This window comes from Tetrao urogallus, assembly GCF_951394365.1.
Source record: "Tetrao urogallus genome assembly, chromosome: Z".
Taxonomy (NCBI): Eukaryota; Metazoa; Chordata; class Aves; order Galliformes; family Phasianidae; genus Tetrao; species Tetrao urogallus.
This window is the reverse complement of record NC_136816.1, coordinates 57,754,224-57,898,402: the sequence shown is the minus strand read 5'-3', so window position 1 is coordinate 57,898,402 and position 144,179 is coordinate 57,754,224. Positions and strand designations below refer to the sequence as shown.

At 40.0% G+C, this 144,179-nt stretch overlaps 3 protein-coding genes across 3 annotated transcripts; 2 read left to right on the top strand and 1 right to left on the bottom strand.

Annotated features, from left to right (window-relative positions):
• Positions 1 to 46,250: 46,250 nt before the first annotated feature.
• On the top strand, positions 46,251 to 101,039 carry MAP3K1 (mitogen-activated protein kinase kinase kinase 1; the record flags this gene model as incomplete). The annotated part of the gene is given in 21 exon segments (XM_079548829.1): positions 46,251 to 46,338; positions 46,341 to 46,869; positions 79,793 to 79,943; positions 81,480 to 81,686; positions 83,264 to 83,464; positions 84,364 to 84,480; positions 85,024 to 85,169; positions 87,453 to 87,574; positions 88,350 to 88,431; positions 88,558 to 88,735; positions 90,051 to 90,341; positions 90,774 to 90,895; positions 92,353 to 92,444; positions 92,683 to 92,878; positions 93,202 to 94,477; positions 95,469 to 95,621; positions 96,527 to 96,689; positions 97,712 to 97,843; positions 98,822 to 98,964; positions 99,411 to 99,542; positions 100,890 to 101,039. Coding segments are annotated over 21 exon segments (4,671 nt in total).
• Positions 101,040 to 105,130: 4,091 nt separating this feature from the next.
• Positions 105,131 to 110,994, top strand: SETD9 (SET domain containing 9; the record flags this gene model as incomplete). The annotated part of the gene is made up of 6 exons (XM_079548288.1): positions 105,131 to 105,222; positions 105,365 to 105,732; positions 106,586 to 106,709; positions 107,601 to 107,716; positions 108,926 to 109,031; positions 110,907 to 110,994. 6 exons carry the CDS (start codon positions 105,131 to 105,133, stop codon positions 110,992 to 110,994), a joined length of 894 nt encoding a protein of 297 aa, XP_079404414.1.
• A 7,548-nt stretch (positions 110,995 to 118,542) lies between these two features.
• Positions 118,543 to 138,672, bottom strand: MIER3 (MIER family member 3; the record flags this gene model as incomplete). The annotated part of the gene is made up of 12 exons (XM_079548434.1): positions 138,654 to 138,672; positions 136,324 to 136,469; positions 134,415 to 134,549; positions 132,651 to 132,771; positions 130,722 to 130,807; positions 130,446 to 130,518; positions 125,814 to 125,965; positions 125,316 to 125,397; positions 121,844 to 121,935; positions 119,408 to 119,535; positions 119,090 to 119,235; positions 118,543 to 119,000 (listed from the first exon to the last, which is right to left on the bottom strand). Exons 2-12 carry the CDS (start codon positions 136,420 to 136,422, stop codon positions 118,543 to 118,545), a joined length of 1,572 nt encoding a protein of 523 aa, XP_079404560.1. The 5' UTR covers positions 136,423 to 136,469; positions 138,654 to 138,672.
• Positions 138,673 to 144,179: the final 5,507 nt, after the last annotated feature.

The window sequence follows — 144,179 nt, the reverse complement described above, 5'->3', positions numbered from 1 at the left end:
TGCTGCAGGAGAAGATTCAATGTTTCTCTACAATAAACTAACAAGGAATATATAGACAAAGATATCCAAGGATCAAATATAATAGTGCAGGATCTTGGAGCAGGCATGGATCTCTTCTCTATTGTCCCGGTGGGGAAGACCAGATACTGAAGAGACAGACATTCCTGCAGTGGGTGTGTTGAGGAAAAAATTGGCTGTCAGACACATTCAGCTGATGGAGTTACATGTCACACCCAAACTGCAACACTGCCCAGTGCTTGCCTCGAGGTCTCCTACAGTATAAAGTCTCCTGTTTGTATTTCTTATGTACTATGGAAGAGGCAGAAGAGTCCTTTGGGACTGAGCACATCTATTCTACCTGCACTCTGGCAGACAACTCCAGCCCCAGGGAACCCAGGAGGTCTCATACTTGGTGATGTTCCCTCACCGCAGTAACTCTACAAGTTGTTTGGAGACCAGCAACCTATGGGGTAGATGCAGCCTCTGGCATGCCTTCTCCTCATTAACCTGCATAGGGTTTGCAAAGAACTTGAACAGCTGAAAGGCCATCATCTAGTAAGAAAGATATAAAACTATTTCATTCTTGATCCTGAATTTATATACTGAGTTAATTTAGATACAGTATTGGGTAGATATGTAGGATCAGAATTGCTCCTAATGTTCAGAATGTCAACAGATCAGTTCTTCTCACATACGTATCAGAATGCTGATAGATATACTGTACTAGTTAAAATCTGGTACCTAAGGTAGTCACATGGTTCTATCAGTAAGTCTTTCAGAGATAGTTTGATCCTTCCCATTTCTCCAAAACTGAATGCCTAAAGAGAGCTGCATTGTTGCTGTGAATGGAGACATGTGTATTTGTTTCTCCATGTGCTTTACAGGGAAAAGTGACAATAAGAGAAACCAAAGGGAATGAATATTTGACATTGTCCTTGTCACTTGAAGTGACATGAAACCATTCACTGGGACGTGGAGAAGTCCCTGTACACCCTTGTTTTTTTCACAGGAGACATCTGTAACAAAACTGCGAACTCTGATTTATTCATATTCTGTAAGTCAGCACTGACCAACTGGTTACTGAGTCACCGTTTCTACATAGACAGAGCCACATGCTCTTCAAGTACTTTAACTTTTCTTACTATTTCACTGGAAAAAATGTTGATGAGATGAAATAATCAGTAATTTTGTCTTACTAAAGACAAGACAAATGACTGCAGCATCTTAGCATGAGATTTGCTGTTGCTGTGGAATCACTGCGGCCACTGATTTGTTGCTTCAGTTGACACTTTCTGACCTTCAGCAAATAATACACTATTTCAGTCTAGCTTCAAAGCAGCATGGTGATCTGCTATTGCTGCAGCAAGTTTTCTGATTATCAATCTTGAAGTATGCATACAAGTTATCATTGCTTTCATTATTATAGTTTCTCATCCCCACTGGTGGTTGCTCCACTTGAAAACAAGATTTTCTTGACCGACTTTAATTTATGACCTAGCTACATTCATTTTAAGCTTGCTCGACTTCCTTCGAGGCAGTCACTTAACATTACTGTCACAGGTAACTCTTCTTTCCTAAGCGTGTTAACTTGGAAGATTTTATGGAGACTTCTTCCTGCATAATTTAAAACTCGTGAAAAATGAAAAAGGTATAGGCTAAAAACAGGACATGGAAAGCGCAGAGTGCATTCTTGTGCATGGGAAGTCTAGGGGAAGCTCCAAAAGTCTGCGGGAGTGCCACAGTTAATACAGAAGTTTAGTTACAGTCTGTGCTTCCTAGGAGTGAAGGGGACTCTCAGGACTCCATGCAGCATGGCAGCAACATGGGAGAAAAGGGCTACAGCGCAGAATGCCCTAGAAAAACAAGAAAATGCTCTGAAGCAGCACGTAAGGGAAACAGAGCTTCTAAAGGAGGATGTAGAAAGAACAGACAGGGAATGTGATCCCTCCAGCAGCCTATGTGGATGGAAATCCTTGGGTCTCTCCACACATAGCATCTTCTCTGGTTCTTATTCACTCTCAGAAGTTTTCCCTGTTCCTTCTTCACTGCCTCAGCATCACACCAAGAGGATTATAGTTACTAAGAGAAGAAACCACTCCAAGAAGAGCCTCTTTAGTATCAAACACAGACAGAGACAGAATGTGTCCTGTGATCGCAGGTGGCTTTTTGGCACCTCCTCCCAGGGCTTCCTTTTCACAAGTGACCATGGATAGGATCTACCTTCCACACACAGCTGAAGATCCTGTGGCATTCCTGGTGTATGGGAGAGGACAGGGAAGCCCCATCTGCAGGGAGGTTTCCACTTCTGTTGTCTTCTCCCTGTCTTTGCCCATGAGTACAGAACTCATAGATCCTCTTGCTCTAACCAGAGACCTTGTGGAGCTGTTTCCCAGCACCTCTTTCCACTGATTTTTTGTCCTGTAAGCCTAGTTTATATTTGCATCCAGGTACATCATCTTACAGTTGGCTTTTCTGAAATGCATATTGCTTTTCCATGGGGCCACCCAGATCTCTCCGTATCACCATCTGTCTCTCTTCTAATTCTTCCTCTTTATGTTGATTAGAAGTTCTTTTTGCAATACTGATACCATTTTATCAGGCCAGTGATCAAATCATAAAATGTCATAAGGCTCAGTAAAAGTACACTTAACTGGTAAATGCTCATATGCAATTTCATTTGTGACAAACTGGAGTACTTAATCTATTTAATGCTTTGATGGGCTATTGACACTTAAACACAAACACCGTTTGAAAACAAATAAAATGCCTCTTTATATCAGCACCTACACTATAAACATACAACAAGCAACCTCAAAAACAAACAAACAAACAAACAAAAAAACATAAAACAGCCTACCTTGGAAAGATGTATTTACAGCAGTTCTTTGTATATTGGCTTAAATTATATTACCTAGACTTACTTGTCTGTTTTATACTTTTAATTAGCTCATCTATAGCACTAACCCTCTTCTTTGGAATTTTTCCAGTTCTCCAGAAGACATTAAAAGTCAGTGGTGTTTATTTACAAGTTTTGTTTGTTTGTTTTTGCTTTTGTTTTGTTTTAAATGTTCAGATATAAATTGTCTTGATTTACTCATTTACTAAAGGCTTCTTAACATATTCACTTCTGTATTATTTTCTAAGATATTTCAAGAAAGACTATTTCACTGCTATTATCAAGCATGATTTTTTATAGAAAAAATATGTACCTATCATTTGTTATATTCCATAACAATTATTGACAGTTTCTCTATTTCAAAACACAGTTTTATCAGTTACTTATGTTCCTGTATATCTGCTGCTACCACATCAGGCTCTTTCTTGTGCTCTTTTCCTTTCCCTGATAGTATTTTACAGCATATTGGTCTCATAGTTACATATGCGTTGTGATCATTTTTTTCTCCTTTTCTTGGAATTTTGTATTTTTTTATATTTCATTTACCCATTGGTTTTAAAATGAATGTGAATTTCTGTTTTGATCACAGATTGCTGTTTTTAACCTACAGATGTTTGTTAATGTCTCAGTTCTTTGACAGTTTTCTATCAACAAAATATCTTCTCAATGGTTTGCTTTACAATTATTTTCAAGTTTTAAAAATAGTTCTCTGAAAAGTTCATATATAAGTATGTATTTGTTTATATATGCACAGTGTAACACATACACCTGGATTTGCTTATACACAGTGACAAAACCATGTATTCTGATCACATAAGAATAAATAACCACTAACTCACAACTTTGTCATTTTTTCTTACCTCATAATATGAGAGGTCTAACATAGAATTTCCTGGTCTGGATACACGTTTTCCTGAGGCATCCTTAAAATTCCAGGGACTCAGAAACACAGTCAGCATGAGACCAACAAAAAGTGACGTAGAGTTCACTGAACTCTATGGCACAGGACAAATGAATAATTTATCATTGTCCTTTTCTTTAGTGGAATTTGATCAGTTCTGGAAATGGTCCTGGTTGGAGAAGTTGATAGGCATGCATTTAATGTTCAAGATAAGGTGAAGTACTTCACAGAGTAAGCCTGAATTGAAGCACATCTTCAAATGATTCCCTGGTTCCTTTAGCATCCATCTGAAAAAAAGAAGTTAGAAAAACATATTGCTATTATCAGGTATTCAGACATTTAAAATTAGGCAAATATTTAACATCATTCCTGCACTGTAGTAGGTGACACCATTACACCATTACTGTTTAGCCTGCAAGTTGTTGCACATTTATTGTGTAGCATCTCTGAGCTTTAGAGGTCAAATCTAACTGCATCTCATAGGGTTCACATCTGATAGCGTGCAATGAAATGTTTGTGGCCTGCTCTCCACAGCCGTTATCCAGCAGTGAGCATTGGGATCTTCAGCAAGTAAATGATCACACCAAATCACAAGGCTGCAGCTATGTTTGAAGGCCTTACTGATTTGGGACTATAAATAGAAGAGCAACATCCAAATTTCCATCACTGAAACCTGCCATCGCTCTTCCTGAATCAACATCTGTCAGAACTCATCAGTGTCCTGGCCAGCACATCTACAACTGCTTAGCACTCTCACAACTAAACACGGTAATTCCCTGAAAGTGTGTCCTTGCTGAAATCAAAAATAGTGGCAAACCATCTCCAGCAATAAATGCTCTTCATCTCCTGGAAGGAGTTTTTGGGGAAAGGAAATACAAAAAGAGTGCGCACACAAGTCCTGCTGCAGAACCATGGATATGCTGATCTTTACCTAGAGAGAAAAAATCATCCCACTGTGTGATTGATTTAGTGCCAAGGGCAAAACTCCTTTCTTTTGGCCCAATGAATATTTAATTACTTACATAGTATGAAGCAACTGCAGCAGGAGGAGGTCCTGCCTGAATAAATGCCCAGAACGAATCAAATGGAGAAAGGATTTAAACCTGTCTCCAGTACTCTAAAAGAGTGCTTGGCATGAAAGTGAGTTACACCACTGCAGTTGATGGGGACCAAATAAAAGTTTTGGCTTCCATTTCTGGATAAAGAAGGAAAAACAGTGAAAACAGCATTAAGTTTAGAATTTCAGACTTATAAATATCATGCGCTGTAGCCCCTCTGTTGCAGAACTATAGAAGAACTAAGTGGATATGAACTCTTGGAGAATGTGGAAGTAAAAAGCAGAATGGAGAAGAACTTATTGAAAAGCTGAAGCAGATGTAACCCTGACTGAAGTAGTGAAACTGAGCATGCAACCACACCGCGGGTTCACCACTATTACTTGTGCTCACAACCCCAGAGCTCTGCCCACAATTACAGAGCTCTCCTCCTCAGATCAATTGCATCCTTGCTCAAAGCAAGAAGGGAAAGAAAGAGCTAGCAGTACTTCTCCCTTACTCTTCTGTTCCTTGGCCTGCTTTAGATAAACAAAACAAAACCTGTGGAAGGAATGATGAGTTGTTGGTATTCTTGCTGGATTTGCTTGGCCTCAAAAACAAAAATAAAAGCCAGGGTCATACAATCCATGAAGAGTGAAGTTTACTTGGATGAGGGAACACACCCTGACTCCCTGCTGATCGTGTTGCAGTGATGGTACCTCACATACAGATATGTCTGCTATTAATGTGTCCAAGTCCTGTTGTTCTACATGTTCTTGAAGAAGTTCTCCATCTTTAAATTGCTAAAACTTCAGTCCAAGATGCTTATGTAGAAAATAGCAAAGCCTGAGAATGTTTAAAAGCAGCTTTGAGGAATAGTGTTTTCGGCTTTCTGTCCCTAGACAATGCATATATTAAGACCTGTTAATGCAGGAACTAATCAGTACATTAGGTTGCTTAATGAAATATGGAGATATGGAGATATTCAAGACCCATGTGAATGCCTATGTGTGCAACTTATTGTAGGGTACTGGCTTTAGCAGGGGGTTGGACTTGATGATCTCTTGAGGTCCCTTCCAAAACCTGCAATTCTCTGATTCAGTGAAACAAAGTTAAAAACTGATTTGTACTGTCCTGTTGAAATACGTAGCAATATACTCCTGTTGCACTCATGAACCAACCTTTCAAGCAGGGCCACTTCTGACCAGTGTGCTGGGGCACATTCAGCAACGATGGCCCTGGAATGCTGCACTCCTTCTGCTCTGTTTTCCCAGTTGTCAGTTCTGTTTATAAATTGTCCATTTATAGCAAATCCAGCACCTGCTATGGACACCTCAAGCTGCCAAATGCTTGAGTACATCCCAATGTGAGCCACTCCGCACTTTAACTAACTGTGCTCAACCTTTTATCAGTGCTATGTTTAAAAGAGTTTCCCAGGATTTCTGAGGGCAGGTTTGGGCTGTTGTGAACAAACCGGACAAGCCACTCAAGATGATTATGGCAGACTTAGAGTGTACAGTATTTCTTCTCAGAATAAAACAGCAGATCTGCCGGGCCTTCCACATACAGCACCATCTTCTGTGAGTCCAATACTCTTATACTTCATGTTACACATTGAAGATGATTCTGGACTAATTTTTTTTTAAATCCCATTGCATTTTCTACTGTTTAGTTCAACTGATTTGCAAGCTTTATATTACTGTAATATGATGATTATTCATGAATAACTCCCAGGTGGAAAACATCAGATGCCTGGCTCTGTTCAAACTTGTCCATCTCTTTGTTTAACCACCCTCCCTCACCCTAGAGGAGCAAACAACAAGAAGCAAATGCAGTAGCAGAAAATGCAAAAGGGATATGTCAGCACAGTGCTCAGCTGGCCCAAGCACAGCCCCAAACACGGGCTCTCTGTGCAGGGGTGAACACATCCAGCTCTGGCTACAAAATCAAAGCAATCCCATGGGAAACTCTAGCTGCCAGTCTGCAAAGACAGTCCCAGGGGCGCTGATAACTATCCAAGGGAGGAGGGAGGGGGGGCTGGGGCTGGTGCATCTTCAGCCAAGGGAGGGATCTTGGGAGGCTGCAAGGTTCTTCAGTTGTGGAATTCACTCCTCCTCTCCATGGCCAGAATTAGCTCTGCATTCTTGACCTTCAGGCATAGTATAATCAGCCCATTTATTAGTCTGGGCTTTTGGGGAGGCTTCAGAAGTACGAGGGGTGACTTGGCTCAGAGATTAATGATTTTGTTGGAGTGGTTGCTTTTCACTGGAGCTAGTGATTTGCTTCTGCATTTCTCACATTTTATGGGGCGTAACTGGAATAACTGTCAGAGTATGACACAGGCTTTCTTCATGTGTAGAACTGAAACAAAGGTGAATGATATGTGACCTTGAATGCCTTGAGTGTTATAGAATTCTGATTCACTCTAGACCGTTAATCCCATTTGCTCCAGTGCAAAGTGATCCCAAAATGCTACTGAGTACTCCTCCAGAAGAGTAAACTTTTACTCAGCTTGGGCTGGCTGCAAAACTCACCAGTAAAAATGTCCTATGAGCAACGCAGTGCTTCCTGCTTGCAGCTGGACTACACTTGCAAAGGAAGGGTCTTCACATCCTGAACGTGGTGATACCAGTGGTCTCCTTTCACAGAGGCTGACATCCAGAGAAGTTGAAGAGCAACAGTTTAGAAATACTTTGTTAATCCGGAAGCTTGGTGTCCCTAGATAAAAGGAGGTCCAGTGCTCAATAGGAGTCCAAATGGGTTAGCTTCTGTGCTGCTCCCAGAAGTTTCCAACAGTACTTGACAGTCACAGATGGTAGCAGAGAAATCTTTACATTTGAAGGCATTTTCAAGCTCTCCCTCAAGTTAAGAACAAAAGAGACAAAAACATTGTTTGACTTCTCAGTAGCATTCGATGAATCCTAGTAAATGAGAAAAAGTTGACAAGAGGTACACAACTGCCATATGACCATTCCTAAGTGCCTGTCAGGTGTTGCACACCCCAACTTGCCAAGAGCTATGCACAGAGGAGGTGAATTCCATTGTGGCTATACAGCGAGTGCTTGTCACTGCTGCTCTCATGCCTGATTCAGCACGGTTTTCCTTACGGGGCAGTTCCTGTCTCAGTTCCTGTCTCTTAGCCACAGTCACCACTGATCCCAGAAATGCAATGAGTATCTAATGGAGAGCTCCCAATAGAAAGGATTCAGAAATTTTGAGCTCAATTGGTTGAGAAGGTGCCAGCAAAACACGAAGGCAGAGGTTTGGCTGAATGAAACTCAGCACAACATGGATGTGGTAGGCTAGCTCAACCAGTAGCAGCAGCCCTGAGTGCCCGCACTTCACGGGAGTCAGCAGCTGCATTCTGGCCCTCGTACTGGTGCTGAAGGAGGGACAGGAGTCAGGAGCTGCTCCCAAATCAGTACATATCTACCAGCACAGCCCTGCCCACAGCCCCACACTCAGACGTACATCCTGTGGGGAGCTTTGAATTTTCCCTAAAGCATTACCATGATCTGAAATCCATTGGTGTGGATTGTGTTATTACAGGCTTATTCCCCCAGTCCTCTGAAATCAAATGAATTTGTATGTAGCATGGGGAAGATATGCAAAGATGACAAAATTTGTCAGGTTTCCCAAATATTACTTAAAACACTGAGATAATATTGTTTTAAACATATGACCCAGACCTTAACACACAGTTTTGAAATATGCTTCTTTCCTCCATATTTATTATGCAGAAGAAATCTAAAAATAAATTCAGAGCTGAAATAGACTTGAAGACCCTTCATGCTCTGAACTGTCCCATGTCTAATTTTCTTACAATTAATTATAAAAAAGCTTTAAATTGAGAACATTGTCTCTACTTTTAATATTATTCACTTTTGCAATTATGTTTCCAAATCAAGACATGGTTGAAACAGTAACAAGCTCACTGGCAGTCCAAATATACACACAAATCTGACTTTCAGACTTCAAAAGTCCTTCTGAAGAACTTAGAGAGGTCTAAAAATGCATTACTTTTTCCGAGTGTGGATTAGCAGTCCAGAGAGATTATGCAGATCTAAATCGGTGTTCTGCTGCCAAATACAGGAAAGCAGCAATTTTTTTAATTCCAAGATGAGCTAAGTATAACTGTAAGTAAAGAGATGGAGCCGCATGGATGGGAAGAAACTTCAAAATAACACTTAGATTGACTACTCTAGTTAGAGTACTTCCACATGTGTGGATCAGCTCATATGAATCACTTTCTTTTGTTATAGAATCAGTAAATATAATGTCTTTCTCAATGAAATCCTGAAATGCAGTGTACATCCGTACAGTGGTATCAAATCCAACATGTCATCAAAGAAGCTCAGAAAATGCCCGTTGAGGAATGCTGGTACAGGTAAAAATGTTTACAAGCGATCTGTAAAACCTTCTAAAACTGTTTTCAAACCAGGTTATCTCTCACATGCACATTAACATTTCCTCACAGATCTTCAGGACAAACTCAGGAGACAGAAAGTTATGTGCTGGGAGAATTTTTTATGGAACGTGGCCATCACCTCCATGCAGAGATGGCTGAGTGAATGTTTTTTGAAGTTCTAGAAGGCTGCATATAGGAAAATATGACCCGCTTTAAAAATTTGGCCCATTGCAATAGGGAGAACAGAAAATGCAGTGACTGTCGAAGGGTGCATGTAGACATCAAGCAATACATTTTTACAGAGACTACTGCAAACATTCACTGTCCCGGAAGTCATTACACAGGGATGAATTCTGTTATATCTACCTGGTTGTTGGTGAAATGTGCAGTGTACAATGCACAGTGGGTATCTACTCACAGAGAAAAGGTTTATTTTGCCAGACTTGAGAACATTGAGATTCTCAAGGTTAAACTTTTCCAGCATTTTGGATGTGTGATAGGATGCAGGTTCACTTGTCACACTGTACTGACATGACAGGTACCTGTACTCGTGCCACACAGCTTGTGCTGGCATGTAGTCCTTACAAGAGTCTGCAGCTTTTGGCTCCAATCAATAGTACGTGCATCATGACACATTACTTTTGTTTAGGATCTTGCTGAGAGCCTAACCTTTGGGTCACTGAGTCAACACCACACAGAAGATATTTTCCTGTATTTGGTAACTCCAGTTTTTCTCATAAACATGCAAACAGTGCTAGATATACACTTCATTTTTTCTATTCTGTAATTCCATATGTACATCTCCATGGAAGGCATTGCATATCATCTATAAATATTGACATGCAATGGCTCCTAATAGCTACTCAGTGCCACTGATAAGGAATTTACTGATGAACATCTATAACTGTCCCTTGGTACTCTCCTTCACTCAGTAGTGATATTGCTGTGCAATTGGTCTTATGGTGTTGCTAAACATGTTTTAGATTATGCTTTGGAATAAATAGCCGTGCTCTTTAAACCACTCCTGGAATTCAGAAGTGTTTATGTCTGTGAGAACTGACATCCTCATTACCATAACTTTTTTCCACTTATATTTCTGTAACCAAGTTTCCACACTGTATGATATTATCTTTTTGAGACTATATGGGAATGTTCTTTCTAATAACCTAAGACATACTTGATTTCTACTTTTCTTGAATGCAACAGAAAAAAAAAAATGCCTGGGTTGCCCATAGAGATCAGAGATGGCCAAACTTTTAGCAGTGTAATTTAAGCAATACAGAACAAAACAAAACACAGCAGGAACAATTCCCATACAGCCAAATGGCTCTTTTTAAATTGACAGTGCAATACATGTACAAAGCAGAAGTCTACAGCTGCTTGCCTTCTGTGCAGTGAGTGCTCAGCTTGAAAACAGAAAGAAACATCACAAAAACCACTCTTGCTGTCTGAAATCAGGGAACAGCTTGTGACACCAGGTCATGTGTAACAGGCTAAATCCTACCATACTAATTCACCTTCATGAGTTTTGGGGTGCACCTGAATAAATCTGAGTTTTCTTCACATCTACTGTGGTTAGTATCCTGTTGGTCTTCTTCAGACAAAGCACTTTAGTTGCCCAAATTTCTGTTTCACCATCTCTGTAATAGGGCTAACAATTACTCTTCTTAGAGATGAAGATCAGCTGCTGAGAAGAGATATTTTAGGATGACTTAGTTAAAAACATCTGTCAGTGCAGTGGGAGTTTTACAGAAATAAGCAGAAGATGGGTGTTTTCCCTGAAGTACCCACTGCAGGATGTGATTTTCCCTGAGGTATAGAAATACCGTTGGTAGGGAACAGATCTCCAGCTCCCCATGATGCCTGTGCATCCATGTCTACTACTCATGACCACACAAAACCTCTCTGGACACCTTGTTCCCTACTAATGCCATGCTGCAAGACCACTTGCCTTGGAGCTGAGACCCCAACCAAAGCCTAGCAGGAGCAAAACAAGAGTGAAAATAATTCTCTACTTAGGTGACCTAAAGGCACAATCAGCTCTCATCTGAGCAAAATGGGTGTGGATGTCTTTCCCAAAAAGCCAGTGGTAGAAAAACTTCTGTAACCAGAAGGCTGGGAGAGAAGGTGGGCCTCTCAGTTCTACGTATAAGTGCTCTCTCAACTGAATCACTATGTATTTTGGAGTGAGTTTAAATGGTCTGTAACTGAAAGCTTATAGCAAAATGCTGAGATGTGAAGCACAGAGGGTAGGGTTTCATCTGAAAGAGAACAATTTTGCACAAAACCATGCAGTTCAGAGAAAGCCACCAGCCACCAGCCACATTTAGTTTTCCAAAGCAGAACATGCAAAATGTTCAGGATACCCACCTCAACCAGCTGGAAGGCGGATTTGAACTGCAGCTTGCCAAGTCTTGGCTGCCCTCAACTGTCTATCATGTTTTGATGGTGGGCTGCCAAGAAAAGAAAGGAAAGAAGGGAAATGAAGCAAGGAAAGAAGGAAGCAGGTAAGTGGGGAGAGAGAGAGAGGGAGGAAGGGAGGGAGGCAAGGGAGAGAGAGGGAGGGAGGGAGGGAGGGAGGGGAGAGAGAAGGAGGGAGGCAGGGAGGGAGGGAGGGGAGAGAAAGGGAGGGAGGGAGGCAGGAAGGCAGGCAGGCAGGCAGGAAGGCAGTAAGGCAGGCAGGAAGGCAGGAAGGCAGGCAGGAAGGCAGGAAGGCAGGCAGGAAGGCAGGTAGGAAGGCAGGCAGGCAGGCAGGCAGGCAGGAAGGCAGGAAGGCAGGAAGGCAGGCAGGCAGGCAGGAAGGCAGGAAGGCAGGCAGGAAGGCAGGCAGGAAGGCAGGCAGGCAGGCAGGAAGGAAGGCAGGAAGGCAGGAAGGCAGGCAGGCAGGAAGGAAGGCATGAAGGCAGGAAGGCAGGCAGGCAGGAAGGAAGGCAGGAAGGAAGGCAGGCAGGTAGGAAGGCGGGAAGGCAGGCAGGCAGGAAGGAAGGCAGGAAGGCAGGCAGGAAGGCGGGAAGGAAGGCGGGAAGGAAGGAAGGCGAGAAGGAGGGAAGGAGGGAGGGAGGGAAGGAAGGAGGGAAGGAGGGAAGGAGGGAAGGAGGGAAGGAAGGGAGGGAAGGAAGGGAGGGAAGGAAGGGAGGGAGGGAGGGAAGGAAGGAGGGAAGGAGGGAAGGAGGGAAGGAGGGAAGGAGGGAAGGAAGGGAGGGAAGGGAGGGAGGGAGGAAGGAAGGAAGGAAGGAAGGAAGGAAGGAAGGAAGGAAGGAAGGAAGGAAGGAAGGAAGGAAGGAAGGAAGGAAGGAAGGAAGGAAGGAAGGAAGGAAGGAAGGAAGGAAGGAAGGAAGGAAGGAAGGAAGGGAGGGAGGGAGGGAGGGAGGGAGGGAGGGAGGGAGGGAGGGAGGGAGGGAAGGAAAGGAAGGAAGGAAGGAAGGAAGGAAGGAAGGAAGGAAGGAAGGAAGGAAGGAAGGAAGGAAGGAAGGAAGGAAGGAAGGAAGGAAGGAAGGAAGGAAGGAAGGAAGGAAGGAAGGAAGGAAGGAAGGAAGGAAGGAAGGAAGGAAGGAAGGAAGGAAGGAAGGAAGGAAGGAAGGAAGGAAGGAAGGAAGGAAGGAAGGAAGGAAGGAAGGAAGGAGGGAAGGAGGGAGGGAGGGAAGGAAGGAGGGAAGGAGGGAAGGAGGAAAGGAGGGAAGGAGGGAAGGAAGGGAGGGAAGGAAGGGAGGGAGGGAGGGAGGGAGGGAAGGAAGGAGGGAAGGAGGGAAGGAGGGAAGGAGGGAAGGAAGGGAGGGAAGGAAGGGAGGGAAGGAAGGGAGGGAGGAAGGAAGGAGGGAAGGAGGGAAGGAAGGGAGGGAAGGAAGGGAGGGAGGGAGGGAGGAAGGAAGGAAGGAAGGAAGGAAGGAAGGAAGGAAGGAAGGAAGGAAGGAAGGAAGGCAGGAAGGAAGGCAGGAAGGAAGGCAGGAAGGAAGGAAGGAAGGCGGGAAGGAAGGCGGGAAGGAAGGAAGGCGGGAAGGAGGGAAGGAGGGAGGGAGGGAAGGAAGGAGGGAAGGAGGGAAGGAGGGAAGGAGGGAAGGAAGGGAGGGAAGGAAGGGAGGGAGGGAGGGAAGGAAGGAGGGAAGGAGGGAAGGAGGGAAGGAAGGGAGGGAAGGAAGGGAGGGAGGGAGGGAGGAAGGAAGGAAGGAAGGAAGGAAGGCAGGAAGGAAGGCAGGAAGGAAGGCAGGAAGGAAGGCAGGAAGGAAGGAAGGAAGGAAGGAAGGAAGGAAGGAAGGAAGGAAGGAAGGAAGGAAGGAAGGAAGGAAGGAAGGAAGGAAGGAAGGAAGGAAGGAAGGAAGGAAGGAAGGAAGGAAGGAAGGAAGGAAGGAAGGAAGGAAGGAAGGAAGGAAGGAAGGAAGGAAGGAAGGAAGGAAGGAAGGAAGGAAGGAAGGAAGGAAGGAAGGAAGGAAGGAAGGAAGGAAGGAAGGAAGGAAGGAAGGAAGGAAGGAAGGAAGGAAGGAAGGAAGGAAGGAAGGAAGGAAGGAAGGAAGGAAGGAAGGAAGGAAGGAAGGAAGGAAGGAAGGAAGGAAGGGATGCGGCATCCACAGCCTCCTTGGGCAACCTGTTCCAGTGTGTCACCACCCTCTGTGTGAGAAACTTCCTCCTAACATCTAGCCTAAGCCTCCTCTGTCTCAGTTTAAAGCCATTCCCCCTTGTCCTATCACAGTCCATCCTTGTAAACAGACACTGCCCTCCTGTTTATATGCTCCCTTCAAGTACTGGAAGGCCACAATGAGGTCTCCCCAGAGCCTTCTCTTCTCCAACTTAAACAAGCCCAGTTCCCTTAACCTTTCATCATAGGAGAGGTGCTCCAGCCCTCTGATCATCTTAGTGACCCTCCTCTGGACTCCAAGACCTTTGCCTCTTTTTTGTGCTGGGGACCCCAGGCCTGGACGCAGTACTCCAGATGCAGCCTCACAATTGCTGAGCAGAGGGGAACAATCACCTCCCTCTCCCTGCTGGCTACCCCTTTTTAATGAAGCCCAGAACACAGTTGGTCTTCGGGGCTGCAAGCACACACTGATGGCTCATGTCCAGCTTCTTGTCCACCAGGACCCCCAAATCCTTGTCCACAGGATTTCTTTCAAGAAGTTCTTCCCCCAGATTATAGAAATACCTGGGATTGCCCCAGCCCAAGTGCAATATCTTGCACTTGGTCTTGTTGAACCTCATTAGGTTCTCACATGCCCACTTTTCCAGCCTGTCCAGGTTCCTCTGGATGGTTTCCCTTTTCTCCAATCTATGGACTCACTGCTCAGCTTGGTGCCATCTGCAAACTTGCTGAGGATGCATTCAGTGCCATTGTCTGCGTCACTGATAAAGATGTTGAAGAGCACTGGTCCCAAGACTTACTACTTGCAACCAGCCTCTACCCTGACACAGAACCACTGATCACAACCCTTTGGCTGCATTCAGCCAGCCAATTCCTAATCCATCAAACAGTCCATCTTTCAAATCCACACCACTCCAAAGGTGTGAGAAGGATGTGGTGATGGACCATGTCAAAGGCTTTGCAGAGGTCTAGCAAGATGATATTCACTGCCCTTTCCCCATCCACTGAAGCTGTACTCCATCATAAGAAAGCCACCAGATTGGTCAGGCAAGATCTGCCCTTGGTGAAACCATGCTGGTTGTCTTGGATCACCTCTTTATTTCATATGTGCCTTAACTTGGTAACCAGGAGGATCTGCTCCATGATCTTCCAGGCTCATCAACCTGTAGTTCCCTAAGTCTTCTTTTTTCCCTTTCTTAAAAATGGGAGTAATGTTTCCCTTTTTTCATTCACTGGGAATTTCACCCAACAGCCATGATTTTTCAAATATGACAGAGTGTGACTCGGCCACAACATCAGCCATATCTCCCAGAACCCTAGATGGATATCATCCAGACCCATGGACTTATATACATTCAGTTTCATGAGGATGTCTCAGACTTGTTCCACTGCGACAGTGGGATGGAATTCACTCCCCACACCCTCACCTAGAGGTTCGGGGTCCTGGCAGACACACGGAGGAGCCTTACCACCAGTGAAGACTGAGGAAAAGCTCATACTGAGCACCTCAGTTTTTCCATGTCTGATGAAGCCAGTCCTTTGTCCACATTTATCAGAGGGGGAGAACTCTCTTAGACCTGTCTCCTCCTGCTTATGTACTTGTAGAATCCCTTCTTGTTATCTTTAACATCCCTCGCCAAGATTCAGCTCCATCTGTGCCTTGACTTTCCTGATCTTATCTCTACACATGTGGACGACATCCCTTATTATTCCCAGGCTACACCACCCTGTTTCTGCTTCCTGTACATTTGTCTCTTATCCCCCAGTTTAAGCTGCAGGTCCTTGCTCAGCCATGCTGATCACCCACCTCCTCTGCTCGATTTATTCTGCTGGGTGATGGAGAGATCTCATGCTCATGAAAGGGTGTACTTCAGGAGCTGCCAGCTCTGTTCTGTTCCTAAGTCCTTAAGGAGAGTTTCCCAGGAGATCATCCAGCAATTCCTTGAGCAGCCAGAAGTTTGCTCTCCTGAAGTGCAGGGTCCTGACTGCTTTTTGCCAGGCCTGCATTCCTCCAGATCACAAACTCCACCAGGGCATGATCACTGCAGCCTCCAATCTTAGCCTCTCTAATGCTCTCCTCTGCATTGGTGAGCACCAGGTACAGTAAGGCTTCAGCTTGGATCAGTCCATCTAATACCTGGACTGGGAAGTTGTTCTCAACAGACTCCAGGAATCTCCTGGATTGTCTGCCATCTGCCATGCTGCATTCCAAGAAGATATCTGGGTGGTTGAAATCCCCCATCAGGACAAGAGCCTGCAAGTACAGCACCTCCTGCAGTTGAAGCAAGAAGGCCTCGTCAACAGGATCCACCAGAAAGGAAGATGGGAAGGAAGAAAATAAAAGAAAAAAAGACTACCTGTGCAGTCACACATATGAAGATAGATTTTTTAAATTTTTTTACAAATTCCTCAGCTTTCTGTCTCCTCTTACAGGAGAGAGTTGCTATAGTTAAAACCTCCACATAACTTTAAAAATGCTTCAGTTATGAAATTGTTCTTGGTGAGTCCTGGTTACTTGTGGGAAAAGGAAAACAATGTTATGTCTCACAGCATTTCTGAGTAGAACTACTATAAAAGCAAATACTAAAAATTGCTATATGTAAACCTCAAGGTATTCACCAGAACATTTTCTGGCATTTTACTTTAATAAAATTGTTGTTTTCTTTCCCTTACATACAGAGAGTACACTTTTTTCCCAGCATACCTTCCTAAGGGGATGAGTATTTGTGAGGGGATTTAGAGTTTAAAATTAGGCTTATTTATTTATTTTGGATAGATACATGACTGCCACTTGTTTGCATTATTTCCTCCAATAGTAAGCAATCAACGTTTTTTCTTTTTTTCTATAGTATTTCAAACTTCTTTCAGGGGAGTCAGACAGTAGTTAAAATGTATCAATACCAGCAAGCTTCAGCATATCCTGAAATAAACTCACTGATAAAGCACAAGCTACTTCTTGGTCTCCTTTTGATTACAATTAAAGGTTCAGTAAAAACTTTCCTACAAGGAAACTTAACCTCAAGCAAACTGCTTTAATGCTGTAAGAACAAACAAACTCTTAGGCAAAGCTAAACACAGCTCACTGTAAATTACAGAGCAGACTTTCCCTGGATATGAGAGGATATATGCAGACTAAACTGAGTCTCTCCTCTCTCACAAATGAGGAAAAACGTGGCAGAAAGACTAGCATTGGTCTAATGCTGAAATAAAGGTATCTAAGGTAATGTTATGATGACAATATCATTTCTCTATTTTATGCATTAGCCTGAGCTTGTCCTTGAAGACAGATCTCACACATGCAAGTAAAGGAGACAGAAAGCTCACTTATAAAAACACCTGCCATAAAAGACTAAAGAACACGAAAAATTAAGGAGTGATGAAAAGCTTATCTGCAACAGACCTAACAGAAGGCAGGACTGTGAAAAACCTGTAGAATGACCAGCATTAAATCTAGCAAGGAAAACAGATCCCATAGGGCAATTACATTTTCTATAAACAGCCACTGTTGTGCCCCAACCTCTGGGACCAAGAAGATATTGTTGTTTAAGGTCACAGAATAAATGGAAGAGATGAACATGGCCTGGCATATTCTGAAGGAAAAATGCTCAAATACATAGAGACAGACAGATTGCCTAACTGGCTGTGGAAAGCTAACTCTGCTAGTGAGGCTGGATGTAAACTGGTCAACTTCTGAAGAGCTTTCCTATTTAGTGTTCAGGTACAAGATAGTTAACCAGGCTGAAATCACATGCATTTCATTAATGGAAGTTGTTACTAAAATGAAACTAATTTCCTGCATTCTTTTCAATAAAGCTTCCAAAAATAGCCTCAGACCACTGCCTGAAAAGTGAATGCAGTCCAAATTCCCATGGAAAGTATCAGTGTGTGGTATTTTCTTCAGCTGGTATGTGATTACTGCCCAGATGAAATGTCATGCATCTCACCTGGAGCCCAGGAGCCACTGCCATGATCCATAGAAAGCAGATTGTACAGCATGATACTCCCTTCATCGTATGGGTGTTGAAAGGAAAATTCGTATAATTATGGGGCATTTGAGGCATCATTGCCTTAGCAGGGTGATTAAACGTAACAGATAGTAAATACACACTTGTAAAATATCTGTCAATGGCTCTACATCAAGACTAGGATGGCTAGCAAGAGTACGTGTAAAATCAATCAAATAACATACATTACCAGGTCAAAAAGCCTAATATTGATTCTCGTTAGACATTCATTAGGAAAAAAAGTAAAACCAAGTTTTTCACATGTTTTTAACTGACCTCAGATTACAGTTATGTCACACTAGCTAAATTGTGAAAATTTCCACTTGATTTTCAACATATCCTAGGATATGTGATCCTAGGATGCTTTGGATGAATCTTAGAGTTTCTACAAAAAGTAGAGCTTGAGGTTAAACTTGTACACTTGGAAATCTCTGGGAAGTGGAGCAGCAAGTTGGGCAGTGCTGTTAGATTTTAACTTCAGTGTCTTCCGTGAGCTTTTTGTGAGACTCATCTCTGTGTTTTCTTTGAAATAAGACAAGATCAATATTGTTTCGATCATGATTTGATTCTCTTTTTCAGCAACATCTATAAGAAACTCTCATCCTTAAAACTATTGAACTGCAATATAACATTGTTCATTGTGGCAGGAAGCAGGAAACACTGAAAACTGAGGACAGTTAATGTCAGAAGAATGTTAATTATGCAGTGGGAAATTAGCTGGAGCAAATGCTTTTGAATTTCTTTCTGTTTGGAAACCCCTAAAAATTTGCTAGTGGGTGAAAACTGCACTTCAGAAAAAAAAATTTCCTGCTCTTTTCCTGCTCTTTCCTGTACTTGTGTTTGAGTTGTCTTCTGTGAACCCTTCAGAGGAGTAACTGTTAAGCTTGGACATTGATATAAGGCTCCCTTATATAAAAGATGCCACAGGCTCTTCATGATGTGCTATCATGAGAACACAATATACCAAGATTTTAACCATTCAAAAGATATTTTTTTTAGCAAGAACATGCTCAAGCATAATCCTTGTTTAAGCTGTTGCAAAGAAAAGCAATATTTGTATTTTCTGACTTTATTTGGGTTTTTCATGGGTAATTTTTGTATTAATATTTGGATTTTTCTTAGGTAATTTGTGTACAGCTTTAATAATACTTTGATATTTCCTGTGACTATGGACTGAGATGAGGTACTTCAGACAGAGTCTTTCTTAATTCTTAGTAACAGCTTGCATTAGTTCTGGTGCTCAATAATGCTGCATAATGTGATTTGTTGAACGCTTTCTTTCTCAGATCACTTATTAGTTCATTTTTTTAAATGTAAGCAATAAATATTGTGAAAATTTACCTCCTTTTATCTCCTCAAAATGTACCTGGTAGAGGTCTTTTCTACATGTCATCCCATTTGTAGATAAGAGAAAAAAGGCCTCCCCTCTGTGACAACACAGATAATAATCAAGATATCAACGTATGCATAATCTGCCCCTACTCAAAAACTAGCCTTAAGCAGTTTGTTTCTCTTCTAATTTTTTCTTGGAGGATTAGACATGTGGGATCATTACGTAACCTTTTAGAGGGATTTTAGGCTTCAGTATTATTTCCTATTTAAATATAAAAAGCGTCAGTACTGTAGGTGTTATTTCTTCTGCAAATATTCTGCAAAGATTCATTTCATGCAAATGTTCTTTTTCTGTGAGCTTCAAGAAATTGTAATTTCTTTCCAGGGTGAATCATAGTAAGTTTCTTGCTAAACTGAAAAGCCTCTGGCCTTCAGCATTAGTAATCAAGACTGGTCACTGAAATACTTGCTTATTTTTGATTAATAAGAACTTTTGAAATTACATGTGAAAGTAATTTTTTTCCATCTTCCTGTGTCTTGATATTCTTACATTTTTCATTAGTAGTGCATCAACACTGCACAGAGAAAATGCACGGAAAAGTTGGAGTGGTTTTAGTATGTAGCCATTTTATAGTATAAAGATACTTTGATGCATCATTTGAGAAATTAAAACACCTGGTGTGCAAAAGTGATGCATAATTTCTAGTGGTCTGAAATCTGCATCCATTAAGCCCATTCTGGACTTTCCAAATACAGTTATTTCCAAATAAAGTTATTTACTCTTATTCAAAAACAAAAACAAAAACTATAAAAAATTGGCAATTTATATATATGTGTGTATATATGTATACTCTTTACAACATATAAACACTTTAATGCTCAATTACATGTCTTCAGGTTTAAACGTGCCTGCATGCACTATCCACTTTTGGATTGGAGTTAGTCTGTCCCAGAATTCCTTATTATTCTTTCAGCTCGTAGGAAGGGATTGCCAAACATTTTGTTTTGACTATACACATAAGCTTGTGTCTTGAAAGTTTTCGATTTCTAACAGAAAAAAAAGATACATTTTCACTTCCAATCACTGTTAAGTTTGGGTATCCAGAATGATTTCAGTAGGATGAGAACATGCAATAGAGATGTCCAAGGTAATAAGGCAATGGACTAAAGTATTTGTTGCAAATTAAGGTCTCCTCTTTTGAGCCCAGATTATGAGATGATGGGTTTTGTTCTGACAAGAAACTGGTAAAAGGCTTGTCTTGATTTATGATGGACAGATGTCAGTGTTGTCATGTTGATGATCTGGGATATGAACTGAGTCGACAAATGGGGAGTGAGGAGTTACAAGACCTTCCTTCAAGTGGGAAAGGTGGTGTCTAATGAAATGGCTCCAGAAAGAAAGAAAGAAAAAAAGGCTGAATTTGAACATGTCTGGAGAAATAACTAACCAACAACACAGCTAATGAAATGAATGAGTTATGTAAAGACTGAGATAAGAAACGTAATTTCTTAGAGGAAGAAAAGATTAGAGATCACACATTTTAGAAGACAAATTGTGTTCAGAAAATCAGTGAGAAAGAAACAATCCTGAACTCTTTAGACAGTGGAGATTTTGATCACAGAGTGCTGAAGCCAAGCTTATAGAAAACGTAAAAGTTGTTGTTTATGTATTTTCTTTAGTATGTCATTTGAATTTGTCATTTGAAGTTTGTCTGCAGGGGTAAAGCAGTGAAATGAAGCACTCATATGATCAGACTCCTACAAAACCTGGACTGCAGAGATGAGGCATGGTCCCTGAGTTATGGGGCACCCAGACCATGGAGCCCTGTTAACTAGCCAGGAATTAAAGAATATTCAGAAAAATTCAGCTCAGGAGTCCCATGAGTCATGGGGAACACAGATTGTCACAATCCTTGCGGCCTTGCCATTTGACATTGTGAGTAAGCAAATGAATTGGGGCAGGTAGTGCCTCACTGGCTTTGGATAGCACAGTAGGTCCCACATCTCAGCTGGAGACTTCAAGCACCACAAAAAAGGCAAATAAAGAAAATTACTTCCTGTACAGTTACAGAATCCCTGACTCTCTTCCAAGGAAGGCACCAGGATTATTAGTTCCTGGCTGGGCAACAAGTACAAACTTTCATCATTTCTTGTGCTCTCCTTTTATTTGTTTATTTTATTTTATCTAGTTATTTTTAAATATAAAGCTGGTCTGTTTTCAGTTAACTAAAATAAACTTCATTGTATTGAAGAACTTTTATGCAAGTAAGTATTGAGTGGAGCTTTTATTAAGAATGAATTAACTAAATCTATCTTTACCTCAGTTATAAACGAATTTATTCAAGGTCAAAAATTCTAAATAACAAAACTCGGCACTTTTTTTATGAACAGAGAAATGCAAATGACAATCTAGCTGCACATGCCTGAGTGAGGACTGAGCAGACTATTCTGTATCAACATTTTAAGCTATCTGAATCAAAGTGGTTTATCGGCTTACATCCAAGTAAGGGTTGTCATGGATTTTAATGTTATGCACAATTCCTTTTAGTGCTTTAATTTGGAAAGCAATCTGTAGATATTTTTGAAACAGTTATTTTAAAAAGCAGTCTCTTCTTCTGAAGATATGCAGCTTATGGGCTACTAACTGTTAGCACTATAAAGATAAATGAACTCATTTCTGAAAATTGGGCTATTTATTAAATATCTAAATACGGACTTTGGTGTATGAATGTAAACACACATTTCAAAATCCTAAGCCATTTAGCCTTTTCAGATGCAGATTCAGTTATGTCACATGCTTCAATTAAATTCAGCACTACATTTGGGCTTAAATGATCCAGTGTGTACATGGGGAGGGAGGAGAGAGGCTGCACAGGCCTTCATACCTTGTGTCATAATCTTGTTTCCTGTTAGACTGAGTTGCAAAACTGCAATTAATTCTGTGACTGGGCACGCTTGGAGACTATCTGTGGACCTGCCAGTATGACAGTTAAATGCTTCTGAATGGAATCATAGACCTGTAGAACTGAGTTGGAAGAAATCTTTAGAGGTCATCTAATCCAATCCCTCTGCAATGAACAGGGACACCTACAGTTACATCAGCTTGCTCAGAGCTCCGTTCACCCTCACTTTGAATGTCTCCAAGGACAGGGCATTCACCACCTCTGTGGTCAACCTGCTCCAGTGCCTCACCACCTTTGTCACGGAAACTTCTTGCTTATCTAAATCCCTCATCTTTTAGTTTGAAACCATTTCCTCTGTGCTATTACAACAGACCCTGCTAGAGACTCTGTCCCCCTCTTTCTTCCCTCTAGATACCGAAAGACCACTTTCAGGTCTCCCTGGAGCCTTCTCTCCTCTGGGCTGAGCAGCCCCAGCTCTCTAAGCCTTTCCTTGCAGGTTGATGTTCAATCCCTTGGTTCATTTTCTGTGGCCGTCCTCTGGTCGTGCTCCAACAGCTCTGTGTCTCTCCTGTACTAGGAGAGTACTTCAGATGAGGTCTCACCAGTTCAGAGTAGAGTGGCAGCATCGCCTCCCTCACCCTGCTGGCCACATATCTTTTGATGCAGCCCAAGGTACGGTTAGCTTTCCGGGCTGCAAGGGCACATCATTGGCTCATGTCCAGCATGTTATCCACCAGTACTCCTATGTCATTTTTGGAAGGGCTATGCTTTATTCTTTTGTTCCCAGCTTGTACTAATAGTGGGGGTTGCCACAACCCACATGCAAGACCTCACATTTGGCTTTTATGGACATCAAGATGCTTGCTTGGATTAGCTGCCTGAGTCTGTCTATTTCTTTGTACAGCATCCCATCACTTGGTTTTGTTGACTGCACCATTTGTTTGCAGCTTGGTGTCACCTGCAAACGTGCTGAGAGTGCACTTGATCCACTGTCAGTGTCACTGGTGAAGACATTGGAGAGCATTGGTCCCAGTACTGATTTCATAGAATTGCTCAGGTTGGAAAAGACCTTAAAGATGTGAGTACTCATCACTGATTTCCATCTGAATCACAGAGCCACTGGCCACCACTCTCTGAGTAGTCATCCATTCATTTTCTCCACCATCAAGCAGTCCACTGTCGATTTCATTTCTTCCCAATACAGAAAAAAATTTTAAGTAGGGGACTATGTCATAGATCTTACTAAAGTCCCTAGAGATCATATCAGTGGCCCTTCCCATGTCCATTGATGCAGGTTGGTCAGGCAGGACTGGCCTTGGTGAAACCTACAGACCTATAAGTCTCACCTCAGTGCCAGAGAAGGTTATGGAATGGATAATCTTGGGAGCCTCCATGCATCAATAAAGGGTCAACCAAGGGATCAGGCCTAGTCAGCATGGGTTCATGAATAGCAGATCCTGTTTGACAAACCTGACTGTGTTCTAGGACAAGGTGACCCGCTTAGTGGATGAAGGTAAGGCTGTCAGTGTGATCTACCCGGATTTCAATAAAGCCTTTGATACTGCTCCCAACATAGAGAAGCTGGCTGCCTGTGGTCTGGATGGGCGTATGCTCTGCTGGGTGAAACACTGGCTGGATGACTGGATCCAAAGAGTTGTGGTCAGTGGAATTAAATCCAGTTGATGCTGGTCACAGGCAGTGTTCTCCAAGGCTCAGACTGAATAGACTGGATTGATGGGCCAGGGTAAACTGTATGAATTTCAATAGGGCCAAGTGTTGATTCCTACATTTGGTCACAAGAACCACAGGCAGCCCTACAGGCCTGGGGAGGAGCGACTGGCACAAAGGGACCTTGGTGTACTGATGGACAGTCAGCTGAATATGAGCCAGCAGTGTGCCCAGATGGCCAAGAAGGCCAATGGCATCCTGGTTTGTATCAGGAATGGTGTGGTGAGCAGGACTAGGGAAGTAATCCTGCCCCTGTATTCAGCATTGATGAGACATCACCTCGAGTACTGTGTTCAGATTTGGGCACCTCTGTACAGAAGGGACACTGAGGTGCTGGAGCAGGTCCAAAGAAGGGCAACAAGACTTGTGAAGGACTTGGAGAACGTGGCCTCCGAGGAGGGACTGAAGGAACTAGGGCTGTTTAGTCTGGGGAAAAGGAGGCTGAGGGAGACCTTATTGCTCTCTTCCAGTATCTGAAAGGTGCTTACACTGATAGCTGGGTTGGTCTCTTCTCACAAGTGACAGGATGAGGAGAAATGGTTCAAGTTGTGCCGGGGAGGTTTAGGTTGGATATCAAGAAAACTTCTTTGCAAGAAAGGTTGTTAAGCAGTGGCATAGGCTCCCCAGGGATGTGGTTGAGCCACCATCCCTGGATGTGTTTAAAAACAGTTTGGATGTGGTGCTCAGGGACATGATTTAGTGGAGGGTTGTTAGAGTTAAGTAGTGTCTTAAGTAACAGTCTTCTGCTATAAGAATTCAAATGTGCTGCACTGTTGCCAGCACATCTCTGGGTGGCAGGTTGAGAACCCACTAGCAATTTGTCCCTTTTGCCATGATGCCATGGGTGTGATTTTGGTGTGATTTATTCTCATGTCATTCCTCATTCCTTAGGACATATCGGAGAATGAACACTTCAGCATCCAGTGCTCTTAAATTCAGAGAGCTGCAAAGCCAGTTTTTCTCAAATCATAAATCCAAGAGATAGAAATAGATATTTGCTATTGGGTGCATCTCACTGACAATTTCCAGTTGTCAGAACATCTAGCTGTTGTCTGAAAAACTGCTGTTAAGATGATACCTTTTTGAACTAATATAAAGCTTTCAATATTTTTCTGTGGGTGGGGAATTAAAGATGACATTTTGAAAGCCACAACACTGTCTCTATTTTTCATCCTGTGAAAGCTGGAAAGTTGCTTTTTGATGTGCACAAAATAGTAACTCATGGTGACTTTTCAGCAACATGTCTTTTCTATTACTGGTCGAGCGGTATTATTTTATCCCATTTACTTTTCAAGCACTTGATTTAAGTACTCAGGATGAGTGTAAACTCTGTTTCATGTTTCAAGGCACACAAATACTCTTGGAGAAGAGAAACACAAGGCTGTCTTCATTTTGTGGAGTAGGTTGGCTTGTAGACTTTTAAAGAAATAGTTTTTAAGTTATAATTTACATCATTACAGAATTATTGCTGCAGGTTCTTGTAGCATCAGTGGGCCCTGAATTAATGTAAAGATGCAGAAAGACTGGCTTGAGGAAACCCAGATATGTACCTAAAATTTCCACTGCCAATCACTGCAACTGGAGAAAATTCCTTCATAACATAGACTGTAAAATTTCTTGCTGTAAGTAGATCATTCCTGTCAAAGGAGCTGGACTTAAGTGAAAAGAACAAACATAAAAATCTTTCATGTTTTGACATCCATGGTAGATTACATTGCTTTCTTATATAATAAAGCATTTAAAATTAATCATAAGAATTGCTTATGGCATGGTTTGTAGTTGTTAAGACTTTTACTACAGGAGCTCTTGTATGACAAGATTCTGACAGCACTTACATTTTTAAAAAGGCCTTGTGTGCGTTCTGACCGCAGTTTGAAATAATGCTCATTGCTCAATTTTTTTACTAAATTCAGAGAGAGAAAATGTTTAACAGTTTTAACAACATTCTCTGACCAATCAAAAGATGCAAACCTCCAATGGGTATGAATAAAATACACTCTTACATCACTGTCACTTTTCTGTTTTGTTGGGGTTCAAATTTGCTCTCCAAAATGTGGGCAAGAACATCCCAAATTTGGTAAACCTGTGTTTGTGATCAGAGCAAACAAGTATGCAGAAGTGATGCATGTAGTCTTATGAAAGGTAAGAATCGAACCTTGAATTTGCCTGCCTTCTGTCTCCAACTGTATATTTTTGTTTAGCTATCTTGGTATTTTGTAATCTCAAAGTCTGCGCTATTTGTGCTGTGTTCTCTCCTTTTCTTTCTCCCCTACATTTTGATTTCACAGAATAGCTTAGGGAGTTGAATGCCTGCAGGTAACTTCTTGTCTAAAGGGAGTATAAGATGAATAGCAGAGCACAGCACAATCACACAATCCTGCAGCTCAACATAAGCCCCTAGTTTGGAAGGCTAACCTATTTTGTCTGTAATTAGTGCACAATATCCTACCACTGATCATGATGCTCTTGCATCAGCCTTGCATCTACAGTATCATACAAGTGCATAATCTTGCACATCTTGCACCAGATTTTCTCATGTTCAGGTTCGCAATTCCACAAGAATTTAATCTGAAGTGTAATTTTGTAGTAGATCAAATTGAATGTGCTTCTAGATAATTTTTCATTGCAGAAATTAGTTTTACTCCAAGTGAAATAAAGGGTTAATAATATTTCATCATTCATGCACATGACCCTAACCCTGAGAGCAACTCTGCTCCTCTTGGTTTACAGCTTCTAAAGAGCCTGTTACACATGGGGGCATATGAAGTCCTAAGCTGTGCTTTCAGTGGAGCTTCAATCTGATGAGAGCGATGAGTTCCCTGAAAGACAAAATAGCTTTGAAATACCAGCTAACTAAGCAGCCTTCAAATCAAGTTAAAGAAATTCAGATGTAATGCATTCTGTAATCTTTCAGGACATGAAAATTTAAGTCCTAACACAGATTCATAGACAATTGTAAAGGTTTTTCAGGGTAATTAAACTCTGCATATGCCTATTTGTTAATTACTTCCTGCAAATAGGAACTTTCACAGCCAGCCAAGTAATCCATCCAATGTTCCTCACACAACAGGACATCAGATGGCATTCAAGTACAGATACGACTATCAGCACCAGCTGCTTTAGCTCTTTCCAATAAAACAAATTAGCGATGAGACCCGCTGTAAACTCCATCAGTATTTTACAAAGTGCATCTTGGGCAAGTGTCAGATTGTGAATTTTGCATTCTTTTTTTCAGCCAAGCAGGGTATGTTACATCTTGAACAATTACATTACTATGTAAAGGACTTCTACTTAGATTAAACACCTCTGCCTTCCCTTTGTCTATACTCACTCATTCCTTCATGTTTTTCAAGGAAAATTACCCACTCTCTGCCTTTAATGTGTCATAAAAATATGTTTTTACACTTGTTCCAATGCATATTTTATTCCAAAGTTTGTAATGAAAATGAATATCCCCTTACCCTTTGTCCATGCCCCAACTGTATCTGGTATATTGTGGAAGAGAAGGGCTGAAGCCAATATAGCCTTCCAATAGCACTCAGTCAAGGCACCTCATGCTGTGCCGCAGCAATACCCTGTAAGAACAGTCTGATCTTATACAAATTGTAAATTCCTTTCCCTAAACATAATGCTTTTTCGTTCATTAAACTGCTGCAAAAAGAAAGTGTTTTTGTGTTGCTCTGGAGAAAAAAAAAGTCCTTCTTTGATTGTTTTATTTTTCTAGACATGAAGATAATTATTCCCACAGTTTTTGGTTGGGGTAATTGTTACAATGAAAAAGAAGTTGAGAAGAAACAGGCATTAAGCCTGAAACATTCCCTGCTATATCAAAAAGCCATACATGGTTTGGCAGAAAATAAACCACTTAAATTAGGATCCAAGCCTCTTTTTCATAAAGTTGTTTCAGCCTTTAATAAAAGTACTCTGTTGTTGCTACAACTGGAGCAACTATGGCACTCCCTTATCTAAGTGGTACACAGCAGGTTAGATGACAGTAAGTACCAGTTTCTGAATACAGTGCTACTGATGATACCGCTTCCTGCACTCATGTCCCATATAGAAAGACTGCCTCTGCTCATGACCATTCCTTGGCCTCAGTCTGCCAGCTATATAGCAGCAGACTTGTAGATATTCATCCCTCAAGAAATGAAAGGTGTTGGGCATCTGGAAATCCCAGAAATTAGTTATTACTGTGATGTAGTCATAGAGTTGAACAAGAAAATCTTCTATTCATATGCTCTAGTGGTCTGCAAAAGGTTCAATACCTTTTACTTTGTATTTCCAGAAAATGTTATCACTGACTTTTCTCTAAAGTTTTACTTAATTGACCATCCATGTATGAAGATAAAAAAGAAGAACATCAATAGTTATTTAAATGAATCTATAAAATGCTTTTTAATAATTTTCCCTGTTTTTCTTACCTGTGTTATTCAGCATGTCTCTTTCATAGTTTCTGAATAGGTCATAAAAAAGTACAGAGCTTTGAATGCTGAAAATAAGTGAAATCAAAAGAAAACTCAGCCTTTGTATCAATAATCTTCCCTTTGGTTTTAGAGAAATGTGATGCTACAGACATGTTCTGATCAATGGCACAAGTTTCCTGGAGAGACGGATGGGCCTTGCATCCGCCAGCATTCAAGAAGCATGAATATACTCAACCTTATGAGGACAGGAAGCCAGATTTGGTGATCTCTGAAAGTCTCTTGCAACTGAACTATTCCATTCCATTCCATTCCATTCCATTCCATTCCATTCCACTCTACTCTACTCTACTCTACTCTACTCTACTCTACTCTACTCTACTCTAATTTTTCTTATGTTACAGGTTCTGAAAGCATATTGATGAATCATAACTGAAAGAATAATTGAACTCTGAGTGTCCAATTTGCATCTATGAAAGTCAAATCTTTGAGTGCTAGGTATGTGAAGCACTGCATCTATATGGTCATGATGTATCTTCTCTTTCTTCATCAGCTGTTGAGTCCCTGCCAAATTTCTCTGCTGGCAGTTTTACATTAAAAAAAGATTTGAAATAAGTATGTGGCTGGCAATAATCACAGAAATAAGTTAAAAGATCCCAGTGTATTATTTATTTTTAAATTGTATGGACAGTTTTCTTTCTCAAGTTAGTAGCAGAAATCTCCTGTTTTGTTCTTTGGGCTGAGCTTCATCCAACTGCTCTTTCATAACTACAGTTTCACAACATGGAGGCAACAAAGTAGTCTTTCTTGGTGACAGCTGTTGCTAACAGTTTACATTTCATTTTAAATACTGCTGGAAAATTAGAGTGGAAGGAGTTTGCTAAAAAATAAAAGAAAAATAGTATAATTATAGTATAATTAGTGTTGAGGTAGAGAGGAGACTAACACTTTGATAATATTGCAAGAAATTAGGACAAGTCATGATCAATAAAGGTTGGTGGTCTTCTAAACATTTTCTCCACAAATGCAGGAGATCGCCTTGTGGGTTGCAGGTGGGATAGATCAGGTGATGGGTGCAAGCTTTGCTGACAGTGGCCATATCATTAAGATGAAATTCCAAAGGAAGGCACGTGCTGCTGGAAAACACATATCCTCTTGCTGTTGTATCTGCCCTGCAAGTGGCTGCATTTGTCTCATGGTTTCCAGGAGCAGAAGGCCTGAGGTGGAGAGGTCACCTGTGATGTCAACAGGTACACATCTCAGTGTGCTATCAGTGCATTAAGTGAAAGGACTTGTCCATCATCTGCCTGCGCCCTGCTGTGAGCTATGCCAGCACTTCTGGCCTTGCTTCTTCTAAGGACAGCCATGCCTGTCTCCCCGGCACAAGCAGGTATGATGATCTGTCTGCAGACATTAAACTGTTTTCTCATTCTTTTTATTTGCAGATAGCAGCATTTTAAGTCACGGATATGAACAAAGCTGTGGTGACACTCATCTGTAGTGCCTTCCTAAAGTCTTTTTGATGTTTCACTCTCAGATAAATTAATTTCCTCCATGCAACATGTCTTCAAGTCAGTAAGACTCTGAACTACATTTAAATATGTGTAGTTGCAGCATTTATTTACGTGGTTCAGATGACAAGGAAAAAGCAACACTTCTGGTTTTGTAGGCTCTGGCACTGTACTACTGAAACTCTGTACATACAGTATGCACGTGACTGCTTCATAAAATGCAAGCAGATTCTGATTCTCAGTTTCTTAATCCTGTTTACTGGCTCTTGTGGTAGGCAGAAGTAGATTTAGAAGAGCTTGGGCAGAAATGATGTAACACCTCAGTGTCCCACTGCTCTCTTGCAGGGTGAACTGGGCTGGGCCCAGACCTTCTGCCAGCCAGTGTTGGCTTATGTCTCCACAGAAGCAATAGGCATGGGTACTTAACATGCTCCATGAGAGCACACTCTGCCCACCCAGATTTCCACAGCATGGCAGCCACAGCTGACAGAGCTGGGAATCAACATTTTGAGCTACAGTCTCCCCTGTGAGCATGAAGGCTCACCCTGATGATTTCCTACTGGGCTCCACTGGAATGTGGTTGTGTCAGGGTCTCTTGCATGTATGCCATCCTTTGCACATGTGTGCTGTGGGCCACAATGAGGCTTTCATTGCACAGATCACCCCTGGAGGCTGGAAATGCTTTGTAAAGACCATCTCACTAAAGGTTATATTATCAGGTTTAGGACAACTAGGTATATCTCCCTGTAGATAGCAATGATTGAGTATGCACATTGGCAATAAATGGCCAAAGAAGTGAGCAGTTGTGATAGAGTGGAGCTGTGGCTATACATCAGGATCTTGTCAAGAGAGAATGCGGCTTTAGAGGTTATCAGGCTATGCCCACTTGTTGCTGCCTCCTGGGCTAGAAGCTGCTATCTCCTCTGTCATGCCAGTAGCTGTTGCTGCAGTTGCTTTTTAAAATTAGCATGCTTATGATCTTGCACAGAAAGAGCAAACAAATAAAAAGAATGACCTTTAAAAAGGTTCTGATTCAAAAAGGGGAAAAGGCATGCCTAAGGACAGCTGACCAGATGATTATTGAAAATTTTATTTGTTCATTCCCCAGATGCAGGCATGGCTGAGATGTACAGCTGAGGTGCTAAACCAGCGTTATTTACAGCAAAATGCAAAGGTAAATGTCACAGTGTAATCTGCAGTTCTTCAGCAACTGACCTGTGAGCAGCTCAGCTTCTGTGCGTGCAGAGAAGTGCTCTGAGTCACAAGCCTCAGCCATGCCCTGTGTGCTCAGGTGTCGGCACTTTGGCAGAAGCTGTAAGGATTAAAAACAGGGTCACTGCACAGCTTTAGTTTAGGCAAAGCATAGAAGATATGGAAAAGACACAATTGTGGGGACAGAAACTTTTTGGATATCAAGACCAAGCTGCTTGGCTCATAAGTTTGGTATTGTTTTGAATGAGTCTGCTCCCAGCAGTGTAGTCTTCTGTAATGCAAATCCAGTTTGCACACAGAAAGTGTGGGATCCAAATGTGACACAGCCTGCAACTCAGAAGGATAAAAAACAGGAAAGTATATGTGTTCTCCAGTGCCACTGTTTGGATCTTTATTCTTGCCAAATTCTGTTGTGGTTAGTTGTGTTTTTTGTGTTGTTCTTTTTTTTTTTTTTTTTTAATGAAGAGAAAAAAATATTACTGTTCATAAAAAAAGGAAAAAAAAAAAAAGAAAAAAAGCCTTATAAGGTTTATTTTCATTTCTGGTACTGCATTCTTCTTTAAATAGACATTGTCACATAACCTGTACATCTTTATTCCTTCTGAAATTATTTTGATGTATCTTTCAGAATTTTTAACAAAAATAAGATTATTGAACTTGTAACACAATGTCTGTTTTTCTGGAAGCATCAAGCCCTGTCAGCTGCAGGAACTAACAGTTTGCCAGCTATTCTTCATTTGAGGGTACTACATGTAATTACAAAAATTAGCAGGACCCTTAGGGTTTACAGCCTTAAAAAATGCCTAACACATATCTGTTGCTAGATACTTAATTTTATTTTTCAGCACAAAAGTAAAATAACTTTGTGTATGCTTTCTTGTTAACATCTTGCTACTTTTCTATCTGATGTAATATCTTCTAGAGCTGTAAAATAACCTTAATGATTCCACGTTTGAGAAGAACAGCAAAGCAGGCAAGTTGAGGCTGTCTGCTTGTGACTTTCTGTTGATGTATGCATATTTCTTCCAGTAAGATATTCTTCTGTGAATGAGCTTATCAGGAGACACTGAATAAATACTATCGGCTTTCACTTTAAGCAAAATAACTTTGATAGCTTTGATAAATGTCTATCCTAATTTGGCTTTATTTTTGCTCCAGAAACTGTTCATCATGCTGACTAAAATTCTCTGGGAAAACTGAGCAACACACAAAGATTGTTTGCAGTTGTACAGCAACAGATAGAAATGTTTGAAACCCAATATATTTTGGGTGTCTCCAAATAAGTATGCTATTTGCTTAAAAAAAAAAACAAAAATTCTCCCATACGCTATGATTATGTTCAAAGTAAAAACTCCCAGTGACTTAAAGGGAGATGAAATTCCTCATCTGTAGGTGATCTCCAGATGCTTGTGCATGTAACAGATATGAAAAAAGGAATTCTGTCTGGAGGAGGATTTATTTCTTCACTTCAAAATCAGGCTCCCTTATGACTTGGATTTTTTTTTTAAGTGAAAAATCTAAGGAAAAAATTCAGCTGTAATCAACACAAACAATTTTTTCAGAGGAACGTTTTATTTCAAGGGTAATTTCCATGTGACCAGTTTACATACTGTATAGTAACATAGTTCAAAATGCGCCGGAAAAAAAATTCAGAAAACAGTAGTACGTTTAGACATTTAGACCCTATCACAACCCATGTAGATCTGCTTCACTCAAAAAAAAAAAAAAAAACCAAAACCAAAAACAAAAAAAGAACAATGAAGTATCTCTATGCTAGACATTGATTTGGATGTGATTATACTTCTGGGTAGAAAATGGTTCCCTTAATTATTTCTGCCTGGCCCTAGTTAGCATAAAGCATGTATTTATGTAAAAATGTTAGCATCATATTAGCCATGCCCTACATAGTATGTAAGATGGATGTTTGTACATTTCTCTTGATCTAGCTTTTCCCTATGACCAAACAGAACAAAAAAAAAAAAAAAAAAGTCTTCCCAGTTCCAGTAAAGGTATTGATAATAAAACGAGTCCAAGGTTTCTTTCTCATCTCAGGCTCCTTTTGTCAAGCTAGTACTCTTCAAAAGTCCTGGACAAAGGATAAGATAAAGAGTTACAGATCACAGTGCCTGTGCTTATCTGCAATTTTCCCTCAGTTCTTTTCTTTTTTCCTAAGGGAAAGAAGAATGCCAAAATCCAGAAAAGGACTATTATTTGTAACAAGAACACAAATTGTTCATCTGTAAAACTGGGTTAATGACTGTGACCTGTTCATGAACTGCTTCAGCATCTCCTTCTACATAATATTGGAGTTAGCAAATATGAAAAACTGAATGATTTGCCTCCTAATATAACAGACAGCAAACCATAATAAATTAAGTGTTTCTATTTAACCAAGATCAAGAATTTTACTAACTTGGCAATCATGCAGATCATCCACTCTCAGCCTTTTTCAGACACAAGAAGCCAATCCAAATGTAACACTACTTGCATGCACACCAATTCTAACATTGTAGGACTGTTGTTTGGAGGGTTCTCTTGAGGTTTTCTCATCCAACCTCCTGCTCGCAGCACGACACTTGAAAGCATTAAGCCTGGTCAGCTGTCTGTCTTGCTGTCCTGAAGGATGGAAATTTCAGTGGACCATGCCCTGTTCCAGTGACAAAGAGGGTTTAACAGAAAAAAATATATACCTGCTAGAAGCCCACTGCCTGATAGTTCAGAGTTGGGACTAAAAGTAAACTAAACCTGTCTCTGGAACGGAAGCATTCCTATATATTCATTTTTATTGTTTCTTGTTAAATCTCATTCAATTTGTTGTATGCTCACTCTTTTGTTGATTTATATGCTATTACAGTGCTGTAGTTTGGCTTTTAGATGTTTATTCATCATCTGAACATAACTTCAGGGTGAATTTTCTGTGGCCTGAATATGGTGTAGGGAGAGAAGCTCTGGGCAGATGCATCCAATACTTGTTACACTGGCAAAAAATAAGTTCTGAGAGATGGAGGCTTTATTAGGAGCCATTGTATAAAAACACTTAAAAGTCCACTAGATAAGACCTATTACGCTGTGTGTGGCTTTTTATTTTCTGAGTTGATTCTGACTGCTACAAAATTGCTGGTACATCATTACAAGGTTAGCCAAAATGTGATCCTCAAAGCACATCCACAGCAGGGAAGCTTGGAAACCCCACGTGGCTTTGTGGCTGAAGCACTGAAGTGGGGAGAGACAGGTCTTTATTCCCAGCTTTTGCCCACAGTAGGCAAACTATTTCATCTGTTCCCCATCTGCAAACCAGAGTAAATGGCAGTGACCTACTTTATAAAGTGCTTTGAGATCCACTGATGGAAAAAAAAAAAATAAGCAAGAGACTTTGCAAATGCTAAATAAAAGGGTTTATTTCTGGGAAATTCTTGTGCTTCAAGTGTTCATACAAAAGATCGCTCTGATTTAAATATGTCCCTTTAGAAGCCAATTCAGTTAAATCAATGAAACTTTTGGGTACACACAAGCCTAAAGAAAAAGTCTGAAGCAGTAAGTACAGGGAAAAGGGAATGTACTTGTAGGCAGAACCTGCAGAGCAGAGTAAAATCCTCTGAAGTTAGGTTACACGGGCTTTGACCTCCCCATTTAACATTGGATCATGGTAGAGAAATGACTGGAATAGCAAATGAGAGCCAGTCTTTTTACCTGGAGCTCACCCACATTATCCTGTGCTGTACTTGTAACTTTACTCTGTAGACTGTGTGGCCATGGAGGACAAACAACAAGAACTGAGGAACAACCCACGTCAGACATGGACTTCCTAGCATACTTTAAAGTAGGGATGTTTCTTTTTGGCAGCAGTCCAAAGCCTGCAGGGAACTCAGCCTGAAGGATGGTGCTGTTGTTGTCATACTTCCTCATAGTTCCGTCTGGAACAGCTTAAGTGCCTTTTCAGGAGAGCATGCTGAATCAACTCATTTTTGGCCAGTTCAGTTTGGTTTTTGCTGAGCCGAGTGCTGGCAGAGGAGGGTGTGACCACTACAGCCTCTTTATTCTGCAGATTGCCTACCCCCTTTTTCATGGTTTCTACTTACCTGGATCCAGCTCAAATTGAGCTAGATTCATTGTCCAATGTGTACTGTACTGGAATTGTAATTTCTGTGTGGGTTCTTGAAGGCTATGTGATTCATTGTGACACAGTCACAAAACTTCTTCTGTAATCATGCTATCAAAAATTATTAGAGCTTAAAACAGGAAGTAAGTGAAGTAGAAATTGATGGACTAGACAAATTAATTTAGTCCTGGGTGATTTTTCTATTAATTTTGGGGGAAAGTACACATATTTGCAGAAAAGGGAGTTAAACACACTCTTCATTACATGAATCTAAAAAAAACTTCAGCAAGATTGTCTCAGCGCTTGAATCCAAGAGTAAAATATTTAACCAATCTACCTTAATTGTAATCAATGGCATTTTGACCTAAGAAGCACTGCCTAAAACATTAGATCTCTCTCTTCAAAACACTCATCATGAGGGCAAAGAGGCAGCCCATGCCACAGCATGGAAGCCCCATCTTTTCTGTCTGCACAAGGGGACATGCATGTGTCTGCTGACCAGAGCAGAAGGTCTCACGCTATGCTGAGCTTAGGCCAAAGATTTTCTGTGTGATAGTAAGTTGTTTTGTTTGGTTGTGCTTTAGGAATTGTAGTTGTCCATATAAAGCCTGAATATTCAAAGAATAACAGTATTAAAGTTGTGAGGGCAAACTTAATGCTTTTCCTTAAAATGAATATTTTGCTTCAGTAGGTCTTCACAACAGTACTAATATGTAGGCTGCTCTGAAAGTTATGCCTCCTATTTTATTATGTTGATCCATGGTGTTAAAGGGTGGCTTGGCAGTAGGGATTGAACAGCCTCTATCAATTACGTGTTGTTGCTGTGTGACAGATAGCAGCAGAGGGACACTGACAGAACAGTGCCTGAGGTGGAAGTGGGTATGAAGCAAAAATGTTTCACTGAATTCTGGAAGAATAGCAGCCATCGACATGGTGCTTAACATTGGTGGAGCCCAGTCAGTGGATGTGAGCACAGTGAGGTGGTGGGTGGTGTGTTTCAGCACTGGTTAAAATGACATGAAAGACAAGTCACATTCCAGACAGTCATGCAGATTTTTTACACTTGTAGCATGAAGGCTTCTGTTCATTACTGGTGAAAATCCACTGCTAATGGTGGTGGTGATGCTGAAAAATATTGTATTGAAAAACTGAGAATTTGCTCTATCAAATAGCATCATTGTGTTCTCTGTATTTGTTGCAGTCTCCATAGAAGTAAGGTGTTACATTTGAAGCAAACTAGATACAATATGCCACGTGCCCTTCACTAGGAGCATGGAATGAAACACAATATTTTGAGTTATCCTGGCCTCATTAGGAAAAATAACTTCCATTTTTGAAGAGGCTTCCCTAAACTTGAACTTACCAAAGGGACGAAATCCAGAACACTTAAATGTGGGGTCTGAGAAAGAGAGAGCTTTAGGGAGATGTTGCTATCAGTGGTCCCAGGGACTTCAGCAACAAAGGTAGAAGCATTCTTCCCCAAGCATCTGGATCATCAGCTTAGCTGAAGGAGCGCTAAGTAGAACTGGACAGACTTTCTCTCTTCTCTGTAATTGCAAAGCCTTCATCTGTCTTTCTCTAAACCAATGAAAGCCAAAATAAATCATACAGCAGACTTAGGCTTACTACCAAAATTTTCATTCATGCTTTCCCATCTTCTGCAGCTAGACTAGAATGTGAGACATCACTGGAATTCAGACCTATGACCTTCCAAATATTCACAATAAAGCTGCTTTGAAAGCATCATACGCTTCAATCTCAGGACAGCTTTTGTTGTCTTTGGTGTGGTGCAATTACTAAAATAATGTGGTCAGAAAGCCCTTCCATGTACCCTTCCATAGACCACAAACAGTCTTGTGTACTTCTGTAAATTTGACAACAAATCCACTTTTGTCTATAGTTTTAATAGAAAATAATTTACTGGCTTGTAAAGGTAGTCTAAATTTCATATATAAACCTTCATTTTTCTAAGTAGCAGCTACTTACCTCATGCTTTATTAGGAGCTGGAGAAATAGAAAGCTTTGCTATTCATAACTACAACTTTGGCTTTCATAACATCATCAAATGAAATTTGGCTCCTCTTCTTTCAGTATATTAAAAAAAAAAAAAAAAGGAAGGAGGAAGAAAACTGGAGTTTATGTTATGTATCATTCAAATATGCCATCATTAGTAATAGATTTAGAATAAAAAGTAAGAACTAAAAATCATTTTAAGGCAGAACAAAAAACAACAACAAAAAACCCCATACAAATATACTGCTCACACAAGTGAGAGAAATACATGTTTTATTTTACTTGCTTTACCCATTCATATTAGGGTAAATGCTAGGTTTAGAAAGCAGGATCTTTGTTTTCTGTGGGCACTTCCAATTGATCATGCATTTCCTTTGCAGTTTTTCTGAAGTGTTACTTTTCTGCATCTTGCTTCATACACTGAATAGGATGGAAAAATATCAGCTGTGATGTTCTGGGGTATATTTATTACGCAAACCTTTTAGTATAATAAGAGAAAGAAGCTTCACGTGCACACATGTAGTGGTATTGCAGAAGCATGCGTCTGCCCAGCGTTTGAGGCCGAAGATTTTCCTAACCAAAGTTGAGGATTGAAAATCTCAGGAGGTTTTTGGAAATGAATAAGAATTGAGACTCCACTAGTCAGGGAGCTAAGAAAAACGGCTGTTGATTAATGATGCAATGAGTGGCAATCTATTAAAATCTAACTAGTATAATAAAAAAGGATTAAACTGAACTACGAGACTGCTCCAATACACAAATATAAAAGTATCTTCCCTTAGGACATAGGGAGTTTAATGACTGTCTGTAGCTTAACTGATATGAGAGCTGAGCTTTCCTGACACTGAAAATAAAATACTGTCTCAATTTTAGGTGAGTGCTTTTACTGAACTAAAGCCAAATAAATATGACTTAACTGCAGTAAAAGGGTGAAGGAATATATACTGCTACAACTGATAGTAAACATAAGCAGTTATAATATACTAAGGACTTTGGGAATAAATCAGTTCTTTTAGGAAACTGAAAAAAAGAGGAGATGCTATTTTCTTTATTTAACTTCTTTACACCGTATTTTATTTTTACAATTGATATTTTTTCCTTTTTTAAAATGCACATGGGCATGACCCACAGGGTGCAAGAAGTTATTTGAAGAAGTCCTGCATTGGTTCTCACTGTAGGTTCAAAGGTATGTTATTGTCATGAGCAGGATCATTTGTTCTGGTTAAAACAAGCAGTTTTAGAAATTAAAAGGCAGATGGTTCATGCAGCTTTCTGATTAAGATGTTGGAGACTACATCACGAGGTTAGTATAATGAAATTGGTGTTAACATCAGTAAATAAAATCACCTCCAGATTTCATGTCTACAGGATGAGAACCTAAAAGTGGCAGCTCAGTTGCATTCATTTGCTAACAAAGCTCAAGAGAAAGTAGTGCCATGTATTTTTTAAATGATCCAACTCACACTGTCCATCAGTAATATGCATGATAAACTTGATTAGGGAGCCATTCTTGAAAAGCTCTTACATAACTCACAGGAAGTGGTTTGCATGCTCAATACATTCAACAGTAAACTATTACATTCTTTGCAAGCTTTTGTTCATAACTTGAGAAGTTCTGGTTTAAACCACAAGGAATGTAGAAGAGAGGCAGTGAGTAAAAGATGTATCCCCCTGTGTCATGAGCTAAATGAACGCCCTCCCCCACATTCACACAAACAGTATCTATCAAGGTCATTCCAGGCTTTTCAAGGCCCTTCCATAGACAAAAATATGCAGAAAGTGAAGTCAGCTCAGTTTTATACTCTGACAGTGTTCTTAGGTTTTATCAGCAGGATGAAATGAAATTAAAAGAATTAAAACTGTAAAGTATAAAATGATCTATCAGAGAAGTATATATTACACATGTATTTATATAGACTTACATATATATACATACATTTACAATACGTATCCGTATTTCCCTCATACGCCAGCTACCTCTGTGGATGTCAAAGATGATCAACTAGTACAACATCTATTTTCTGTGATTTTGAAAGCAAAGTGGATTTATTTACTTAGCATTTATTGATAGGTGAAATTCATTAGTTCCTATAATTAGAAAAAATGTAGATGAACTGAGTATAACAAAGGAAGCTATAGCATAGAATGGCAGGAGCCCAAAGAATGATAAATGAATTGTATGAACAGCAAAAAAATTCAGAAATTAGGCTTAAACTGTGCAATCACTGAATCATAGAATGGGTTAGGTTGGAATACACATTATATTTTTTGAAACATCTTTTTATCAATAAATCAGATCTCAAAATTCATTTGTCCTGCGAAGATATATTTCATTACGTTATATTTATTTTGGAGGTAGCTACTCATTCAATGAAAAGATGTTTCATTTTAATAACAATGAAACAAATTCTTCAAAATTCTTTAATGCATATTTCTTCTTCCAGAAACTTCCTGGGAAATTTTTCATGACTTCTGGGCTGTTGCCTTAGAATAGGCAAATGCCTACAACTCATGTCCAGATCACCTTCGGCTTTCAAGGATGTTTAATATAGATAATAGCTTGGGACACATAATAAAGTGGTGTTGAAAACATTCTCAGGACTGCACCTGGCACAAAAGCAAGAAAGTAGTCTTGGACCTACTATAACTGCAGGAGGGAATACCTTAATTAATAGCTTGAGATAAATACCAAGCTGCTTTTTTTCTAAAAAAGGGGCAGTAATAAAGATTTGGCTGTTCAGACATAACAGATCCCATAACTATTTTTAAGGTCTGTAGACTCCCTGACACCATCAAAGCAAAAGGCTGTTTGATTTGATTTTGCCAGTGCCAGAAAATGGACAGGCTTGGCAGGAAAGGATCACATGATGAACCAGGCACTAGTGTCACTGCTGAGTTTTGTTATTCTCTCTGACAGCTTTGAGGACCTTGGCAAAGCATGCCTGCTGGATTTAAGAGGAACAGCACTGCCATCATGCTAGGCATCATGAATGAAAGCATACAGATAGCATTACTAGAGGGGCTGGATGGAATGGACAGAAATAAATAGGAGGAAAATAATGTTTCAGGCAGGATGCCATTCCTGTACCCAGAAATGATTATTCAAGTTATGCCCTGGCTCTGGAGAAAGCAAGTAAGGTACTCTACGGAGAGTGTTCTTGCCAATTCCTTCCCTGTCTGGTGATTATTAAAGAAGGCAACTACCCAGACAGAAGGTAGCTGTCAAGCTGTGTCTCTCCAGTCTGCTTCTCTTCTACAGCTGATCCTTGAACAGCTTTTGTGGTATGTGCTGAATATTCCCATCATGCTAGACTGTTGGTTTGCAGCCCACATTCTGCAACACACTCATTTCTGTTTTTGCCAGTAGTTGGATGTTTTTCCTGTTGTCCTGTTACTGTCCTTTAGTAACTGCAGCTTACTGTTGGTGCTGTACAATTATGCTGTTGGCAGAAGAAAGATGAAAGAGCTGCAGGCAGAGAGGAAGAATAACCATGGGGTCCTCTTTGGTAGGAGTGAGGAAGCGGTCTTTCTTCTATCCTGACCCTTCACACTCCCTTTCAGTAGGTAGCTATATTGATCTTAAAGAGAAAAACAAGAGTGAAGCTCTTGCAACTATTGCCTTAAAATTCTGAAATCTATAGCTTCCAATAGAGAACAGCTTTTTTGGTAAATTAGTAGCTGTGTTTATTCTCTGTGCCTTTGTGTTACAGAAGAGAACAGTAAGGAATTAGACTGGAAGCGATGTAACCACCAATAGCAGCAGTAGGGTAAAGAAAAACTAAGCTATTGCCAGTCTCCTGAGTCTAAAATGATACATTTGCTCTACTCTATGGAGGAAATTGATAGTGGTGCTTAAAAGAGATGTAAGTGCTGATTAGGGTGAGAGTTACATTGTCAATTCAGTGGTAGGGAAAAAATATAAGAAAAGGAGCTGCTGGCTGCAATGATTTTGGTAGTTTTACTCAAGTGATGTATGAGGTTTAACAGGTGTTGCCTATTTCATTGCTGTATTTCCTTAGAGCAAAGAATCACCTGGAAACTCTGTAATAATCCCTCACCCTTTTGTCAGGTAGATGAATGTTCTTGTTAGTCTCTTATAGTTGGGGAAAAAAATATAGCCATTGAAGGATAATGATTTAAGGTCAAAAAATATCCTCAGTAGCACAACCAAAAAGAACATCCAAATCAGGTGTCAAATTGTTAATATTTCAAAAACTATTTGAGATGACAAACTGATTTTAGTAAAAGGTACAAACTAGTGACAAAAAAGGTGTACAAAGCAACAGACAGACTACAGCTGCATGAAGACAGCAATCTAGCTTGCTGATTACTCCATTTCTTGTCTGCCTTTCACACTCAAATTGAACACACTTTATGAACAGTTCTCCTTTTTACTTTGGACTGCATGGTTCACAAACTAAAAAGTGCACTTGATCATGACTACAACTATAGGAAGAAAATAAATAATTGTGATGAATGTGACTAGACACTACAGAGCAAAATATCCTTATTAATTCATCAAAAGAAACAGGGAATTGTGAATATGTACTTTGACAGAAAAGAAAGGCTGTATGTACAGCTATTTTCTTATATAATGTGTGTGGCACCTAGGTCAAGATGTAATCTTAGGTTTTGTGGATCCAAAGTACATTTTTAACAGTTGTTTCTGAGCTAAAATGTGACACAAAATCTTTAAACACATTTTTGCACAGAAATCAATGTGGAAATTACACACATTGTAATTACATCGTGTAATTACATGTGTAAACTACACATAAAAATAACAGTAAGGCTAGATATTCTTGCTGTTCAAAATAAAGCCAGACATGCCTACAACAGATTCTGTTTCTCCTCAGCTTTCTCTCACTTGAAAAGTGATATAGCGTCCTGATCAAGAGGTAGAATTAGTTCTAAAAAGCACACTTGTTACACTCTGAAGTAAAAGCTGAACATCTGCAAGATGGCAAAGATTTCTAAAGGCAACAGAGATGCCAGCAGATTCTCAGCAGGTCCATGGAAACAATGGAAAGGACATCAGCCTCCATGTCCTCATTTAGTTGCTTGACTTCTCCATTACACATAGAAGTAAACAGAAAAGGATTGCAGCTTGGGAGCAGGTTTGCTTTCTCTTTCTTGCAGTGGGAAGAATGAATGGAAGACTGAGGTAGCAATATGTTTTTTCTAAACAGAAGAATAATGCAGGTACTACAGCACTTTTTGCGTGTTTAGTCAAGACCAGAAGCTATGGACTGTGTTATCTTTCAGATTAATTTTGTTTGTGGATGACTATGCCTACTTTATACATTCAGAGGCATGGAAGATTCCTATCTCTAGCATGTTGAAAATTGTTGGTTATTCATGACACAGTTACAGGTTTTGTGCAACAAGGAAACTCCTTGGCTTGCAAAAACTTAGTGCATTCCCAAACAGAACTTTCTTTGTGTTCAACAGTTGATGTTCCAAATGTTGCACGATGCTAATTCGAGGCCAAAGGCTTCTGTTTCATAACAAACACTGAGTGCCACTACTTACAGCTGAGGGCAAACTGGCTCACTGAAAACTGTTACGAGTCTCATATTACCCTCCAGAACTGTATTTTCAACTGGAACACTGAAACTCAGCAGTTTGATGAACTGAGAAAGAATATGTGCAAGAGGTAACTCAACAACTCTCTTGGTTCCTCACTAAGTTTTATGTTTTTTACAGTCAGGTCAATTGGTGTTCTTAAATATAAAAGGGTATTTAAGAGCTGATCACAAGAAAACACAGACCGCTGAATATTCAATCAATGATTTCAGAATTTAAAGGCTTCTAAGAGAGCCTTTGCCATGCAGTGTCTCTGTCTTGTGCATAAATCCACATTGCATACAGGCACACCATTATCTAGCACTCTCGGATGAGGCATGGCAAGTGTCTTCTCATTTGCTGCCGTATCCCTCTGGTTAAGGCAGAGTGAAGAGACATGCATTTGCAACAGCTGGTAAATGTAAGTATAATTGGCAACAAGCATTTCATTAATTAGATTTAACCATAATAAGGGGATAAACCCTTATAAGGCAAGACATGTATTGATGAGTAAATAGTAAGCTTCCCATCTTAACCAAAAAGTAATTCAAAATCTTGCTGGTGCAGACCTTCCTCAAATGGCAAAGCAATGCCTGAAGAGGGATAGTGACAGCACTTGGCCACACACTGGTGGCTTCCGCTGCCTCTTATTTCATGTTTTGCCCTGTTTTTCCTAGCTGCTTTCCAGAAACTGTTTCACCTCACTGCACATGCACATTCCTCAGCACCTCATGACCACTCTGACATTTTGCCTCAGGTTTCCTCCTCCTTTAAGCCATGTTGGAGCTTTGGCACTCTGGGAGAACTGTCCCTTCAGATTCTGTCAGAACAAAAGGATGTGCGTTGCACTGTTACCTCCTAGATTTAGTGCTATCAGAAATTTACTCTTTTCCTTTTCCACGTTCCTTTCTAACAAAGAGATTACTATTCAAGGCTGTTATTCTTCTTGTGATGAATGTTTAGTAAATTCATAAAGCTGTTTTGCTTTTTCCTTTTCAGAACACCGTAAAATCAGAAGACTTTTTTGTCAATGTGATTTTATGGCACAGAGGAATACATAGGTATAATTAGGAACTGTTCTTTTTTTATGTTGAAGAGTAGAGCACATGCAGGTCATAATACCAACAACTGGTAATAATTTGGGTTCATTTCAATCGCCTGCTTCAAAATTTACATGCAGCTAAACACCTGCTTCTGCAAAACAAATTCTGTTCTCTGTTCTTTACCACACTCACTGACACTCTCCTCAGTTCGATAATAAGGCTTCATTTAGGAATCTCACAGAAAACTGTTCCTCCTTTACGTACAATTGAGACTTTAAATAAGAGAAGTGTCAAATATTGTATTTATAAAATGCAGAATGATTTTCTCTTTACCTGTACATTTCTAAGTTGTACATTATTTAGGACATTTAGATGAACATTCATCCTTGTGAGAAGTGCCCTGCTTAAAAGTTGACAGTGAATGCTGTTAGCTTTCTCACGGTATCTTTCACTGGAAAATTTTCACGCAGATGGTGTGGCATCTTGGTGGACCATCTAAGTGACTCACATAGCGTGACCTTGAGGCCATGATCGTGTTGATACTATGTTGCAATTACATGAAGTACCATTTGAAACTTTTTCTTGGGGTTGTCCTTCTGCAAGTCTAAATAGAAGTAATTTCCAATTTGTCCATCGTGTCGTTAAGTAACGACTCAGTTAGGTCAGCATCCAATCATAGACATTAAGGAAGGGAAGAGCATGTTTCTGTTAGAGGGTGTTTCTCATTCTACTGGTACTTCAGTGTAAAGCAACAATCCAAGCAAAATGACCATACAAAATACCACTGTCAAGCTGCATGGTGTGATATTTGGAGGATGCACAGCAAATTCTGTGAAGCAAGTCTAAGATGCTCAGCTATGAAAAACTGGTTAAAATTTGGCCCAGTGGGCTCAGCAGAACCTGAACCATTTGTTGAACCATGAGATTCAACAAATCCAAGCACAAGGTCTTGTACCTGGGTCACGGCAACCCCCAATATCAACACAAGCTGGAGGATGTAAGGATATAGCATGGCCCTGCTGAAAAGCACTAGGGGTTGTTGTGGATACTGGTGGATGGGAAGGTAAACATGAGCTAGCAGTGAGCTCTTGCAGTCCAACTGTATCCTGGGCTGCACCAAAGAAAGCATGGCCAGCATGGTGAAGGTAATCCTTCCCTCTGCTCTGCACTGGTGAAGCCTTACCTGAAGCAATGTGTTCAGATGTGGAACCCTCACTATAGGATGGACACAGACCTGTTGGAGCACATCCAGAGGGGGGACACAAAAGTAATCCAAGGGATGGAACACCTCTCCTTCAAGGACAGGCTGAGAGAGCTGGGGTTGCTCAGCCTGGAGAAGAGAATGCTCTGGAGAGACCTTTGAGCAGCCCTTCAGTATCTAAAGGGAGGCTGTAAGAAAGAATGGCACAGGGCCTGTTGTAATAGGACAAGGGAAAATTGTTTCAAACTAAAAGGGGAGATTTATATTGGATATAAGAAAAAAGTTATTAATGATAAAATTGATGAGGCACTGGAACAGGTTGCCCAGAGTTAATGGGTGTCCAATCACTGGAGATGCTCAAGGCCAGGCTAGGTGAGGCTCTGAGCAACCCGATCGACCTGTAGGTGATGCTGTTCATTGCAGGAGTTGAACGAGGTGACCTTTAAAGGTGCCTTCCAACTCAGGCAATTCTATGATTCAATGAAATTGTACGTCCTGCTTTATCCAAAATGACAGCAAACTGAAAATGGCCAGGTATGCACAGTGACATTCAGGTTTCCTTTCCTCATCTCAGATTATATCAGCACCCTGACAGGCAGGAGTGCTTAATGACAGAAAATAGCACGTTTGTGAGAGCGATGCATGCCATTCCGACCTTGCAAAACTTGAGTCCCCGCTGCACAGCTCGGAGGCTGAAAGAAAAAAGCTTCCAATGGTGGCGGAGGCATCCGAGACCAGGCTGGATTTGCTCGGGCCTCCCCAGGCACGCACGGCCCATGTGATGCCTGCCGCCCGCCTGCCCCGTCCCACCCCTGGGAGCCGCGGCAGGAGGTGCGCGGGGCGGGCTGCGGCGCAGCGCATGGGCGGGCGAGCGAGCACATGGAGGCGGGTGCGCCGCCAGCCTCTCAGTAGCTGCGGACATGGAGTGGATGGGTGAGGCGGCGCCCGCCGCGTGAGGCGGCACGCAGGACGCTGACATCCCGCCGCGCGTTGGACTGCGGAGAACGAGCAGGTAAACGGGGCGGGCTGGGGCACCGGGCACACGCCGCGGTGCGGCGGCTTTCTCCTCCCCTGCCGCTCGCGGACAGCTGCACGGCGCGGCTCGGAGGGAACGAGGGGCTCCGCGCCCCTCAGCTTCTCCCAGCGGGGCGGCTCCCGCTCCCGAGGAGGGCCGCCTGGGGGCGGGGACGCCCTCACGCCCGCGCCTCTGGGGCGCGGCCCCCTCGGCTCTCCGAAGCGCGGGCGGGAGGCCGTACCCTGCCTCTCGTTCTGCCCGGCCCCGCCGGGCAGGCGCGGTCCTCCAACGGCCGACACCTGCGCGGGGGCGGGCGGGCGGGGCGGGACGGCGGCGGGCCCCGCCCCGCCGCACCTACAGGCGCTTGTCCCGCCCCACGCCGCCCGTTCCTCCAATGGGCGCCCGCCGCCCGTCCCCCTCCCTACGCCGTTTGCGCAGGCAGCGCCGTTTCCGCAGCGGGCGGGAGAGCCGGCTCCCTCCTTCTTCCCTCCCTCCGCCCCCGCCCGAGTCCCGGGAGCCCGATGTGACCCGCCAGAGAAAATGGCGGCGGCGGCGGGGAATCGCACCTCGTCGTCGGGATTATCCTCGGGCGGTGGCGCGGAAGGGGCCGCCGCCGCCGCATGCGGGAGCCCGAAGGGCGGCGCGGGCGAGGGAAGCGGCGCCGGGAGCGGCGGGCTGCTGCGGGAGGCGGGCGGCGGCGTCCGGGAGCAGCGCTCCGACTGGCGGCGGAAGCAGCTGCGCAAAGTGCGGAGCGTGGAGCTGGACCGGCTGCCAGAGGCGCCCCTCTTCCTCGCAGCCACCCCGGCCGCCACCTCCTCCTCGTCGTCCTCCTCCCCTTCGCCGGAGCCCCCCGAGGCGCTGCTGCTGCACTACCTGCCCGGACCCCGCTCCGGCCCCGCCAGCCCCGCCGCCTCCCCCGGCCGCGGCGCCGAGCTCCTGGAGCTGCCGGTGGGCAGCCCCGCGGCCGCCGACCCCGCCGCCGAGAGGAGGATGGAGCCGTCCCCTGCCGTGAGGTGAGCGCGACGCTGCCGCGGGACCGGGGCAGCTGTCAGCGCGGGGCCGGGAGCGCCGCGGGGCGCAGGAAGCGCGCTGCCTGCGGGACTGGGAGCGGGCGGGCCGGGCGGCTGCGGGCTTCTTGGGCTGGGGCTGTCCCTGCCTTGCTCCAGGGCGGCCGGGCATCCCGCAGCTTCCCGTGCTGTCCCGGCTGCGCCGAGCTTTTATTTGTTTGTTTTATTTTTATTACAAAAAAAAAAAAAAAAAAAAGTCTTGTGTAGCCGGTTCCGGTCTGCACTGTTCACGGTACTGCAGAATGCGTTTCTCTCGTTCTCATTGAGAGAGGAGAGAATGGCTCTGGAGCGGAAATGTTCGATCTCTTGTTTCAGAGAGAAATCAAAGTTGTTCTGTAGTGGTTACTGTAGGTAATACATCTGAGTGACTTCATTTAGCCCCTGTGAGCTTGTAGCTTTGGCTTGCTGTCTCAGTGCTTGGATTGGTAAATCCAGTATATTGAGGTGTTATAGTACTGCTCACATGCATGTTTCGCCGATTTATGTGCAGACTTTCTGAGTGCAAGCAGTTTAATTGCCTCCGACTTACGCTGGGTAGGGTGGTACACGGAGCATTGCAGTGTGCGGGCAGGAGGGCACAGCAGTGCCGGGATGATGTGCAACTGAGCTCCTGCGGGTATCTGACTGTGCAGGGAAGTGCATCTGCACTTCTCCTTTAATGCTGCCTCTCTGTTTATTTGGCTAATTGAACCTTCTGAGAGATCTGTTCCCTGTTTAAGAGGTGACGTGCATGATTTTTAGCTGTGCCCTATGCCAGTTAAACCTCACTGATTCTGTTTTCAACTTTAGCTTACCTTGGGAGTACTGTGTTGAGAGTTGGCTTCTAAAGCTGTGTCCTGTTTGTGTGAGTTCTGAGAAATCGTAATGGGTTTGGGGCTGTTTCTAGGGCAGTGCAGAGACACTTGAGATGGTCTGGTCCCAGCAGATAAGAAATCCTCTGTTAGTTACAGAAGGATTAGCAGAAATCTGAAGTATTCAGGAAGGGAAGAAGATCATATGGGTTATAAATTCTCTGACTCTTAGCACCATCATCTCTGTCAACCAGGAAAGTGCAATGTGCTGTGTCTTTTAATGCAACTGTAGCTAGACCCGTAGCTTTCAAAGAAAATGAAGAATTAGTGTCAGAACACAGAATAGGCTGGTGTCTCATGATGTCTGATATGAATGATGCTGAAGCACTGACTGTCCATGCTGGCCTGTCCCACGGCAGCAATGACAGAGCAGCTATGGAATTTTTTCCCTTTACATGGACAGATTGCTTACTTGTTAAGTACCTGCACTCACAAGTTACTGTTCTGAGTGCGTGTATGGGTTAAAGCCCTTCTGCCCCCCACAAATTCTTTCTGGTAAATGAACACAAAATGTTCACAAATAATGGAGAAAGTTATGTGGCAACTGCTCATCTCCTCACTGTATCACTATGATGAACTCTAAATAGCCTATCATGAAGTATCTGGCAGCTTTAATTGTAACTGTCCTTTGGAAATACTCTAGCATATCTCAGCAATTCTGCATGTCCTGTTACTAGTTAGCAGATGTGGTCTAGCAGAGGAATAGATATCCAACATCAAGAAACATCTCTTCTGTCACTGTGATAATAACTTTCTCTAGCGGGAGGGAGTTCTTTGTACTTGAGTAGCAGTGAGCATGTTATATGTTAAATATTAAGTCATTGTGTGGAGTTGTTGCCCAGACGTTTATTAAAAAGCAGGCTGAAGGATGCAATATGCAGAGTTTTTCTTTTTTGTTCTTAAACAGAGTAGTTATGCTTTCCCATAAGATCTACTACTCATTAAACGGTACTGTACTTGCTCCAAAGTCCCCCTGTCAGTCTCCTTGGTATTACAGTCTCTCTCTAAACAGACCTTCTATTTATGCTGGAAGACATGCACAAGCTTTAGAATGAAGCTGTAAAGTGATTTTGACTCTTCTGTGAAGTTGTAAATATCACCCTTTTCATTTACTCTTTTAAGCATTGTACTTGTCACAGGAGCAGATAACGTTTTTGCTAAAAGCTGTGACACTTTTATCTCTTTTTATAACACTGTAAGGGAAGGGAGTTGTGCTACTGGGAAATACAGCTGTGGCATAAAACACTTCAGACTTTTTATTCCTTCTCTGTACTGACTGTATATCAATTTGGTTTATATCAAAAGATCATAGCACTGAGGTCAGTGGGACTGTATTATGATTTCTTCTTGTTGTACTGTAACATCTGATTTGGGCAGAAATCCACAACAGGAATATGCACCTCTTTTAACAAAGTTTTAAAACACTGAAAGTTTAAGTGATGTTTGTGTCTGAAATCGGTGTGGCTAACGTACTGCATTCCTGACTGCAGAATGAGTTGTACTGCCATAACTCCTCTTTTAAAGAAACAAGCAGGAAGTGCTCTGATTTGTCTGCTCTGTATACAGTGACGTATGACGTGCATGAAAATGCAGCGTTCCAATTTAAAAATGAGTGTGCAAATACAGCAAACGTGTCAGTTCAGCTGCAGGAAAACCAGTGAAGGTATCTGTACTGTTTTCTGCAATTCCTCTTTGGCGCCTGCTAGAGACAGTAAAAACACACTGTGAAACCTGAGTTCTGACTACGTACATGTGAGTACTTGATAAAGTTTGTTAGTTTGGGATCTGCTTGTAAATTCTAGCACCTTTGGTGACTTCTAAATGAGTGCATGACTACATTAACAATCTGGATTTGGGGCAGTGGACTGGGGACAGCGAGAGCATGTACAGTTACAACACAGCCGTCTGACTTGTGGTTTTTTCTTTCCTCTGAAATGACAACATTCTTGTTTCATATTCTCGAAATGTACCTTCAGTAAATATATATATATATATATAGATAGATATATATATATATATAGAGAGAGAGAGAGAGAGAGAGAGAGATAGAGAAAGAGAGACCGAGAGAGAGCTTTTTTTAACTTGACTATTTTCAACTAAGGTGAAATAAAATTATGTGTGTTTAACTGCAGTTCGTAGTGCTAGGTATTTTTCACTGTTTGCTTAAGTAAGCCAGCACGTTCTCTGCTTCTGATTTAAGCTGAATCATACAGTGAGTGGAATTTCACCTACTATCTCTACAGCTCTGAGCTTGAAAGTATTTCGGGAAGAGGGTCACCCTCACCCATGTCTGATTTTTATCACTCTTAGTTATTGCAAGTGGTGGGGTTCTGCTTAAATGGCTTGATCTGCTATGGCAGTTTCTTTGTTCCTATGCAAAGTAAATAGATTGTAACTAACTAATCTGGAGCTTTCTGTCTAGTTGGATTTAGTGATGCTGTAGGTTCAGTCTTTGCTGTCATTGGCGGAGTCCAGGTACTGTTACGGAGATACTTGAGTGTAGATGTATGCACCTCACCTGAAGTTTCAACACCCCAATAATCCCTTTTTTTTTTTGCAGATGAAGATCTGACTGTGCTGAAATAATTGTTTTGTTTGAGGTCAGAGTGAAGGCGGCAATGCAGCTGTGCCGGAGCATATCCTGGCGTGTGGAGGTGGAAGTGAGCAGCTGGGGTGGGGTGGTGCTAGGAAGGCTGCTGTTAGCCTTTGCTGCCTTCCAGTATCTGTGAAATTTGGCTCCAGTTTGTTTAAAATAGAAATTATACATTGCCACGTAATTGCCCTTCAAACAAGCTTTCAAAGCTTGTACTTAGCAGTGATGATAAGAGAATGGATCTGCTGTGAGCTCTGGAGTTCCTAATGCTAATATTGGTGTTCTCAGAGAGCTCTCTGTGAAAACCCAAGGGTCATCTTATTTTACTTCGTCGACTCTGCTCTCACTCGAAACTGAAATTACAGTTTATTCATCTGCTTGAGGCATAGTGGACAGAAACCCTTTAAGGAGGGCTTCATTACTTGTCTCTAGGTGACTGGGAAAAGGCTGTTAAATGGTACATCGTTTCCTGTTGCTTCCGTCCCATTTCATCTCAAACTTAGCATCTGCATATTGCCTCAAATGCTTCCTAGTTCCTGCCTGATCAGAACTTGAAAACCCTGCTCTGTGGTGAATCTTCTTGTTGGGCTTTTTTCCCGTAAGATAAGCTTGAGGATTCTCTGGGGTTTTGGGTATGTAGTGTTTCATTTTTTTTGGTTTTTGAAAGATCTGTTCTGTTAGATCTTGACTGAAAAATGTCCTAAACCCTACCCAGTATCTCTAATGGTTAAGAATCATCTTGAAATTGGTATTTTTTTTTACCCTTTGTCCGGGGTCTGAAAGAACTTTTGAATTGTTTTAATAACAGGTATTTTTTGCAGAAACATTTTCTCATTTTTCAGTGCTGCTTATCATCTGACTTCAAGGTGTCTGCAAAATGTTTTTTCCTCCTTTTTCTATGAACTTAGAGTGTCACTGAGTATTTCCATTTTTTTGCTATGAGGTGAAACAGGAATAGCAGTATGAGTATGAGGTGAAACACGAATTACCGTGTTTCGTAGTATCTGAGCATATCTTTTGTGAAGTGTGAACTGTTTGCATAATTCATGTATATTTTTCATCTGCCTTGTCCTAATATTCTGGATTGTAATGGAATGGCCATTACTGCACCAGGGGACTTCAGTTCGTTCCTAGTGCCTCACCCATGTTTTGTGCAGCTTTTATTACTGACCTTCTGCTGTTGATGCCTGACCCACCTGCCCCTTAACATATTGGGGTCATTGCAGAAGGTGGCACTGGAGCACTGGAGAGGTGCATTGTCTCCTAGACTGGACTGACATCAGACCAAATCTGATGTCTTGTTTTCTGAGCTCTCCTCATCCTTTTTTGAACATCCTGTCATTTTTCTTTTGAGCAAACTGAACTGATCCTTTGCTCAGCTGTCAGCAGTGATGATGAGGGCCCTTTGTGAGCTGTTAGTTAAAGCTCAAAGGAATGCAACTAATATTCCTCACTTTAACCACAAATATGCATTGCATCTCACTAGTCATTTCTGTCAAATACTCTCTTACGCCCTGAGGGCTTTTTTTTGAATATCCTATATGACCATCATGCTTTGTCTGCAAGATTTTTCCTCTTGGATACTGAAAGGAATTGGAAGTACTGAAGGAAATAAATCAAAATTGTGAAAATAGTATTTTGAGAAATGAATTTATTGAGTTTTAAAACAAATTATTAGTGCTACCTCCCATTCTGCTAATAATAAATGTGTATAGAATTTTGTTTTCATAGTTCTTTAAACATGGAACTTCATAAGCTACTGAATAATACAGTCTCCCCAGTACCTTCAGGTAATATTTGAGTCTGAAGAGTCATAAAATGCAAATATCTGCAGTGTGTGATGATTCGTGCCGTGACCTCCCATTTGTGGTTCATATAGAGTTTAGTGACCTTGTCAGATTAATACACTGTAGCAGGCAAGTGTTTGTTTATTGTCATGGCCAAGACAATATTCTAATTGCTTTGAATCATGACAGAGTAATTTCTGTTCACTAAATGTTGTACTTTGAAAGCTCATTTGTAGTCAGGGACAGTTCTATCAATGTATTACACTATTCTTTTGTAATTTTTTCCTGTTTTTAGACTGCTGAGTTGTAATGTCTGGCACTAATATTCAATTTTTTTTTTTCTCTTGTTGCAAGTTAAGTTTGCCACCAGATATGTAATCAGAATTGTAAATGTTCCTGTTAAAATACATCTGAAATGTTTTTTCACTAAAGTAAATATTGATACAGATGCCTAGCTCCTGACTAAGGATTTGTTTGCTTGATCTGTGAAAATATTGCAGTTGTGATTAGCGTGGAAATTCACTTTAATAGTGTTAATGTGTTCTTAAAAATTTGGGAAGTATATCTGCCATCTTAAGGATCTGTAGTTCTTGCAAATTATGCTGGTTTTTGATAGAAATAAAATGTGTGATGGTGCCTATGATTGTGTGAGGTTCTTTCTGAGGAATTTCGATCCTGAGATGGAAATGCGAACAACTGGCTTTTAAACAGCGGGCCTGGATGGAGTTTTTCTTAGAACTCTAATGTAAATATGAATATGCGTAAGTTAATTTTTAAAAAGCTCTATCAACAGCATCTTGTAGTTCTGGAAAACAAGCCTTTCTGTGCGGAGCAGGCATGACATTGCTGTGGTATATTTAGCTGTAAGCCGTGCATTCATTTGCAGTGAATGGTTCGATGCACGCTGCACTCTGTGGGAACACCAGGTGCCCCAGCCTGCAGGGAGCGCAGGGCTTCCAACCAAAGTGTGGAAACATGTTCTTCCATCCTGCAGAGCTGCCTGCCCTGCAGCTGTGCCTGCTGGAACATGCTGAGCAGGCTTTCTCTTCATCTTAAGGCTCTTCCTCTCCCACTTCTCCTACTCCATGTTGCCTTGTTCACGCCACCAGGCCTCTTCCTAAAATTAACTGGGATCTCCTGTGGTCCCCTGACAAAAACTTGTTCAGAGCTAGAGCTGTGTGTTTCCTGTTCCTGAAGAACAAGGGTATGGTAGGAAGAAGTCTTGAAGCCACACAGATTGTTTTCTGTATTTGTTTTAAATCAGCATTACAGGAAGGAGGGGAAGGAGCTCTCTCCCCGCCTTGTGTATGAAAGCACAAGACCAATCTCCTTAAGCCACGCAGATCTCTGGCAGACAGTAGTGTAGATAATCCGCAGGGTTGTCATTGTAGGAATGTGTTGTGCCAAAACTGATACAGAAAAGATGGAATGACTGATGGTTTTCAGTTCTCTCACTGTGAAATTTGATATGCAGACAGACACTGAAACTGCCCTTTTTTTTGGGGGGGGGAGGGGGAAAAGCAGACACTCGGTCCATATCAGTGAATTGAGTAGTAAAACATTTTAGATTAAACTAAGAAGCCTCCCATCTGTGCAAAGTTGGAAAGTGCCTTCATGTAGGAATGTGTTAAGTATTGTAAACAGACATTCACTGACATCCTTAGCTTGCTGAGGGGAGAGAAATTTTAAGGACTGGCAAAGTGTTTAGTTCAGGTGACACAGATTCAGAATTGGTGCTGTGCCTGGTCATCTGGCTTCTGCTGGAGGTTGATGTTCCTTTCTGTGAGGGAACAGCAGGTCAGATGGAAGAGGATCAGCAGGTATTAAGGAAGCTCTCCTCTTCTAACTCTACTTGGAAATTCTATCGTCTGGTTGCTGTCTCAGATGCCAGAGAACTTCTTGGCTCCACTGAAAAATGTTACTGCTCATTTCAGCTTTACTGTTTGCAGTGAAAGATTTGATTCCTAGCAGAAGAAAACTTTTTCCTTGTACAGGTATTACAAGGGCAGATATGTCCAAGTGACTGTCTTGGAACTGGAGAGCATGGCAGAAGAATTCAGAGGGAGCAGAGAAGTAATAAACAGGAGCTAGTTCCACGCACCTGAGACCCATACTACTTTATGCCAAGTTTTTTTTTCTGTCCAAATGAGAAGTAAGTCAAGGTTTGCTGACTGCAGTCCTAATCTATCCTTCCAATCCTGTTCCACCACCTCAGAGGGAGATACACTTCCCTTTCTGAAAGGAAACAGAAATGTGAAAGCTTTTAGCTGAAAGCTGCCCAATGAGATGTCTGTGACAGAGGTCTTGATGCCATCTTGTTCAAGTGCTTGCTCTTTGTACTCTCATACTGATGCTAGTGATTTTCCCTGCCCATTATTCTGTATATAAAGCAGTTTTAGTAAGAATGTTATGGGCCTTTAGGAAGGCTGGTGTTCCTCAAAAGGGCACTGTCTTTACACAGATCTGTTCTATTTTCTCAAATTAAATGAAATGAAACTAATTACGTTGTTTGATAGTCATCTTTGTAAACTCATTTGAGGTATAATTACACTTGGCCTTGAAATTACCAAATATAATTGGTAATTTACATTGCAAAATTCTGAAGTATAGATTAGCTCTGTACAGTATGCCTGCATATTATAAGAAGAGCAGGATTGCTGAATCTTCACTCATCTCTTCTATGCATGTAGCTTAGTTCCTGCATGTTCAGGTACAATGGTAAACCGTCTTGTCCCAGCAAATATGCTGAAGCATATCATTCCCCTTAGTACCTCAGCAGAAAATTAGTATGCTGTGCTGTTTGCTTGTTCTGACTTGTGTGTGTGTGATGGTATTTTAGTTCTGCTACCAGTAAAGGTGCTCAGTGAAGCCAAGTGGGGAAAAACAATGGCTTCAGTATTTTGAAATCAGCTATGTATGAATTGCATTGATATATTTTAAAAGTTACTGCAAATGGAATAAATATCCAGTGCCAGGGCAGGCCACTTGCAGACCCTGGGAATCAAGACTGCTGGGAAGAGCACAGTCAGAGATTTTAGGCTTTTGGCTTCCTTTCAGCCCACAAAGTAGACTGCTGAGAAGCTAGAAAGGGTGACCAGCAGGAAATCTGCCAGCCTCTGCCATGTCAACTAAGTTCCTATGGAACTTCATCAAATTGGATATCTGACTTTTTTGTTACTTGATAAGTATCTTTTTAAAAAGGAAGTATTTCTTTCCAGGCTGCAACTTAGCTGTTCTCATAAGTATTTCCATTGCCTTTAGCAATACTCACGAATGTAGAAATATATTAAGAGCTAAATAACTGTATGCAGCTGGGACTTGAAGAAAAATGCAGGTTTTTATCTTATGATCAACCTCCTAGTTAAACCCCGATGCAATTGTGGTGCCCTAGAGGCCCATGGGGGATTCATTGTAAGCAAGCGTCCTTGTGTTGTGTATCTAACTGGTTTGTGATACTGGTGCACTAGGCAGAGGTAAAGCAGTGTTTGTCACAAAGTAGGTGATGCTTCTTTAATCTGGGTTTCACTCAAAACTTGAATCCCAACTCAGGGAAACCAGGACCCAGGTTATCACCGTGTCCACCATGGAGTTGCATTTGATGCTTGCAGTGCTCTAAGTGAAACTTCTCCGCTCATCAGCGCCATCAAGCTACTGTCAGCAGGGCTCTGCTAGCATGACGCTTATTGTGTTTGCAGTAACCGCTGTTCATGTTGTGCTCCCCAGCTGCATAAAAGCTTTGTATGGAGTTTATAAGATTTATCAGAGGTGCCTTTTTATGGCTTATCAGAGGTGACAGAACTTTGATGCTTCAGGTGTCTTTCAGATGTTTCTTGGTGGCTGCTATCTGAAGGTGAGAACTTACGGTGGTAAGAGCTTTGTGTGCTCTGTCTGTGGTTCAGACAAGAATAACTCCAAAGAGCAGAGAAGCAAAGGCTTGAGTACAGAAGCGTGCCTGAAAGAAAATGAAAGGAAGTGGAGGAGGTAACACATCAGTTAATGGGATACTAGCATGAAGAAAAAAAGGGACTGAAAAAAGAGAAGCTGTTAACTGAAAGCCAGGGAATAAAGGAGTGTATAAGTAAGCTGAAAAACAGCAAAGTAGTGAGTTAGAGAGAGGTGGCAGTAGGACAGTTGGTTATCCTGACAGGAACTGAAAGTGGAGGAAAGGAGCTAGAGGATATGGAGTGAAGGCTTAAGGACTGAGAACACAACTCCACAGAGTCTTAGAGGAAATGGAAGTACACACAAAGCCTTGTGCATCTGTGACTGGGGAGCTGGGAGAGTTTTCAAAGGGTGCTTGAAATAAGAAAATCTGAGAGGAAAGCACCTATAGAGCTTGAAGGAAGTAAGGATGCAAGATGTTGCTGCAGCATGTGTTACGAAAGCAAGCCCTCCTTGTCTAGCAGAATCTCTGTGAGTAAATGAGTATTTAAATTTGAGTGTATTTAGCACTTACAGATGGCTGTCTAGTTTTTGTTAGTAGTGTTTGGATACATGGTGATTTGAGAACAATCTGTAAATTGTGTATTTGTATCACAGTTAAAAACCTGAATTCAAAAGATACAACAAAAGAAGAATATGATTTTCTTTTTTTCAGTTTGATATGCCTACAACTTCTTTAACTACTAGTAATTATACTTTAGGAGTCATAGGATTTTTGAGAAAACACTGCTTGCTTTGGCTTGTTAGGAAATTGCTCTATTCCAGTTCAGGACTGTAAGGGAAAGACCACTGAACACACTAATTTTCCCCTGTTTACTGTTTTTACAAAATATACACTGAGTTTCTCTGATCTTAAAGCTGAAGCACCTACATGTCTCTTTGATTTGCACATCTGGTGAATTGGCTTAAAACAAAGCCGGAAATAGCTGGGAGCCCAATATAAGCAAGTGCTGCATGTTCAGGTCAGAGAAACCGTCTAGGCAGAAGAGCTGTGCTGGTTCTACTAGTGGGACCAGCTGAGCTTTGTCTCCCCTCCGTGGGGAGAATACAGCTCATGTTACAGGAGCTGGTACTTCAACAGGGCATGCCTTTTTAATTTCTGTTTAATCTTTGGGACAGAAGATGCCATTGTCTCTGGATTTCAAAATACTTTTATGTAGCCACTGCGATGACAAATTTATGACTTGATGGAGGCACAAAGCAGGCCGATGGATCTTGCCCTGAAGAAATGCTTAAAACTAGATTTTCTTGTTTGAAGCCGCAAGTATCTAGCAGGTAAGCATAAATGCAGTTGAATTTCTCATTGCAGTTATTATTAGCCAATTTAGATGGTTATTTTGCTGTTTTTCAGGGACAGTTTGTCTGTCCAATCTTTTTGTTCTTTACAAACAGTTTTAGATAATAGAACAATCATGGATGTGGCTCTGGGCAGCCCGGTTTAATGGTTGGCGATCCTGCACATGGCAGGGTGATTGAAACTAGATGATCTTTGAGATCCTTTTCAACCTGGGCCATTCTATGATTCTGTGAAGATTTGGTCTTTCTTTCTTGTGAGCTCCCTTTGGAGAGCCAATATGTCACTTTTGCTCCTGAATGTTCACTGTCTGCTTTGTTGCATTTCTGAGCCTTATTGTGGTGAGGTTGGCATTTTGATACCTAAGAGGAAGTAGAAAGTGATACAATCTAGGTCTAGCACTGTTACTCCTTTCCACGTTCAAATAGATGGCATGTTTTTATAACTGGGAGGGGAGAAATTTGGCTCTTAAGAAGGAAGTGGCCAGTATAAATAGTTCTTACCATTTCAGTTTTTGATAAGGATTTGTTGGGTTACTGTATGTTTCTTTGCAGTCACTAAAGTAATCTGTAATTATGTGATTTACAGCGCTTAACTCTTCTGGTTTCAGAAGTTATGAATGGACAGTCGGTATAAGTTGTGAGGACTGTGCTATTCTGTAATCATATGGTATCTTGCATTAATTTTTTTGTAGATGAGTGGCTAGCTGGCTAATGTTTAATCCAGACATCCTCAGCAAGTAGATGGGAAAGCCCTCTTTTGAAGGTGTTGGCCTTTCCTGTTTGCAGTGGTCAGAGATGCAGCTTGGGTCTTGTTTGTTGTTAGAAATATAACTTAAGTTGTCTGTGCTGTTGTTTTCCAGCACATAATTGTTTGACAATGCAACCTTCATTTTTTTTGTATGATCTGGACTGGTCAGCCTCGCTCCAGTTCAGTTTCAAAGACTACTTCTTCCTTCTGGTATCTGAGTGGGCTTGGGGTCAGTCACATTAGTCTTAGATTTAGTGTAGCAGTTAATCCAGTCGGTGACATCAGTCTTCAGCTTCTAGCTCACGGTCAGGCCACTTTCAGCAACTAGTGTAAGATTAACCTTTGGAGGAAAGGTATTTCTGTAAACAATCTACTGTCGAGACACCGGAGCATGACTTTGCTTCATGCACAGACTTCCCCAACTCTGGTTCCAGTAGTATTTCCTGGAAACTAGCTTTTATTTCTGCTCTTATATATGTGGTGTAGTTTTGCATTGATCTGGAAAGTTCTTCTGCACCTGTTAAGAGAAATGAGCCTGCTGCTTTCTCAATTATTATCCCATTTTTGAGAGGCTGCTGTTGTGGTACAAGTCCTCAAGATAAGAAGTAAAGTGAGTTAAAGCTGTCTTTAGTCATAAGAATGGTTGCATTAGCTTTGAAATCTTTACTAAATCCTAATAAGTAATCTACTTTGTATCAAAGAAATGTTTTTGTATCTTTTTTTGTACACTTTTCTCATTTAAATGTCTTTCAGAATAGTATGCTTTTGAGTGATTGTATTATCAGCATATTTCAAAGGTGCTTTGGTGACAGTAAATGTTTCCATGTTCTATTCATGCATTGATTTATCAAAATTCTTCCTGTAGTTGCTTAATACTAAAGCACCTTCCAAAGTTGTAAGAGATGTTTATTTTTTGCACTTCTTTTAACTTCTGATATAGAACCTTTATTTTGTAGCGAAGTATAGAAAATGAGTAATGACATTCTAATAAGAGCCTTGGACAAATTGATGGGGTAAATTTCTTGATATATCATGATAACATGAGTTGCTTTTTTAACTCTAAGTATGAAAGTCCTTTCAGAAGAGTCATAACACAGCAGGGTGGTCACAGACAGAACTACAGTAATAGAGCTGCGAACATCCCAGAGCGCTCCGTAATCCAATGTTTGGTTTGTTGCTTCTTTATCCTTTCATATGCTGAAGCACAGCTGAGTAAAAGCTGTCTTTGTGGCACCTCTGGAAATTACTTCAGGTTCAGTTGTTGGTATTAATTTCTTTCTTTGTCTCCCCCAAAAATCTGATAGTATACTTCATAATTGTAAAAGCAGAGAAGGACCATCTGCGTAACGTCTCATAGTCTTTTACACTGTTTCCACAGGTAATGAGCAATTCATGCTTAAAATTTTTGTTCTCTGTTCCCAGGTTAATTTGTTATGTACCTGTGGCACCACTGAAAATCATGGCAAAACCGCTGGTGATCTCCCTCTGTTTGGAAAACTTGCCCCAAAGAATGATATTAATAGCCAGTTTGATTTCAGTGGAACATGAAGCAGTATCGCATTTAAAAAAATAATTTAAATGCTCCACAACGGGTAACTTCGGAATGAGAACAGCTACAATAGATTTTTCATCTTTGCTATGTTTTCTTTTAGAGTGGTTGCACTGAAGCTAGTTTAAGGTTTTAGTTGATGTTTATTAAGGAAATGTAATAGAGAACTACCTAAGAAGTCTTCTCCTATATTGTGGAAGTGTCTGTGTGACATATTAAAGAAACTTTCTGGCTAACTTCTAATCTTCAGTCTGCTACTGATTTTTACATGGGTTCTCACATAGATTGTCCAAGAGTGGGCAACATGCTATGCACTGAGATACTTCAGTTCTGTTCCCTCAAGAAATGCTTATGAAACTTCTGGAGGAAAGCTTGTAAGGCAAATCTGAAAACTTAATCTTTCCAAACAAGAGTGCATGTTCTTGAAAATAAGTAGCTTCTATCTCCATTTTCCTGAAGTAAAATAGCTATGGCTGTTTGCTGCTGGCCACTAAAATCTGGGTGTTGACTTAAGGGTAGAGTGAGCTGGATGTTGTGAAAGATAATTTTTTGTAACAGATTTGTTGTTTTGGTAATGGTGGAGGTCCACAGTATTTCTTCTCCCTAAGAAGTGGTAAAAATGTTTTGCTTTCACATTACTCCCTAATAAATATAACTTCTATGAGTTAATGCTCCTTGTTTCATTTTATTCATATCCAGTTGGATTTTTATGCACTGTAATGTCATTTACTCAGTATCTCAGCTTTTTGCCAAGTAACTGTCATGTTCTCCCCCACATTAGTACTGTCATTTTTAAAGGTGGGTGTCATCCTGGAAGATGACAGTCAAGGATAAAAAATAAATTGCTCAATTTACCTTTGGTTTGAACTTAGGTTTATAGTTCTGCAGTTCTATTGCTGATAATTGAGCTATACGTTTTTCTCGAGATGAATGAATTTTCCAATGTTTTCTTTTTTGAGCACTATTTAGAATTGCTTATGCAGAAGGTGAAGGTTAAGATTTCAAGTACATCTGAATGGTACAGTTAGTTACTTAAACCTGATAGAGATTTCAAAAGCTGTTGGTGCTGCTGAGGGTTCCATTGAAGTGACACAGGTTATTCTGGATTTTTGTGCACTCAACTCTAAGAAAATTAATGTGCTTGCACTGAATTTGAAGTTGGAAGTGATTAAGAGCCTTCCAAGAATAATGCCAGAATTGTACTTGTCTCAAAATGCGTAACTTGCTTGAGATGCCTTCTGCTAACCTTCTGTATTTGGAAAGGGACTAGATAGCTTTTTGTTCACATGCCAGATTATTAAAAAGTTATGACATGGCTTTGAACAGACATACAAGATTCAATCAGCATTAGTTTAATTTCTGTTAGACCACTGAATTAAGATTAATCAGAGTAATTTCAGAAGGCAGACTAAGACACACTTAGAAGCACAGATTTCAGTCTTTCTAGTTTTATGATACCATGATGTTTAAACTACTAGGAGTTTTGATGATAATTTGTTATTAAATGGAAGCAGGAACGTACTGCAGGAGCATATGCACTAGCTTCAGAAAATCCTCTTAAGACAGCAGTACAGAAAATGAATTATTTCATGAGTTTTATGTTGTGAAGTGGTTGAGGAACTCTTTCAGCATACTAACAAAGTGAAATGTCAAAATCTACAAATTACCAGGCTTCTGTACTTCCTGTATGAGATAGTGGTTTCACAGACAGCCTCTGAACTTATACTATGCAGTTATGCGTTTGTTTCTGACAGCAGGATGTGGAGAGAGAAAGAAAAAGGTCTTGGCTTTACTGAAACTCTGGAGCTAGATCAGCATTGTCCTTTATGCTCTATTCTCTTTTTGCCTTTATTGTAGGCACACATTTCAAGTGTGTTCCATCTGTTATTCTTCATTATGTGAAACAGTAGGGTGAAAGTTGAGGGTAGATATTTCTGTAATTGGGATCTGTATTAGATTTTCAGAGGATAGTGTTTTTTCATGTTTTTTTTCCGTTTCCTTTTAACTGAAAGTACAGACCCTCAAAGAATACATTTTTTTAATTCTGTAGTTGCAAGATGTAATTAAATCTTATTTTGTGAATGCAGTCAAAATAAACTGAAAACTTCCTTCTAATAAATGAAGCCCCTAGATGGAACCCATCTTTATTATTTTGAAATGTGAGATTTAAAAAAAAAAAAAATTTCTTCCTTAATTCTATTAATTTCTAGGCTTAGTACCTGTCATTTTTAATCCCTTACCCTTGAAAATATTTTTAATAGTATCTGCTGCCAGGAGATGTTATAAAGTATCTGGGTTTATTTTCGGGGGTGAGTTCTTAAATTTTTAGAGTTGAAAAAATTGCAGGATCATAGTTTGCTTTCATTATAGATGTAGAACTGTTAGTCTCCAGGTTGCTGTGTGCCTTTGATCAGATACCATTTGCACTGTATTTCATGTCTGAGTTAGAAGGGTGTCCTGGCTATACAAGCATGAAAACACAGCATTTGCCATTAAGTGAAAATTCTAGCGGCCACTTTTAAAGAGTAAAGGTTAAAAAGAAAAGTGGGAAAGAAAAACAGTTTTTAATTTCCATTGCTCAGTGGATTCAGCATTGTAGTTCCTCTTTTTTTTTTAATCTTTGAGAAGTTTAATTGCAATCAGAATGGCTAGAGAGGAATCAGAGTGGATCTCTTGTTCCTGAGCAGTGACACAGTTGATATCTATCAAGAAAATTTCAGGCTCAGTTAAGTAAGGATTGTCTTTTAAACCTGTGGAGTAGGCTGTTCTCACGAGTGGTTCAGCTCCAGCTCAGGGGAGTGAATGAAGTTGTAAGAATGATGATAGGGTGGCATACTAGCCTGTATTGGCAATTAACTTCACACCAAAAAAAGCTTCTATGCTTCTGTCTCCTACCTCAGCTTATTTCATTGCGTTATTAACAAGCACGAAGCTTACCGTCCAGCTTGGGCATGCATCGCTATGGAACTAGTGACAGTAACAAGATAGTTCAATAATTTGAAGACCATTTATTGTAACCTAATATAAGTTAGAAAGTGTGGGTGCACTTTCATGGAATAACATGCAGGGGAAGAATCTGTATAGGATTTTGAACAAAAATTCAAATGCTGGACTGATTTCCTTTAACTTTCTCTGGTATTTTTCCATATTTAGTGTTAATTGCTTAGAAAATTGCGTAATTGCTTTGCGGGGCATATTAGGATAGCTCTGTCTTTTGATTTCATTACAAGTCCTATATATGTTTTATATTAGAAGACTTGCTTTTGATGAAGAAAGCGGTTTGTGAAGTGCTGAAGGAAACGATAATTAATTTATCGTATTGATCACTGTTTTTGTTGCTTTGGCTAAATTTCATCCTGCTTTGTTTGTGATAATATTGAATTTAAGTTGATGCTGTTACGTAGATGTGAATGCTTCTGTTTGCTTATGGGGTCTTGGAATGAGGATGGGGAGCTGGAGATCAGTGTGTGTAGTTTGCTCTGCATGTGATGTCCAATGAACCTAAAGGTGGTGGTTAGCACATGGAAGCCTGCTGCTCCTTGCACTGTAACTCGCATCTCTCAGATTAGGTAGTGTTTTCCTTTGCCATTTTTGTCTGGATGCTTTGGACACTAGATTTCTTCTGTAAAGAGGATAATTTTGTAAGGTAAATGTTTGCATTTTATGAACAGTGAAATAAGTCATCCTTCTCCACTGAAAAAAAAAGCAGATCTGAATTTCTTGTTCCTAAATGAGCTATTAAGAAAAAAAAAAAAAAAAACACAAACACTCTAAGTCTCACAAGATAAACTACAGACAAGAAGTGCCTTGTACTTTGAGCTCTCCTCATGCAGCTGAATCTTTTAGTTCCTGTTGAGTTTGCCATGGAGTTGATGCAAGGGGACTGAAGGCTTACTGTAAAGAACACTTTCCTATGAATGTACTCTGTGAGAGAAAACAAAGTGCGGATCTCCATCCTAATATTTCCTGCTGTTTTCTTAATATCTCTGCTCTAGTAAACTGTTCATCACTTAAGCAGGTCTTCAAGGAGAAGCTGGAGTGCAACAGATTGTGGCATATAGCAAAACACAGGTCTGTGCTGATCATATTTATTAACTTTATTAAACTGGTTTGTACTTCGAGTCAGCTGTGTACTGTGCAGTTCATAACAATTCAGTGTAAAAGTCACGTAATGCTGTTTGTCACACACATTTCCCTTCATATAGTTGTTAAAGCAAACAGCTGTATTTCTGCATTGTCCAAACCAACCACTTTGTTGTTTTGTTTTCTGTTGTTGTAGTTTGAATGTAAGAATCCATAGAAAGGGCATTGCTGTGTAAAATGTGCTCAGGCATCAAGGCAGCCGATAAAAATAATGACTGTTTCCCAGATTTCTGCCTCCCATGAGCTGAGGTCTTGTGTTACACAGGAATGAGAGGGGGGTTTTCTTAGTCAGGAGAATCTGAATGAGTGCAGCTGACTCCTGCACAGTGAGCTTTCATTTCCCACTTCCACAAGGTGGGAATTCCTTCTGAAGCCTTCATTAACTTCCACTAGTACATTTGTCTTCATGCTTTCTGTATCTGAAGTACAACTTTCGTAGGTCTATCAAACCTTCTGCATTTGTCCTTTCGATATTTATGTTTCACAGAGAGAATTGACATTCACCAGGAAAGATGCATTTAATCTATTCTGTTCAGGCCTTGGGAACAGACTGCTTTTTGTTATTTATGCTTTCAGGAATTTGGGTTATGTTTTTGATTATCTTTAATTCTGATGTACACTTTCCTTCATAATTGTGGTACCATTTTCAGGGTGATAATGAAACAATATCAACATCCAGGTACATTAATCTATTCCTGTCAGCCTATTACATGTTGAGAAAGTGACTTAATAGTTTAGATAGTTTTGCAAGGCAGGAAATTACAGGGCTCTTATGCTTTGTCAGTAACTTCAATGCCTACAGCAGGAAGAATTGCTAAGATCCCTAAGAATGTGTTCCAAGGGAAAAACACATGGTGTCTCTCTTCTAGTTTCAACACTTGTAAGGAAACTGGTTTAAGTGGCTTAAAAATGCAGTAAACTTAGCAACTCCTGTAAGCTGTCAAAAATACACATCTTCTGATTAGTTCAGGTATGATGTCTTTTCAGAAGCCATGGAGCAATCAAACCTTCTTTTGAAGACTACATTGCTATAGTATAGTTACCATAGAGAAAAGCCTTCATGAACTAAAATTTGCGTTCCTTGCTCTGCTGTTTGGAGCTGTACATATTTGCTCCCCAAAAAGTAAGGAGAATTCCTCACTGCGAGTTTGATCTGTTGAGTGAAACATTCATTGGATTCATAATATATGAGATGCCCTAACTGTAAGTACTGTGTGTCTCTTCATCCACCTCTGCTTTACAGGGAAAAAAACTTGGAGGAAAACTAAGGTGGTCAGATATGTGTGTGTGTGTGTGTGTGTGTGTGTGTGTGTGTGTGTGTGCGCGTATATATATATATATATATATATATATATATATATATATATACACACATGTGTATATATATATGTGTGTATATACATATATATATATATATATATATACACACACACATATTTCTGGGTAGTGCTGTCTGTGTGGCTTCTGGTAATATAGTGTGGAGGACTACCAACTCCAATGAGTTAACTATGTTGTGGGTTGGTTTTATTTGTTATTTTGGGGTAGTTGGTTCTTTGTTTTTTTTTTTTTGTTTTTTTTTTGTTTTTTTTTTTTGTAGTTTTAATGTATTTGTGCTTAATAGCTTTTCTGAGCATTGAGGAAAGCAGAGCCTGTACCTTATGTTTTCCTCCCCAGATCTATTTGGGAGCTAAGCTGTATGTGTCTGTGGGAATTCTTCAAAGTTACTGCATCTGCAGATCTCCTGTTTTCTGTCTGTGGGGTTTTGTTCTCCAGCCTTCACTTAAATGCAAACCATTGTGTAAACTGCGTGAAATAATAAACAGTGTGCATATGTATCTAACATATCTTTATGTACTACAATTAATCTTGGCTAAGAGCAATCTTTGTGTTCTATGGTGTGTGAAGTAAACTTTTTTTTTTTTCCCCCTGAGGTCAGCTTAATCTTTTAACATCTTGAGTCACCACATGTGATGTGCTGTGGGTTTTTAGCATACAGCCTACATACAGACAAGGAGGTGAAAGTTTGTAGCAGAGATCAACCGGGCAAACTCATGCAGAGGCATCCTCCTCTGATTCCCCTCTGGAGCCACCAATTGTTGGTAAAGGGGGCGATTGCTCCAAATTTTTGTGATGTTAGCATGCTGTGCACAGATAGCTGCTCTTTGATGTAGGATATTAGGCTGAGGGACTTCGTTGGCTCTTATAGAATAGTTTTAGTAAAAATGCTGTCATGGGAGGCCCTGTGAAGTCACAGGCTGCAGCTGTAAGCCCTGTGAATTTGCAGTAACTGTAATTGCATGTAAGCAGATTCCTATGTTTGTCTTTAGATCATACTATCATGCTTCCTTTCTGCCCTGAGAAGGAGTTCTTCCTACAGTTCTTCCCTTGCATGGAGCAAAGAAAAGAGATATTTTTAGGGGTGATCTCTTGAATAGAAATGTAAGAAATAAATAAATAATAAAATATATTTTAAAAATATCTGCTTTCAGAATGTTTTTCACACTTCGGGGCCTCAGTGTCTTTCTTGTATTATTGCCTTAGAATACACCTAACTTCCTGACTGCAGGTTGCAATCCTGCTGTCTTGTGCAATAAAGACAGGCTGAAAGACCAGTTTTTGGGAGGGGCTGTTATATCTGTTTTTACAGTTTCTCTGTTGTAATAAAACTTTCTCCATCCAATGAGAAGAGTGTTCTCCAATTTGCTGAATTCAGTTGCTGTGTTTGGGGCATGTTATCTACTAGAAAGAGCATCACGGTGTGTACATACTATGTGAAAACAGAAGAGTAAGAGATTGTATCTGCAGGTATAACTGAAGCTTGTTGATCGGGAACAACATTGTTTGTCTTCCTGGGAAATACTTACAGGTAAATTACTTGGGAGAGTAAATCATGTTCAATGCTATACATTTTTCCTTTTCCCACTCCATCTTCAAGTTTGAATGTTTTTTAAAGTCTTATCCACAGCAGTGGAAAGGAATATAAATGAATAATTGAGATGGGGAGCAGGAAGTGCTTAAACTGATATTGCTGTTGAGAAGATGGTGTAAGATTGGTCATCATAAGTTACCTGCCCATGTTAGGACAGCTTCAGACCCCTTCTTCCTCTGTTTATTCTGAGCCTAGGTATTTAATTACCTGGTATGTTTCCATGGTTATTATCACTCTCATTCTGACTTTGGTACTTGATTTAAGTATTCTGGCAGATACACAAGCAGCAAATTTCTAGCAGCAAAGATACTATTTATGTACGGTATTTTATGGACACTCTACTGTTTGATCTTTAAAAAAAATACTCTTGTTGCTTTTTGTATTTAAAAGCTTCTTAAACACTAAGTTTTGTAGATTGTGGCTGACATTGAGATCTGTAACGAAACTGAAAAACCTGGAGTACCCATAGCAACAGTGCATTTTCTTTAGTGGATATGGTATTGCAGATAGGGGAGTGATAAAAGATGAAATGTAAGTCCCTTGGTTAGGATATTAAAGTGAGATGAAATAAAATCAAATCCAAGATGAAGCAGACTTGATGGAATTGATCTTGCTATTTGAGTCTGCCAATAACATTTCACTACAAATGAGAATTTACCAGTCCAGATCATCTCAGTCCCCAGTGGTGCATGCAGCCACTAAATGCATGTTTTGTTTAAGCCATTTCTGTTTAAAGGTCATAACTGACTTATTTTGTTCATCTGCTGAAGTACAGATAGACTTGTCTGACATCCCTTTTGTTGTAACAGCCATTAGGATTATATGGCAAATAATGTTTGCTTTATTTTAGAGGCAGAGTTAAAATTCAGTATTTCTATTCAGCTATTTTTGTATTTTCTAATGTGCTGAGTAGGGAAAATATTACATCTTTGGTTAAGCTATGAATGGCAGATTTCTTGAAACGTGTGTTATACAGAGATTCTTCTTTAACTGTACATTAATATTTTCTTAATAAATTGATCTTTATGAAATCAAATTTAAAAACTGTCATCAGGAAAGTAGTTTTCTTGAACTGAACTGTGTAGAAAGCAGTTATCACTTGAAGATTCTCTTTGTAATCTACTTGCTTGTACTAAGCTGACTGCCTAAAATGTATCAGAGAGCCCCATACCTGGGAGGAACAGAGCACTCCTCATCCCTCTGAGTGCCTGATGGGCTCCACTGCAACTGTATTTTGTCATTTCATTAAGGCATTTCACAGAAGCAGGGACCCATAGCATTGGCAGCTTCTCTAAGAGGAGGTCATGCAAAGGCTGCAGTGGTATTTCCCTACAGACCACGTATGTGTGGCTGTAAGCAATACGCAATTTTCTTATCTTTTGTCCTTCTATAAATAGGATTTGTAGCATTGATTTGTGTGTATTCAAACTCCCTGAAATCCTGTGCGGTTGCAGTGTTGCAGCATTAAAGTTGAATATGTGGGCAATTCTATGAGCAGAGTGTATCTATTAGTGTGTTGTTCGTGTTAAAGTCTGTTCATCAGGAGGGATACACACAGTGTATGATGCTGCTTATGGCAGCATCTCTGATTCTTCTGTCTTTTTGGGGAGCTTGCAGAGTAAGGGGCAGAGTAAGAAAATATTGGCCTTTACACTGAATTTTGTGTAGCAGGCATGCTTCTTCATGATCCCCGGGTGAACGAAACGTGCATCGTACAGAGACTGACATTGTCAGCTTACTCACTGCATATAGCTTTAACTTGGCCTGTAAGCTGCTGCTTTAAAAACAGAAAGTAAAAAAAATCAAAAAAGGCTGTGCATGTGAAACTGAAAGTCAAAGCTGATGCTTTATAAGGATAAAAGCATGCAGGGATAATTTGAATAAAATGTCAGGATCTAAGTTTCTCTAAAGCTTTTTAAGTGTAATACAAGAATATCTGTATTTTGGTTTTACGTCTTTATCACATGATTCCACAGAGACAGTAATTGAGAAGGCTGTTTTTTAGGGAGGCACAATGAGAAATGGGAAAAAATTATAATAGGAATGAAGATGTGCTTCCAGTTGTGTGTTGTTAACAGTGGACATCTGTGCTGAAGGCTTCAAATGTCAAATACAAATGAGCAAAATGAACCACAGAAGCAAAACTCCTGCTATTAGTGTACTAACCTACTTACTGATGGAAAATGCCTTTTTTTTTTTCTTTCTTTTTTTTCAGATAAAGGATAGATGTGAGGTAGGGAGAGCTTTGTGTAGGAGCTGTTTAAAAATCTGAAAGCACATCTGTGTTCATACCTTTTCTTTGATGCTGTGGACTTCGCTACTTCACTGAATGCTGCTGCTGTCACAGCTGAAGTAATGTTTGAGGACGCTGTGTGGTTTATAGCTATTTCTTATCCAAACCTTATCGTGGGTTGGCTGCATGGCCATTCTTAAAACAATTTTGTTTTCCCGATAATGTCACTGGTCTTAAATGATAATTGATAATTAAGCAATAACATATTGGATATTAGCTTGAATGCTGATAAGTATCTGACTAAGTATAAGAATTCTGACTAAGTATCTTTGCAATATATTCTTTAAACATGGATGCTTTCTCAATTCAGTGTGAAGCCTTGGTATTATGTTCACAGTTGTGAACTGTTGAACCATGCACATAAAACACAGGAAGTAATAAATCCACTGGATAGCTGACAATATTTCAGAATGGACAAAGAAAATACATTCCCAAAAGATGTTCTGCAGAGGTATAAGTGGTGATTTGGGAAATTCTGAATAGGGAAGTTTTATTTTACTGCTGTATCAGAAGTTTGGGTTTGCTCCTTTACGTTTCTGTGGGAGTATGAATGGGGCTCTAGTAGGCAGCCTTGCTTACGATGTCTCCATGTGTGTCTACCAGCACTGGAGGCTGTCATCAGCCCATGGCAGCATGAATGGGAAAGGAAGCACATTTATTGGATTCTCCCAGTTTACCCCTATCTAATATCCTTCTTTTACTTGCCAGTTAAAATTGATTTTGTATTGTTAATTGTCCAAAACAAACTATCTGTTCTATTGAAGTTATGTGACTGCATCATAAATACAAGTACAGGTATGAAGTAGTACACGTTATGAGGAGAGAAGGTAAATGTAATAAAAAGCTGACAAAGGCAATTATAATGAAAGCATTTATGCATTTGTAGTTGAAGCCAAAGATATGTGACAGTACAGCAGCAAAATGGATAAAAAGTAATGCTGGAGACAGATATACAGTCATCACTTGCCCTGAATATCTTTTCTAGTACTAATGAATCAAGATCTCCTGAAATTTAAGATATGGGGTTTCATTATAAGATGGAATAATGCTCTGTGAATCTTAAAATATGAGGTTGCTTACAGAATGATTGAAAACAGTCTATCATACTCTATATATGAGTTTATGGGCAGGTAATTTGAGGTAAGAATCTCACAAATATTTCTGTACCAGTGCTCCAAATGTCTTATACACTTGGTGTGCATCTCACTGAAAATACCCTTGCTGCTTATCTTATAAACAGTTCTCTCAATAAGCAAGTAAATGCTTCTTTTTTTTTTTTTTTTTTTTTTTTTTTTTTTTTTTTTAAGTTATACATGGATGTAGTTTCAGCTTCTTTTTCTAAGACTGAACAGTCATTTCTTTTTTTCAGTTGTGGGTTAGGCTGTATGAAAAAGCTTCCATATAAGTCACTTTACTGCTGTAAATTAGTATCAGATTCAAAAAAACTACCTGAATGCTGCAGGTGAAATAAGTGTTTTTGAGATTTCTGTCAAAAATATTACTTGCAATTATTTGACTGTTTTCCAGTTACACAGTTTTCTGAACACTCTTGTATGTCCAGAGAACCTATGTTCTTTGCTTGCCTGCTTGTTTAAAAACTTCATTTTTTTCACAACTCTTTTTTTTTGAATCAGTAAAAAGGTAACATCTGTAAATTCAGCTACTCTGATTTTATTTAACAGTAAAGTATCTGAAAGTTTGAGTCACTGCCAATACTCTCCAGTTCTGAAATACTTTCCTCCATTCCTATTCAAAGAGTTTTTTGGGTAGCCATAAGAAATTGCTCATAGTTCTGCCAAATGTTTCTGCAGTGGTCACAATCTGAAGTTTATTACTCATTTTACAACAGTATTATTTTCAGTATATTTTATCGCCTTAAAATTCCAGATGAAATTAGGGACAGATCTGATCCAACTTTCGTGTAGGTAAATACACCAGAATATTTGGGTAATATAGCAGCTGGGAGGCAGCATTTTGCTCCACATCGTGGTTTGTGTTGTTGCACTGGTCATGTATATCTGTACTTCCTTAGATACAGAATTGTTTTCAATGTTCGGAATAGTGTGGTGGTTTAATCAGAGTGGTGATCCTTCACAAGATCTTACAAAATGAACACTGCTCACTGTTGATGGAAAGATTTCTTGTAGCTGGAAAGCATGGAAATCTTGAAAAAGCCATCTTTAAATTAGAAATTGCTGTTTCAAAAAGCTTCAAAAAGAAAAGCAAGAAGTGAGAAGCAGCCAAAGTGTTTTCTGGTAGACAGACAGAACTAAAGATAGTACTGCACAGCTCAGATCATTGCTCGAGTCCAACCTGTTATCTGACTTCTTGCAGCACATGTGGGCTTGCTTTTTCTGTTTGTTTGCTTGTTTGTTTTGTTGTTGTTGTTGTTGTTGTTTTTCCCTCATGTATGACTTTCCCTGTATTGGTTCACAAGCCTTTGGTCTGGACAAACACAGAGTGTAGAGCCAGCATCAAGAACCATACCTCTACTGAGCAGAGAGTCAGGAAGCAAAGGGATGATGAGGCAATTGATTGCTCACAAGACTTCTTGAACGTTGGCAGTTATCCATTGGAAGTCACTGTCTTAACCCAAATCTGAAGGTAATGAGGGCATTTTTACTTACAGAAATTCGATTAATATCTTCTTTTAAACAAAGGCATGACACTTTCATGTCGAGTACTAATGCTTTGTCATGAATGTAGATGTAGTATACATTTTGCTAGATAAAGAAATTGTGCTTGCTTCATTTACTAATGTTGTGTCACAGCTAAGAAAAAAAAATTGCAGTCAGCTGACCGAATACCTCTGACTTCTTAAATCCTCTATCAATTTCTGTGAAAGTTTAATACTGTTTCTAGTTACTGTTGCATAGTATGTCTTCAGGGAGCTAGACTATTCTTCATCTGTTAGTGTGCTTTTCGTAAGTGCAGTGTATGTCTGGGCTCATGCATCTTTCTAGATGTATGTAATGTTACTTCCACAGCGAAGTGCCCGTCATTTGTGAAAGTTTTCCCAGGTGCTTAACTTGCAAGAAGATGTATTGTGTTTGGCATCCTGAAAGGGAGTGGCTTTTCTGAAAACTTCATATAGGGCCTTTCTGATCAGGTTTTCTTATATGGATCATTGCGTTGCTCCTCAAGTTGCTGGAACCATTGTAAAATGATGTTTCTATAGTGGTATGCTTTCATGCCACTTTATGAATGCTTTGGCAATTTTTTGTCAATTTTTAAGCAAGTCCTGAAGATACACATTTGTGCAAGCCTTTGTGGAAGGGATGTGAACTCACTGCATTTTTTAACTCTGACAGTATGTTATTTACTCTCAAGAGTTATATTTCTAAAGAAGTATGCATACAAAAAAAAAATTAAAAACATAAATACATTGCATTCCTATGCCATTTTAATAGCAAAGTTTCTAAATAAAAACCTCTGTCAGAAATGCACTGAGGATGAGAAAAGCAGTGTGTTTTTGGTAAGGAATGGTCCAAGTACTTGCTGTCTCATAGTTGACTTCCTTGGTTTATTGTCATAGGTGTATTTGGTTATTGCTCTTTTCTTTATTTCAGTTGCTTGAGTTAACCTTGCTAAGTATTCTCATCCATCATCTGGTAATATTCACGTTCTTATTTTATTTTTATATTCTGGATTTTAAAGAAGCTGAGGAGTTACGGAGACTATAACCATTTTTAGCCATAAGCCTGCAAAAGCTTTGAATGCCTTTTCCGGTCATTTTTTGTCATGCTCGCTTGTTGTTATCTTACCAAAATAAACATTTTTAATAGCAGCTGCCATTGTTAGAATGGGTGTAGTTACTGTGTGCTTGGCCTGTGTCTAGACTGGTTGACAGACATCCCCAAATTGTCCCTCCATGTTGCATAGCAAGGTAGTGCTCTTCTCATATAGCACATGGTATTTTGTAGAGCATGCAGGAGATTCAGAACTGAAGATCCTCAGTCTTCATGGCAGGAGCACATTTTACCTATGACTTTTTGCTGATCAGAAATAAGAGGTCTGTGATGGATTGAGCATAAGGATGTTTAGTTTCCACAGGCATGCCAGTGTTTCTTCACCTAACAGTTACCCAGAATAAACTGGCAGGGCATTTTGTAATTTACTTCTGTGCTCCAGGAAAGCTTTTTATGCCAGAGTCAGAAACATGTAGTACTGTCTAGTGTGCTTTAGATATTGGAGGAAAGTTCAGCGTATGCACAAGTCTTTGCAAGACAAGGACATTTGAGTAGCCTCTGATGGTGGGTGTCGGTAACACAGGCAGCTCTTGGCAAGTTTTAGAGCTTATTTAATAGAGATTAATACTGAATTCTTGTATGAAATAGAAATAAACTCAGTGATAGTAATTCCAGTGTAACTCATGTTTTTTCTTCTCTTTCGTATTTCTTGTCCCTATTCTACACAGACTAGAGCATAAGCTTGAAAAAGATGAATGTCAAGAAACGAAAGCAGACACAGGCAAGATATGTAAATAAGAAAGTAAACTGGGGCGATTAGCACAATGGAGTAGTTCTTCATGCCTCCCAAATACTGCTTTAGACCAACTAGTAGATAACGATTTGTTACGACTGCCAGGAGAATGTAACCATGAAACAAATATGACTGGATAGAAACCTCATTTTTGCTCTGGAATCGTGGAGTTCAGATTTTTCTTCATGGAAAAAAAACAAACAAGAGTGAACTTGTTTAAGTCTTTCAAAGTATATTGCCTCCTTCAGCAAGGCCTGGGTTAGGTTTTTTAACTTCATGAACTTAGCTTAAAGTCATTTGAAGATTTGTTGTTTTTCTTCGGTTCTCCATTTGCCTAGCTTACCATTCACAGCCTAACTAGTCATTAAGACTTATAAAAGTTAGACTGTTACATTTCTTTGCTAGATATAACATGTTTACATGTTTTTTGTTTTTTTTTTTAATTATTTGCTGTCTCACATGATTTATTTTTATGATCTTCTTTTGCTGAGAGAACCTTAAAATTCTCGTTGTAGCAAAATCTTGGAATAACTGATACCATCTGATAATTCTGCAGTGCCAGAATGGTCTGAATGCCCTTTCTTGTTTATAACTCCTCCAGAAATGATTTAATAGGTTATATCTTTGGAAAAATCTGTGCAGCTCATCCTATCCAAGTTACTTACACAAATGCTTTATTTTCCCAAAACATTTGGAGGTGGGAATGTATTATTTTCCTACCCCTATTATCTTAAGCTGATTCAAAGTATAGCTTTTCTTTAAAATGTCTGATTTTGCTGTCTGTTGGGGTAGGGATGCAAGGTTATCCACTAAACTTTGTACAGAATGCATGGGATAGCCATCAAACTCGCAATAAACAATCTCAGCTCCAAAGCAGGACCAGTATGGACTCAAAACAGAGTGAATGTTCCCATGAACTTCATATACAGACATGTAATAAATGATGTGTATCGAGAACTTTGATGTCTGTTTTCAGTTTTCGTACCTTTTGTGCCATCTTTCTGCTAATGATTTCAGACTTCTACATTAACAAGGACCACAAGGACTCTGACCTGATGTTTTCTATGTCCTAGCCAATTACATTTCACCAAATGCATTTCTTGGTTAGAATATGATGGATTTAAATAATTTGAAGCTGAAGTTCACTTTAGTGTTTAAGAGATTAAACTGTAACATGAGCAAATAACCTGATAGTCAAAAGTGGATTGGTGATGAGCAAATACTTGGTTGTATTCAGCAAGGGAGGCTCTGGAGGACCGACATAGGGGAGAATCCCTTTCTGATACTCTACGCTTGCAAACCTATAACTGTATATAGATGGGTCAATTGCATAGCTGACTGTAAACTTCGTATTATGATCTTTGTTCTCAATGTTTCTGCAGTTCCTGGAGTAATGCCTGCTAATACGTTGTGCAGGACTCACTCCAACCTAAACCATTCTATGATTTCATGATTCTCTTTTGCTGCCCCAATATGAACTAGGCATGAACTGGATCTTTCTTGCTGAGCATCTGGAGTTTGTTGTATAATTATGTCCAAATACATACTTTTAATTAAAGAATTAAACTGCACAATCTAGGGGCCTTGCATCTTGACCAGTATACATAATTGTGTGTTTCCCACTACAATTGTGTGTAGGTTCTAGAAATTGTGTTCAATCATGGAATAAGTTTTTTGTTGTAGAGACTAAATTTGCTCTGCAAACCCACTGGTATGAAAGCAAAAAGTTTTATAATGTAACAGAACTGCTATTTTTACATCTTGAAATTAGCATAGCATATACCTTTACGTGTCTGAGTTGGTATTGTGAGATTGAATAACTGCAGAAGGGATGAGAGACCTTTGAGCTTGTCATATTCACATCAGAAGTTGGTGGCTTTCTTAGGAAGCCTGCAGAAGAGGAGCCCATTTCATTATCTTTGTGGCAAGCGTCTGTTTGAGAGGCCAGTATTTCCTGGCTTGTTTTGTAGGATTTGTTTTCAGTGATTCTGAATAGTTCCTATGACTAGATGGCTTCAGAACATGCAGTCCAGCCATTATTTTTTTTTTTGTCCTCTCAACACATAGATTTGACTTTCTACAAGTTAGAAAATGTAGGCGGATAGCATACCTCCATAGCTTTAGACATCTGAAGATCTGAGTCTTCATCACTGATTCTTCTTGAAGAGGGCTTGTGAAACTCGGCTGAAGTTGATGGCTCAGCTGTAGAGTTCTGTTGCGAATAGTATCTTATTGGCAGTGAAATGTCTTCTTCAAGAGATGCGTGTTTTTGACATGTCAATCAGAGATATGTTTGGCTGTAGTTCCCTTTGAGGGCAAGTGGATTTGGGGGGGGGAGAAGATGAGGGTCTTGTTAAACTGAGTAAATCATGAGTATTGCCAGACTAGGGGAGGCTTAGCAAAATATTCATCAGTGATTCACACAAACAACAAGAAGAAGAGACATTCTTGCTAATGTGAGAGGAAGGCAAACCTTAGATACAGCATACCACTCAATACATTCTTCTTGTGAACTTCAGAGGACAGTGTGTTGGCCAAATGAAGAGAGTCTGTATTGTTCTCAGGGGAGAACAGCTATTGGAAAGTCCAAGGCAGATAGGGGGGAAAAATAATAAAAAAAAAATTATTGTTTTTCCTTCTGTGTTTGTCAGCTACGCTAAGAGAAGAATAGAAGTTAATTTCACACTTAAATAACATTTGGCTGAAATCCCCATAGCTATTCTCGGAAGCCAGATTCATTAGTCTCTGTGATGTAGTGTGTTTATTGGTGTCTTGTGGCAGTTGTCCTTTAGTGTCAGGTTGAAAAAGTTCCCTGTGAAGTTTTTCAGTTCAGTGCAATGTGCCATACTTCATTTTTTCCTTTGTTTAGATTGCTCTCTGGTAGAGATGCTGCACGACCACTTCTTTTCTTAAATATTTTACTACAGCTGTGGTCATCCATCATTTGGCTGCGCTGGTATGCAAGTTATATTTGATAATTTACTTCAGACAAATATTAAAATAAAAAAAAAGTTACCAGCTTTTTTTTTTGTTTGTTTTTTGTTTTGTTTTGTTTTTCCCTCCCTGCAATTTAGCTTTTGTGGATACAGCAGACAAATCTCTCCCTCCAGACCTCTTTCCTGTTTCACTAGTACTGCTGATGAGAAAATCTGGTCCAGTGTGGTTTCTGGATAAAGTCTCACAAACAAGATAGCAGGGAAGCCATGGCTTTTCTAAGTATTGAGAAGCCCAGGAAAATTTATTTGAGTGACAGTTCAGCTGGTTGGTTTTTTTTTGTTTTGTTTCTTTGTTTTTTGTTTGTTTGTTTGTTTTGCATTTTCATATATGCCCTTTGCAAGAAAAATACTTGCAAAGAATTAGTGTGAAATTCACTGATCTGTTCAGAAGTAAAACTTGTGTATTTCACAACAGTTTGCTGAATAGCATGTATTGCATACTTTGTGTTAAAATACTGAATCATTGATCCATAGAGATCTACTTGTTAATAATCTAACTGTTCAATTAGTGTTTGCAAGGCTTCAAAATCAAGATGGCAGCGAAGGACAAAGTTTTGCCTCCTGTGCTGCACAAAGCGTTACATTAGTCTGTTCCCTTACAGTGCGTTAATCTCACTGTCAAGAAATGTCAGGCTCCCCAGAGCAACATTTCTTGTAAAATGAAGATTTACTTTTTGACTGCTCCCTTGTTCGTCCAAGCTATTCAAATCAAGTACCACCTGGCAGTCAGGTTTTGTTGTTTTCTTGTATCAAGAATGGGTTTTTCTATATGAAGATCAGGGTACCCTGTGCCTTGAAGTCCTCTGTGCTGTATATAGTGTGTTTTTTTTTACTGTTTGTATTTTGTCCTAATACGCATTGATTTGGGGACTGACAACCTGAGTAACTGTCAGGTTCAGCTGGACTGGAATAGATGAGGTTTTGTGTTAGGTTTGAAAATAAATAAAAGAAAAACAACAACAGGGAAAAAAAAAAAAAAAAGAAAAAAAAAAACCCAAAACAATCCTGTACGTTCAAGCTGCAAAATGAGGATGTGCTGCAGTATGCAATGGGACTTTATGAAATAAGTATTTTTTTCCCTATGACTGCACAGATGCAAAAGTGTAAGAATATTTAAATGATAATATTAGCCAAGCTTGAGTTAAAATATGAATACTTTCCAGAACACTTTGTAAACTGCCAAAAGATAATCTCGGTTTGCTAAGCAAGGGCTCTCAGACTCTGCTGGTCTTTCCCACCTGCATGGAGGAAAAGCACAAGAGGTCTTTGTGCAGACAAGAGCAGATTGGTTTAGCTGTCACATGAGAGGAAGATAGCTGCTTCTGCTTTTGGAGAACAAGTGCAGATTGTGAGGCCTTCACTGTTGTGTTACATTGTTCATGAATTCGAGTCCAAGGGCCTCTAAAAGACTTTTTTTGTATCTGTTGGGAAGTTAATCGTGCCTATATAGACAAATGAAATACTGTGCCATTCTTTCACTGCTGCAGTAGTGTTTTCTCTCTTGTATACAGTGTATTCATGCAAGTGAAATGGTCTCCAGCTCATAGAAAAAAAAAGACTATATGTTTTAAATTTGTAGATATATATGTGTGCATATTACACATGTAAATAAATATATGTGTGTATATATTCACTTTTTTTTTTTTTTTTTTTTTTTTTTTTTTTTTTTTAGCTTTGCTTTGGACTTTATTTATTTACTTATTAGGTGAAGATAAAAATGCGAAATCAGCCCTATGGAAGATGAGACAGCAGTTGTTTTTTCCCATGTTCTAAGCTTTTAGGCACATTTGGACTCTTCCTTCTGCTGTGATATCTCTCTTGTTAATCATGAATCACTTCTTATGTCTCTTTCTTGAAAACAGTAGCATAATTTCAGTGCAGGAACAAACATAATTTGTATGTCACTTGCTTTAGTTTTGAATGTAAGGCTTGCCACTTGTCTTGGGGATGGGGAGTGGATTCTTTGGCAGATGTTTTCCTACTTATAAATACTTTTAAGTCTTTAATCATTAGACACAGTTCTGTGTCTAAAATCAGTTTTTAATGGCAGATTTAGGTGCTGCTTGAAAGCAAATGTACTTTGTTTACAGTATCCATCTGCTTATTACATTTCAGCACTGAACAGGAAGAGTTATTTCCTGTCTCAGAATACTTTGTTTCCTTTGTCTCTACAATAAGAGGAGAAAAAACAAGAGGGTTCTCTTTCCCACCAATAAAACATTCTCATTCTTCTAAGTCCAAATTTATAATAAATGAAGCTCATAATATACTGCTCATGAACACATCTTTTGATTCTAGGGAATGTCGTAGGGAATGTGCTGTAGGTCACGCGTCATGCAGTACATAAATGTAGTTTTGGCTGCACCGCTAAATATTTTAGATGTTGAAGACTGCAGGTGTGAAAGCAGCAGTTGTAAATATGCAGCTGCTTCTCGCTGCAGCTAAATTATCTAGGGCTATCTTCCTCTTCAACTTGACTTTATTTTTTGAAATGAAAATTCATCCTGAGAATTGGCTTAATAAAGCTTGCATAAAAACAATCTAACATCAAGAAGGTGGGCAGGGATCATGTGCTACTGCTTAACAGTGTGGTTTTCTGGGTGATTTAGCAGATAGCTCAAAAGAATCAGGAAATCTTCTAGACTGCTCGTGTTTGTTTTTCAGTGGCTGAGATAATTTTTTTTTTGCTTCTTTGTTGTTGCAATCACAAGTAACTACGTTGCTGTAGGTCAAAAAAGTACAATCCAGATGAATTACGCTTTCATTTTACAGATATGAACTTGTTGTGAATTTTGTTGTAATTATAGTTGACTGGCAGCACTTTTGAGTCATTAGTCACTGAAAGCAACACTCAGGGGCAGTAGCCTTACTTTCATGAGTTCTGTGCCTGGCTTAAACATACTTTGTGTATTGCTTCACAAGCCCTTTTTTTGAGGAGGTGTTTATGTATGGGAAGAGGCATTATGAATTGCATGCTAGCGCACCAAGTGAGGATGTAAGTTTGTCACAGTATTCACTTATATCTGTTTTGTAAGCCATTTTAAAAATAGAAGTGGCAAGTTTTGAATTGTCGGTGCATGCAAGAACCATCACAACACTTCTGAAACAGTTGCATAATAATCTGCAGGGTTGAAAATAATGTTTTAGAAGGTGTGTTGAAAGGAGATGGAGAATAGGATGGCACAATAATTAAGAATGCTATGGTATTATAACTTAAATAAAAATAACTGTATGACTATAATTTTTTTTCTTTGCTGTAGTCGTGACATGGAGAATAAAGAAACCCTCAGGGGTTTGCAGAAGATGGATGACCGCCCAGAAGAGCGCATGATCAGGGAGAAACTCAAGGCAACGTGTATGCCAGCTTGGAAGCATGAATGGCTGGAAAGAAGAAGCAGGAGAGGGCCTGTGGTAAGTGATGCTGAAGGAGGGACCTTGTCTGTAACGTACAAATAAGAGTTCCTGAATTTTTCTTTTAGAAACCTCTTTATCGTGAGAATTTGCAGCTCTTAATAGTGATTTTCCTATTCATTTTTTTCTTTGATAGGAAACTGTGGCTGACTTTCTGAAATGTACATGTTTTTAAACTATTAAAAAACAACAAAAATAAAAACCACAACATACAGCTGTGCTGCTGATTCTGTAGTGTAAAAGTCCTGTGGCAGTACTGCCCTCTAATGTCAGCAGCTGTTGTAGCTGCTGATTCTGTACTAAAAAATTGCTGTGGCAGTACTGCTCTCTAATGTCAGCAGCTGTTGTAGCTTTTTCTCCTTACGTGAAAACATCAGTGTAGAACTGCACAATACTGTTTTGCGCTGCATTCCTTTTTGAAGATTTAATTAATTTGTATTTCTATAGCTTAAAAATGTTAAATAGAAATTTCCAAGGTGTTGTAATGTAATTGTATGGAATTTTTGTTACATGAAAACAAAAACCACCCTGCAAGTGTACTGAAAACAAACAAAAAAAGCAAACAAACCTGAGTAACTCCTTTACGTAAGTCTCAACTCAGCTAAATTTTGTTTGCCAGAGCATCTGTATTAGCTTCTTTCAGTATTACTTACTGTATTAATAACTCAGAAGTAATTTCAGAATGATAGAACCATAGATAGATTTTTAAGAAATTGCAGGCAAATCAAACTCAGTAATCATAGTGGTAATTCTGAAACTAACTAATGCTGGCTAGCTTATAGTAATTAGTTGCATATGAATGTAGTTGCATTAATATGACTTCCACTGTGACCTGGTGGGAATGCACAGTTGAAGGCCATCTTGTGCATTACCCAAGCTTACTGTATTGGTAACTTTCTGTGATAAGAGTGCTAAAAATACTTAATGTAAAAAAAACAAACAAACAAACAAAAAAAAAAACCAATATCTCAACTTCTTATAGAAAATAACTTTAAATTTGGATTTTTTCTTTGTGTCGTGGTTACTGCAATGCTTGAAATGGATTCACTATTTAACCTGCTTCCTTTAAGGCATCTCTTTTTTTAGTTTAACTTTCTAGCTCCAGATTCTGTTACTACCACTTTAATATTCAGGGTTTTTTTCAGATTGTAGCTGTTGATAATAGTAATTTGTCCATATGCCCATGAATTACATTCTGACCTTCCAGGAAGGGAAAAACATGGTAATCTAGAGGAAAAGTTTGCTTTTTGAATACTTCTCCTATATGCTGTTTACTTCCATAATCCAATTGCAATATATTTAAAAACAGCACAAAAGAGGTTTCTAAAAAGTCCTGATTTGCAAGCAGTACACATTCAATATGATGACATTTTAAAGTGTATTGGCAGATCAGATCAGGGGTATAAACATAGGCCTTTACTCTTTCAGGCAGCACAAGGCCACTAATTATATAATGCTAGCAAAATAAGTTTTGATGTATTTGTACTGTTTTAATGTAATTAAATAATTCTAACCGTACGGTTTAATTCCTGCAAGGTGGTGAAACCTATCCCTGTGAAGGGAGATGGATCTGAAATAAACAAGCTATCTTTAGAACCTCAATCTGAAGGACAAAGCACTGCTTCTTCACCTACGCAGAAAGGACGGCGTAGTCCTTCTCCTAGCAGTTCTTCTTCATCATCCTCTCGGACTGTTAAATCTGAGTCACCGGGTGTTAGAAGAAAAAGGGTATCTCCAGTACCTGTAAGTTGCAAGTGTGATGTAATGACTGAATTGAGTATATTCTGCAACCTGATGCATAAAAAGAGGCAGTTAGTACATCATCCTCAGTGATTATGACAAGATGCTGATGTAATGGAGTTATGACACAGCATCACTTGAGAGAGAGATACATAGAGCATGTATCATGTTACATTTCTCTTATGTGTGGAATTTTGTTCTCTGCTCTTAAGGTGTGTTTCTTCTTTTTAGTTCTGTCGTCCTCTAAGGACTTTTTCTGTAGGAAATAAATAAGGAAATGCAGATATTCTTTTTCTCTTAGCTTGATTTGAGCAAGGAGGTACCATGACTTTGTTCTTTCTCTAGTTTTTCTTCAGCTTTCCAGATAGGAATATTCCTTTGAGGGTAGAATTGTTGGTTAGAGTTCAGTAGAAAAGAGTTACCAGTATGCTACTTGTGATCCTTCGTTTGGGGACTGATGTTTACACAGAGGTTGGGGAAGTTTTAGGTGTGCATTCTTAGAAAATAAAATCTGTACTGTTATGTTAATGAAAATATGGAATGGAATGTTTCAAGAACTAAAAGCCCACTTTATTAGAGAAGCTTGAGAATATAATATTTTGAGGAATAATGTTTAACAGATAATACTAGCATACTTGTCCACAGCTGAATGTGCTGACTCATGCAATTAGAGAAGGAATAATAGCTTTCACTGTCCAATTGCTCTAAACAAGGTTTCCAAAATCGCTAAAATGTGTACTGCTATTCCATTCAATTTAGAGATGAAGATCACACAGCACAGCACTGTAGAACAACTTCTTTCCTTTTGATGAGAGAAGTTCAGATGCTAAGTTGTTCATCTTCTTGTTATTAATCCTTCACATGAAAGAAACTTGAAGATATCTTTTACTTCATTCAGTCAGTTGTGACCTTCTGCATTGTAACTTATAATTCAGATTGGATCTATATCAAAGCAGAAATTTAGAAATTGGATAGAATCATGAAAGCATTCATAATGCTAGAAACGTGAAGAGCTTAAATGAAGACACTTTTAATTAAAAAATTTTGACCAGTGATTTTTTTTTTCCATAATCAAAAATAATCTTTTGAGCCAATAGTTGCACCAATGTTGTAAAGAATAGGGAGCTGCACTCCTTTTCTTTTTCTTTGGCGTTTCTTAAAGTCAACTCCTCATTGACTGAATATTTGTTTTGTACACTGTACTCATATGACTTCATTACCTATTAAATATATTAGCATTACGAACTTATTCAGTAACTTGTTTATATTGAGTCGCAAACCTAAGATGTTCCAGTTGAATTATACCTGACAATTTAGTAGTAATAAGGTAAATCCACCAGTGAAAACATATGTTGAAGCATCTTAAGATTCCTATTCTGACATAATGCCATACAAAATTTCAGTTACAAAATTTTAGTTTTTCTTCTGCGCTCGATTTCTATTCAGAAGAAGATTGCCCTCTTTAAATTCCTGTAATCTGATCAGGTTATAGTTTTTTCGGTCTAGAGGGACTCATCATTCTGGAAAAATACATAGCTAAACTTTCAGTTGTCATGAACATGATGGAACCACTTGTGTAGTTTCAGAGTGGACGAATAACACCACCGCGAAGAGCCCCATCTCCAGATGGCTTCTCTCCATACAGCCCTGAGGAAACAAGTCGTCGTGTCAACAAAGTTATGCGAGCCAGGCTGTACTTGCTGCAGCAGATAGGACCCAACTCTTTCTTAATTGGAGGAGATAGCCCTGATAATAAATACAGAGTGTTTATTGGACCTCAGGTAAAGAATGTTTGTGCTGTCTGTAGCTTTTACTAATTTATAGTTTATATTGAAAAACTGTACAAAAAGCAAGTTAAATTAGTCACCAATCCATGCTAATTGTTCTGTAAAATAATGTTTGAAAATTGTAATCTGTGCTTGTGTAATGTAATGATCAGCTTGCATTTTTGTTAAATCTGTGCCAAGCACTATTTTTGTTCAGAATCCTCTTTAAAAAAAGCCTAGTTAAAAAGTCTTCACTAATGTAGGAATAAGAAATATATAGGGCAAGTGGCTTATTAAATGTCTTATTAAACATTTTTTGTTAAAATGTGGCCACTTAATTTCCTTTTAGCTTCTCAAAGTGAAAAGCATTCTTTCCTTTATTTGTGGAGTACATATTAATGACAAGCAATATCACAGTTCCTCTAGTGGAGTGACGGTATTGTTAATATCCATAAAGAGGTTCTTTTTAGAGACTTTCATAGTACCACTGTGATTCTGCATTGGAGACATACAGGTTTTTGTGTAAACAGAAGAATCTGATGTAAGTTTTCTGTAACATTAGAGGTCTGTGTTATGACTATATGCATAAGTTCCTTTTTGTATGAAGAGCAGTAAAAGTAGTATTTTTAGTTCATTTTAAAAAAAAAGAAAGAAAGAAAGAACAGATACTATAATTGTCTTGAATGTTTCGGGAATTCTGTAAGGCCATGTATGACGATATTGGTGTCCATATATAAAATACTATTTTGCAGTAAATTATCTGTTTTTAAAACAACAACAACAACAACAACAAAAAAAAGGGGCTAATGGGCCTTCCTAATGTAATATACACCTCCATGATGCACCTCAGTGTGGAAGAATGACCCATCTAACTATAAGGTCAGTGAAGTCCTAGCACGTGCTTCTCTTTGCAGACATGTAGCTGTGGCCGTGGAACATTTTGTATTCATCTGCTCTTCGTTATGCTGCGAGTGTTCCAGCTTGAGCCCTCAGACCCAATGCTGTGGAGAAAGACACTGAAAAACTTTGAGGTAATCAATGTCATAAAGATCTAATGGCAGATATAAAATATTGCTCCAGTTAAAAGTCTTTAGGATGCTATCCTAAAAATACTAAAAACTGTTGTATTTCTAAGGAACAAGATCGTGTTTTTACTTGTTTTTAATTTAGTCTTAAGTCTGGGTAGAAAAAGAATCTACAAATTAAAGGTGTAATTAAAAATGTTGGTAGAGGCTGTAGTTTAGTGAATTATTCATATCTCAGATTTTCTAGTCAAGCTTACTTATATCTATCTCTGATTAGCTGAAATGTAAACAGAGCAGGGATCTTTATAGATGTGTGTATCCTTAAAGCTTTCAGTTACTCTTAACAAGTAAATGGATTTTTGCTGTAAACCATATTTCTTGTGAACTATATAATAAGACTTAGAAATTTCCTTATACTTCTGCTGCTAATGCTTTATTGTGGAAGTCAGTAGATCTCTTGCAGCTGTAGTTAAGCTTCCATAATGTTGCCTTTAAATACAAGCTATTCATAGCATAAATACGACTGTTGCTATCTTTTTCTGATGTTAGGTTGAGAGTTTGTTCCAGAAATATCACAGTAGGCGTAGCTCGAGGATCAAAGCTCCATCTCGTAACACCATCCAGAAGTTTGTCTCACGCATGTCAAATTCTCATACATTGTCATCTAGTACTTCTACATCTAGTTCAGAAAACAGGTTAGTATTTTTCTAAAGGAATTAAAAGCTTCAATTCTGTAGTGTTTTGGTGTTTTTTTTTTCCTGATTTTGCAGGTTTAGAATCACATACATTCTTTTTGTTCAAAGCTGCTTTCATTTCAGGCCATGTTAAATCTTTATATTTGCAAACTTAAGCATGTGTTTGTCACTGCAGTACCAAATGGGAATATTTGCTTTATATCTTTCTGTTTGAAAGTTGCTGACTTGAGAAAAGTTACTTTTACCCTTCATTGGTTTGGGAAACAAACTTGAAAAATGTTTTTATATGTAAGACTGATTTTATTTGGTTTTATTTGGCACTTTTATTTGTTCACATATAGCAGTTTGCAGATATTGACAAATCAAGACACAGGATTTCACTTTTTTCTCTTTTCCTAATAAATAATAAAACTACTTTTGAGATATTGTGCACATGCAAATACACTGAAAATTTTCTGGGTGTACACTGTGCATGTAAACACATAATAAAAGATGTACGCTCACATGTTCAAGTATGTTTTTAAGAAAACTCTTCATGAAAACTGAATGGTTATAGTGAAGGGAGTTACTAACTAGTATGATTTTTCTATTTTATACTATGTTAAAATGACTTTATTTCAGTTTTAAGTGATTATTTTTTTCAGCCTGTACAGTTTGGGTGCTCTTGCTTGTCCTTTTCTTGATTTTGCAGAGATCTTACTTCTTAAACAAGTAATTTGTGGTTTGAATTAGAGGGTTGAGTGAACTAGACATCCTCTAGAGACGCCAAACTACAGACGGCGGTCAGAACTGAGGCTTTCTTACGTGTGAAGTGAAACTTATTATAAGGACTACCGTGATATGTTAGTGATCATTCTCATGGTGCTAGCTGAATATATTCAGATGGGTTTATAATTCTGATTTATAGACTACGACCTTAGTTTCCCACTATCTATTTTTCCAAATTATGTCATTATAGATAAATAAGATAAATAAACCAGTTAAATACATAAATTACTCTAGAACCATTTATCTTGTCAGTTCCTTTAATTCTGTACCTTGTCTGGAAAGATGTATTTCTTTCATTGGATTGTGAACTTCACTAATTCTCCTTATTGACAGGAAAAAACATTTTTCAACTGCTTGCCAGTATACCTGCTAGCCATCAGGTAGTTCCTACCACTACTGGTGCAGTGAGATAGGTTGCCATTTTGTGGGTCTGTGTTTGTATTATACTGGAGAACACTGAGCATCAGATTCATTTAAGATAAAACTTCATTCAGTTCTGATGTTTGCTATGATTTGAGTTAAATTTAGTTTAGTACTAGTTCTTCAAAAATACGTTTTAAATTAGTGCATGTGTTGTTCTGTAGAGGTTATTTTTTTCCTTGAAAAATCACAAAAATAACCTTACACTGGAAAAAAAATTATGTCACCAGTTTGCAAAGAAATAGAAACAAATATGTACAATATAGTTTTGTTTTAAGAACCACTGCTGCTGAACAAATACAGGATTTCTGCAAACTTTTAGACATACACCAACTATAACTTAAATCGGTAGTATGGATAATCAGCTTAGTACATTCAAGAAATATTACAGAATATTAAAACTGTTTTCCACTAAATGTTATCTAAGTTTAAAATATCTTTTTCTTTCAAAATCTCTGATTACATTAACTTAAAAGAAGGCGTAAATAAAATGTAATTAACATGCAGAATAGGTGATTTTTTTACTGATCTACAGTGTTGGTATGTTAGCATTTATGCAAATCTACTACATTGTTTTCTGTCAGAAGACTCAAATGGCTTTATTATTTTTTACGTATGTTTATCACGTAGTTTTTAGCCCAATACAGAAATCTATAAATACTATCTTACAACTCAATGTTATGATGGGAGTAATGATGGAAAAAAAATGTATGCAGATTTCAAAATCAAGAACTTTCTTAATTTTTCAAAACTGATAATAATAATTGAAAAAGCAAACTTAGTTTGTTTAAAGAAGCCTTTAAAGAGATAAAAATGTAAGTGCTGGACCTTTCTGTCTCTTAATTAATATCTGACCTAGTTTGAAAAGATGTCGTACATTTTGTGACTTTTCATTTCAGCAAGCTGTTGTCTTTTCTTTGCACATTCAAAATTAAGTTTGCTTATTTACTGATACCAAGGATTAGGAAAATTATTCTGAATAGCGCATAGTCACTTAGAAGTAGTTGTAAATTAATCTTTCTAACTGCTAAAACCTGTTCTGAATTCTGATATGCTATTTTAAAATCACAAATACATATATATTCTTTTCAATAGTATGAAAGATGAAGAAGAGCAGATGTGCCCCATTTGTTTATTAGGCATGCTGGATGAAGAGAGCCTGACTGTGTGTGAAGATGGCTGCAGGAACAAATTACACCACCACTGCATGTCAATATGTATGTTTTCATATTTGTCTCATTAAATTCTTGTGACTCTAGATGTGCAAAAGTACTACAATTTAGTGTAACCCAGTGTGGGTTTTGTATATTTTTTTATTTAAAAGTGGAGAAAAAATACTCACAAAACCAGAAACTTTCTCCTAGATGATGACTGTAGAATTTTGTGACACCTTGTTAGCATTCAGATACCAACGATACACCTGTTTTTATCAGTTATTCACAAATCAGGCTTGTAGTTTAGTGCTTTGAGAAAAAAGTTAACTGCAGGGCTAAAAGTTAGAACTTTTTTTTTTAACCTGATTGAAAAGACTATTAAACAATTAGAATAAGGTTAGACGCAGATTTACTGTGACTTGTCATGAGAGTACATGAAAGTTGTCTACTCTAACCTTGGATTATGTAGTGAATTAAGAGTACTTGTACAAGCTACATTAAATAAAGTCTGTAAATACTTTCAACAAATAACTTCAACAAATAAAGCTCAGTCTCCTGTATTTTTGTACACAAAAAAGATATTACTTCTATTAGAGACATAAAAAGAATCATATTTCAGTTCATGTCTTTCAATGTCAATTACAGAGCCAAAGTGAAGCACTTCTTTGTGAAGAAATGTTTAAATGCACATATTTGTCAGAATGCTTCACATGGTTCAGTCTAGAAGTTTCAGTTAGAAACAGAATTTTTTTCAGTGTAACTTAAGACATATTAGTTCTTAGACATCTGGTCTATGCACTGGAAAGCTGGAAAATGTTCTCCTGTTGCTTTTATCCAGGGGCAGAAGAGTGTAGAAGAAACAGAGAGCCACTTATATGTCCTCTGTGTAGATCTAAATGGAGGTCTCATGATTTCTACAGGTAGGCATTCAGTCTGAATGTAAGTGTATCTTTCTGGCTCTGAAGAGACATTCTTGAATGTGGTAAAATATTTAACTTGGTCAGTGTTTCATTTCTTAATCTTTGTTCTTTGCTGTTAATCTGTAGTCATGAATTGCCAAGCCCTGTGGATTCTTCTGTTCTCCATGTGGTTCAACAGCAAACTCAACAGCAGTCAACAGTTGGATCACAGAGGAGAACCCAGGATACTAATTTTAACCTTACTCATTATGGGGTCCAGCAGATTCCTTCTGCCTATAAAGATTTAGCTGAGCCATGGATTCAGGTAATTTTTACAGTGTAAAAGAAGCTTCAAATGTAAAAATTGATTTTTAAACCATGTTGCTAAACTTGTTCCTAGTGAATATAATATTGCACAGCATAAATGCAAAACTACGTGCATTTTCTTCAGAAGAAGCTATGATCATTGTGCTTAATGGCCAGCAAAGAAGTACTTTCTAAGTATTCATTCCTACTGCTGTTATTAATCACTGGCACAAAGGAGCTTTCTTCTTAAAAATCTTGGTATAAAAGATACTGTGTTAGGATTTGGAAGCAACTAATCTTGAGTATTCTGTCTGTGTTGTTATTTTATTAGTCCTAGATTAACCACCGAACTGGGCTATACTGTGATTAAATTACTTGCCTGAATTAAAAAAAATGGCTCTGAAGTGGACTGATCACCTGTATGTTTTAAGCTTCTTGAGATAGTCTAGCAAAACATTATTTGACCATCTTTGTATCTTATCATAAAAACCATAGAACAGTTTGGATTGGAAGAGATCTTAAAGACAATATCACTCCAGCACCCCTGCTGTGAGCAGAGTTGCCACCACCAGATCAGGCAGCCTAAGGCCCCATCCAATCTAGCCTTTAATGCCTTCAGGGATGGAGGCATCCACAGCTTCTCTAGTCAGCCAGTTCTAGTGCCTCATCATTCAGACTTCATCCCAGGCCTCCTACTGAAGATTCTTGTAACAAAATTCATATTCTTAATTTTAGTCTAGTCACAGAATCACCAAAGTTAGAAAAGACCTACAAGATCATCCAATCCAGCCACTCACCAATCAGCAATAGTTCTTGTTATGCCATGTCCGTCTACACAATGTTTTGTGCAATTTATTGTGCAAGTGTCATATAAAAACCAAGTTGGCACTTACTGTTACTGAAGTTGGGTTGCAAGAGACAAACAGCCTAAATACTCCTTAGGCTGAAGTTGGATTCAACTGAGTAGGGATCTTGTGCTGAAAAGAAGAATGGGATAACTTGTTGCCTATATTTCTGCTGTCAATTTTTGTCAAAAATAGCTGGACCTAGTTTTCAGCTTTGTTTAAATCATTGTCTAAAACCTGCATTACTGAGTAACTGAAGTATAGTGAATGAAATTACCTACCCCCACTTGGCCTAGCAGAGTTTCTGAAGAGCTGAAGACTCGTTATTTATGACAGTTAATTTATATCATAGATTTTTTAAAATTATTTATTTATTTTAAGATAGTATAACCTCTGGCATATAACTTCTGGCTGACAGATGTCTTAGGGTGGTTTTTCATCAGTTGTGATGTTATTCAACTTGACTCATGTAAGGTTTCTATTTGGCAGGTCTTTGGAATGGAGTTAGTCGGCTGCTTGTTTTCTCGAAACTGGAATATACGAGAGATGGCACTTAGACGTCTTTCCCATGATGTTAGTGGTGCTCTATTACTGGCTAATGGAGAAAGCACTGGAAATTCTGGAAATGGCAATGGACACAACACAAGTGCTGGAGCTCTGGGAGTAGCGAGTGGGTCATCTCAGGCCACCGTCTCAGGAGATGTTGTGGTGGAATCTTGCTGCAGTGTGCTATCCATGGTCTGTGCTGACCCTGTCTACAAAGTGTATGTTGCTGCTTTAGTAAGTAGTTGTTTACTCATTGTATTCTAGTTACTTCATTTTTTTTAAGGGATAGGAGAAGGAGATGTGTAAGGTCAAGAATCCTAATTACTGTTGTTAAGCATTACTCATGACTTGACTATTAATTATCGTCTAAAAGCAGAATGGATAGTCTTTAGCAAGGGTGAATTGGCATGTATCCACTGGCCAAATACAGGGAAATGGTTATTGTTAGCAGTAATGGTATGACTGTGTTCTTTTCACTATATTAATTTCCTTTCTTGTCCTTTCCACATGCATTAGTACTTTCGACTGCGGATACCTGATTAGCTCCTTATCCTTTTAACATTTCTATAGTATTTTTAATGCAATTTATGTGAAGTTATTCACATTAATTAAAAAATTCTATAACTAACCTAATTTATATTTACTGATTTTCCTCATTTCTCTTAGAAAACCTTAAGAGCCATGCTGGTCTATACTCCTTGTCATAGCTTGGCAGAAAAGACTAAGCTACAGCGACTTCTGAAGCCAGTTGTAGAGACAATATTAGTTAAATGTGCAGATGCCAACAGGTATGGCCCCATTAACTTCAAATTTATTTTGGGTTGTTACTGAAATATCTTGAATCTTCATTTGTTGATATTTTGTGTGAAACAATAAGAGCATTTATAAGATGTGGTGAAGTAAAATGTGTGGATAAGTGTAAGTGTGCCATGATATATGGTTTAGTTAGTTTAGTTGCTACAACCAACTTCGGTCTTGAAGGATGTAGGTTTTGAGCGCCTCTGATTATGTATGTCCAGCATTTAGATATCTTAAATGATGCTTTGCTTTCATAAAGACCTTTTCCTTTAAAATTAAGGAAGATACGTTGGGTGAAATCATCAGCCAGGCTTTGTCTTCCTGTCCTGAACTATCCTATATGCTCTGCCAGGCCAACCATTTTTTCAGCTGTAGAGTGAACACCATGATCACTGTCTCTTTCATTTTAATTTATCATAAGCAGCATTTCTTCTAAAACCAGCTAGCAATGGTCCCTTCCCCCGCCAGCAATTGTCTAATGATAAAACATGTAAAATTTAAGAAAAGAAATTGAACTGTTTCTTTTGCTGCTGGATTTCTGAATTTAGCCTGTGCTTACAAGAGGAGAAGGTCCTAATGTGCACCTGAGTGATTTCTTCTGTAAGAGATTGTTGCCTAAGGTTTCTAAGAACTTGGGAATAGGAATGTACTGAGAAACAAGGAAGCTGCTCCCTAACTGTTTTATTTATTTGTTGGTGATATATATGAAGTTTCTGGGAATGTCCTTGTAAATACAACACAACTCTTTGTAGCTTGCAGATACACTATTGTATATAGGTTACTCCAAAACTAATGCCTCCTGTTTATTTCCATGGAAACTACAACAGATAAAAAGAGCATAATAGCTGCATTTCACAGAGCAAATTCTTAGCAACAAAATATTATTTTTCAGTATAGTTATCACCATTAACTGTGCATTTTTGCCAGTGATGAACAAATGCCTGCAGGGTGTATTTGTAAAAATCTGTACCAATAGAGGTGACCTGCTGTCTCCACTGCTGATGCACACCATCCACCACCTCACTATGCTCACATTCATAGATCTCCATTAAGTAAGCATCAATGAATGTCAGTGGATACTTTTTTTTCCCCACATTAAAGAACTCAGTGACACCTTTGCTTCATATGTACTTCTATGTCAGACACCATTTTGTCAGGCTGCCCCTGTGTTGCCATCTGTCACACAGCAACAACATATAACAGGATATTGGTGGGAAAGTTCAGCCTCTACTGCTGTACCACCAACATCTGCCTCTGACATCATGGACCAACTTAATGAATTAAGAGGCATTATTTTCGGAGCAGCCATTGTACCAATGAATTGGAATAAAGTGAAGGGAAGTCGATATCCAAATACAATTTCCAGCTAATGATTATTGAAATGTTACAAAGTTTTTTCTAAAAACCACCAGCTAAAGGAGTTACTTCTGGTTTGAATTTCTTGTAGTCGAACAAGTCAACTTTCAGTCTCAACGCTATTGGAGATGTGTAAAGGCCAAGCAGGAGAGTTGGCAGTTGGGAGAGAAATACTTAAATCAGGTAATAATAGTTCTTCATATATAAATGGGTTATCATTCCAAGCAAATATACTGATTTTTTATTTTTTTTAATTAAGTACAGAATTTATCCAAAACATAAGACAAAATGTTTTTCCTTGGAGTTTGGGGCTGGGGTTATTTTGGGCACAGATATAATTCCATGTAGAACTGTTTTGATCGTTATGGAATTTGAACTATGAATATATCTAATCCTTATTTTTATCACCTTTTTTTTTTAGGGTCCATTGGTATTGGTCCATTGGATGTTGATTATATCTTGAATTGTATTCTTGCAACTGAAGTTGAACCCAGCAACTGGCAAGCGCTACTGGGGAGACTTTGTCTTATAGACAGACTTCTGTTGGAATTTCCTGGTGAATTTTATCCTCACATTGTCTGTGGAGATGTTTTACAGGCTGATACCATAGTAGGCAGGTACTTGCTTACACTGTTTAATTAATGCTCTATGTGGTTGATGGTGTCATTGGTGATCTCTTCAAAAAATTGTGGGATGATGAATTCCTGTAAACAAATATTTACATGCAAAAGTACACCTACTTTAGAGTAACTGGTTGCCATTTTCTGTTTCTGACCTATCAAACAATTCTAAAACAGCAGTGCAAGCAATAAGTCCTTTTGCTACTGCAGAACTAACAGCTAAATACATGGTCTTGAAACGGCTTTCTTAGCACAGGCTAACCAGAGCATATCACTTCATAAAACAGATTTTTTAAAAATGTATTTATTTTTAATTACAGGTATAAGAAACTTCTCTCCCTTCTAAATTTCGCCTTGCTGTCAATTGACAATTCCCACTCAATGGTCGGTAAACTATCACGGAGAGTATTTTTGAGTTCAGCAAGAATGGTGGCAAGAGTGCCTCACGTGTTTGTAAAGCTGTTAGAAATGCTGAGTGTGACAAGCTCAACTCATTACACAAGGATGCGTCGACGTCTGATGGCAATAGCAGATGAAATGGAAGTTGCAGAAGCCATCCAGCTAGGCATGGAAGAAATACAGTCTGGGGAATGTCGACATGAAGACTTTCTGCAGCTACCTGTACCAGATAATTCTCCAGAAGCTACAGAAAATAATACTCCTAACAATACTGTCCAGTTATCAGGGAAAAGTGGGAAAGGTTTAAGTGACAAAAAACTGAGTGCCAGTCCAGAGGACATTTCTGAGACACTGGCTGGCCTAGCTGTGGGACTTCCTGTTTCATCAGTAACCACTGAGCAACCAAAGCCAGCTGTTCAAACAAAAGGAAAACCTTACAGTCAGTGTTTGAACTCTTCTCCCTCATCCAGTCATTCCCAGTCACTATTCCCAACTCTTCTCTCTCCTTCAAACCCATCTGTACCAGCTGGCACTGTAACAGATGTCTCTAAACTCAGACCTCAGGGATTCATTCCCTGCAAAATCTCCTCACCTTCTCCTCAAACACAACGGAAGCTTTCCCTCCAGTTTCAGAGAAGCTGCTCTGAAAATAAAGAACCAGATAAGCTTTCTCCAATTTTTACCCAAGCCAGGCCATTGCCATCTAGTCACATACACAGGCCAAAGCCATCACGACCCACTCCAAATGGTATGAACAAGCAGGGAGAAACTTCAAAGAACAGTATGACTCTTGACCTGAATGATACTTCTCATTGTGATGGCAATGGTAGTAACAGTAGTGCAGTTATACCAAGTGAAGAGACGGTGTTCACACCAGTAGATGAGAAATGTCGGTTGGATGTGAGTGCAGAGCTCAACTCTAGTATTGAGGACCTACTTGAGGCCTCCATGCCAACAAGCGATGGCACAGTTACATTCAAGTCCGAAGTTGCAGTTCTTTCTCCTGAGAGGGCAGAAAATGATGATACTTACAAAGATGATGTAAATCATAATCAAAAATGCAAGGAAAAGATGGAAGCTGAAGAAGAGGAAGCTTTAGCTATTGCTATGGCAATGTCAGCATCTCAAGATGCCCTGCCGATAATTCCCCAACTACAGGTCGAAAATGGTGAAGATATCATAATTATTCAGCAGGATGTAAGTATACACATGGGAATTCAGAATAAACATCTGAATTGAAGTTGCATAGTTTAAGGTGGTGCTGGTGTGTTTTCAGAGTTGTACCAACATGAATTGCCTCAGTGTTCTCTCCTATAAGTTGGAATATAAACAGTCTACAAGTTGAGGGTGCCGCAGAGTCCTTCCATGGTTATTAACGAGTTTAGAGAAGGTGTTTGGAAAGGAGATATGTAGCTCTCCTTAAAATAGCAAAGAAGAAAGTGTAAAGGGGGGGAAGCAGAAAATGAGAGTGAAGTTTTTAGGAATTAAACTGCACTGGGTTTTGGTGTTGATTTATTTTAAAAGCCATCAAATGGTATCAAATTAGTTTCTGAAGGAATAAGCAGAGTAGGAAGAGATCTTCCTTTCAGTACATATTGAGAGGAAAGCTGCAAGATACCTAAGGTACTGCTAAAACCCAAAAGGCCATTGTTTGTACGTATGCAAAAGCACAAGAAATAAGAATAGACAAAGAAGTTATATGGAAGCTCACAAAATGGTCAAGTATTTTGACTTGAAGGAAGTAAGATGCTGTGAGGCTACGTGCCTAGGAAAGGCAGCAGAATTGGTAGTGTTGCTGGAATGAACGAAATAGTTGTTTTTTGTGATTGCTTGCGTAAGACAACAACAGGTGAAGCAGAAGTAAATTAAATGGAAAGTATAATTTTGCTTATGTTAGGTTTTTAGAAATGAGATAAGGAATAGAAAAGTCTTGGTCCTATTCATGTTTTTATATCTTGCTTTTCACTTTCAGTTAGTAATGCAGAAGAGCAGCTATGCTCTAACATACAGTAGAAATGTGTGGGTTGTGGAAGGATGTGTTCATCCGAAGTATGTATAATACTGCAATATATGTAACTGTAAGGGAGAGTAGAGGCTTATAAATTTGAGTATTTAATAGTCTTCAAGAACATAAACATTGTAGATGCATGCTAATAAACAAGTAAATGATTTGGAATGTAACTTGCAGACACCAGAAACTCTGCCTGGACATACCAAAGCAAAGCATCATTACAGGGAAGATGCAGAATGGCTTAAAGGTCAGCAAATTGGTCTTGGAGCTTTCTCTTCCTGTTACCAAGCTCAAGATGTAGGAACAGGGACGTTAATGGCTGTAAAACAGGTAAATATTTCACATTCTTGAACATATTCTGCTTCAATGTTTCTGTGGGATATTATAGAACCATGGAATCACAAGATTGGAAAGGATCTACATGAGTCCAACCATCCTCCCCCATTACCATTGCTACCATAAGCTACTAAACTGTATCTTGTAGCTCCTCATCCAGATGCCTTTGAACACTGCCAGGGACGGTGACTCCACCACCTCCCTGAGCAGCCATTCCAGTGCCTGACCACTCTCTGAGAGAAATAGTTCTTCCTTATGTCTAAGCTAAATCTCCTTTGGCACAACTTGCCGCCATTTCCCTGGGTCCTGTTTGTTGCCTGGGAAAAGAGGCCAAACTCCTCTCCATCAGTTGTTGTAGAGTGCAATGAGCAATGAGGTCTCCCCTGAGCCTCCTCTTCTCCAGACTAAACAAACCCAGCTCTCTTGATATAATATTCACCTTATATATTTTAAATCCTTGTCCTCTCACAAACTGCTCGTGTCTTCTGCTGTCTTTTTTCACCTAACACATAATACAAACTCTATGCATGGTGTTAACATAATATTTTCATTTTATTACTGTTATTCTTATTTTAAGAAATACAGTACTTTCTAATACACATTTTGCAATATATAGCTTAGTTTAAGCAGGAAAGTGAAGAGGGAAATTTCTCCACTGCAGGGATTCTGCTGGTAAGACCAGAAGATTGGTCTTACTTCTCTATGGCTGTCTCGCATGGAGATTTATTCTCAGCTGAAGGGACTTGAAATTCTTTAAAAGAACACTTGCAGCTTTTGGGTACTGAGCAGAGATGGAAAGACATCCGCTCTCATTGCTTTACCAGTGGGCAGGAGGACGGGGCACAAATACAGAACTGGCAGTTATATAAGATAAATCTTAATGTCGTATTTCAAAACAGGTGACATATGTCAGGAACACATCATCTGAGCAAGAAGAGGTAGTGGAAGCACTCAGGGAGGAGATACGGATGATGAGTCATCTAAACCATCCTAATATTATTCGCATGTTGGGTGCTACATGTGAGAAGAGCAACTATAACCTCTTTATTGAATGGATGGCAGGTAAAAAGCTACATGTGAAAAAATAATGAAAGTATGGATTGGCTTGAAACTAAGTACTTTCATACTGCACAATGTTCCATGGATTGCATTAGTTTGCAAAACTATGTTTTCATTACTGATTTAAAGATTTGTGCTGATTGAAAAGGAAAGTTTGTATAATACAGATTAAGCAGTATTCTTATGGGGAATCTTTTTTTTTTAAATTGGGAATTTTCTGTCACTAACTTGCAGTTGAGAGCCCGTAAGAAATATTATTACATTTTCCTTTATTTAAAATTGTGTGAGGAAAATGCAAAGGCATTTGCGAACCTACAGTAAATTTCTAATGGTAGGCAGCAAGTAAATATGCTTCAGAAAAAAACATTCAAATGTTAAATCTGTTAAGTGTTAATTTGGTAGTATTTTCTTCTTGCTATTGTATATAGCACAGAAAAAGTTTTATATCCTTTTTTTTTTTTTTTTTTTTTTGAGAAGGAGCTTTATTTTATGACTTGAATTAAATTGTTACAGTCTGGTTATCAAGAATACATTTGGTGTGTTACACATGCTTCTCTCTCATGAAAGAAAGCATTGCTCCTTAACTTACTTTCTTTCACATAAACCACTTAGCAATACCAGAATGCTAACAAGCAAAAGCCAAGTATGTGTTATTTTCTGCAATGCTGATTGTAAATTTTCTTTCCTGCAATAATATTACTTCGGTAATGAGTTGTCAGGAGCTGTCTTCACATCACTCAATGCTGAGTTATTTTACATTACTTGGAAGGGTACAGTGGAAAATCCAAATCCTTGATGATCTATATGCCAGTACTTGATAATTAAAGAATTGGTACATTTCTTAAGAATAAAATTCTTTTTTCAGGAGGTGTAAAAACCTCTATCGTAATAGAATGTACAGTTTCAGGCAGAAAGTAATTAAGTCATCAATCATGTTTCTTTTACCTAGAGAACTCAAATTTTAGGAAGCAGTACCACATTCTTATATCACGAAATAGAAGTGTTGATATATTCTGTTCTTCTAGGGGGATCAGTTGCTCATTTGTTGAGTAAATATGGAGCCTTCAAAGAATCGGTTATTATTAATTACACAGAACAACTGTTACGTGGCCTTTCTTACCTCCATGAGAATCAGATAATTCACAGAGATGTCAAAGGTAAGATTTACTTAAAACTTTTTTTAAAGCATACTGTTTTGAAAGCAGCTTCTCAAGCAAGTCTCTTGCTTGAGACCTGTTGTTTCTCTTGGATGCCATTTCAAGAGTTGTATCTCTGTTGGGTTTGTCTGATCGTATTTAAAAACTGTAACAGAAATTAATCAGAACATTCACAGCATTCCTAGGGATGCTGGCTATTTGTGCCAATTATTTGGAAGAAATCAGCTTTCTGGATATTTGTTCAAATAAAATATAAAGTTGCCATATAGCTTTAGAGATCAGTTAGTTAAATTAATGCAAATATTTACATTACAGTCTGTGAACAAGCCAGAAGAAGTCAGGTTTCAATGTATAAAAACACTCTGGGATCTCTTTCGTCATCCTAATCGAACATAAACATAGTTGTGCTGTTTGAACACAACTTGGAATTTATTGGAAAATCTGTTCTATTAAAATTCTGCCTTTAATGTTGCTGTAGTTGTCCACAAACAAGAAACAGATCCAGATAGGTAGCAACATAACAATGGTAAACACTCTTGCCTTTTAATATTCTTCCTCGAAACACGAAAACTTTTATTTTCTGTCTAGTTCTCTTTAAGACATCTCCAATCTAGCTAAGGATGAAATAAGTTTAAATTTCAACAGATAGCTGCAGACAGTGAAAACTTCCAGAGTTCTAAGTTGACATTTTCTTTTGTTACTTGTGCTCCAGACATTGTTGCAGAATTCTGTGTTTGCCCTACTTTGAAAGTTTGATTGCTTTTCTGAATCTCATCTGGCCTCAAGCTGTGTTCAGCAGTTTTATGCATAACAAAAAAAGTGACAGTATTGCATTTACCCTTGACTGTAAGATTTCCTTGGTTCTGAGGGTGAGGAACATCTGCCTATCCGTAGTCTTGAAATTAGAAAATTGCCTGTGCATGCCTTTGCCTCTTAACAGAAAACCAACTAGCAGTGTTTTTATTATGCTGTTGACAGGTGCCAATTTGCTAATTGACAGCACAGGTCATAGATTAAGAATTGCTGATTTTGGAGCTGCAGCCAGGTTGGCATCAAAAGGAACTGGTGCTGGGGAGTTCCAGGGACAGTTGTTGGGAACTATTGCATTTATGGCCCCAGAGGTAAGAAATCAGTTTTGCAAATTACTTCAAAAAGCTGTTTGAATTCTGTTAGCTGATTCATATAGCCAAGTACATAGAAACTACTATAAATGCTTCTAGTTAATTTTAAATATACTAGTTCTAAAGAGTAGGAGTGATTTCAACATAGCAATAGTGATTTCTCCTTCTTATCGAAATCGTTGTAAGTGGTTTGTTGAAAGATATTTCATGATTATTGTTAAGAAAGCACAAATGACCATTTGGTCAAAAGTCTGCAAGATTGTTTGATTGGTCCTTCAATCAGGCACTATATTTTTGGCTCTCTGTGTAAGTTTAGTGGCATTTACTGACCACTCTGTTAAAATAAAATGTTGATCAGAATGCATTTGGTTGCTTTTATTTATTTATTTTTCTTGAACTTAGGAGACTTTGCAGTAGATAAACTGGGCTATGATTTCTCTGTGCAGGTTCTGAGAGGTCAGCAGTATGGTAGGAGCTGTGATGTGTGGAGCGTTGGCTGTGTTGTTATAGAAATGGCTTGTGCTAAACCTCCCTGGAACGCAGAGAAACACTCCAATCATCTTGCTCTGATATTTAAGGTAAGGTTCTTTGTTGCTACAGTGGGCTGAACAATTTGTGTAAAAGCAATACTAATATCATCATACTAATCATTTTGATTAATGACTTATCTTTCTGAGCCACCTACAATAGTATGTAGAAAAAGCTTTATTCTAATACAACTAATGCAACAGGCAAAGAAAAAATACACATATAGGAGTAGAGTTAATCAAATTTTCCTAGAGTCAAGCGTTTGAACTGTTTCTTACGATCCTACAAAATATGGAAGCAAAATAAGTGTTTCTACTATAGAACATTTGTGTTTATATTCATATTACATAGAGGGGAAACATCCTTCAGAAAAATGTGGTGTTCCATGACCAGGTTTTGCTGAAAGTTGCCTACCATTATGCCATTCTATAAAAAAAGGTTGTCCCTCCCTTTTCTAGTCTATCCACATTTCTTAGTAAAACCAATTAGATATACAGAATCATAGAATGGCCTGGGTTGAAAAGGACCAAAACAATCATCTAGTTTCAACCCCCCTGCTATGTGCGGGTTTGCCAACTAACAAACCAGGCTGCCCAGAGCCAAATAGACATATGTAGACATATACATACATTTGTATATATCATTAGTTAAAAATCTAGTTCAGCTCCAGGCATGAGTGAAGAAAATACTGACACAGGTAAAGAAAGTGATCAGTATCTCCACTGGACTCAGTAAAGAAAGTGTTTCCATGAAGCAGAACTAGTACGGTAGTATTCAAATAAGGGAGATAATCATCTTAACGAGTTGATGTCTGTAAATCTGATGGTGACACTCAAGTGTTCTCCATCATATTTCTCAGTCTGATCTAGAGAATGTAAAAATCAATATGATAGGGAGCAACTTGCTTCCATCTCAGAAAGATTTAACTGATATTACATAATATGTTAAGCTAGTTACGTTCTCTTTGTCCTTACTGCATTTCTGCTACCACCCTGAAGGACAATCTGTCTCCATGCTGGCTTCTGCTATGCCAGTTAACACCAATGGCAAGGAGTAGACTTCAGAATACCCACATCCGTGGCCTGAGAGCCACTTCTTATTACTGCCCTGCAATTGGTTGCTGCAAATATTGCTAGAAGAAAAATGAGAGAAGAGTACAAGGAGAGAGGCAGTCTGTGACAAGCACATGTTGTTGGGGAAAGAGTCATAAAAGGAACTTGAGACCCCTTTTATAGAGAGGCAGAAATTAATGTAACCCTCTAAACTGCAGTGGGAACTGGGCTGAGCGAATAAAAGCGTGTAGCATAACAGCTGAAAATGATCAGCTTTTTACTGTTTGGGGAAGAGGTGGGGCTCTGAGGAGTCACTGACTTGTAAGACGTTTTCTCTCTGTTCAGATTGCTAGTGCAACCACTGCTCCGTCAATCCCTTCGCACCTGTCTCCTGGCTTGAGGGATGTGACTCTTCGGTGTTTAGAACTTCAACCTCAGGACAGACCCCCATCGCGGGAGCTGCTGAAACACCCGGTCTTCCGTACTGCATGGTAGCTACTTACGTGTAAGGCGGACACACCGAAGATGCTACTGTATATAGAATAACTGTCTTGCAGTGCAGCTAAGCACAGCAACTTGTATTGTTCTGCTGGCCTTGATGACAGATACATCCCGGACTTAAGGCCAGTGGAGGACCCTACCTAAGTATGTGATTGACAAATGGAGATCTTTACCTAAACTCAGTATGCAGCATTTCACAACTTTGCAGAGATTTGTAAACTGTGCCTTTTCAAACACGTGGCTCTATGTCAATGTAAAAGCATTTTTCTTTAAGTCTGCATGATTATTTAGCAACTTAAGTGATTTTTATTTTATTTGGAGCACTTTTTCAGCAATATTAGCAGCTGAGGGGCTCAGGATCTATTTTAATATAACAATCACTGTTCTGCTTCACATCATGTAGATGTAAGCAGAGGATTCTGCAACTAGGAAGTTCTGTATCTGTCTCTTTGACTATACAAATCTCTGTGTAAAAATCAAAATGTTGATGGATACTTTAAAAAACAAAAAAAGCCTTCCTTAAAGTAAGAGCAGGCAGTTGTTGTTCACTGTGCATTTACTGCTGGCTGTGTAATTTCTTTTGAAATTAAAGTTTTCTGTTTTCATTGTATTTTTAACTTTCAGGTAATGGGGATATTTTAAAATAGTCTTTAGAAAGATGCAAACTGTCACTGAACATCTTGCTGACACAAGTTTTAAAACCAGATTTGCTGGAAATCTGAAATGCCATCCTCAAGTCAGTGTTTAAGGCTCTGACGGTATAGCTCATTAAAAAATAATAAAGATTGTTCTGCGTGAAACAATTTAGATTCTGAATCATGTGAAAAGTTGTTGAGCCTTCTTTTCATATGGCAAATTATGCAGAAGTTATGTCAAAGGTGCCAGACTCAGTTTCCACTGAGGTTTGCAGATGTTCTGTACTTCGGTGGGAGCAGGCACCAGCTATCACTAGATCTCATTCTTTCTGTAACAACCTTGAGGTCAAGTTCTTCAATGATAACAAGTTTTACCTGCTGTTTTCCTTCTGCCATACATCATCTATTTACTGTAGCTGTTAGTGATAATTTTATTTCAAAATGTTGGAAAAAAAATATTACCCTGAGAAAGGTATTTATTTTATCAAGAAATGATCTTGGACTTGAAAAGCAAGATAAAGTAAAATGTGAAGTAAAGCTTCACCTGTAGTGCAAAACTTGTGTTTTTAGCAGGTGTGTTTTTAAAACAGATTTTTAAAACTATTTTTAAGGCAGGTTTTTAGATTCTGATGCATGTAATTCTGAAGGAAAATGGCAGCTTTTCTTTTGCTTTTTTATGATGGGGATCTTTTTAAATCGAATATTGATTGTGTTTAATTCTTTAAAAATACTGTTCGTGTTTTAACTCTTCAGAAGCCAGTTAAGTTGTTGGACTGAAACAGAATTGGTTATTTTTCAAAGACTCAGGATAAACTAAATAAGCTACAGTACATTTAAAAATGTACGATACAAATTGGAAGTGAAACATCTTAAAGATAAGTTTACAGGAATGATAGTGCTCATTCTAAGTAGTAAAAAAAGAAAGCAGTGTCATTAGTTGTGATTGTGTTCCTTCTGGAAATTTTACATTCCTTTGTTTTGGAAGATTGGCAGACTTTGAAGAGTTAAAAAAAATAATACCGAAATGTGAAGTTTGGTAGCTCTAACTGTTTTGTACTTGACTTTTTTTTTTTGACCACTTTAGAATTTCTCATTCTAATAAGATTGTTTCCAAGTCTTTCTTATGTGCAAGCTTTAAAGGATGCACTCTTGCCAATTCATGTACTGGAAGATCAGTTGTCAGATTAATACTGTTTCTGGCAGATCTGTAAACTGTATAAACTGATGAACCTCAGCTAATCAGTATTACTTTGTAGATCACCATGCCTACCACATTTCAAACTCAAACTGCCTCTAGCTATCCAAATGCATTTTGTTTGAGTTTGTTTGCGTTTCCCTCAGCTTGCTGGTAACTGTGGTGTTTTTAAAATGCAGATGTGATGTAATATTCTTATTTTCTTTGGATCAAAGCTGGACTGAAAATTGTATTGTGTAATTATTTTTTGTGTTCTTAATGTTATTTGGTACTTAAGTTGTAAATAACGTCTACTGCTGTTTATTCCATTTTCTACTACCTCAGGTGTCCTATAGATTTTCTTCTACCAAAGTTCACTTTCACAATGAAATTATATTTGCTATGTGTCTGATTCCTAAGATTTCCAGGGCTTAAGGGCTAACTTCTATTAGCACCTTACTGTGCAAGCAAATTTTACAGAAATCTCTGGGTTAAGAAATTTGGCTTCATTGTATCCTTTGTTATTTTAAATATATCAAGATATTTTAATTAAAAGTTTTTACCCCACTGAACCAATTTTATATAGTATAATTCGTACCTATTTTGGTGTTCTTGTCTTTATAGTAAATAAAAGTTTTTGAACAAATTTTGTCTTTCGTTGTTTGTAATTTAACTAATTTGAGTTTACCAACATGAAGTGTTTCTGGTCCAGCTGTTTATACACACATCTCCTGTGCAATGCCTAGTATTAAATGAAGCATGTGAACAAGTATGGGCTGATATGTATGTATGACAATGCATTACAATGCTAAGGCTTGTTTCAGCTGCCTTTTTTTTTTTCCCCCAGATATTTTTAATTTGATCAGTATGATCAGTCTCTCTATTCCTCATCACTTGTGTGGTTTCTAGAAAAACCTGGCAGTCGTCATCTGTTAAATTATGGTTTTTGAAAGCTGGAAAATGCATTAAATGATGTGTCAAGAAAGAAAATATATGATGAAAGTGGAGTAACAGGTAAGTTTTGAGTGTTACGCATTCCTTTTCATGGACAGGGAGCAGCAGAGATTGCCTGCTGCCAACAACTTCAGCAGGGAGCTGAAGCAGCATTTACTGCCAGGAAACGTCTTCGTTTGCAAAAGTTGTATTCAGCTCTTCCAGCAGCAAATAGTAGTTTATGCTCGTTGTGGTTTATTTGCTGAGAATAATGCTAGAATTGCTGTTTTATAGACGGCTGCAGGTAGGCAGGGCTGTTCAGCACACACGCCTCCCCTTACCGCCTGCTCAGCGGGCAGCATTCCTTGCTGAGCGAATCGACAATCTTCCTTTTTTAGGAGCCGCAGCATACTGTGTCCATGTTTATTCTCCCATTAAGGTACACGGCTTTGAATTTCAGGGGGCGAGAGGTGTTTTCAGCGTCGTTGCCGAGGAAGCCCAGAAGATGGCAGAGAAGCGCTCGGCACAGACAACGAGGGCGGCTCTCGCAGCGCTTGGCCGCCTCGTTTCAGTCCGCGTAATGCCGTCGCGCGGTTTCTGCGCTCGAAGAGACGTGCAGCGCCAGAAACAGAACTGAAGGCCATGCGGAGTAAAGCAAGAGGTGATGTATTTATGTATGCAAGCTTCTGACATGGGAAGCGGGTTCTGCCTGTCTCTTGCTGGGCCTGGCAGCACCCCGACCTCGGGCGTGAGGGCTGCGTGTCCCGGCAGGCTTTCTTCTCTCTGCAGTGCCCAAAAGCAATTCCCAACGCCAGCTCCTCGTCAGCGTTCTCTGGACGGCAGCAGCCCACAGCTACAGCTGCAGGGGGGAAGCAGCATCCGAAGACAGGTCTCGGGGCAGCAGACCCCCAAGCGAGAGAACGGAGGCCGAGCCCGCGCGTCGCTGCAGGAGGAGGCGGAGGCAGCGCAGCCCCGGAGCGGCAGAGCCCCGCAGGAGCCACCGTGCGCAACCCGGGCACGGAGATCGGTTCCAGAGGAAGGCCTTCGTGCTTTACGAGGCAGCAAAGAGGACGGCGCTGTCTTCTCGTGACTCGCGTTCCCCTGAGGACAGGCCATTCCACCCCTTGCGCTAGCGGTGCACTCGGACGCACGCTCCGTCTCCCCGCCCTCCCTTCGCGCACCGCGCCGAGATCTTCCGGCACACGCACGTCCCGCCCCGCGCCAGGCCGCGCTCAGCGCGCTGACCGTCCCGCACCACCGCCAATAGCAGCTCCGCGTGCAAATAACGCCGCGCTGCAGGGCGCCGCCGGCAGAGCGCGGGTGTGGGAGGCGTGGGGACCGGCATGGTGGTGCTGCGCGGCCTGCGGCGGCGTTGGAACGCCTACAAGTACCGCTTCGTGCCCTGGCTGGCCTTCAACGTCCGCCGCCAGCGCAGGTGAGGAGGGGCGGGGTGCGGCCGAGGCGGTGCTGCCCGGGGCCGCCGGTCTGTTTACAGCAGCTGTGCGGCCAGCCGTTCTGCATCCTATTTAAGAAAAGCGCAGTCTCATAAGGTTTTCGTTTTCTTTGTTTCTTTACAGGACGCTTCGGTACGTTCCTGAAAGCTCCCAGGACAAAATAATCCCCGATGAAGACGTCTTAGAAACGCTGCTGAAAGTATTTACAGCGCTGTTTGTGAACGACTTCGGCAGGCAGGTGCCGGCGCTGTCCCTGCTGCCCGCCGTTAGGCGGAGGTACGAGCAGTTACGGTCCGACGAGCTGCAGCCGGACGCTGGGAGTTCGCGGAGCCGCCAGAGCCGGCAGGCGCTGCTCTGCCCGGAGGAGGTCCTGTTTCGGACGCTGGGGTTCAGCGTCACTCGGGACCGCAGCTCCCTGCTTTCTGCCGGGACCGGAGTCTTCGTTAGCAAGGGCTTTGCGCCGAAAGGGGCGGTTGTGGCCATGTATCCCGGTAATGAGGCTTTCTGGTTGATTGAGTTCACGTCATTTCCAGCCATCTCACCAGGATGCCGAAGTTCTGTACTGACTTTAATTTCACAGGTTTTGTTTCTGTAACAACAGCGCAGGTTGGGATGGGTGAGGGTATTTCCGTGTACGTTTTTGAAGAAAGCAAAGCGTGTCAGAGGTGGGAGAGAATCTTATTTATAGGAAAATCAAACGGCCTTTCGTTGTTCCAGGTCTTAACGTTGCTGGAGAAGTTGTTCTAGATTCTTTAAACACAAATGGGTGGGAACAGCTTGAGCAGTGTAGGTTAATTCCTTGGGGTTTCTGTTTTGTATGCATGTCTGAAAACGACGGCTCAGAGGTGTCCTGACAGGTGAGCAGACGGGTACCTCCTGGAGAGTGAAACTGAAGCCCTCGTTTACTGGAGCTCTGCCATAAGCATCATTACAAACATGCACTCCTCCGCTCCTGCTGCTCATTCCTTGGAACTTTATTTGCTTACATTTCTGAAAATGATCTGTAATCTGTCATTACCCTCTGAAGCAGGTCGCTTGGCCGTGGTGCTTTATCTACCACTCACAGATACTGTGCACAGTCCTCCTTCATGCTCTCCCACAGCGGCTTCCCTTTGGATTATCTCCTCTGATACAGGTCTTTCTTATTGCAGAAAGGTATATCTAAGTGGTTGGAGGCTTTGAGTCACTGTCTTAGAGAATTGGGAGAATTGAACTGGGAGAACGGGGAGAATTGATCTCATGCTCCTCTTGAAGTGTCTCTTGAGTTTCTGTACAGAGGAGGCTGGAAGACGTTTGGGTCTGTTCTTATTTTCTTCTGAAATAATCATATCTGTCTTGCAACAGGTACAGTGTACAGAAAGCATGAGCCCATCTTTTTCCAGTCGCTTGGCAATCCATTTATTTTTAGGTGTATAGATGGTATTCTTATTGATGGGAATGATAAAGGACTGTCAAGATCAGTGTACAGGTAAGCACTCAAATAGGGGAATGGTATTCAAAATGGAATTTTGAAAGGTAGTGCAGATAGTGTCCGTTCTCTTGGCGTACCCTAGTTTGAGTTTTATTTGAAATGTTATCCAGTTCTGTGTATCTCTTGAAACAAACAGCACAAGGGTAAGGGCTGCTGCTTGTGATGTTATGTACCTGGGTCCCATCTGTAATGCCAACAAGAAGCATTTTGATGAAAGGGGTCTTAAAGAGGCAGTTTCTTATAATGAAAAGAGTTAATAGAAACAGAACAGAGCATAATTTTTTTTTTTTTAATTCTCTTCAATAAAATCTGCTTAGTGGATGGAGAAAAATAGCTTCTGTATGGACTTGGTAACAACAGAAGGGTGAATCTGGCAACTCCACATTGGGGCTGCAGATGGACAGCACGTTGAGGGAGCAGCAGCCTTTGGAGTAAGCATGAAGCTGACTGGACTGCTCTATCTTATCTTAAATGCAACTTGCAGAATTCTTGTGGAGCAGTTTTTGTGTTCTAATACAGCATGCAGATAAACTTAGTCACAAGCAAAAAAAGACCTAAAATAAGGGCTAGCTGATATCGGCTTTGAAAGCCAAGAGCAAATTTGTTGTTGATACTGTAATGAGCCTTCACAACTTTGGAGATCAGCAATATGTATTGCTGTTCCTGTGATGATGAAGTGTGATGTACATTTCTGGCATGGTGTTTTCACACTTGTTCTGCTGGCATCTGAGAGTCGCTGTGTGCTGGTGGGAGGTTTAAATGTACCTTAAAGGTGTGACCAAGGCATTGCTCTCCCTTGCTTCCAGATGGCTGTTTCTACAGGTGGAAGCACACATTCTGTGGTAAGGAAGGAGTGGTGAAACATGTTAACTCTGTGGGTCCTTTCAGGTCTTGCAGCTGCAGGGATCAGCTTGGCCCCTTTCAGATGAGCGACGTAAGCTGGCTCACAGCTGCTCCACAAAACCCACTGGCTGTGGGACAGTATGTGAACAACTGCTCCTATGGTAAGTTACTGCAAGGGTTGGCTTTGTTTGCGTGGGAATAGATTATTTTGCAGTTGGCACACAGAATCAGATACTGATGGGTGATGGGGTGCAGAAATGCTGCTTAAGACTCAGGAAATTGTTTAGGAGGTCTTTTGTGAGATCTGGGCATCAGAATCCCTCCGTGCAACAACCCTTCAAACATCCGTGAGCTTTTCTTGCTGACTCCTCTAGTGTCTCCATAAGGATAAGCAGAGTGGAAGGCATGCATCCCAAAATGCAACTCAGTGAGAAAGGATATCTGGCAAAAAAGTTCTGGACTGAGGCAGTACACAGAGTTACAGATGGAGTTCCTCAGTACCGTTCCATCAGACTGACTGAGAAAACCACACATGAAGTGACATCTTTTGTCACTGTACAGTTTGGCCTAGGATAATATAAGAAATAGATTAAGAAGAACAGCATAAGAAAGGAGTGTACAAGTTCTAATAATAAGAGTTACAGCAGTGGGACGTGAAGAGAGCTTTTATGTTGTTTTTTCTGCCTTGCAGTATGTGTTGGCCCTTACATATTTGGGGGTTTGAAACAACTGACTTGTGCAGATGATCAAGGGGTATAGAAAGTTGAATGGCTGCTATCCCTAGTCTGTAAGAGGCTTTCAAAGCTTGCATTATAACTGCTACCCATGCAACAGAGAGAAGGGTTTCTGGGCTATGAACCACAGACTAACTGGCATGAAGACAAAGCTCTCACATTAACCCGTTCTTTCTGTGCCCCGTGTTCGTGTAAGGAAAATTGCCTTTTTGCTGCTGCACAGGTAGTGATTTTCTCCATGACTGTCTTTGCAACATAATTTGTCAAAATAATCGTCATCTCCTAGATACTTTTTTTTTTTTTTTTTTTTTTTTTAACATTATCAGTAAATATTGTCATAGATATCATCAACACTGTAAACTGTCCCTGGTGCTGTGTGTGCTTTACCCCCTCACCTCTATCCTTATAGTCAGTCATCCTGTTTATTGTGGTGAGAACAAGGCAACCTTCAATAGCTGGTTGTGTATCTTTTGTGCAAATTCAGAGCAGGACTCCAGATGAGTGTAGTAGCTCTTGTCAGGGGCGTGCTTTTCAGATGCTGTGAAGCATCTGGTATCTTTGCAGTATTTACTTATCTCTTACTCCTATCTACGACTTACTGAGCATTATAAAATCAATTTTTTCTTTTTTTTCTAGAAAAAGCAGCCAATGTATGTTATCAGGAGTTTGATGTGCCAAGACATTTTCCTGTAGAACTGAAACAGTACCTTCCAAACATCCTCTACAGCCACGAGATAGAGAGGTTAGCAGTGAGTCAAAGAGCTCGTAGATTTGTGTGATAGAAAGCATACTGCATGTGTGAAAAAGGAAAACGTGTTTGAAGGGAATATTAGACCATGAGAAGATGGTAAGGAAGATTTAGCTCTTTGAATAGATGCATTCAAAGTAACTTACAAGGCTGTTCCTTCTGTTCTTTTTTTTCTATGTGTTCGCAGAAGAGACCAATATAGCTCTGACTGCACTATTTTACAAGCAGTGATCTTACCACTACAGTGGGATTTTCCAGAATCCCATTAAGCTCTACTTATATTTCATTTATGTAACAGAAATGGGGCTTTTCAGTATGTGTTTCAAGTTTAGTTAGTGACTTGCAACCAGTCAAAGCTCTTCTAAGGCTGCTGAGACTTGAGCATCTCACTCCTGTTCTCCAGGTCTTCTGCTTATGGAACAGCTGAGGAATCTAAAAGGAATTTGAAGTGAGACAAATTAAATGCTGTGCAGCATAAAGGCATATGCCTTCTGGTTATATTATGCAATTAAGGCATTCTTGTTATAAACTGAAATCCCATCGCTTTTGGAACTTAAAATATTTTGAAAGCTTTGACAGATTTTTGGTTGGAGCTGTGAGGAAAAAGTGACAATTAGATATGGAGCTCTGTGAAAGAGAGTGTCCTATACAACGACATAGTCAAGAATATCTTTCAAGCTGTGAAGAATTGAGTCGTAATGTTGGTTCTGAATTTGAACACTAAAGAATTTGTCCTTTTTGGTCCTGTTGCTCCTATGGGAACCACAGTTCTCTTTATCTAAAGATTGTCTAAGGACTTCGTAGGCATTTCAGCCTTTTAATCTAATTCTGTTTCTATTTTAAACCTATGAAATTTGGTTGTTGAGAGTTATGGTGCATATTGGAAAAATGGTTCTTCTGACTGATCATAGACTTTATTGAGCCAAGGTTAAATATGCACTTGTAAACTGCAGATAAATAAAGAAATGCCAGTAAAAGAAGAGGTGATATGAACTTTAAGAAACCATGGGTTTTGTACTTAAAGTGTGAAAGCACAGTGAGGAAAATTAAGCTTTTGGGCTGCGTCATGATGGGGAAATTTGCTGTCCTCCTTGTGATCTGTCCAAGAAAATATTGTCTTATCAGTTCTGCTGGTGCCCAGCTACTAGGGAAGTGATCCCATCCTCTCCTCTGTGCATTCTTCCATCTGATGCTGATAAATACAGTTCAGATGACACTGCTAATCTAATTTCTAAACCATTCCCTATTGTAGAAGAGTTCTTAGCACTTGTTTATCTTCGATGTTGGTTAATTTGTTTCAGAATGGTCTCATTAACTTTTTTAACAGTGGAGATTGTTTGGAATGATGCTGTTCTTTGCTTTAATGTTCCTCAGAAGAATGTACCCTCTTTCCTAGAACAGATTTTTCAGCTCCAGGACATGATCATTTTCTTAATGAGTCTTGCAGGAAATTACAGACAGATTTCTAACTTGTTCTATGAGAAGACTGTGTAGCAGCCATTGATTTCATCTTGGGGTTTTTGGAAAGTTCACTCATTGCTGTGCATCCCAGCAGGTTATTTGTTGTAGTTCAGAGCTGTCTTTCTGGGTTTTGTTTCAGTGAGAGTGGCTTTAGCTGACTGGTACATGTGAGTGTGCACATCTAAAAGAGTGTTTTCTGCTCCGTTAACCTTGGTGCATAATGTTTTCCTCTGTCTTGATTAATTCATTTTTTTTCTGAGTAATTGTGCAAATAGAAACTTTACTTGCATACCCACACTGACTGCACTTTTTCTTGGCGTTGGTTTTGAATCTGTTTGCCTATATTTCAGAGTTGTTTTCATACCCTCCTTGGTATCTAATTGTGTATTTCCATGTTTTGCTTTTCAGTCACCTGAGGTGCGTAGTGCTTGTCGCTCTCAGAGACATCAAGCAAGGAGAAGAACTTTTTTCTAATTACTACACTATTGTCAATTGAAGTAATAAATTTTAAATAGTCAGTAAAATACCATTTGTGTACCTCAAGTTCGTAAGCATTTTTACACAATGAGCACATTTACACAATTTCAACATTTAGAAATCAGGCTGCAGACCTATGTTTCCCTGAGTTTCTCCACACTGATGCCGTGGTGGAGGCTCATCTTGTTGGATTTGCAGCTTACTTGTATGTTTATTGCTTTCAACTGTCTGTACAATAGCTTCAGCAAATGAAAATGTTAAGTTAATGGCATTTAATCTCGTGTTTTACACAGTTGTCTCTAACTGTGCTGTGGTTCCGTGCTGCAGACTCCACAACAGGATCAGGGAAAGAATGGGGGAAAAAGCTAAAATCTGTGGGTTGAGATAAAGACCATACAGTAAGACAGAACAAGAATGGAAAAAAAAAAAAAAAAATAGAAAATGATATACAAAATGAGTAATGCACCGTCAGTTACTCACCACCTGCTGATGGATGCCCAATAACTGGCCAACCAGCAGTTGCCTCCCAGCCAAGTCCTCTGGAGCTATTGTTCAGTGGGACATTGCAGGGTATTGGGCCAGTTTGGGTCAGCTGTGTGGGTTCTGTCTCTTCCCAGGTCGTTGCTGAGGCTGAGGAGTGCTTGGCTCTATCTTAGCACCACTCTGCAACAGTCGAAACATCAGTGTGTTACCACTGGTGTTCTCATGGTCATCCAAATACAGCATCATGTCACCTACTAGGAAGAAGATAGACCACTGCAGTGCTCACCATGACGCAGTTTTGATATTTTTCTGTTTTGTTTCCCATGCTTACAATGGGCACAATTTCTGAAAATTATTCTTCTCAAGAAGCGTTCCCCAAATAATCCTCAGTAGTTTCTTGTTCTGGTTTTCATGGAGTTGATTTCACTCCCTTTGGTGCATGTCTCCTTTCAGAAAGTGTTTCAGTGCAGGCAGTTTCCTTTTATGAAACCTTTCAGAACTGTTAATATATAGTTGTGGTGCTGTCATGAAGAGCCTCTCCTTTCAGCCGTGCCTGCTTTGAGATACAGTGGTGGCTCTTACTGTGACTTTGTGGTGTGGTAGCAAGTCAGAGCTATTGGTGAACTCCAGTCTGCAGCTCATTCCTGATCGCTCTGAAGATCCCTTCTCTGCTGAACAGGGCCCCTTCCTCATCTCAGTCTGTAGAGCTCTGCAGTGCTGCAGAGCTGAGCAGGTTCATGGTTACGTGGGGAGCAGTGCTCTGCGTATACTAAAAATGCAGTACTCTTCATGTTTCTCCAGGCTGAGATGCTGTTGCTCAAGGGCGCAGGTTAGTTTAGCTCTCTCAATCCACACCTGTTAAAAATTTTAAAATTATCTAAAGGTATGCTCCTATGTGATGACTGTGGAACTTAGTTTTACAACCATTTTGTTTAGAGTGCTTTCTTGAAGTGGCTGCCCTCTGGATGTGAACAAAGAGTGGAGGATTGCAGAGATGAAGTGCAGACTGCACAGCACCTAACAGGATGTGTGGCACTGGTTTCTCCTTGCTCAAATACTGACACCTGGCAGCCTGCTTTAAGGATGGATCATACACACGAGAAAGCATAATCTGGCCTGAAACTGGCATCAGCTATCGTTATCTGCCTGCTGGTGGTTGTAGAATAGAATTGAATAGTTAAGTTGGAAGGGGTCTTCAGAGATCTCCTGCCCATCTGGCTGTGCACCGCAAGATGCAGTTTACCCCTTGGCTGCCAGGGCACACTGCAGGCTCACGCTGAGCTACTGGCAACAGCTCCTGCAGATACTTTCCTGCTGTGCTGCTCCCCAGCTCAGCCTCCCATCAGTGCCTGTGTCCAGCATTGTTCCATTCCAGGTACAGCACCAGCACTTTCCGAGTGGCCACTCACCAGCCAATACCCTGTTATTGGAGTGAGCTGTATCTCTTGAAAGATTATTTTAATCTCATTGGAATTCCTAACAGGGCATTACCAGCAAGAGGCACGCAGCCAGTCTCAGCAGGACCTTCGGAGGAAGGTCAGCCAGCACAGCTCTGACTTTTGACTTCTTAACTCCAAAGGTGAAGCTTGTAACAGCTGCAGTGGTAATTCTCCAAGAGCTTAAGTTGCTCCCTGGATTCCCTGTTGATTTGGGATGGCAGAAAAGTTCAAATGCTTGGAAAATCGGAGGAGCTGAGCTGACAAACCCAGCAGGAGAGCTGCACGTGCTCTGGAGAAACAGGCCCACAGAAGAGGGGAACATGTCTGCCAGAGTAAGTTATGTTACATATACATACAACATACATATAACTATATGTTAGCAGCTGCCTAACATCAGAAACTCACTTTAAGGAAAGCAATAGTTCACAGCCAAGCTATTGCAGCCAGAGAAGGGACCAGCATGCAACTGTGCAGTAAGCGGGGAAGGAGCTGCAGAGCTGCCCAGGGCCTTGCACAAGGTTATACCCACCTCTGTGGCTCTAGCACCCCTGGCAGCCTGCTTGAGCATGGGTGTGTGAAAGTAGAGAAGTGGATCAGTTACACACTGACACTGGAGGAACTGCTGGCAAAAAGGGAAGGACGAAGAACAAGTTTATAAGCACTGAAAGTTATGATTTGTTGCACTACTGAAGGGTGTATATGTGTGTGTATAGTGATGAATACATTCATATGCACTTGTATTTACATAATAAATGTGCTGGGAATATGTGTGCGTGTACAAATATGTGAGAACAGCCAGCTGGGACTTGTACAGGGGCTGCAAGCAGCTTGCACAGCGCTCTCGAAGGGGAGGGCTGTCACTGTGGTGAACACTGGCACTCATCCATCCTTCCTCCCTTGCCCTCAAAGCTTTCTGTCCTTCCTGCTGTTTCTGGTCTGACCCTGCCATGAGCCATGTTTTGCCAAATGTGGTAATAAAAAAAAAGCAACAACAAAAAAGAGGATTTTCCCTTGTTTTGTTTTCTGCTGTTGCAGCAATTCACATAAGGCACAGGAGCCAGCGAGCAGGCAGCTGTGTTTGGTGGCTTTGAGTTGCAGTTTGACTCACTGTATCTTGCAAAGCCACACTGCAAGATGCATTCATTTTTTTGTGTTCAGGAGATGCTGTACTTACAGCAGGTCCTTTTGGCTATGGAGAAGCTCTGCTCCTGGCTGCCTCATCCTTCCCTGTGCTGGTTCTGGGTCTCAGCTAATGACACTGACAGGAGCCAGTACTTCACCACACCAAAAGGAAGTGGTTTTCTTCTGTAGGGTTCGTTAATTGAATCAAATGTCCCCACCTGACAGCAGGTGAGTGACACAACTAAGGCAAAGGGGAGAGTGTAGGCATTATGGGTTTCGTTTTGTTGCCCCTCTCCCAGTTTAATGGCACTGATCTTATGTCAAATCACTGGAAAGGAGGTTCATCCTGTCACCAAAGAGTTTTAGGGTACTTTGTTTTGCACCTTCTAACAATTATCATTAGAAAAGACACAATTCACATCTCTTCATTTAGCTCATGGAGAAAGGAAAGCGCAGCTCATTAAATTACTTGGCAAGTTAACTCTTTTGCTGGTTTGATTTATAATCAGCTTGCACTCCAGGCAGTTATACTTTACTAAAAAAATCCTTTCTTTACCTGAAGCTATATTGTTCCAATCATTGCAGAAATATGCATATTGGGCCTACGAAGCCTCAGCACTAATTCTGGTGCTTGATGGAACAGCCATTACTCAGAAGTAACACAGTGCTTTTCAGAGTTCACCATCATTTTCTTGAGGACAATACGTAAAATGCATTTCAGATAGATAGTTCAACTTAAGCATGCAGAGTAGAATTTTTCTTATCCACAGTTGTAACTGAGCCAGCTAAGTGGATCTAATTTGGGGATTCGAGGATTTGAGCAAGTTTTCTTATACAGAGAACAGGAATGTATTCTGCACAGCTTACCACACACTTTGAATATAGGGTTAAGCTGCTGTGGTGTTCCTTGGAAGTTATGTTTAAGTCCCATCTAAGATTTTGCTGTGCTTAAGGCATAAGTTTGAGGGAAATCACTGCTTACTATTTTACCTGCAAATCTGCTTATCTTTTTCACTCCTACATTAGTGTTACAGTATCTGAGAATACATGCAGAGTTAGTGCTAAGCACATCTGAAAATGAAATAGCAAACACAGTGCAGATGCATGAAAAGCTTTACAAGTAAAGAAAGGTTTCCAGACATTTATTTCTGGAACTGTACACCAGGTATTAAAATACAACAAATACAAAATAATGCTCAAAAAAATCAGTGTTTATGTACAAATATTAAAACCAATGCAACGATAGCGACTTCCTCTTGAACATCTGATGATACTACAGCATGTTCCGATTGTCACTAAGTTTACTGTTATGCACAGGGTACTCACTTTGAGAATAACTGGGATCTCTGCTTTATCATAGAGGACTATGACCAGACTCTATTTTACAACTGATAGCATTTTCCTTTTTCCAGTGAAGAATAGGAATGAAAGAAAAAAAAAATAGTAACCTGGTAATCATTTTATAAATTATACTGTATTTAGTTTCCCCATCTGTAGGCAATGTGCTTGTGATGCTGGGCAAGCAGTGACCCCGTTGGTCAGTTGATCCATTACTTTACATTCAAAGCTAAAGTATTCTCTAGAGACTTTGGTTAAATTACGTAGTATCGTTATGTTCTACTGAATCTGAATTTCTCATACATTTTTGACCCTTGGCTTTAAAAATTAAAACAAAACAATTGCACAATTCATTGACCTAATTGTACACAATTTAGTATTCTTCAGACAGTATTGTACATCCTTCAAGTAATTCAGCAGTTTGATCGTGACAAGAGAAAAACTAAACGTTTAAAAATCTATCATGAGAAGACGATGCATGAGTAACAAAAGTAAACGTATTGCTATAATCATAGCACCAGTTACACTTCCAAATGAATCAGCTATCCTCGTCAGGCTCCCTGTATGTAAAAAGGATACATTTACCAACACTGCAATTGGCCATTATAGATTTTTGGTTTGTTTGTACGAAGACAGAGTGTGGCAGAAGACAAGGAATTTATCACAGTTTGTTATAAGAATTGTGCTCCACCATCCAAGAAACAAGGCAACACAATTTCTTCCTATGCCTGCAATTCAGGTATCTTTGTGCTGACTTCCAAAACAGAGTTCTTTTAATAAACAGTAACAAGTTCTCCATTTAAATGTTTAAACTGAGAGAAAAATAAGTAAGTCCAGCTTTTAAAAGAAAATTTCAATAAATAGCTATTTTACATGGATAAAGTCATAGTGGTACAAATTTATGAATGTCACATCAAGCATGCACAAAAATGTTCCTATACACAGAAGTAGTCGAAAATATTGAAATAGATATCTAAAAAGATATGAAGAATTTACATATTTACAAACTCTTGCAAATTATTGCCTCATTTTAACAAGGAATTAAAAGTAAACGATACCAGCTAGCTAGCCAACAGGCTAAAAAAGATCAGCATTTAAAAACCTATCAGACTAGCTGGAATTCATTTTTCTCTCATATCATTTTCTGAATTTTGGTCAAAAGTCTTTATTTAAATAACTAAAGTGTCCATTCAACTTGCTGACAATCCATACCTTAGACAAGTCTCTGTCTACATTAAGATCCCAGCAATGCATAGATAAACTGAATATATTACTGCATCAGCTAATGAGAATGGGCATGTTCATTTAAGTGCAACTGGTATAAGCATTCAGTCATCTCTCTATAATGATTTTTATACACACCAGCCACTCACTGTAAACCCATACATGAAACTTGAATGTATAACAACAAAGGATTATGGGCAGTATTTTCCAAAATTACATAAAATGTGTTGATTCATCAACAGAAGGAAACAAGGTACAAGGTTCAGCACAAAACACAGCAACAAGAAGCTGACAACTTGGCTAAAAAATGTCAGAGTACAACACAGGGCCCGGGCTACCTATTAGTTACTGTGTACTCACCAGAATTACATACTTCAGATGTGTCAGTTAAAAACGGATTACAACACTTTCTATACTTTTGTCCACTGTGCTAAACTAATTTGTTTTTAATATGGTAAATGTGCTATTGTGTAAACACTTCAAAGCAATCTTCATTACAATGCTGTAAAGAGAACTCCATGCTCTGCATCCAAAATTCCGGATGTCAATGCAGTTCACAGTATGCATAATAAATACCCTCTTCCCTTTCAAATATTAAAGTCACTATTTTCTAGTTACTCAGCGTGACCTTGAAGCAACTATTACAAATATCAACAAGGCAAACTTAACCACTTGAATAATGAAAACAAGTTAGTGGCAATTAAATTTGTAACATGAGGAAAAGCGGCCATCTTACTGAAATAAGGTTCTGAGCTTCATTAAAACTGCATGTTTTTTATGCTACAAATATCTTACTTGGTTTGGTTCAACTCCACCTCAAGAATTAGAACAAGCTGCTGCAAGATAAACTTTCTGGATGGTGAATCACACTCCATGATGAAAACAAAAAATTACTGAAGTAAAACAGCTGCTTTTTCCTCATTCCTTCCTATTTAACCAGAGTAGAAAAGTGCCTTTTTTCAGCCCATGACCTTGCCAAAACAAACAAATGAAATCCACACTAAAGAAAGGCTTTTAAATATACACTTCAAGGTTCTAATACTTCTACACAAACTAGACAGTTCCTCTAACACTTTGAACTGCAGTGCTCCAAATAGTTTGTCTTCCAAAACAGACTGCTCAGTGGTAAATCCTAAGCTGTGCAGACTGTAGCATTATGCAACATCAGCTGCCTCAGGAAAGTTATACAATTACACTATTCTTCAAAGTTGTGGACAAAACACACCAGAAAACAACAGCCTAAAACACATTCTCTGTTTAAGCCAGTAAGTTTAAAGTACACAGACACTCCTGGCAGTATAATTACTTGTGTATGGTAGCCATGGCCTGTAATTTTGCAACAGCATCCAAGTGTAGGTCTTCATACTTTACTAATGGTAGTTCCTTGTGCTAGCTTCCACCAAGATGAACTTGCTGCTTTGTAAACTGAAGTGCTCTAGTTTAGTATCACATGAGAGAAGGTTCCATTTAAAAAACATCCTTGTGTGTTTGTGCAGTTTAAATTAAAGAAGCCTATCCCTGCCTTTTTAAGAAAAAAAATGCTACATTGCACAGGGATCAGGATAGGTACCTGTAAACATTGTTATTCCACTGTATTTGTTACAGCAAAAGTAACTTAGGCTAAAAAGCCACTCCAATCAGTTCAGAACTTCTGTGCTGGTTTTGAATTGGTGGCCTCTGTCTACAGGCTTAAAAAAAAATAATAATAAAATAAAATTGAAGCAGAGCTTAAAGCTGCACCACAGAGTTCTCTTAGTCCCAAACTCTGCCAAATATCATACATTTCCACATTTATGGACTGAAAAAAGAAATTACTCTTGATAAATCAAGATATAGTTCTATACATACAAAGACATCACTGATGTCATAAAGTTCAAACTTCCAGTGAAAGACTAAGCAAACCTGATAGCTCCCATCAAGTTTACTACTACTGCATAATGTACCCACTGTTTGTTTCACAGTCACTCTGAATGAAGGGCAGTGTGTTGGTGAAGAGTGTGGGTGTTGATAAAACCATTTGTCTCGTTTGAAGATAGACTGCTGAAGTCAGCCACTGAAACAGCCATTTTGGCACTGGTAATATGATGTGTGTGGTTTTCAAAGTCCACACCAAGGTTATTTACAGAGACATCATTCATGAAAGAATCTGGGACAGCAAGTCCCATTTTCAATCTCTTCGCAGGTCTTTCTGTCTCTTCACTGCACATGTTCATTGGGTTTAGCTCTGAATGATAAAAGCCAGTCTCAAATAAATTAAAACAATCGCTTTCACCATTGCTTGGCAAGTTAAGCAGTTCTTCTGTTCCAACAGGCACGTGATTAACTGGTGCTCGAGGTAAGCTGTCCATAGAAGGAAAAGCATCATCCAGGCAGTTCACATCTGAAGTGTGGCAGACTGTTGCTACACTATTTGTCAATGCTGGGGAAAAAAACGAAACCAATGTAAATGAAATAGTACCTTATGAAATCACAGGATAAAAGATTTTGGTTTTTTTGTCCTTGGTTTACCTGTCAGCTCATTGGCAGTGATGGAGTTCAGAATGCTTAGCTGCTGATCAGGAATGGTTTCTGTTCGACTATTAGATGTTAGGGCTGAAGAATGCACTGCTCCACCCAGGGCTTCTGCTTCATCTACCAGACGATCCATGTAATCTCTAGAACAATAACACATTCACCATGGGTTATTTAACATGAAGTCAAGGCCTAGAATGAGGATTTCATTTCAGTTATCATAGCTACTGCAGCATCACACTACAATGATGGGAGGGGAAAAAATCTACATTCAAGATTTGCAACAGCTACATATTCCAAAAACATGTTACTTACGTAACTCCTGGATGATGGTTATATCTCTTCTTTCCAAATCTTGTTTGCTGAGCAAAGTAATCGTAACGTTCCGACTTTTTCCACATGTAATAGAAAGCCACACACTCAGCAACTGTTCTGGTTCTTACCTGAAGGGAGGCAAGAAAAATTGACAAGACTAATGTACAGCCATTTTATCATCTGCCCAGTTCCCATTTCCCTGAAATGCTGTTAGCTTTACTTATTGTCTGGAACATACCAACTAAGAGATCTTACAGAGACCTGCAGCTTCAAATAACTGTTTATCTGTTCTACTGCATTACATTGTCATGTGCTGGCTTTTTTTTAATAGACTGAAGCCACAAGTAAATATGAAGCATTTCATTTCACAACCAATTTAACAATTTTTAAACTGTAAGACAGACTCTCTTAAGATGGAAAAAGCTCATCAGATCAATGACTTAAGAGAACTGACATAGGAAAGACTTTGGGTACTAATTCCTTTTAGGAAAATCAGGAACTGCGGAAGCCTTGAAAAGTGGAAGGCACAACAGTAAATACTTAAACAACAACAAAAATTATTTCCTTGTTGAAAAGATATTAAGGACTTGCAAAACTCATCTTGATCTATGTTAACCGTTCATCTTATTCACCAAAATAGGCAACTGCTATGCAAAGTCAGATTCTCAAAGAAATTGCTACTTCTATCTATATTCTTACAAAATATAGAATCATTTAGGCTGGACATGACCTCTGAGATCACCAAATCCAATTGTTAACCTAGCATTATCAAATCTACCACTGAATCATGTCCCTAAGCACCACATCTACATTTCACTTAAATGCCTCCCGGAATGGTAAGAATTACTTCCCCAAGCAGTCAGTTCTGATGCTTCATAACCTTTTCACTGAAGAAATTTTTAACATCCAGCACTGGTGCAACTTGAGACCATTTCTTCTTGTCCTCATTTGTTGTTAGGGAGAAAAGACTGACTCCAACCTCATAACAACCTCCTCTGAAGTAGCTGTTGAGAGTGATGAGCTTGCTCTGGAACCTCCTTTTCTCCAGCTTCCTCAACTGCTCTTTGTAAGACTTGTGCTCCAAACCCTTTGCCAGCTTCACTGCCCTTCTTTGGACGCTCTCCAGCACCTCAATGTCTTTATTGTAGTGAGGGACCCAAAACTGAATGTAGTACCTGAGGTTCTTTCTCACCACGGCTGAGTCTGAAAGGACAGTCACTTCTACAGACCTACTGGCCACACAGTTTCTGAAACCTGGGCACATAGCTGCCACATATTCAGCTGGCTGTCAAACAATATACCAGGTCTTTTTTTGCCACACACCTCTACAGTCAAATCTCTTCAAACCTGCATTGCTGCATAGGGTTGTTATTTTAATCTGAGTACAGCACACAGCATTTCACCTTGTTTAATGCCATACGACTGGATGTTCCCCTCAATGCAGCCAATCCAGATCCCTCTGCAGATCTTTCCTACCCTTAAGCAAATGAACACTCACGGGCGGCATTATCTGCACCACAACTCCTTGGGGCCAGCCTCTCAGACAGTCTTACACCCAATGAAGTGTGCACGCATCAAAGCCATGAGCAGACATTTTCTCCAGAAGAGTTCTTCAAATCATGTGCCCTGCTACATGTTGTAAAAATGATTAAAAATATATGTTTTTAAATGATTTCTTCATATCTCTAGTGAATTACTATTTATTGATAAGGTGCATTTAAAGTCTGAACTGCCCAAATGTTTGTCACAGGACAGGTGAAGACGGATACCGAGCAGGACTAGCTGATTATTGTTCAACAGCAACCACAATGCTGTAAAGTTTACCTAAGATATTGCAAACACCCCAGCCTATTAAAAAAAAAATATCCTCGAGATAGTATCAAACTATAAAGGAGGTACACATAAAGTTTGGAAATATCCTATACCACAAAATACTATTTTTTTTATTTTAAAAAATCTCATCCTTATTCTTCATGTACAGAAAAGTCAATTATAAGTAATCCAAATCAAGATTCAAGCTCCTTCATTAGCCAGAAAACAGAGTCCTGATGGATGATGCCATCAGTTTCTTCAGAAAACACAAAGAGCAAAGCCTGTTGCTGTGCAGTTACACCTTCCTGAGGATAAAGAGAGTTAAGTAAAGACGCAGTTTCCCCTCTCACGGCCTTAATACAGAAGTACTATGCTTCTAGAAGAGAGGAAACATTTTAACTAAAATATAATGTAAATGCGTAAATATAAGTGATGTCAATGTAAGTCAACTTCAGAGATGGTACACTGACTCATTCAGCTTTTCCAATGATAGTTGCTGTAAAGCTAAAACAAAAAAGTCAAGCTGGTTGTAACATGGTACTTCTTCACACTCCTGCATGAATGTCACAGATGGTCAGCATCATATCATCTCCCAACTCTTTCACTTAACTGTAAAACACTAACCTTGTTCTTTTGGATGAGATGAAAGTCTTTACCATAAATCAGAAGTGCATGTTCAAAACTTCTGCATTCTTCTTCTGTCCATGCTGTCATCTCTTCTAGTCAGTAACAAAAATAACACAAAGAATTTATTTTTGCTCAAAAAACTTTTTACAGAGAGCAAAATAACTGCTTTGATAATGCACAAATGCACTCTAAAACTATAGGTCAATTCTCTGGATTCATTTTTTAACATGCTGTTTAGATATCCTCTCTGAAATCTAACATTCTTTTTTTTACAAAGACTCATGAAAGTTTGATTTCTAAAATCTTTCATCCTTGATGGCAAAGGACATTCAAAAATTCTGAGATGTTATTTCTTAAGAAATGTGTTATCAAAAAACCCAAAAACTTTGAAGTATCACTAAGATATCAGTGAGATTATTCCTCTGAAGTACTTCTTTTGCATAGAACACAAAAAGCAGTGATTGTTGGAAAAAATGGGAACAATTTTTTTGTTTCAAAAACCTGCAGACTGTAAAACTGAACTTAGTTTTAAAAGTAAAAATAAAATTGCTAAAAAAAAAAGCACATAAGCAAAGGGTTAATACGGTTTTCTATATTTTTCTTAATATATGATCTAAGCAAGGTTGTTCTGATTTGAGTACATCAGTTTCAAATACTGTTGCCTTCCTATCTTGATTATGGCTTTGGATCTAGGTAAATAAAAGTAGAAAAAAAGGAGAGATTTTCATAATGATAATTCAGAAAGCTTCAGTTCGGCTGTCCTTTAAAGTCAATCGGGGAAAAAATCACATCTCAAAACATTTCTGGAAGCAAACACTAAAACAAAGACCTTTCTGCTCCCACATGAAGGTTGTAAGTATATGACTACAAAGTTGTTTTCTTTCTTTCTCACCCCATTAATTTTGCACTACTTTCTACAGAGTTCTCAGTCTTCAAAGAGAAGAGAAAATCCCCATGTAAAGTCTCACAGTTAAGAAAACATCTTGGGAGATGTGGATTTTAACTCTAATCAGGAGAACAAGCAGTGAACATCAGCAAGTAGTATAGGTCATACCATGATGCTAACGCTAAAAGACAGGAAACTAAGAGTGTTATCATTCTTTGCTATTTTTAATGAGGGCACTCTTAAGTCCCATTTGACCTGGGTGGGGGTGAGGAGCGTTAGTACTAGTCCTTACAAAACAGAGCTTCTGAATCACAAGGAGGCAGAGCTGTATTTCAGTCCCAGAAGAGGAAATTAAATCACAGAATCACAGAATCACAGAATCACCCGGGTTGGAAGGGACCTCAAGGATCATGTAGCTCCAACCCCCCTGCCTAGCAGGGCCACCAAACATACACATTTAGATCAGGTTGCCCAGGACCCCGTCCAACCTGGCCTTGAACACGTCCAAGGACGGGGCACCCACAACCTCCCTGGGCAGCCCGTTCCAGGGCCTAACCACTCTCCTTGTAAAGAACTTCCCCCTAACATCCAACCTAAATCTTCCCTCCTTCAACTTGGATCCATTTCCCCTAGTCCTGCTATTGTCAGCCCTTTTGAAGAGTTTACTCCCCTCCTGGGTGTAGGTTCCCTTCAGGTATTGATAGGCTGCAATGAGGTCGCCCCGCAGCCTTCTCTTCTCCAGGCTGAACAAGCCCAACTCCCTCAGCCTGTTCTCATAGGGGAGGTGCTCCAGCCCCCTGATCATCTTAGTCGCCCTCCTCTGGACCCTTTCCAAAATCTCCATGTCTTTCTTGTACTGAGGGCTCCACACCTGGACACAGTACTCCAGATGGGGCCTCACAAGAGCCGAGTAGAGAGGGACAATCACCTCCCTGTCCCTGCTGACCACCCCTCTCCTGATGGAGCCCAGGATCCCATTTGCCTTTCGAGCTGCCAGAGCGCACTGCTGGCTCATGTTAAGTCTCTCGTCCATCAGGACCCCCAGGTCCTTCTCTGCCGAGCTGCTCTCAAGGACCACTCCTCTCAGCCTGTACGGGTGCCTGGGGTTCTTCCGGCCCAAATGCAAAACCTTGCACTTTGCCGTGTTGAACCTCATTAGGTTCACCCGAGCCCAGATTTCCAGCCTGTCGAGGTCCCTCTGAATGGCATCCCTTCCTTCCACTGTATCAACCGCACCACTCAGCTTGGTGTCGTCAGCAAACTTGCTGAGGGTGCACTCAATTCTCTCATCGATGTCATTGATAAAGATGTTAAAGAGCATAGGTCCCAAGACAGACCCTTGGGGGACACCACTTGTTACCGGCCTCCACCTGGACATAGAGCCATTGACCACCACCCTCTGTCTGCGGCCTTTCAACCAATTGCTTATCCATCGGGTCGTCCACCCATCAAATCCACTTCCCTCCAATTTGGAGATGAGGATGTGGTGGGGGACCATGTCAAAGGCCTTGCTCAGGTCCAGGAAAATGACATCGGTCGCCTTCCCTTCGTCCACCCATGCCGTCACTCCATCATAGAAGGCCACAAGATTAGTTAGGCATGACCTTCCTTTGGTGAAGCCGTGCTGGCTGTCTCGGATCACATGCTCATTCTTTATGTGATCGAGCATGTTGTCCAGGAGGATCTGTTCCATGATCTTCCCAGGCACGGAGGTAAGACTCACCGGCCTGTAGTTCCCCGGGTCCTCCCTGCTCCCCTTCTTGTATATGGGAGTGACGTGACCCTTCCTCCAGTCGTCTGGGACCTCACCTGACAGCCACGACTTCTCAAATATGATGGAGAGCGGCTTGGCAACCACCTCAGCCAGCTCCTTCAGGACTGTGGGATGCACGCCATCCGGCCCCATAGACTTGTATTCATTCAGTCTAAGGAGGCACTGTCGGACTTGCTCTGCCCTTACAGTGGGGAGGGATTTACCTCCTTGGTCCCCACATAGAGGTTTGGGGATGCAGGGCTCAGGGACGTGAAAAAGACTAGAATCCTGGCCACCAGTGAAGAACGAGGTGAAGAACTCATTCAGCACCTCAGCTGAAATCCCAAGAGCTAAATCCCAGAGACGTGGGGGATGACATTGTTTAGCACTCTTCTTGTACATGAGCTTTCTGAAGCAGTGCTCTCATATTCCTTACAGTCCCATTCAGTTGTGCCTTATCTGGTATAAACGACATCAGATTATAGTTGACCATGATCTCAAAAAGGTACTATCATAAGAGTGAGAATAGCCTCATGGAAGAAAAATCGCAGCTTCCTGCCCATCCCTCAGCCTGTGCTGTTCTTCCAATAGGAGAAGAGGAAAGAAAGAAATAGAAGGTGTAAAAACTGATCTTGCAAACTTGTACAAAGTTGCAAACTTCTCTAGTAGAAATTTCCAGATGACCAGTCAGAATACACCTGTCTGTGCTAAATATATCATGGGAATAAAAACGCCTGTTAATCTGTTTCTTCCTCCACGTTTGTCTACACAGCTTTTAAAATTCTTTCTTTCAAATACACTTTTCTGAAAAATCAGGAACTCTCTCTCACCTTGGGATGCCTTTCCGTTTGAGCAGTATCTCTCAATTGCTTCCTTAACATTATGGCTACTCTTGAGAAGTTCATACAATGCCTATAAAATAAAAGAAGTAAAAGTTTGCAAACATTGACTCTAAACTCACAAAACTAGTTTTTCAGTGAGCACATCTCATGTCAAAGAGAATCTGTCTTTATAGACGATAAAAACATTAAAATAACAGCCAAAAACAAAACCTTCCAAGAGTTGAAGCAAATACAAGATGTTGGAAGCAATTATTAGAAAATCTGAATTTGTCAAAAGCAGAAACATTACAACACCGCCAACATAATTTGTGTAATTACATATTTTTAAAATGACAAACAAGATCCTGATAATATCTAACTAAAATAAAACACAGAAACAAAGCATCAAAGAAACTGAATACTATACCTTTACAATACAGACAGATAAAGAAAAGCAGGTTAATTACGAAGCAATGTGTCACAAATAGAGCAGGATACGAAACATACTTGTTCGTTGTCCCGTGTATGTAGTCCTTCAGGAATTCTGCCAATTAATTTTTCATTTCCTGTTCTTACGGAGGTTTCAAAAAGGTATTCTTTAACTTTGCTTTCTGAGATCACATCAGGTTTCCAAAGCAAATGGTCTTCATTTTCATACGCTGCTAAAACACAAATCCATTAACACCAAGTATGACATTTTAAAGACTGTAATACAGAAAGCTATTTTGCAAAGACAGAGAATACAGAAGAAACCAAATATCACATTGCTTGTAAATCACGGGTTACTTTTTGCCCAAAAGCCTCCGTTAAGAGACAGAGTTGCAGAATGGTATGGTGAAGTGATTCAGGTTCTATGGGAGGGGGGTTGGACTGGATGATCTTGCAGGTCGTTTCCAACCTTGTGATTCTGTGAAAATCAGATAATGGGCAAAACTCTTCAGTCTACAGAGGCCTCACTTATTGACTAATAGATGATCAAGTCAAATTATACAAGCGTATACATCATCTTCATACAAATCAGCAAGCCTGCGCTGTTTTATTCAGCTGTATATTGGGCTTACATGGCAAGGTTTTAGTAGTGAGGGGCTGCAGGGGTGGCTTCTATGAGCAGAGCCCTGCAGCTGCCCCATGGTAGATCAGAGCCAGCTCTAGTTGTTCCAAAGGGGTCCCATCGCTGCCACAGCTGATACATAAGTGATGCTGGGTGCACACGAAGTGCACTGGGTGCGCTTGGGGGGAAGATTTAAGAAAGGTAAAACAGTGTGCAGTACCTGAGAAAGAGTACTGATAAAATGTGAGACAAACAGTCCTACAGACTGAAGAAGGGATGCTCCATGTGTAGAGCAGAAGTTCCTCTGCAGCCCGTGGAGGGGCATATGGTGGATCAGGAGATCCTGGGGAGCTGCTGCCCAAGGAGACCTACGCTGGAGTAGCATTCTGCTGAAGGATGAACCCCATATTGGAAGTACAGGCCAGTACTGGAACAGTACTTGGAGAGCTGCAGCCTGCGGGAAGTCCCAGAGGGACCCCATGTGGAGAAGTGGCAGGCAGTGGCAGAGACAAAGCATTATATACTAATCACAGCCCCACTGTCCATTCCCTTATTCCAATTGCAGGGATGAGGTAGAACAGGGTGGATGGGAGGAAGGCATCTGCTTTTAATTCTTGCTCTTCAAGGAATGTGAGGTAAGGAGGGACTAGAAAGCAAGATATATAAGGAGTTACTGAGACAACTGGGGCTGTTTCATCTGGACAAAGTTGAAGGGAGACTTCATTGCTCTTCACAACTTCCAGAAAGATCAGTATAGTGAGGTAGGTGCTGGTCTCTTTCTCAGGCAACAAGTGAAAGAATGTGAAGAAATGGACTTGAGTAATTCTAGGGAGGTTTAAATTGGACATTGAGAAGAATTTCTTCATAGAAAGGCTATTTAGGCATTACAACAGGCTGCCCAAGAAAGGGTGGAGTTACCATCCCTGGAGGCAATGGAGATCTGTGGATATGGCACTTAGAGACACAATTTAGTGGGACTAGATAGTTCTAGGCTGATGGGTGGATTTCTTGATTTCAGTCTTTTCTAATCTAAACAACTCTACGACAGTTGAGAGCTAGCAGGCAAAACTGACTGGCTATTGTCTGAGAATTGCTGCGAAGAATTTATTCTTCAAAACTTTTATGTGATATCTGTTGTAATGGGGTAAAGGGGCAACGGGTGGGCTGTGTGTAAACTGTTCACCTTGTTGGTGTTGTGAAGATATTATGCTCGTTTTCTGTGTGGGGAATTATTTTTACTGAAAGTGGAGTCTCTGAAGATTATGATGAATGTGCTAACAGTATATTTTAATGACAGTTCTTAAACATGCTCTTCATAGAGGTGAGAGGCAGAACGCATTGGAGTTACGTAGCAAGGTTTTGCAAGCAAAGGACTGGAAGGCTGCCCTCTCTGGGCAGAGCCCACAGCAGCCCTACATCAGATCAGAGGAAGCTCCAGCTGCCCCAGAAGGGACATGCTGCTACACTGAGCTGAGCCATGAGCAACACCACTCTGGAATAGATTTTAAAAAAGGAAAAAAAACTGTTGCACAACAGTTGGGAGAGAGGATTGTGAAATGGTCCTGCAGTCCCCAGGGTCAATGCAGGAGGTGCTCTACACATGGAGCAGAAGCTCTGTGCAGCCCAGGAGAAGCCCATGATAGCACAGGCTGTCCCCCTGCAGTCCATGGACACCACGTGGATCACACACGGTGCAGCAGCAGATGCTGACTAGAGGATGCTGCAGCCCATTGTAAGACCTCAAAGGGAGCTGTCCCAAGGCTGTAAGCATAGCCTGTGGAGAGGACCCTGCCCTAGGGCAGGAAAGCTGGGGAACCACTGTTCCTGGAGACTTGTGCTGGAGCACTGCAGTCCTGAAGGATAGGCCTTGTACAAGCAGTGCTGGAACAGTGCTTGGAGAGCTGCAGCCAGCTGGGGAAGAACAGCATCTCTCTGGAGAGATCCAAGTGGAACAGGGTCAGAGAGTGAACTACAATAAAGTGTTCCGGGCTCACTGATGCCCCTAGTCCCCATTCCCCTGTGCTACTCAGGAGAAGGAGGAGGCAGCAGGACAGCATGCAGGGAAGTAGAAGGTTTTTGTAGCTTGCTTTTAATCCTCACTGCTCTAGTCTGTTAGTAACAAGCAATAAATAATATTCACCTTACCATGCTGGGTCTGTTTTGCCTGCAGTGGCAATTGCTGAATGATCTCCCTATCTTATCACAATTCTTAAGCCCTTTTTCATCCTATTTTCTTCCCCTCATCCTTTGAGGAGGGGAAATGAGAGAACATTGAAGTAAAATTTAGCTAGCCATCAGTGCAAAGCACTGTTTCCAACAAGCTGTTTCCAACGAGTAATCTGTATTTAATAATAAAAGGATGTAGCATAATGCTTTAACATTTTGAATGTTATATGGTAAGGGGAAAAAGAGAGAAGGAGGTAACAAACTAGTCATTTTTAACTAAAATTTGTCAAAGTATATTAAGTAGAATGGAATTCAGGTCTAAAGACTGTAATTTCTTTTTCTGTTTACTAACAACCAAATACCTTTTAGCTTTTACAAGCAAACAATATGTACAGTCCTCCTTCGTAGTACACTGAAATCAGATAAGCACTTCTTAAGTAGCATATTTGACAGAGAGTAGCTTAATGGCCATATGAAAGAGTTGGCCTGAAACTGTGCCAGCCTGTGCACACATTTAAATTCTAGATTAAGCTATAAATCTTATACTCCATATGACTAACACTGCACTTAATGCTTCATGCATTCTCTTAGCAATGCAAAATCAGAGTTATTCAAACAAAAGCACAGTGGCTGTTACTACGGAAGAGGCAAAGAGGATTCTCAAACCTCTCATAAAACTGCAGGAAACAAGACAATGCAAAGGTGAGAAACAGAATCACCCCAGCTCAGAAAGTGCTGTCATAGCATAAGAATACAAAAAGCTTTCACAGAGATACGTTACAAGTGTAATGTTCACAGAAGAACCAAACTTCTATTTATTGACCCCAGCAGCTGGGATGACAAAACAAAGACATAATCCCACTTGTCATAATATTACCACTTCTTCATGGAGTACAGATGGGGCTTTTACGGAGTGACTTTTTACACAGAGGGGAACAATTTCTGAATTACTGCAGTATTCCAAAACTCTGAAGCCTATTTATTACAGTACATGCAATGTTTCAGGAGTCCTATCCCTCAGAATTCAGCTGATGCTCAGTTTCAACCTCCTTTTTTTTTTTTTTTTTTTTTTTTTTTTTTTTTTTTTAAATCAGCCACAATAATGCAGCATTTTCATGCCTAATATTCTCAAGAGACACCCCTTACGCTCTCCAATCTGAGCGCTACTTCATTGCTGGCCATGTAACACAAGACAAACAACAAACCACCAACCACCTTCCATTTATCATCGTACCTACTAAATGGTTACTTAATTTCACAACTGTTCCACACATGAGTTAACTTATTTCAAAACCTACAGGTTTGTTTTTATTTTTAATTTCACAGCTGCATTTGCTGCATTTTTCTCACAGGGAAGACTTTGAAAGATACCAAATAAAAGTCTTCATTACTTTTTTTTTTTATTCTAGCACAACTACAGTTTTTAACCTAAATGTGCAAAGAATAGCATCATACTGAAAACATCACATCTCACTGATGGCAAAATATATCACAACCTACATTGTTTTCTTATTCTATTGCCCACATTATTTTGCTTATGAAAAAAACACAAGTGACGAAAAACAACATTTGAAACATATAAAATGTTAATTAAGTTACACACTCATGGCCCAATTAAGATAATCTGAGGAAAGTATTTCATTCCTGACCTCGTATTTGTTGTCTCCTCCACTTACTAGATATTTCAGAACAAACACTGTAATACACCTTCCTGTATACTCTTGAGAATGTCCTCTTGGAGTTGTAAAATCACACATCTGAGAAATCAATATGTGGTTGCATAACCTCAGTTTTTCAGTACTTTTAATATCTCTGAGATTTTAACTAAGACGTTAACTACATTCAAAATGTAAATTCTATTTTTTCCATCAACTGCTGTACGTAAGCATATGATAAAAAATGGTATAGTAAGAAAAACACACCTTTCTCGTTATCACTGTGTCTGCCAAGGTAAGGTGGAATTTCAGCCTGATACTGTGAACCAACCATTATTTCCTGAAGATGTAACAAAAGAAATGGAGAAAAATATTAGCTTAACATTTTTCATATGGAAGCATAAAAAAGCTATTAACTTGGCATTCAGCAGAGAATTCCAGAGTTAATGCATTACTTTAGGCATGTACTAAAAATCTTAACATTTTTCTTAATAATAAAGTTTTTATTTTAACTTCTTGTTTGCTTGAAGAAATAGTTATTACCTTTCTCAGATCTTCAGATGAGTTACCATTGTCTGCTTCTACATCTTCACCATCTGATTCTTTATCTCCATCACATGTAGTGTTTGCTTCAAGCAGAAAAAAAAAAAGTTTGGTTTCAGCTAGGCAAGTATCCATTACCTAGCAAAGCCTATAATCAGAAGTTTTAATTGAACTGCACACACTCAAAATATTCTTTTAAACAAAACAACAAAACTGTCACAACAAGCAGTGAAGACGGAGCAGCAGTACGCAAAATAGAATAAGAAAAAAAAAAAAAAAAAAAAAAAAGCCAGCTCTGATTATTGTTTTGTACTTCCCCCCCTTCCCGGGAAGAACAACAGCAGAGCATTTTATATAATTCAAATACAGTACTCTGATGAACAAATCATATTTTAGGATCTGGAAAAGATCTTGGTACTGAGTTCTGAAGTAATTCTTTTTTTTTTAGCTGTATAACCGTTGGTAGAATGGAAGCTACCTTTATAAAACACAAGCTACTTTTGTCTTCTCAAAGTACAACGTTCTCTAAAACAGGTCTGTAATTTTAACTTCATCATACATAACTAGAATCATCAGCAGAGACCATATCTGACAACATACAGACTGAGGCTCATCTTCGGTCATTATTACTATCACGAGTCTACTTCCTTTTACTGTTAGAAATAGCGATACGCCTAGATGATCACTTGAAATCATTTGCTTCCATTTGATCCAAATTAGGTGTTAGGAATGTTACATTAATATTATCTTACTATTAGAGAAATGGGCAGAAAACAGACGAAAAGACGAAACTTTCTATTGTACAGAAAACTAGTGCTTCCCATCCTGAATAGCGGGCATTTGATTTTAAAACGTCCAATCAAAAAATTCAAATACAGAAAGAGTAACATCCTCTTGTTGGTACCTGAAAACAAAGATGGCTGCTTTTTAATCCTGAGCAAGATGATCATTATTCTTTCCCACAAGGCTGCCACATTTCCAGTATCATACTCATTAACAGTTCACAAGTAACCTTACTGCCTACGTTTAAATGCTAGCAAATTTGGGCTTTGTTTAATTTTAGAAGAGTGTTATAATTTTTAAGGTTTTATTATCTCTCTTCCAACATGAGTATCCTAAGGTGCTGTTGATGCCACAGTTTAAGAACCACAACTGCAAGTGACTGAGCAAGCACATCACTGTCCTCTAGAAAGATGAACTCTTCCAGAAATAGCTTAAGATAGCTAAATTAAAACCATGATAAAATTCGTCACATTGTTCTAACTCCAGAACACCACCAAACAAACAAACTGCAGTAAGCAGTGAAGAATACCTGGGTCAGGCTGGATAACTGAATCACTGGTTCTCAAATCTTTTCCATCACTGCTCAATAGGTAATGCAGTTTTGGTGGTCAAGCGTTCAAAGGCCCCATCCCATATTAAACCACCTTCACTCACCCTATGAAGTCCTATAGAAATGTGCTGTTATGTGTGAAAGGAAATAATAACAAAGAAATCACAGCCTTACTCACATCCTTAGGCTGAATGGAAGACTCAGTTTAAAAACAGCAGCTAAATTTTAGTAGAGAAAGATTAACTTAAAAGAATTGGTACTATATTCATGTTATTCATTAAAATGGTGAAAAACCACAGAGCTCTTCAACATCACTTTAGTAAGTATTTGCAAAAAGTTACGGCGGTTTTAGAGCAATTAGTTGGTCTTTCTTGCTTTGAGCAAAAAAAGAGTATCAAATACAGTATCAAGTACAGGTCTTTCAAGTAATTAGTAATAACAACCAAAGATAGCATTCATGTACAACATCCTACAAAGCATTGTTTCTCAACTTCCAGTAAAATCAGTGGTACTCTACAATTTTTATACTTTAAGTTAGTAAGCTGTATACAATACTTGGACTGTTTTGAGTACTATCATAAAATCAGTTTTCCTACATCGCAGTGGCCGAGGAAAGAAGTCATTAGCCTCATGGGAAGTAACCGATGGTGTCAAGTCATCAGCAGAGGACTGTGTTTCTTCATCATCACCCGACAAGAGGTCTTTAGCTATTTCTTCCTGTATCATTAAAAGAAAAATAAAATTAAAGATAAATAACCCAAAATTTGAAATGTCTATAAGCACAGACAGGTAAGCATCTAGATTCATCTCAGATGTCTCTCCAACTGCTTCCAATGGAAAACACCAAAATTGCCTCAAAAAAACTTCAGAATTTTGACATTCTTTACATCACAATGAAGCTCAGAGAGGTTGATATCTCTTGAACTCTGAAGAAAGAGAAAAGCTGACAGGCACTTCTGCATACTTTACAGAAAATAGACAATCTGTTATCTTCCCAAAAATACAACAAAAAAATTGAAGTATCCATCAGTTAAAAAAGACCAAAAAAAAGAAAAGGAAGGAAAAGCTCACTTCCTCCACCAGCAGACATGTTTGAACCGCTCTGAATAGAAGTTAGAAAGAGAAAGAACTGCATTTGACAACAAGTGCGTTTTTTAGCTTCAACACAATTGTGAATCCTGATGAGAATCCAATGCACAGAGCCATCATTACACCCTACTTTCTGTGGAGTTTACCATTACATCACATTTACAAAAAGTAAGCCAAGAAGCTGAGATCTGTCCGAATGATACACATCTCAAAGGGATACTCCAAAGCATCCATAAGTGTGCTGTCAAGTTATCCACGTATATTTTGATACAGCATACGTATGCTGGAATCCAGAATCATTATTTCTGCATGTTGCATACATTAAAATAAAACGCATGAGGACTGCTCCAAAAACTAATTGCCTTCTATTTCATTACGTTGGCCCACGATGTCAGAGGTCAAAATCTGTGGTATGGCAGCAGATGTTGAACCTTACCACTGCTTTTGTTGCCATGCAACAGATTTCAGCAGAGAGGCAGTCTGACAAAGTGATCAGTCTGACATGAAGTGCATATGAAGCAAAAGTATTCACTGAATTTCTCCACGTGGAAAAAATGGCACCCACTGACACTCATCAACACTTGCTGAACATTCATGATGACCAAAGAGTGGATGTGAGCACCACAAGGCAGAGGCTGGTGCATTTCAGCAGTGGTGGCAGCAATGTGAAAGATAAGCTGCGTTACGGATGGCTGTGCAGATTTTTATTTGCAGCATGCAGGCATTTGCTCATTGCTGGAGAAAATGCACAGCTAATGGTGGTGACTGAGTTGAAAAACAGTGTTTTCTAGGTGGGAATTTGCTCTATCATATAGTATTATCACTCTCTCTGTATCTGTTCTCATTTCCGTGGAAATAAATAGGAGGCTTAGCTTTCAGAGCAACTTACACGTATCTCTGCAGAAAAAAAAACACTTCTATATTGAAAAAAAAAAAAAACACCACAAAATCCCTTCTCTTCCCCATAAAATATAAACAAAAACACACACAAATGCAGCCTTTTTGATGTGTTATAAAGTAATAGTTAACTTATTTTTAATTTGAATACACTACCACTGAAGTTGCTGTGCATTTCTAAGTGCAATAAGTGCAACAGATTTTCAACATCCTTGAAAATTAGTAAATTCAGAATAATATAGTAATTATTGATTGTATATAGAAATTGACAAAGATACATATTTTATACCATCACAAGATAGTGAAACGTAATCAGAGGTCACCAGGATTTCTGCTTTTGTACTGTAATATTGGGGAAGATCGTTCTGACTTACTTTATCTAGAGTCATATCTGGAAGTTCATCTGCAAGTTCACTCGGAGAGCTATCCGCATTGGAACCTGCCATAACTGGAATTGTTGGTTCATAGCCATAAAATGCCAGCAAATCTTCCAACGGCATGTTTCCTTCCTAATACAAGAGGATTTACAAACATTTCAACATGTTACCAAATACCTCTGAACAGTTCAGACCTGCAAGGAAAAGATGTATTCTGATAGATTCAGGATTTAAAATATTTTCAGGCACAGTACTGAAATAATTATCACTGTTTCTCTGTTGGGACTTCACTATTTGCCATCAAGCTATCCAATAAAACATGTTTAGTAGATGAAACTAAACAATATTTGATTATTAAACATTTGCTCCAAACTTGACTCGTACTGCACAGCATGATTTACCTGTATTTCTTCAAGATACTAGATGCAGAACAACTCCCATAGAAGAGACAACTGCTGTAAAACTCACACACTTTAGTACTACAAACTACTTACAGATGCACGTGTGCATTCAAAACCCCACAAAAGTAAAACAAAATACCAATCTTTTACTCTTCATTTCCTATATGACATATTTTATAGTGACTGCCACTGAGAAGGTAATAAGAGAAACGCAGTTAACAATTCAGAAGGCAAAAAATGTCAAGAGAAAGGCTGGACTTATAATGTGTTTTTTTACATGCGCTTCCTAAGACAATAAAACAATGAATTGTAGACAGTTGCCTTATCAAAGCCAAAAAAGAATTAGGAATATTTTCCGATATTCATATACCTTTAAAAGTTGAATTACCTTAAAAATTTTCTTGGTGAACTCATACAGTGATTAACTTACTTTCTTTAGTCAGTTTAGGTTTTAGTACTGCAAAGACTTTTCACAAGAGACACACATAAACACAGTCCAAGTCTTTCGGGATCCACACTTACAGTAATGGTGTTTAAAATGAGTCGTTCTTGATTCTTTTTCCTTCTATTACAGAGGCAATAAGACCATTTTGTGGAGTAGTAACTCCAGTTTAACCGTTAGACTTGGCAAGCTGCTTAGTTATCTTAATTGCAAGCTCACAGTAAGTAAGAATATAATTATAAAGGTATCACAACAAAAACCAAGTAATATAAAGACTGTTAACTCTAAGTTGGGAAAAAAAAACTAGTACAGCTTTGTATTTGAACCCAGAAAATACACTGTTTCAGAGTTCTTTATCAAAATCTGCAGTTATGTTGAGTGATTTAAGTGGGTCACTGAATGACAATGCAAGTAGCATCAATTTGTGGGTGTTCAGCACTCAGGAGACACTTAAAACAGGTGACCCACTGATGCAGATGAACAAGAGGTATAAACAGGAAAAATACATAATTCAACAGCATAAAATACAACACGAAAAGCAAACGTGCATGTTGGTTACTCTGTACAACACTGAACACCAAACCGATGAAACTGAGGCAGAAATTTACATAGCAGGCAAACACGATCTATCATGCCTGAAACATGAATGTTTTCCAGACCAAAAAAACACAACTGAACAGCAAAATGAAATACAGCCACTTGTCACTTATTACTACTCAAAATGCATCCAACTTCTAAAATTACAAGTAATAAAATGTGTTAATAAATAATATGACTCCAAAACCAGTTCCAGTAATTTCCCTCTAAAGTTTAAGCATTCTTAAAAGAAGAACTTGAATTTAACACAAAACTTTTGAAAAACTAGTTCAGCCTTTTTGTGAGGATACACTGCCACATCCTAACTATGATTTCCTTTTCTTATTTTTTTTTAAACAAGCTGCAGATAAACTCTGCAGGACACTACATTACACAACCCAAACTGAGGAATTGACTGATTGTTCTTTTAAGTTAAAAAAAAAAAAAAAGCACAACACACCATGACATTTGAAAATGTTACTCTTACCTTTTCTAAATCTTCAATTTCAGAACCGAAATTTTTACTTTCTTCCATCATTTCCTCTTCTTCAAGAGTTCGTTCATCATCATAATCATGTACCAGCATTTCAGCAGAAGGGTCAAAGTCATGATCTTCAGATGATAAAGAGCCAACTATCAAAAAAGCCTAATATGAGACATATCTTCTACAACATACAAAGTTACATCACAGAAAAAAATTAAGGTTACATAAGCACTTTTATATGCAAGGTCAGAATTCTCAGTAAAATAATTAGAGCAAACTCCTAATTGCCTTACAAATTCAGCTGCTTTAGCTGGCATTCCCTCCTCATATTTACAAGGAACAGGTACCTTTTTTCCTCTAGCAATACTGAGTGAATATTTGGAAAAACTATCCAAATAACTGAAACAAACTTTCAAAAAATACAGAAGAGACTGTTCAGAGCATCCTTGAAGTTATCCTAAAAGATTCCAGATTCTGCAAGCGTGTCAGCTGTACTTCACAAATCGAAGACACTGATATTTAATTTCTGGTTCTGTTTATCATGATTTGTATGGTAACTAGTTTAGTTTTTCATTGGTACATGGCTAACTTAGCCTCCAAATCAACTTCCTACTAACAGCAAAATAAAGACTGAGATTCACTTCAAGTTAATCAAGCTCAACTCTTAGCACTTGATCTAGAAAGAAATAACAAGCATGTCAGAATCTCAGGAAATATAATGTAAAATATAATGGATATAACAAAGTGTTTCTGATAGATTCCAATATCCAACCAGTCACTGTGATATTTCTGTGGTCAGTACTCAACAGGATATTCATAAATCAAAAAAAAAAAAAGTACTGCTATCATTTGTAATGCCTTTTCTCAACTGCTGAAAAACTTCACAGAACACTCAAGTTTTATAGATGTGCATATTCTAGACCACAAAGTCAGTGTTCTGCAGTAAAAACTACCAAAATATAAGGTTGTCTTTTTCTTTAACATTCACTTGCTTATAGCTTTAGGGCTGGAGAAAACAAAATTATTGGGACATTGGTCTTTCACTTCTAGTTTCCTCCTCTAGTTTTTACATATCAGTGCTCTGCTGCAATCTTCAGCTTAAGAGCAAAGAAAAAAAATAATAAGAATTACTCCCATAGAAGATCTTTAGAGAATCAAGGAAATATTAATAAATCTTCAATCTTCTTGTTCAAAAAATTTAAGCAGTATTTCTCAGTGCATTGCTTCTGGCCTTCAAAGAGATTCTTGAATACACTAACACTTCTGAGTCTTACAGCATCTAATTAATTTTTCAGTAATTATGCTAAGCACACGTTGCTTACATGCAAGTAATTAATATACGCTTTGTCAGTTTAGCTTGATCAAGACCATACTGTGCAAGTTCATAATACCATGCCATAAGGAAATTCAAGCCCCAAATGCTTGTTATTCACATGCAATTCATATTATGGCCTCATGGATCACTCAGCACAGCTGATAGTAGTAATGCAATTACAGTAAATACATTACATGTTGGATATTTCTGCAGGCTCTTACATCCTGATCCCGCAGCTTTTCAAGAACTGACAGCTATCTTTATCTAGTATTCAAATATATTTACCCATACATACATATATGCTCATGATTGCTCTTTCTAATTGCTGTTCTCATTTTATGTTTGAATAACTGAAATGGAACGTTGACACAACTCTCAGACTTCAGATAAAAAACTCCCACTCAGCAGCTCTAACACTCAATATCCAATTTAAGAACATACTCAAGTAACATTAAGTCATTAAATTAAGCTAGAGTAGTTAAACAGAAAAAAAAGAACTAATGTGAAAAGCAGTTAGATGCAAACAAATGCACTCCCTACGTAAGGATTCATGAAAAGCCCAGCTGACATTACACATATTCACTTGCGGAAAGGAAAGTATTCCAAAGAACCTACAAGGTGGTTCCAGCTTCAATAATTGTGTGCAATTATGCTTTTAAACACTTTCTGATATTACAAAGAAGGCAAAAATTCACATAAACTCGCAGTTATCAATGAGAAGCACTTGCTCTATCAGTCTCTCATGACTGCACAGCTTTTCTAAGATGCTGACTGAAAATCACATAAAACTGTTTTCATTTTGGGCCCCAAGCAGCCAATTACTAACTGCAACTGGAGTTACGGGAAGAACTCCACAGCGCGCATCCCTCTCCTTAAAACCAGGCAGACGATTAGTTACGTGAACGTGAAGCGCTAGAAAGGCTAGGAGGCAAGAGGGGATGGTTGCGGGAAGGAGCATGAGGAGCGCACGGCGTGTGGCGGCGGGCGGGGTGCCGGGCCGGGGCTGGCGAGGACGAACCTGGGCTCGAACTCCCAAAGGAAGCCTGCGGGGAGAGCAGACGGGCGAGCGGGTGAGAACGGGTCCGCATCCCATACAGCAGGTCGAGCTCTCCATTCCACGCCCCAGCGTCGCTCCTCTCCGCCCCGCGCTCCCCTCTCCCCTCCGTCCCCTTCTGCCACTCTCCCCGCGCAGGCCGCCGGCCTTTGCCTCCCACCCGCGGTCCCTGCATCCCACCGCCCGCAGCCCTCCCTCCATCGCTCGCCCGCGCCCCACCTGCCTCTCTCCATCCCTCCACCCCCGGGCCAGAGCCGCCCAGCACGACACCCGACTCGGCGCTCCGGCCGCCCGCGTCCCCAGCCCGGGCGGGACGTGACAGCGGCAGGCGGCGGCGGAGACAGCCGGACCGGCCGCCGCCTCTCCCCGGCTCGCAGCCCGGGGCTCGCTCCTCCTCCCTCCCGCCGGGCATTTCTCCTCCGCCCGCGCTGCGGCCGCTCCGGCCGGTCCCGCTTCCCCCCCTGGGGCCCCACCGCAGCGGCCGCGCATCTCTAGGGGCCGGGCCCCGCCGGCCTCCCGCGGGCTGCGAACCCGGCACGGAGCAGCGCCGCCCGCCGCGCGGCCTACTCGCGCAGCCTCCCGCTGCCCCGGCGCCGGCCGCCCCAAGGGCCGCCCCCTCGGCCCGCCGGGCCCACCCGCGCCGCCGGGCCGCCGCAGAGCCTCCTCGCAGGAATGGCCGGGCGGACGCGGGGGGCCGGGCGGACGCGGAGCCCTGCGGGGAGCCGGCCGAACCCCGGCGCCCCGGCCCGCTTTCCCCGCTCACCTCCGCCATATTGGGACGATCGGGCCGAGCGACGGCGCCGCGCCGAGTGCCCGGATGGGGCCGCTAAGCCAATGGCAGCCGCCGAGCCCCGGCCGGAGCCGGCCGGGAGGGAGCGGAGAGACCGGCGGGACCGGGCTGGGACGGAGGAGGCGGCGCCGGGGCCGCAGCAGCCCCGGGACCCCACCTCCGGCGGTGCCGCGGCGCTCCCGCCCCGACCGCCGAGTGCGCTCCGCTCGCCGCGCCCCGGCCTTGCCCCGCCGGAGGGGGGCGCTGGGCGCCTGTCGCAGTCCGGGGCGTGAGAGGCGCGGCCGTGAGGGGCTCCCGCCGCCTCCCGGCAGGTGTCCGCGCTCGGTTCGAGCCGGGGCGCGGCTGCAGGGGCGCGGCACCTTGTGCGGGGCTCTCCCCTTCCGCGGGCGGCGGGAGCCCGACAGCCGCCCCGGCTTCTGTTCCCCTTTGGTACCAGTCTGCGTTACCTGCTGCTGTCTCCGTGTCCGGCCCAACGGAGAATGAGTGGTTATTCATGCATCTTCTGTTCAAACGTTCAAATTAGGAAGCAAGGCATCGAAGCCTCCACACCGTGCTCTTGTCTGTGTGCCGAGACTTAAAAAGATACAACGTGATTTACTGTACGGTGCATTTTCCATATTTAAAAGTGGATGTATTTTATGTGCAAAGAAATATCTACTCCATTCTTAGTGATATGTTTTGTCCTGTTACACAAGAAGTGAGAATCTGACCACCCTCAGCTTGACTGTGGATCCCCAGCTGCAGAGAGAAATGTTTTAACTTCGGAATTACACGTCTCTGCTACCAGCCAGGACAGTGCCTGCCACACCAGTACTGAGCAACGGTCTGCCTGAGGGCTGCAGGAGAGCTCCAGGTCTCAATCCCATCCTGAGCAGACAGGAGGCCCTGAAGTGAACCTCCTACTCACAGAGGCCTCCCCGCAGCCCCACTAAACCCAATTTAACCCAATATGTTCCACCCTTAGCCTTGTGCCATTTAACCCAATACATTCCACCCTTATCCTTGTGGTAAGATTGTTTAAGAATCATAATTAAAAGATACATTCATCACAACCTTCGCTCATGTCAACCAAAAAGAATTCCTAGACACAGAGGCCCCCCTACATCCCCATGCCACCAAAACCTCACATGTAACCCAATACATTCCACCCTCAACCTTGTGGTAAGATTATTTAAGAGTTATCATTAAAAGATGCATTCATCACAACCTTCACTCACGTCAACAAAAAAGAATTCCTCACACCAAAATCACTGTAAGATCACAAACTCTAGCCCATGTCCCTTCACCAAAGAAACGACAAATGTTCAACTCTTAGATGATAAATTCTTTAGAACTGTTTAATTCTCAGTGTCCAGTCCATGTTTTACCAATTTTCTCTCCCAATTATCATCCTAATCTCAAACTGAGTCCCACACTGGGCACTGAAAAGGACTGTGCAGTTTCACACTGATGAGATGCTGAGCTTCACCGCCTGGCTCTCTCACTCCCTTTCCTCAAAGGAACAGGGAAGAAAAGACAATGGGAAAAGGGCTCAAGATTTGAAATAAGGACACGGAGATCACTCACCAACTGCCATCACTAGCAAAACAAGACTTAGGATTGGGAAACGAATATATTCTATTGCTTATTACTGACAGACTAGAGCAGTGAGAGCTGGGCTTGCAAACTGCAGAGAACCCAAACAAAATCAAGTATTTAAGTAGTGGAATTCTGTGTGGCTTTATTTATTCTGCTGGTACCTGTTGCTCCCAGAAAAAGTGTGAATAAACTTCTGTCACATGCTACACTGCTGAGTCTCCTCCAATTCAATTATATAAACAACTCAGATATCTCCGGACCATACAACAGCTCAAGGTGTAGTCACATCTATTCCTGATGTACTAGCGGGAATGATGTTTGCAACAAAAATTGCAGCAGAAAGGCCTTCTGTTAGGACATTGTTGTCAGTTTCCTGAAAAGAGTTCAAAAGGTTAGTAGCTTTCAGTTCCGTATCTTCTTTTTCCAGTCAGACAGCTTGGTATTTCAGCGTTCTGCTGGGGGAAAAAAATGGCCTCCTTTTTTCAGGACAGCTGTCACCATGTGTGGCATAAATACTGTCATCTTTTCTCCTAGAGTCAGCTTCCAGCTTCCTTTATCAACAGTAGGTCACTGACTGCCACTGCCCTAACACGTGATGGTCATCCTTTGCTGACACCAAGTTGCTTTTAAAAGTACCCTACTGGTCTCTTTCAAGGTCCTAATATCTGTGCCAGGACTCCTAGGGCAATGTGCTGCTGTTCATGCACAAGCAATTCAATTTTTTTTTCTTACCAGTCAGGCTTTTGGCTTCAGATATATAGTGACTGGTTTGGCCTTCCTTGTTTGTCTGAGGGCTCCTGCAGCCCACATTAATGGTGTTACCGTGTTCTCTACCTCTTCAGTTATTTCAAATTCCAGAGATGATTCCTGCAACACAATGACCTGGGCCTCCATGGCCTTATCCTCTGGAATATGTACTTGAATTTTTCCAACTACAAATGTAATTTGAGCATTTATCTTACTTAGTATAACTCTACCTACAGACAGCACAGAGCATTCAGGCATATACAAAAATTGATAAGCCAATAACCTCTCCCCGATCCCGAATTTTAAAAGTTGAAAGATTGGCACCCTGTGGCACCATCAACAACTGTGGCTTCTCTGATTAATTAAATGCCCTTTACAAGTATTAATAACTGAGTACATTGCTCCTGTATCTATAAGAAATTTTAAATCTGCTTTCCCCATCCTTTCTGTACCCAGGGGCTCTTTGGGGATAACTTCAAATCCATCCCCAGCCCCCTTCAATCTTCATCTGAAGTCAGTATTTTTTTCTGCCTGGCTTGAAAGCCCCATGAAACTTCTTCATGTCTGCTGCTCTATTTGCTGATTGGGTAGTTCCTTTACCAGTGACCCCAATTCCTGCATCTAGCACATTAATCCCTTTCTAAGTGCTGTCTCAGTGGTTGTCCCTGCTCATTGTCTCACATATTTCCTCGTGGTCTTCATCTCTACATCTTTTGTGATAAAGCTGTCACTATAATTTTTTCTCCAGATCTTACTTTCATTTTCCTCTCTTTATTACATTCCTTGCATGAAGCTTCCAGTAACTTATTAAGAGATTGAGAATTCTCTCCTATTTTCTTTAAGTTACACCTAACATCTGAATTCCACTGCCCCACAGAAATAGGTGCTGGTTGCACCATATCTCTTCCTTTTTCCATGTTCATATCAGTGTATTTCCTAACATGGTAACTAATCTACTGAGAAAGACTGATGGGATCTCATTCCTGTCCTGCACCACTTGTTATACTTTAGACATATTCTTTGCTTTAGGAATGGTAGGCCTCACCCTGAATGAGATCAATCTCTGATATTTGGTTAGTAATTCTCATTGACTCTGATTATTTGAGTGCCACTTAGGATCAGCTGAGGGAAAATGACTGTCCATTGCTCTTTGGTCTGCTCTCTGAGCATAGATTCTTTCTGCTTCTTTCTTTGCCTTTGCCAAAACTACTTCTTTCCTCAGATGTCAGCAGCACATTCAATAACAGCAAATCACTCCAATCTTGAGTTCTAATGACAGTGTCCATCATCTTATCTAGCTTATCTGGATCCTGTGTGTACTCTCCTGACAACTCTTTCCATGCTTATAAATCTATCACTGAAAATAACACTCTTACCATTACTGGTCTGCTGGGTCCTCCTGCCTGCCTCAAAGGCGTCTTTACAATCCTTAGAGCCCTCCTCCATGTTTGTCCTGCTGTGGGACTTAAATAATCTCTTTCTTGATGACTTACTTCATCTTCTTGCTGACTATCATCATCCCCTGAACCTAGAATTCGTTTAGAAACTATTTCATCTGTGCTTGTCTGCCCCAAACTTGAACTAAGTTCACTTCTCTGTATTTCTCTTTATCTTGCCCCTCTTTGCTTCTGTCTGGCCTTGACTGCAGGACTCATGAACCTCTTCTTTTTCCCCTTGCATGATTTACCAATGCTGCAGGGTGAGCAGCGGTGCTTATGGAGCTTCTCGCCATCCTTTTCTAAGACTAGCACTATATGATGCCTCAGGCAGGGCTGCCACCACCAGCTCAAGCTGCCCAGGGGCCCATCCAGTCTGCCTTTGAACACCTCCTAGGATGTTCGTCCACGCCTTCTCTGGGCATCCACAGCTCCTCTGGACAGCCTGTGCCAGTGCATACCACAGTATGAGTAAAGAATTTTCCGCAAATATCTGATCTAAATATCCATGCTTTTAGTTTAAAATCGTTCCCTCTTGTTGTATCACTATCAGACCACATAAAATGTCAGTCTCCCTCCTGTTTATTAGCTCCACTCAAATACTGAAAGGCTACAGTGAGGTCTCTCTGGATCCTTCTATTCTCCAGGCTGAACAAGCCCAGCTCCCTCTGCCTTTCTTCACAGATGTGCTCCTGCCCTCTGATCATCACTGTGGGGCCACTCCACCAGCTTTCCTGTGCTAGGGCCCCAAGCCTGGATGCAGTACTCCAGGTGGGGCCATATGAGGGCAGAGCAGAGTGGGAAAGTCTCTCCCTCACCCTGCTGACCACTTTTTTTTTTTTTTTAATAAAACCTGGGATATAGTTGGCCTTCCAGGCCACAGGCAGACACTGCTGGCTCATGTCCAGCTTTTCATCTACCAGGAGGCCCCCCAGGTCC